A 144,179-nucleotide genomic window follows, 5' to 3' on the forward strand; every position below is an offset into this window, starting at 1 on the left:
TATCCTCAACAATATCAGCAACAATACTCTCAGCCATATCCACCAAAGTACACATAGCAATACCCTCAGCAACCAATTGCTTATCAACAGCAAAATCCTCAGCAAACCTTACCTACTCCTCCACCAATGAATCAACCATAGCTACAATTACCATCTAATCAACCTCCTAAACCTATGCAGCTACCTGCTCAACCAGTAGCTAATCCAAATAATTGACTGGACAGACTAGCATACAGTGTGGATGAGGGACCATCATACCCAATTCTACCTCTGCAAAACATAGAACTTAGATCCAGTCGAACTCTTCACATAGAACCTTCACCTCCACCTGTTTCAACGAAAGAGAGTTCGAATAAAACTGATGAACATGAATTGCCAACACACAGTAAACAAGATGATTTAGAACAAGGCAAACAAATTAGGACAGTGCAGTCACCTCCTTATCCTGAGCGGTTACTTCAACCAAAATTACCCACACCTCTGCCACAATTCGATGTTCTGGATGAGCTGAGAAATGTGTATGTAAAAATGCCATTGCTCTAGGAAATTAAGGATATTCCAATTTATACCAAAGCCATCAAATAACTTTGCCTTAAAAATCCTACAAAGAAAAGATTTAATCCACAAACCATTCACGTTATTGGCAATTTAGCTGGCCTTATGTCAAATGTCATTTCTATGGAGAAATATGTTGACCCTGGTATACCTAGAGTTGCAGCAATCATCAAAAAATCTCCATTCCAAAAACTCTCATTAATTTGGGAACTACAATAAATGTCATGACATTGGATACAATGGAAACCTTACAACTGACAAATTTATAGTCAACACCAATTGTTTTGGAATTAACAGATCACTCTAAAGTCATTCCTGAAGGGATATTGGAAGATAGAACTATTTCACTAGACTCTTGGGAGTATCCAGTTGATTTCCTAGTTCTCTAGCCAAAGTCAAATTTAGGAGGACACGCTCTAATACTTGGAAGACCATGGTTGGCAATTGCTGATGCATTTATTGGGTGTAGATCAAGTAATACGATCATTTCCAAAGGAATAGAGAGAAAACAACTTACCTTATACCCATCAGCCCAAGCTCCAGTAGTAACACATAACCTATGGCTTGATGATAAATACAATGTGTTGGAAATAATACTGAGAGGGGGGGTGAATCAGTATTATATAATTCATTAAGGAATTTAGACTTCTGTGATCCATAACATTGTTAGAAAATCTTCGGCAAAAATCTTTGACAAAAGATTGATTATGTGATTTTTGCCGAAGATTTTATAACAATTATATAATTCGTTTAATAAATCATCTTTATTTGTTCTTTGAATTATTTTTGCATGTCAGTACCATAAAATAATGAACATGAACAAAAGAAACAGATAATCACACCAAAGAACACAAGATGTAAGGTGGAAACCCAATGTGGGAGAAAACCACCTGCTGCAATATGTCTCTATCTTCTTTCAAATTAGAAACTCCTTTTACAATGGTTTTGTACTGGTGCAGTCCTTTACCAGTACGCAGGCTACAACCTGCAGAGAGCTACAACTCTCTCTCGTTTTCCAGTCTCTCCTGGAAGGGAGCTACAACCCCCTACTTCTTTTCATACAAGGACCACTTTTCATAAATTTTCAAACTGGATCCATAAGCATCAATTGATCATCAAGTGTAAGAGAATTACCCAATCAACTGTAGTAACCAGATCAACAATAATAGGACCAAACCCAGAACACAACAGTGATAAACAAAGATTTTAAGAGAAGGAAGCACCCTGCTCAACTGCTAGCCTGAGTCTGGACTCACCCTGCTCAACTGCTAGCCTAAGTCCCGGACTCATCCTGCTCAACTGCTGGCCTGAGTCCCTGGACGCACCCTGCTCAACTGCTAGCCTGTGTCCCGGACACACTTTGCTCAACTGCTAGCCTGCGTCCCTCGCACTGAGTCTATTGAACTGCCTGCGTCCCGGCGCACCTGAACCCTTCTGCGCCTGCGTCCCGGCGCACCTGAAACGCTTCGCTCCTGCATCCCGGACGCACCTGAACCCTTACTGCACCTGCGTCCCTCCGGGCATAGATGATTTCAAGACTTCAGAAGTAACCCAGACAATCAGATCCACAGATCTGAACATGCGACAAGAGATCTCGGTCCATTAATAGATTCGCCTTGATTAGATCTAGACCAAATCTCACCCCATAAGATATTCAACAAAGACATGCTCAAACCAAATGATCTCCTTTGCTTTATATAGGCAAGCTCCTCCTCAAATCAAGGAACAATACCACGAGCCGACACCTTAAAAACACAATACCGTCGGCTAGATACCAGAAGTAAATCACAAGAAATCCCCACGTGTGCTTTTCTCTGCCTTAAAAAGTGTGCACTGGGTGGACGCACCTTCTGAACAGCTGGACTGCGTCCCTGGACGTGGTCTATGCATGGATTACCTGCGGGTACGCACTTTCAGAAAGGTGTACCTGCATCCTTCTTAAATTTTTCAATAAATTAAGAGCTGATCATCAATCTTTGCTGCTGACATGAAGAACAGTGATCTACCACCTGAATGGGTTGCCATCAAGGACAACACCTGAACCATAATGCCAACAATCTCCCCCTTTCGACTTGATGGCAACCTCATAATCTTCAGCTTCATTCTCCCCCTTTGACATCAAGGGCAAAGGGTATGCTCCCCCTAAGATCATGCTCCTCCTGAATATGAACCAGATCTGCAGTGACGAACCATAATCTACCATGAAAGAGATAGAGACATATTGCAGCAATTTCCAAGATCTCCTTCTGACCATCCTCCATAATGCCAACAATGCATTATGTGCTCCCCCTGAGCCTGTATCACCAATAAGAAGAGGTTCAACAATAAGATGATGCATCAACAACCCCCAGCTTTTGCCTGAGGTATTCAAAAGTGTCCTTGGGCAATGGTTTGGTGAAAATATCAGCAACTTGTTCCTTAGAAGGAACATACTCCAATTTGACCTTCTGTTCAAGTACTTGTTCCCGGAGAAAATGGTACTTGATTGGTATGTGCTTGGTTTTTGAATGCATAACAGGATTCTTTGAGATGATGATTGCACTTGTGTTGTCACATAAGATAGGGATTGGTGGTGTACAAGTGATTTGAAAATCCTGTAATGTCTGCATCATCCAAAGGAGTTGGGTGCAACAAGATGCAGCAGCAACATATTCCGCTTCAGCTGTAGACAAGGCAATTGAACTCTGTTTCTTGCTGAACCAAGATACCAGTCTGGAACCCATAAAGAACGCACCACCACTTGTGCTTTTCCTGTCATCCATGCTTCCGGCCCAATCTGCATCTGTATAAGCATGAAGTGTAAGATCTGTATCTCTAGGATACCATAAGCCATAATTTTGAGTCCCTTGAAGATATTTGAAAATTCTCTTCACTGCCTGAAGATGAGTCTCTTTCGGATTTGCTTGAAATCTTCCAACTATTCCAACTGCATGCATGATATCTGGTCGGGTACCTGTCAAATAAAGTAAACTTCCAATCATAGATCTATAGGTTGGTTGATGTACTGCTGCAGATTCATCATTTGCACTGAGGCTACATCCTGTGACCATGGGTGTACATACTGGTTTTGCATCTTCCATGCCATATTTCTTCAAAATCTGTTTGAGATACTTGGTTTGAGATAAAAAGATTCCTTCTTCCTTTTGTTGGATTTGCAAACCAAGGAAATATGTCAGTTCTCCTAGTAAGGACATTTCAAATTCTTTCTGCATGACCGAGGCAAAGCTTTGACTCATAGCTTCTTCATTGCTGCCAAAAATAATGTCATCTACATACACAACAAGAATTAGCAATTTTTCATTTTCAACTTTTATATAAAGATTGCTATCTGCTGAACCTTTTGAGAACCCTTGTTGATGAAGACATTTGTCCAAGCGGTAGTACCAAGCCCTTGGAGCTTGTTTGAGACCATAGAGGGCCTTTTTCAATCTGCATATGAGGCTTGGATCATTTCCAAGAATAAACCCATCTGGCTGTTCAGTGTACACTTCTTCTTCCAAGTCTCCATTCAGAAAGGCTGATTTCACGTCCATTTGAAATACTTTGAAGTTTTGAAAACTTGAGAGAGCAAGGAACATTCGGATGGCCTCAAGTCTTGCAACAGGAGCAAAAGTTTCTTCAAAGTCTATTCCTTCTTGCTGTGCGTACCCTTTACAAACAAGTCTGGCTTTGTTTCTAATTACTTCTCCATTTTCATTCAATTTGTTTTTGAAGACCCATTTTGTCCCGATAACATTTTTATCTTTTGGTCTAGGAACCAGCTCCCAAGTGTTGTTCTTTTCGATCTGCTCAAGTTCTTCATCCATTGCTTTCACCCAACATTCATCTTTGCATGCTTCCTTCACATTTTGTGGTTCAGTCGAGGAGAGTAATGCCAAATAGCTTGAGGCTTCTGCAACTGTTCTTCTAGTTTGTACACCTGCTTCTTTCTGTACCATAATCTGAGATTCTGGATGGTTTTTCTGAACATATCTGGATGGATTCTTTTCTTCTATTCTTGTTTGCTCCTCTGGTTCTTCTTGAGGTTCTTCTTCTTCATCATTCTGTCTTTGAGGGTAGCCTTCATCTTCTTCGATATCTTCCCGATGTACTTGCCTAGGAATGTATCCCTTCTCATCAACCACCACATCAATGCTGTCAACAATTCTGCCAAGTCTTTTATTGTAGCACTTGTATGCTTTGCTATGTGGAGAGTAACCAAGAAGAATGCCTTCATCTGCTCTAGGTTCAAGTTTGCCAAGCTGCTCATCAGTATTCTTGATATAGCATTTTCTCCCAAAGATTTTGAAGTGCTTTACCGAAGGAGTTTTACCACTCCAGAGCTCGTGAGGAGTTTGAGTGCTGTTTACCCGGACATTTGTTTTGTTGAGAATAATAACCGCAGCATGTGCAGCTTCACCCCAGAAAGTTGCGGGAGTTCCTGATTCATCAAGCATAGCACGAGCCATTTGTTGGATTGTTCTGTTCATTCTTTCCACAACTCCATTTTGCTGGGGAGTTCTTGCTGTAGAGAATTCTCTTCTTATCCCATGTTCTTCACAGAAATCGAAAAATTCATTTGAAGTAAATTCCCCACCTCTGTCGGATCTGAGGCACTTAATTTTGTGACCTGATTCATTTTCAACCAAGGCTTTGAAGGATTTGAATTTTTCGAATGCTTCATCTTTGTGCTTCATAAGTCCTAACCAAACAAACTTGGAGAAATCGTCAATGAATAATATCAAGTATTCTTCTCCTCGAGGTGTCCTTTTTCTGAAAGGACCGCATGTATCTGTATGTACTAGCTCAAGAGGCATGCTAGTTGATCCTTCTTTCTCTAGAAAGTTAGTTCTGGTTTGTTTTCCAAACTGACATGATTTTCATATGGTGTTGTCAGGAATTTTGATATCTGGAAGATCACGAACTGCCTGATATTTGCATGCTTTCCTTATTTGTGAGAAGCTTAGATGTCCCAACCTTCGATGCCATAACCAGTGCTCTTCATCCTTGCTTAGATAGCATTGTTGTTGTCCTTCTTCAAATATGTACAGATTATTTGGAGTTCTTTTGCCTTTGAGCACTGTTTTACCTGTATCAAGATCACGAACAAGACATCCATTTGATCTGAATATAACCTCGGTTCTTTGATCACACATCTGGCTGACACTTAGTAGATTATGCTTCAATCCATCAACATACAAAACATTTCTAGCCTTGACATTTTCTTTTAAAGGAGCAATACCTTTTCCTTTTATAGTTGCAGGAGTATCATTTCCAAAAGAGACTTTCTTTCCCTTTTCTAAAGTAGAATAAGACTCAAGTTTTTCTTTATCACCTGTCATATGCTTCGAACATCCACTGCCAATGTACCATAGATTTTCCTGTTCCTCTGCATAAAATGCAATCCCACATCTTTCTGTTTGAGGTTCCTTTATTCTCCATGTTTTGGTGCTTGAGGCTTGTTCCTTTTTCCGCTCTTGTTCCTTTCTCTCCTGAAACCTGCTCCTGCATTCAGAGTCTTCATGACCAAAATTATTGCAAATGGAACATTCAACTTCATTTTCAAGAGCCGAAAAGTTGTTATAGGTCCTTTTTGTAATCCCCGTCATACTTCTTTGTTTTTGAGCTTCCCTAGTCATGATCGTTTTATATGCAACACATTGAGCTGCTTTGTGACCAAAGTTATGGCAAGAAAAGCATTGTCCATTGAAGAAGCTTCTGCGGTTATTGAATCTACCTGCCAACTGATTGTAATTTCTATTTTCATCTATTCTTGAACCAAACTGAGAAGATTTTACCTGTGGCTGGTTGTAGCTTTTGTTCACCCTTAAGATGGATTGCCCCTGATAGTTTCTGTTTGTATTTCGTCCCTGCTTTACCTGATTATCTTCATTGTTCTTCTGCTCATTTCTTCTTGCCGCATCAAGATAACTTTTTGAGGTGGATGCTTGAGAGGTTTCTCCATTATAACCCAAACCTGTCTTGTTTAGAGGAGACCGCTGCACATTGATAATCTCATCCAAAGTTTCAGATCCTTTGACAAACTTAAGATTAATAGCTTTTGTTTTCTCAATTTCTTTTCTGAGACCAATAATTTCACCTTCTAGTTTTTCAAGATGTTTTTCTTTTTCATCAATTTGAAATTGTAGAGTATCAATGATCACATTCTTTTCTTCTATACATCTCTTGAGTCTAGTAATTTCATCATAGAGGTTATTCACATCTACAGCATCCTCATAATCATCATCTTCAAATGCCATTAACAACTTATATTTATTACCTTGTTCATCTTCATCACTGTTTGATAAACCATCACTATCTTCATGGGTGTAGTAGCTTTTCTTATTTGCACTTTGTTTCTTGTTCCATCTAGCAGGTTCCTTTCCTTTATCCTTATAGGGACATTTTGCAGCATAATGACCTACTCTTCCACAAGCAAAGCATTTGAAAGGTATCTTACCTCTGAACCTTCCAGAACCCCTTTGAAGATTTCTGACAAAATTTGATTCTTCTTCCTCTTCTTCTGGAACATGGCTTGCTTCATAATAATCTTCTTTGCCTGATGCCTTGAAAGAAGCTTCCCTTCTATCTGATGGACCTCCCTTTCTCATTTCATAAGCAGTTAGAATTCCATGTAGCTGAGACATAGTGAGAATTCAGAGATTTTCATTTTCTTCTATTGCAGACACTTTAGATTCAAACTTGGGGGACAATGATCTTAGAACCTTTTCAATTACTGTAGCCTCTTTTATTTATTCACCCAAATTTTTCATACAATTAACAATCTCATCTACCCGAAGAAAATAATTAGCCACACTTTCATCATCATACATCTTGAGAGTCTCATACTGAATCTTGAGAGTTTGAAGTTTAGCACGCTTTACCTGTTCATCTCCTTCATAGCTTGTGACCATTTTGTCCCATATCTCTTTTACAGATTTGAAGTGCATTACCTTCATGAATTCTGTTTGGGATATACTTCCTAATAGAGTACTGACTGCTTTCGCATTTGTTTCATACTTCTTCTTCTCTGCTGCATCTGTAGGAGTAGCTGAAGGAAAAGCGTAGCCTGTTTCTACAATGTCCCAAACTTCTGTACCAAGAGATTGAAGATATGCAGTAACTCTTACCTTCCAATAATTGAAGTTTGTCCCATCAAAAACGGGTGGCCTGATTGATGCTTCTCTCTCGTAGTTGCTCATGATGAACGATCTACCTTCAAGCGATCAAGCTTCTCTGAAGGACCGGCTCTGATACCAATTGTTGGAAATAATACTGAGAGGGGGGGTGAATCAGTATTATATAATTCGTTTAATAAATCTTCTTTATTTGTTCTTTGAATTATTTTTGCATGTCAGTACCATAAAATAATGAACATGAACAAAAGAAACAGATAGTCACACCAAAGAACACAAGATGTAAGGTGGAAACCCAATGTGGGAGAAAACCACCTGCTGCAATATGTCTCTATCTTCTTTCAAATTAGAAACTCCTTTTACAATGGTTTTGTACTGGTGCAGTCCTTTACCAGTACGCAGGCTGCAACCTGCAGAGAGCTACAACTCTCTCTCGTTTTCCAGTCTCTCCTGGAAGGGAGCTACAACCCCCTACTTCTTTTCATACAAGGACCACTTTTCATAAATTTTCAAACTGGATCCATAAGCATCAATTGATCATCAAGTGTAAGAGAATTACCCAATCAACTGTAGTAACCAGATCAACAATAATAGGACCAAACCCAGAACACAACAGTGATAAACAAAGATTTTAAGAGAAGGAAGCACCCTGCTCAACTGCTAGCCTGAATCCGGACTCACCCTGCTCAACTGCTAGCCTAAGTCCCGGACTCATCCTGCTCAACTGCTGGCCTGAGTCCCTGGACGCACCCTGCTCAACTGCTAGCCTGCGTCCCGGACGCATCCTGCTCAACTGCTAGCCTGCGTCCCTCGCACTGAGTCTATTGAACTTCTTGCGTCCCAGCGCACCTGAACCCTTCTGCGCCTGCGTCCCGGCGCACCTGAAACGCTTCGCTCCTGCGTCCCGGACGCACCTGAACCCTTACTGCACCTGCGTCGCTCCGGGCATAGATGATTTCAAGACTTCAGAAGTAACCCAGACAATCAGATCCACAGATCTAAACATGCGCCAAGAGATCTCGGTCCATTAATAGATTCGCCTTGATTAGATCTAGACCAGATCTCACCCCATAAGATATTCAACAAAGACATGCTCAAACCAAATGATCTCCTTTGCTTTATATAGGCAAGCTCCTCCTCAAATCAAGGAACAATACCACGAGCCGACACCTTAAAAACACAATACCGTCGGCTAGATACCAGGAGTAAATCACAAGAAACCCCCACGTGTGCTTTTCTCTGCCTTAAAAAGTGTGCACTGGGTGGACGCACCTTCTGAAAGGTGTACCTGCGTCCTTCTTAAATTTTTCAATAAATTAAGAGCTGATCATCAATCTTTGTTGCTGACATGAAGAACAGTGATCTACCACCTGAATGGGTTGCCATCAAGGACAACACCTGAACCATAATGCCAACACAATGATAGGGAAGAAATACAATATGTTTTAAGCATCAATCAAATTTATGATTTTAGGGAAGACAATAATGAAGATTTGGTGGAAATGTTTATCTCTCAACTTGATGTTTCATAGGAATTAAGAAATGAACAATACACAGCTGCAGATCAAATATTGGCACAGAGATTTCATGAAACTTGTACCATATATTATTTGAAAAAATTATTTGAAATATATTTCCAATCAACTCCATTACAAACACACAAAGCAAGACTGTAGAACTCATCCCAAGAAAAACACTGAACATCACAACACTTTTATATTCATATCAGGAACAGAAACTGCTTGATTTTTTGACCAAATACCAAAAGGAATTTGCTTGGTACTACACTGACATGCAGGGAATTCACCAGGAAACTTACAATCACGATATCTATACAAACCCTAGTATTCGACCAATAAGGAAGCCATAGAGAAGAATGAACCCCATGCTTAAAGAGATTGTAAGAGATGAATTGCAGAAGCTACTGAAAGTAAATTTCATTTACCCCATCTCTGACAGCCAGTGGGTATCTCCACTAGTGATAGTCCCCAAGAAAAATGGTAAGTGGCGAGTTTGTGTTGACTACAGAGAACTGAATAAAGCCACCCTTAAAGACTATTTTCCATTGCCATTTATTGACCAAGTTTTGGATACATTAGCTGGAAAAATATCATTTTCCTTCCTGGATGGTTTTAGCGGTTACAATCAGATCAGCATAGCCTTAGAAGACCAAGACAAAACAACATTTACCTGTCCCTGGGGCACATATGCCTACAAAGTTTTTCTATTTGGCTTGTGCAATGCTCCAGCAACATTTCAAAGAGTAGTATTAGCAATATTTGTTGATCTGGTTGATGAATGTGTTGAAGTATATATGGATGATTGTTCAGTATATGGTGATTCCTTTGACCATTCTTTGCAAAATCTTGAAAAAGTTTTAAAACGATGTATAGAAACCAACTTGTCTTTAAGCAATGAAAAATGTTATATGATGTTGAATGAGGAAATAGTCTTAGGACATCATGTTTCTTCCGAGGGAATCAAGGTAAATCAAACCAAAATTCAAATTATTGCCAAATTTCCAATTCCAACAAATCAAAAAGATGTAAGAAGATTTCTTGGTTATGCAAGCTATTATAGGAGATTTATTGAAAACTTCAGTAAGATAGCTTTTCCTTTGTTTAAGCTTCTTGCAAAAGATTTATCTTTCAATTGGAATGATGCTTTTCAAAATGCTTTTGAGAAACTTAAAGAGAAATTGTCCACAACTCCAGTTTTGAGGGGACACAATTGGACTTCACCTTTTCACATCTCCATTGATGCATCTAATACAGCAGTAGGGGCTTCATTAGGGCAGAAAGAATATGCTTTAACTTATGCCATTTACTTCATCAGTAAAAATTTGACTCCTGTTGAAATCAACTACACATTAACTGAGAAGGAAATGCTTACAATCATACATGTTGTGCACAAATTTCGTCACTACATAAATGGTTATGAAGTCTTTGTTCACACTGACCACTTTGCCATTAGATACTTAATGAAAAAACCTATAACTAATGGCAGGATCACAAGATGGTTATTATTACTGCAGGAATTTAATCTCACAGTGCTGGATAGACTAGGGAAAGAGAACTCGGTAGAAAATTACTTTTCTAGACTAGAAAATCCAGGTGAAGTTGTTCCAGTTGAAGATCCATTTCCCAATGAACATTTATTTGCAATTTTCATTAAAAAACTTGCCGGTTCTCGCTAAAAAACTCGTTGGGCTAGAACTCAAATTAGCCTCCCAACTATTTGGTTAGGGCTAGACTACCTTAACTATAGTTAGTACAACTCCGTCGGAGATTTGAGTGGTGAAAAAATGTCCCATATTAACACAATGGTATGCTGATTTAGCTAATTACTTGTCGACATGGAAGATACCTTCATCATTCAGCTCAAAGGAGAAGAAAAGGCTAATCAAGCAAAGTGCAAGATATTCATGGGTTAATGGAGAATTGTTTTATATTGGTTATGATTTAATTATTAGAATATGTATCATAGAGGATGAAATTATTGACATACTAAAATATTGTGATGATGAACCTTGTGGTGGCCATTTTGTAGCCAAGAGGACAGCACACAAAATCCTTAGCCTTGGCTACTATTGGCCATCAATTTTCAAAGATTCAAAGAAGTATGTGAAAAGTTGTGATAGCTACCAATGCATGGGTAGACCAACTACCTCATATGAAATGCCACTACGGCCACAAGTACATCTAGAGCCATTTGAAAAATGGGCTTTGGAATTTATTGGACCCATTAATCCACCTTCCAAGGGTAAAAAGTACATCTTAGTATGTACAGATTATGTGACTAAATGGGCAGAAGCAAAGGCACTTGTAAGGGAAACTGAGCAAACAATAGTTAATTTCCTTTTTGAAGAAATCTTTGTTAGATATGAGTGCCTAGAGAGATAGTAACAAACGAAGGGACTCAATTCACTTCCAGATTGGTTCAAGACATCACTGACAAGTACAAAATCAAACACAGAAGGAGTCCACGTGCCAATGGCCAAGTGGAATCTACAAACAAGACACTAGAAGGGATTATGACTAAAACAGTGGCAACAAACATAAAATATTAGGTAGATAAGCTCAATGAGGCACTGTGGAATTATAGAATCACATGGAAAAACACAATAGGGTTTACACCTTATCAGCTAGTGTATGGCAAAGAAGTCATGATGCCAATAGAATTTCAAATACATACTTACAAATTGGCTGCAGATTTAGGCATTGATCTCTATGAAGCACAACAAGAAATAATTATGCAATTGAATTAGTTGGATGAGATGAGACAACAAGAAATAGAAAGGACAACACTAATCCAACAACAAAGACAACAATGGCACGATAAATTAATCAAGAAGAAGGAGTTTAAAGTTGTTGACTGGGCTCTACTATTTGACTCCAAATTTAAAGATTATAAAGCCAAATTTACAACACATTGGATGGGCCCTTATGAAATTCTTGAAGTTTTCCAAAATGGATCAGTCAAACTTGAAACCATTGGCCAAGAAGACCAAACATTTATAGTAAATGGACACAAGCTAAAGATCTACCATAAGCCTGTTAGAAAAGAAGATTTCATGAAAACAGTGACACAATAAAATGAGGTTCAAAAAGTACAACAGTCTGTTGTGATATATATGCCTTAGTTATTTTTCTACTTTAAAGTTTTAAAAAAGTAATAAAAAAAAATTAAACAATAACAATTTAGATGTGAAAACCAGACTCTGACACACACAAAACTCGAATTCTTATAGGAAAACCAAGGAATTGGCCAATAAGAATTCATTCTATTTCTTTTGTACTCCAAAATAAAATCCTTTGACTATATGAATTTCAAATTGATGACTTGAGGACAAGTCATACGATCAGCAGGGGAGGAGAAAATTTTGAACTTTTTCATACCTTTTCATCTCCTTATTTTCAGAATTTCATTACAGCAGAGGAAGGAATTTTTTTTACTGTCATTTTTCAGTGGACCTTTCAACAGAGGATTGGTGTTCATTATTTCTCGAGAAGGATTTGTTCAATCTAAATTTAGAACACATCAGCAAAGGGACCTGTTGCTTGATAATTTTTCAGAAGAGACCTGTTAAGAAGAAGAAGATTGCATCATCAAATTATGTCATGCCTGTACACATCAAATAAGTCAAGCAGGGTTAAATTTCAACAAGGAAAAATCTGAAGGTTGTAAGAAATTTTCATTTCAATACTTGAATTTCTTTTATTAATTTCAATTTTTAAATAGTGGTTAATGATATTTATTGATTTCAGTTTCTCAATCATTCAGCCTATCCTATATCATATTCACTTAGCCTATCCTTTACTCAGCGGAATAGCGAGATCCCTAATCCTATACTCATTATTGTAATCCTATAGGATTTATTCCTACTCTTAAAAACTATCCATCCTAACCTATATATCCTATTTTCTTATCTTGTACATTGTTATCACTCAGGTTGTTCCCTTTGACTCCCAACGGAATACGGCCGAGGTAACCACAAACCAATCTTTGGATTGCAGTTCCTAGCCCACCTGCAGTCAGAGAGGGCTCTCTCTTTCTGATTTAGCTTTGTTTTGGGAATTTTAGGCTAGATATGAAACACTGAATTTTGTTTGAAGCTTGGTTGAATGATAGACTCTAAAGAGGGGCATGAAATGTTCAGAGAGTTTTATTCCATTGGGCAATGGGAGTCCATGATTGTAAGTTTCTTGGGGTATGTGATAAGGATAGTGTTACTGCAGAGCCAGACAGGTATTCATGAAACAAACTTTTGATTTAAAGGAAAAACAGTAAGAACTGACACAATGAAAGGCAATGAAGATTTCTTTCACTGTGAAAACGAGTATAAAGGGTTGAATATTTATTCAAGAGCAGTTAAGAATTCCTGAATAGATTTCACCATGTAAACTTAGAGAAAATGGGAGCACTTAAGAATTCCACATTTATAACTAGTTCTGAAGAAAACATAATTAGCAACAAAGATTGAGTTTAGGGTGCCTCAATGGACAAATCCTAAACAATTCTTTTTCCTTACTGCTAAGAGTATTAAACATATAATATAGATGGTTTCAGCAAATAGAGAAAATACAAAACACAGTTCAGAAGAAACTTATTGTATCACGAGATAACACGGGAATCCTGCAGTAGCCAGCAATCTCATCACAACATGTCCAAGCAAACCAAATAGACACACCAACAGCTTCTTGTATTCAACTCTGAGAAGATACAGCGGAGCTCTCCAGAATAAAATCAACAACCCCAAATAAGTTATTCGTGGGGATATATATACAAAAGTGTTTCACAAAATATCTGAAAGATGAGTCATTAACTCATAACTTTCTTACCAACTTTCAAAAATAGTAGATACAACAGTTATTGCCATTAAAAATAGACAAACAACAGTGGTTCATTTCTGTCAGAGTTATTTGACTTTGCAACCAACTGGGACGACCGAGTGCTTGCATCCATTTCGAGGAACTTCGTCGTCTACTGCTTTGCCACGGCATGAATGCTTTTGCCTCGTCACTTGCACTCGTTTATTTGTGCCAAGTCATTATCCTTGTTATCGAGCTGCTCTTTCTATTGCCACCCAGGTAGATTGAACATGTGAGTCTTTTTGAAAAGGCTGACTCGAGAATGATTAAAAAAGAATTTTAACCAAAATTTGATTTATCAAAGTAATGTTTCTATCATGCCTCTCCACCAATCTTCAGTAGGCAATTGGTGTCTCTGTATTTTAATTAGAGTCTCATCAGCTTCAGTATATTTGTAGTAATTTGGAGGTACTTCAAAAAGGTGCTTGATCTCATGCTCAATAAAAAACAAATTTTCCAACTTTTCATAGAGAGTCTGCCGAGATGGGGGCCCTGTTTCCTCTGAACTACTTGCGGATGTTGTTTTTTGATTTGTTGCATAATTGTTGACCCTCTTGGCATAATTTTCATGTGATAACAACCTTCCTGCACTAGTTACCAAGTTGGGAAGACCTCTGTTATGCGATGTTGTGATTTTTGCAATAAATTCATTTACCTCTGTCTGCATTTCTTGACACCTTCTGTCTAATGTTTGCACATAGTTCCTCAAGGTAAGCACCCTCTTTATTAGTAATATGGTATCAGTTCTATCTCTGATACCCATTCCTGCTAGCTGAAGGCCAGTGCGATTGTTAAGCACTTGAATCATTCTGTTAGCTATTTCAGGCATATTTCCCAGGGATGCCCAGGCTCTTTGATCTTTTGCTTTTGCCCTGCTTAGGAGATCCATTTGCTCATGGATAGTTTCGATGGACTGCCATTGGTCTGTAATGGATTGACCAATGTTGGCCCACAGAATTTTCTTGACTTCACTTATAATTTTGTCCAAAGTGAGCTCTTTTTCTAACTCCTTTATCCTTTTCTCAAGAGCTCTTATCTCCCTTACTCTTTCAGCCAAATTCTGCTTAGATTTGTCATATTTCTCTTCAAGCTTGGCTAACTTTTCTTTAGCCTCTTTCAGTTCAGCCATCTGTACTTCTAGAGCTTCAAGCTCCTTCATCATATTCTGCATGCTGAGGCTGGGTACCTATTCTGATGCTGCTACCTACGTTGTCCCTTCTGATGTTGGTGCTAAGCCTGAGGGGCCTGCCTCCGATGTTTGCCTGGTGGGAGGAGCTGGTGGAGTTATTATTTGAGGAGTATCCTCAATATTTATGACTGCTGGTGGTGGCTGAGATGCTTGCCCTTCTGGCCTTTGCCTTAGGGCCACTTCCAAAGCACCCTCTGTTTCCACCAATCTCTTATGTAAGGTCAAGAGTAGAGCAACTACATCTTGGTCTTTCTTTTGTTCTGCAACCCCTTCAGTTTGAGGGTGATGGGTAGGTGGTATCCTGATCTTCTTTCTCAAAGCTGCTATATCCTCATCCTTCTTCTTCATCAAGGCCTGCACACCCTTAGGATCATTTGGATCATGTCCTAGTTCTATAATAAATTCTTCCAAGGACTTGATTCTGTTGTCCTTGGCTTGAGATGATGCCTTTTCTAGCTCCAGCTGAGCAGCAGTATTGTGTAGAGAATTTTGTAACTTGTGTGCCAACAGAGTTTTATCAGCCAAGGTTGAGTAGACGATCTCCACGGTTTTCTTGTGTAGCTCAATCTGATCCATGGGGTGGATGTCTTTGGCAAACACTTCCAAGTTAGTTCTGATGTAGTCTGCCGCTGATTGAGGATGCTGCATGGTAGATCTAAAATGACTGAGAGTCATCTTCCCTTCTTGAATATCATAGGCTGACATGATTCTCTCCTGATTGGTTGGTGCCATTCTGAGCAGTTGGTTATAGAGCTGGTATCTAACCGGCTCATTTCTTGCTTTTATGTCTGTGAACTGCTTTTTGATACTAGATTCTACCTTGGTTCGCTGCCTTGAAGAACTTACTTCTGCTCCTTCTTTCATTTCTTTCTCTTGTTGTAAGGAGCTGGCCGATGTTTCGATGCTAGGAGGAAGCATAGCATCAGTTGTTCTTTCAGGCATTTCCTCCTCAGAGAAGGGATTGAGTCTTTGCCTTTTCTCACCTTGCTGATCTGTTGAAGTGGTGAGAGGAGTTTCATCTTGCATATCCCTTTTCCTCATTCTTTCTTCATTTGCAGGTGTCTGTAAAACTGTAGTTTCAACTATTACCTCCTACCTTGGAGGGATTTTCTCTTGGGTTTGCTGCTCTGTGGAGGCAGGCGCTTTAGCCATTTCTTCTTGCTGCTCTACTTGCTGCTCCAAATTAAGAAGTGATTCCTCTTGTTGTACTTCTTTACCTTTAGCTACGTTTGCTACTTGACCAGTTTCTTTAGCAAATTGCCGGGGAACAGTGGAAGATGAGGCACTTTCTCCAAGATGCCGAGGGGTTGGAGACCAAACCTGTCAAAAGTATTCCAAGTCAATTTCCTTTTCTAAGTTCTTAATTGCTCTTTCTGCTAATTCTTCTTCAGAATAATCCTCCACTAATGTGCCTTCTTTCCACTCTAGTTGATTAGCATATTTTTCAATTCGTGGAATGTTGAAATGATCATAGGTAGCAAGCCTATACTTGATTCTTCTGAGGCTTATGAAATGATTAGGGTCATATGGTGCCCAATAGAAGCTTGTTTTGAGCTGGAGGCTTTTTAGGATCTTGTCCGCCTCTCCCCAGGCTTCTTCCCTCTTGTTAAATATGAATGGACCCAGTTGGTGCTTAATTTTCAGCTGTGCTTTCTTATTTTTGCTATGAAAGTGTACCATGTCTGAATTTCCAAATTGCCGAAAGTACTCTAGGGAAAAAAGTCTCATGGGAACGTACTTTGGCAGTCTGTATGGGGCCAGCTCACAGCCATATATTCTGATAACTGTGTGGTCTTGGTAGAAGTACCAATATCCAATGCTATAGTTCTTTGACAGCTGGAGGATCTTTTGCATTTCATCGGTGAGTCTAGGAGGAGAACTCTATAGCAGGGACAAGGCTGGATGAATGAACAGATCAATGAACTCACAGTAGTTGTATGGAGAGTAAAAGATATCGTGACAGACTGGTTTCCAGTATATCACTGACCTCTTGTTTCCTTTTGCACCCAGCTATTTGAGAAAAATAGGGAAACTGTCAGGCTGATTGTACAATATCAAGTGATATATGTATGAAGTAAATTTAAATACCCTCTCTCTCTCCAGATTCATGAATTGCTCATGAATTCTATCAGCAATAAATGTGGCATAATCATATTGGACAGCAGGGGGCTGTCCTGGAGTGAACATGCATAACATTACCAAGACTGTTTCATCCACATATTCACTAGTATTGTAACCCCAGATGTAGGATATCATATCCACTAGCAGCCTCCCTATTTCATTGAACCAAACATGCAGATAAGGAGGAGGTTGCTGGGGCTGGTAATCTGGCTGCATGAACAACTGGCCAATCTTTGTGACCTCTGAGTTGGCCAGCTTGGCACCTTGTTTGAGCAAAAAATTCATAGAAAGGGGCACCAGAGGTTTAGTTGGCTCAAAGCTTAGCATCTCATTTATGGATTGAGGAGTGATGTGAAATAAAACAGTCCCAGGTGGAGCCAAAACTGCTCTTTGAGTGGGTTCATAGTGTTCACAACACTGATGGATGAAGTCTGGGAACACATTCACTTGTGGAAGGTAATATGTGGGCAAGTTGGACTCCCAGATACCTATGTCATCAGCACCACTTATGTGTTTCTTCTTCAGCTCACAAATGGTTTCTATGTGATACTTTTTGCTTATTTCAACCGTTTCTTTGATTTGATAATCCTGGTCAGCAAGGGCCAACCATTCTAGGTTCTTATTTGGAGCATTCATAGGTGCAATGTTTAATGCCACAGGGGCCTCCATTGCTTAGTTTTCACTTGGAGTTGAATTGAACTTGAGTTTTGAACAAAGGTAACACTTGAACAGTGAATTTTGAAGGATGAAGCAATTTGCAGAGAGAAAAAGGGGTAAATTGGGTGAAACAGAGGTAAAATGCTGCTGAGAGAGGCGAAAAGGATGAATTATAATGCAGTGGTTCGCCTTGCGAAGTGAGGAATGCTTGACAAAGGGTCTGAGCCAAAATGGTGCAGTGAGTGCGGGAATTGAATGGGTTTAGAGCCGGGATGCCCCTCTGATAAACTTTTAGTTTAGTTTTACAGTTTCAAGGAAATTGACTATTTAATTTTGAATTTTTAACAGTGGAGGACTAAAAACCAGGTTGCGCAGAGGAATGGTAAATACCTGGCAATTACGCAGCTGGTGGGGTGCTGACGGTGGTGAATTCGCGGCGGCAGTAGCTCAAGGTTCAAATTTCTGGAGGTTGGCGAAAACGTCGTAAAATGGCATGCAAGCGGTAGAAAGCTCTTCAAATGAAAAATGAGAAAAAACATGACTTTTGCGTGAAATATGGAAAAATCGATTTTTGGCGCTTTTTATGAATGACGTCAGCATGACGTCATTGGTCTGGTCAGGGTACGGTAGGATGACGTGGTGACGCATGACTGGGCTGAGGTGGACGAGTGATGGGGCGGCCATGTCGGATTGACGGATAATATAGGCACTGACGTGACCTGTTGACGCAACGCTGGCATGCGTTGGAAACGAAAGGCGCTAAGCGGTTTTATCGGACCGCTTTTGGTATGGGCTCGGTATTTGTCGGAAGCAGCCTGATACAATCAGGAACTGACACGCGCCCTATGGAATACGTCAGCCGACTGACAATTTCGGGCGCTAAAGGCCGGACGGTGGGTGGTCCGAAATCGCCGAGGACCGTCGGATGGGAGGGCCCAGATCCGATGGATGATGGACAGTGCAAGTGCCAGCGCGATACGGCGGGATCCAGCGATCTTTTTTAATTATTTTTTGTTTTTTGGTGAAATGCGCTGAGATATAAAACATTGGATAAACGGCTAGAGTGGGTTTTTTGCAAAATTTTTAAAACCATCGGGAAGGAACATGAATTTATAACTTGTAAGGTGGGTTACAACTATTAAATCAACCAGATGTTAATTTAATCCCCAAATATAGTATGAACATCAATCTACATTAGATTTCAACTTCATTATACTTTCACTCTTTTGGGTATATGGCTAAATTGCCCAAGGGGAGGATATATACATATTTTGGGATTTTTTGCATAAAATATGATATAATACTAGGAGAAGGGGAAAAGTTAGGGAGTTATATAGTAAGATTAGAGGTTAATATGGATTTAAAGGGTGAAAGAAGAACTGAAGGCTAAGATTAGGAAGTAAACTTGGGTTTGGAAGCGTATGAGAGTGGGGAATGGTTTTACACAGGAAATGTGGCTTTCTTGTGTGATGGAGACGAGCACCTTGGCTTGATGTTGCTGCAATCTTAGAGTGATGTTAGGACTGGATGAGGAGATCCCACTGGTCCACTGAGGGGATGTTAGAAAGAAGTATTGTGGGGAATGATGGGGAATTTAGACATGCTTCCATACTTTGTTATCAAGATGATGAGTATATATCTCTAAACTTGGCAATATATGCTTTCTTTGTCAAGGCCCGTAACATGAAGGAAGTCAAGCTTCTGCAACCCCTGTCTACCTACCCATCTTAGTACCTAGCATTTTTTATTACTTCAAGGAGGGTGCATTTGGACTTGCAAACCCTCAATTGCTCTTTTATTTTTCTTTTTTAAATGCCTTTCTATCTAAGACTACCCTTATTACTTCCAAGGGCCCAGATTAAGTAGTTGGGCACCTTTATTCTCTACCTAACTATTGATCTGCCAAGATTAAACTGTTTGGACAGATTCTCATTCTCTATTCTACAGCATCAATTTAAACATGGCATGACCCAGATTACACTGTTGGATCACCCATCAACAAGTAGGACATGAACAAAATTATTTACAGATGTGTTTTACACACAAATATGGAATCTTTGCATCATCAGAGCAGAGCATATTTGGAATTTCCCCTGCCAGTCATGATATATGAAACCTATTGGTATAGGAGGCTAACATACATAACACTTCGATCCATAAGCCTATACTCCAATACATCAGTCAAACGTGCCAACAAATCCACTAAAACAAACCTAGTCAGATCTAGTCAAACATAGTCACAGATCAGACATTTCTGAGGTACGAGGTATAGGTTCAATGATTTAAATAGCCATGCAAAAATTTTCATGGTTTTTAACCGAAATTTTTTGACGAAATGCATATGTTATGATGAAACATTTAGATGATGGTTGAAAAGGGTATTAATGAAATATTATGAAAAAATGTCATCATAACAGGGATCAACAGATAGTTTCAAGTAATTAAAGGAGAATATAATGATCTGTAGTTACTCATGATCTCAGCTAGGGTTCATACCATGCCATCATGCCGAAGCTCATCGTTTGTGAAACTTGAATGTGACCGTTCCTTATAACCATCGGGCTTATCATTACTGAGTATTGTGTTGTAGGAGAGGTTCATTACTATTGAACGTTGTAGGAAAGCTTAATTAGTGTTGAACGTTGTGTCTAAAGGTGAAGAGCTCATTAGTGAGTGTTTGATAAAGCCCGAACACGTAGAAAAGCATTTGCTCTATTCCTAGAAACCCTGAACACCTGAGAAACCCTCGCTGAGGTATGCGTGAATCGTAATAAAGAGAGATACGAGTATGTTGACAATGGAAATGTCAACATACGAGTATTAAGGACCAAATTACACAGGACCAACTGAGAATTGAGAAGGAGATTCCAATTTGAGGACAACAGTCGTTTTTAATCCAACAGAGACGAGAAATTCAAGGCATAAGAACAACATTCAGGTCAGCGTGGGATTAGGTAGTTTTTTTCAAAAACCTTGATCAATTCTTCTTAAGAGCAAGTAAAATTTAAAATAATTCTCATGGAAAATAGAACAGAGTCGGAACAATTTGATATTTCTAAACTGCATAAAGACTGTGTAGATATCCTTAGAGCAAAACAGTGGTTAGTTTTTCTAGAAAAATTTAATGGACACAATGAGTTAACAACCAATGAATTTGCTTCTTCTTTCACAGGAGAGAGAGCCACAATAGGGAACCTATCCTTTAGAGTTTCAAAGGATATAATTTCCCATGCTATAGGCATAAGTCTAGAGGGAGAGAAATATTTCAAAACCAAGTAGTTTAAGGAGAAATCCTGGACACATTTTGTATCTAAATCAAGAGTATCAACAGTTAACTGGAAGACAAGAGTTCATAGGAGTTGGCTTATTCATCCTTAGGATGAAATAGTCTATGTGATTCAAAAATTCATAACATGTGAGGGCAGATACAATATAATGTATCTTTATCATATTAAACTGCTGATGCATCTAAGGGGAGATTGTGTTATAAGTTTACCATATTTTCTTCTCTAGATTTTAACTAAGATGTCCAAAACTATACAAAAATGGAGAAGTAACATGGATAGGAGCTTATATCATTTTGGCTTGCTGAAAATTTTAATTGAGTTTGAATTGCAGAAGATAGGATTATCCTTGAAAAGATTTATGGTTGCTAATGAATTTATAACAGATGAAGAGGAACACGAAAGGCAGTAAGATCAAGAATTATTGGTTGATGTGGATGATGTAGAAGAGGAATTTTCAGAGCACGGACGTAATACCTCTGCTCCACCTAGTAGCAGTGTAAAAGCCCGAAAAATGGTAAGAGAATAAACTGAGGAAGTTGGGAAGGATAAGATTTTTACCACCTATAAAAGGTGGTCTAGAAAGAATATATTTGGTTAAAAATGGAAAACAGTGGAAGAAGATGACATCTTATAGCAGCCTCAGAATGATTATATACAGGAATTGGAAACAAAGGGAAAGGAGGAAGAACCACAGGAACAAAAATTTTCAGGCAAAAAGAAAAGGAAATTAGAAAGGAAAATTAAAAATTGCAGCAACAACTTATGGAGTCTGAAATTCTGGAAAGAGTTATGAAGAAAGAAAATGAAACCCTTAGAACTCTAATTAAAACGTTTTGGGATGAAAATGAGAAGTTGAAGAAGAAGGTCAGGAGACTCCAAGCCTATAAGGTTCAAATTGGTAAGAGGGCCTATAAATTATACAAACAGAAGTAGACCATCAAAACTAAATACCAAATTTTGAAAATTGAATACAAGACCGAGATGAACATCGATGCTTTACTCCATGCAACAGAGGCAGAGGCAGAAGCAGAAGCAGAGGGAAGGGTTTGATAGGTTAGAATTAATTTGCATGAAAACGTGCAAAGTCTTGTGTTTGGGGGAGATGTTGGTACCAATTTATGACTGATTATTTTATGTAAAAACCCTCTTGTATTCATCATTTTCCTTTATTTAGCCTTTAAATTTATTCCATATTCCTTATAAACTCATTGATATAATGTTATTTCCATTATTTTTATCTTGGAATTAATCTTAGGAATTTCTATGTTAAAATTGAAAATTTCCAGAAAATTACAAGTTGTTGTAACTTCCTGTAATGGCTCTATGGTTTGACATGTTGTAGGACAGGTTGGCAAATTCGAAGACCTGGGGATTGATCCTAAATGTACAAGGATGATGGACTATCTATTCACTCTTGGATTTGAATATTATAGGTGGCTGGTCAACACTGGTCAAACCCAACTATTTTAGCATAAATTCGATATTTTGTGAATAGATTTTGCTATTTTAGAGATTTTGCTCAAATTGAGGATCTGAACTAATTCAACCTCCTTTGATGTAATTGTTAGGATTTCATTAGGATTATGAGGAGTAAAAATAACTTCCTCTTGTTGTGAAGATTTATGATAAATAACTCAAAAGGAGAATTATGTAGTTTAGTAGTTGTTGATATATGGAAAACTTGGGAATGTAGTTTATGTATTTTTTATTTCCATACTTGAATACAAAGATACAGTGTTGGAGTCCATATTTATGTTTCAGATCTAGTCATTGTCTTCATTTGAATTAGGCTAAGGTGCTCTTGCAAAGTGTGGAGGGCCCCCACTGCAGAGCTGGTACACTTTTCTCTGAATTCTCTTTTACAATTGCATAGATAGCTTTGATACTTAGAATTGTCATTCAATTCATATGTTGCAAATTTACAAAATTGGAAATTGTTAATTCAAGAGATCCACATCTATTGTGAAAGAGTTTTGTAAGAAAAGCTCAATTGATATTCATCTCGAAATTGACAATTGTGCTTGCTATTTCATGTTTTTTTTATCTCATAGCTTGATTTATAGTTTGTTGTTCATTGGTTATGATTTGTAGTTGCAGAGCTCAATTGGTAGTTTGATGACTGAACCTTGTAAGAGGTTCCACTATTGTTGATCTCCAAAGCTACATATCTCATTTACTGTTTTGTGTGATAAGTAATTAGGACTCTGTTTTCCATATAGACAATTAGATTTGCTTCATTTAAGTAAATGCTTAAGTGTTAAAAAAGACAAAGAGAAATCTCTTGTAAAAGAGCATTGTTGATTTTTCCACACTAAGCTATCATTTAGAAACCAAATCCTTCTAGATCTATATATATTAGATAGTGCCTCTAAGTGTACCTACTCGGGTTGACAGAGAAATTGAAGCCTCTTTTACATCAGTAAGTAAGGCCCAACAGGCCCAATGGTTAGTAAAGGAGATCCCACAAGACTAAGATTTAGGGGTAACATCCAAAAGAGAAAAAGGGGATAAAAGCACAAACTAAGCCTGATGTTCTTGCCATATCCCCCCATTAATCCATGTCCAGAAGTGTCCATGATAAGTAAACTAGATACTCAATTACCAAATGAAAAGACATACCTTTCGATTCGGGAGGCCCACCTTCAAGCATATGATCAATACGAATGGGTGAGTGACCACATGGTTGGCTTAGATGGTGGATAAATGGCACAATGAGTCAGTTAATGGCTACAAGGTGTTGCTAGCTACCGACTGACGACCATCATTGAGAGAAAATTTCTCCTAGGGATATTACCCATGAAATTGTGGGTAACAAACGCAACGAGAAAGAGAAAGGATTGCTTAGCTGAATGTATTACTAGGTTCTATCTACTATATATTCCTTGTATTCATTTCTCCTATAAAATACCAAGTAACTCTATTCTTCCATAATTTATTACACTGTTAATTTGTGTGAGAGCGTGGCCAACAATTATATGTATTAGCTATATGTAAATTTATAAGGAATGAATGCATCATATTCAACCCATTTTGAAGCTTCAATGGGATGATATTTATTCATTGAGTGTTTTCCTTCAGTTTGAAATCATAAGACAACACCTACAAAAGCTTGTATGTGGCATGTTTTAAAAAACACGTGGCCAAAATATACATTGATAAACTCAGAAAATCGTGGCCACCTAAGAAACTGAAATTTTCTTAGTGGAGATACACTGGACTTTATTCATATGGTTGAGTTCTTCAATAATACCCAATGATTCTTGCAATACAACAACAAAAAATGATAAATCAACATGCTTACGAATGTGGCACTACCTTGGTGCAGGTAATCATGTTTGTGTATTTTATAGGCTTGTCCTTATTTTTATAGTTTAAGAGTGATTCGTAATGTTTTTGTCGGAACTGTTAGCACTTGATATATATTTTTGCCTACTTTTTAGGTTGAGAATTTGGTATGAGATTTCAGTATTGAAGCAACTAATTGTTCTTACCCTTATTGTAAAACCAATCTTCTACATTTAGTCATGAGTAGATTACAGTTGTTATGTTCTATTACATTTTAGATCAAACATGTTCATGACAATATCTCAATAGTTTATTGCTTGTTTAGTTGTTGTTGAGTCAATACTCCATAGCCATCTTTCATTGTTGACTCAACACAGATCATAACTCTGAAATGTTAAGTGTAAATACTATAGGAATTAATTACAATTTTACCTTCAGTTACCATTCACATTATGCACAATGCATTGTTGGAATGTAAGAGGCAAAAATGGTTCATGTTGATATTCTATTCAATAGAGATCAAAATGTTTCATTCTATTATTTCTTCATTTAGTCACAATTTACATTATTCATGTCATTGGAATTGGAAGGGCATCATGATTGATACGAGATCTTGATATAGTAGATGCAACCTCTGTAGGCACCTCCTCTAATCCAGACTTGTTCAGGAATGCAACAAAATATAAATATAAACATAAAGAGAGAGATGCAACAAAAATAAATATTTATTTCATTAATATCAAATAACTAAAAAATGCTTAAATACATAATGGAAATAAACTAGCTGGGGCGATGGTAGCTTATCTTGAGAAGAGATGTGGTAGTTACATGCCTTTGAACTGTGTTACAATGAGGCTTAAAGGCATATTTATTATTGAGAAACAATGGAAAACCATAAACATCCAAAAACATAACCCTAGGAGATGAAGTGCCAAAATTGTGGGGCTCGTTGGGGTAAATTTGCACATCAACTTCCCATGGGTCGTAACTTTGGCATACGATATTTGTTTGATGTGTACGATACCTCGTTAGAAACATATATCCTAAGACTATAACTTTCACCTATAATTGTTTGTTTAAATCACATTTTTGCTTGTTTTATGAAAGAAAAATCATTTAGGGCCTCAAAACAGCTCCAGAAGTTTAGGACCCAAAAAACTGCCAAAAATAGTAAAGTGTGATACAATTAATGAAACTGAAATTGTGCTACAATTAAAAAAATTGAAAGACAAAATGGTGGGTGTCTAAGTGGAATAGGCGGGTGGCCACCAATATCGACCTGGATCATCCTCTTCAATGAATGAAGTGAGATGATGTTTAACTGTAGTTACAGGTTGCAGTAGGTACTTTATGCAAAGAGATAAAGATGTATCCCTAATAATTTCATGTGAGGTTCAACATGATAATTATGTGCATCATCATGATCAACAATTATCATAGATTAACGATAAAAAAACCTTATACAATGAAGGTGTAGAATGAGTTAAACTCCTCACAATAGGTTATATTACTCCCGAGTCTGACTTGACAAAAATTTTAGGAAATTCTTGTTTTCCTAACTATCTATCAACACTAGTAATTGGTAAGTTAACTCCCCTCCTAACATGACATTTGGATGACCTTAAAAAACAAAACCAACCACATGATCTGAGATCCTTGTTTGATGGAAAATAACTTTCTTATGATAGAAGTTCCTTCAACAATTGGGGTTAGCCTTTATAGAGTGGTGACTAGAAATTATATCTTGATGGAGCTAATGTAGAAAACATTAATGACCCAAATACAAGAATGTAGTGAAATACAACTAGGTCTATTACCCTGAATTGACATTTAAAGGATATCTTGAAAAACATAAATCTTCAAATTCAGGGAGAATATAAGTTAGAACATGTGATGGAGTTTGTTCTCCCCGTCTTGGAGCAGCCTTAGTTAAAGGAGGAATGTTGTGACAATGAAGAAAACTAGGGGATTTGACAATGCATGGAGTCACTAAAGAAATGTTTGAAAATTTCATCAATCAATCAATTTTCAATGATTCATAAGGGAAGTAGACCTACTTCCTCCCTGAAAATTGTTTCAAAAATGTTACTGCTCAATCTAGCAGGGGTCCTAGAAGGGGTTCCAAAGGCGCAACTACTAGACCAAGTGGAAACAATGGGACAAAGACCCACATTCGCCTCTATCAATGTCCCCCGCTCTTTACAGACTTTTACGAATTGGAGGAGTCCCATTATATGGGAAATCAGTAAGAATGATGCCTCAATGATGGAAGGATAGTGATTTTCAGAGCCCATACATAGGGGAGACTCAGATGATAGATCTTACTTACTCAAGAAATAAGGTCTATGGCTCTCCAAGAAAGGCTTGAAGGGAATCCTAGATATAGGATTTAGGGATATTTCTTAGTAATGGATAGCCTAAAGCTTAGAGTCCTATAGAAGAATGTTTCTAAGATGATCCTTGTGAAATTTGAAGTGATAAAGGGTGTGGGACTATAAATAATCCCAAGTGGCCCCAAACAAGGCTAAGTGTTTTAGATGAAACTTCAAATAGAAGGTCTTCACCAGGTGACGTTGGAGTAAAGGATGAATGAAATTATATTTGACTTGAGTTTTCAATAGAGTGATCCTTAATGAATCAACTAACAAAGGAAACCTAAAGCTAAGAACAAAGTTATAGCTAGGGCTTGGGATAATTCTGAATCTAGCCATGGGAAACTTCTCAAAATTTGTGAGGGCCTCAAGGACATGTCAACGCAGTTGTAGCCCAATTGATCTTGAAATTTATGGGTTCAATGAATTTCGTGTGATGCACTAGGATATCCTTAGGGTTAGGGATTATAAAAGAGAGTAAGAGGTGAGAAAGATATTCATTGAGGTCATCACTAAGGATAGGATTAGTGCTTGGTCTACTTGGAGAATGGATTCAATGATATTTCAACCTTTGGAGTTTTGTTACGCAATCAAGGAATTCCCCAACAACTTCATATAGCCCTAAAGGTAGCAACTAGGTTACCAAAAAAATGTATACTTCTTATTGCTCCAATTTGATGACTTATCAAGGCAATTTTATAGATAATGCACCCATGGGAACATTCATTCACTATACCAAACATATAACATATGAAATACCCTCACAAAATCAAATTGCCATTTCAATTAGAGAAGAATTTAGATTCCATGAGCAAAAATTCCATACATTATACATGTGTGCATGAAATAGAGAAATAAACTGGGAAAATCACTGACAGGTATAGAAAATATATCCAATCATCAAAGAGAGACAAAATTGAAGCTACAAGACCAAGAAAATATTTCCAAGTGTCAAATGCATCAATGTTGATCCAATTCATCCTCCAATAGCTATAGAGATTCTCAAGAAGAGAAAATTTACAAATCAAAGTGCTAAAGAGACTTCAATAATCCTCTCATAAATATATATCATCCTCCAAGGGTTTAGTTTTCCTAGTCAGGAATAATGATTCCCAAACTAATAAAATAATGTACAAACTAATATTACTTTGTGATAGGCCCATCAAGATAGCTCCATAACACGAAAATAAGTCTTTCAAGATGTCCAAAATGATATATACAATAGGTCAAAGGGAAATTGAAAGGCCAAATGGAGTCCAACATGTGTCAAAGTGAGTGGAGGGGCTCCAAATATATTGATAAAGGGGTAGCTTGTTGAACTCCAAGTGAATGACCTATGGTGCTCCATTGTCGATGTGGGGGCACAAAAACATCCTCATGGGTCTCTAAGTGGATCAAGAAAGCCTTTATTGCACTCATAACAGATAAAATAATGATGCAAGCCCTCCCTTTGTCTATGATGGTGAGACACAATCTCGTCTAGGCCCTAGATCAACTTCCAAGTGTGTCGTGCAAACGTGTAGCCAATTGGGAAAGGTGGTCCAGGTGCATCATCATCATCAAATAGGTGGAATATGAGGGATAAATAGATGGTACTAAAGTATCCCATGGCATGGATATCTTCTCTCTGCTATGGTGCAGGCCCGTGGCTCTCAACGCAGACCCTACAAATGTCAATACGATGTTATGGAGGGCTTAGACCCCGTATAGGGAGACCACAACTAAGATGAAGACCACCTGCAATTATTTATAATATCTAATGTGTCCCCTCACCTTCTTATATTAAAAATCATCAATTTAATTAAGTAAATGAGTTTACAAATCATGGAATCAAGTGGACACTTCATTGCACCATGTGCTTCCATAATGGGGTTTAGTGTGTAAAGGTGTCTCCAAGTTCAAGGAGGAGGTTAAAGAAGGACCCTATTAGGTGCCTCCACTCTCTAAGTGAGTTGTAGGTCCATGTTATATTCGTTAAGTGGCAGGTGTTATGTGACATAATGATGGAACGAAGTGGGGCATCATGGGAAGGCTCCAAGCCACATGCGACAGTACAAGGGTATTCATGATAAGGGAAGCCCACACTTGGGTTATAGATTTAGGAGGGAGAAATAGTGGTACATGAGTTTCCCCGACCTTTGTTTTTCCACCCTTCTTCATATGCATTTTTCCTTTTATTTAATTTTCTTTTTATAATGACTTGGGGCACGAGGGAATGAGAACATGATGTGAATGATATACTAATGGATGCTCCCTTAAGGCTAGGAAGTTCATCAACCACTAGGGGTAGGGACAATCATGGGTTACCGACCATATTTTTCATTTTGTGGTACATTTCTTATTGAGAGTGGAAAAATTATTCCTTTTCTTTAATTTTTATCTACATCATCCTTTGGGGCATCATTCTAGGCTCAAACCAAATTGTGGACAAAACGAGGGGGAGGCTAACTCTTTGTGGATGCAATGGACAAATATGGAGGCAGATGGGAAATATGTGAAAGGGGTTATAATTAGCAAAAGAGAGTGAAGTATGTAGTGTAGGAAAGTGGGACCACACAACGTAAATCATAATTTCCCATGTAGTGCAACTCCTAAATCTAGCATCCAACAAAGGAGATCCCACAGGACTAAGATACAAAACTAACAATCAAGTTAGAGAGAGGTCATGAAAGTACAAACCAAGCCCATTATTTTTTTTAATACCCCTAAATAATCCATTCCTAAAATTGTTAACTATAAGTAAACAAAAATACCCAACTACATAATGAAACTTCATTCCCTCGAGCTTGGACGGCTCAAATTCAAACATATGATCATAACAGATGAGTGAGGTAGCATAATGGTTAGCTAAGGTCTCAAATATGGTGGCACATTGATCTATCTAGTCGCTGCAAGTGGTTTTTGGTTTTCGACTGAGGACCATCTAGGAGAAAAATTTCTCCTATGGATATCACACAGAGGTGGTGGGTAACAGATCCCATGGACTCCTAGGATCCTTCTCCATGTGCTAGAAGAAGACATTTATGGCTTTTTCACACCTTTGAAGATGTGGATAAACATGCTACTCTCAGAGGAACCTTCAAAGAATGTAAGTAACCATGTCAGTTCAAAGGATATGTTATAGCCATGAACAACTTTATTCAATCTGAACCATACACATTTGAAGAAATTGTGAAGGATCAATTCTAGAAAGATGCCATGGCTAAAGAATATGAGTCCATCATTCATAATGATGTATGGGTTGTAGTTCCAAGATCATAAGGTATAATTATTGTTGTCTTCTAAATGGTTGTATATAATTAATCATGTTTATGAGAAAATCTTCAGCATAAATCACATGATCTTACATTTGTCAACGCGTTTCGAACCAACCAGTGTGGTTCATCGTCAGGACAAGTTGAAGAATCAGATCTAGGCTGCAAGTTAAATAGTTAGAGCAGGCCCTCCAACGGTTATATTTGACCAGACAACGGCTAAATTGACCAACTAACGGCTAATCTTGACTTGGAAACGGCTAGCAGGATAGGACCAAGGGAAAGGAGAACAACTTAATTAAAAATTAAAATAAGTTAAAGTTAATTCAGTTAAACTTACCATTTCAAATAAATAAAAAGAAAATCCTATTGTTAGGATTGTTATAAATAAATATAGTAATAATTTATAATTTAATTTAATTTAATTTTTTATTTATTTATTAATATGTTTTCAAAAAAATGAAATAAATAAATAAAATAAACAAATAAACAAATATACAAATAAAAATAAAATAAATAAGAGTATACATAAATAAAATAAAAATAAAATCTTATTGTTAGAATTGTTATTTTTAAAGTTTAATATAATGAGAATTTATATTTTAATTTTATATAAAAAATTAAATTCTACTCTTAGAATTGTTATTTTAGAGTTTAATATAATAAGAATATACATTTTAATTTTATATAATTGTTAAAAAAAAAAACTATTTGAATATATATAAACAAACACTCAAAGAGGAACAAAGAACTATGGTAAAAGAGATAAGGTTGAAGGATAACAAGGGGAACCTAGCAAAAAAAAAAAAAAAAAGGAAAACAAAAACAAGCATAAAAAATGGGAGGGGAGGAAGGGAAGAACTCAACTAGGAAGCAAGGGCTGGGACCCAGCAGCTACTGATCTTCCAGTCGTCCTCTCTATTAAGATTGCTCGGCCTTTTCTCAATTTCAAGGGCTTCCCTAAATTTTCAGTGATGGAATTGCAAAACCCTAGCAATAACACTGGCCTCCTCGATACAAACATGATGTTTGGTTTTCTCTGCATGCTCTGCAAGTGCGGAAGACTTGGTTCTCCTATGTTTAAGGTCAGCTGCATGCTCACTAATCCTCTGATTAATAGAGTGCCTAGTTTCACCAATATAGGGGGTCCCATAGGAGCAAGGAATAATATAGACCCCCTTCATGTCCTTGGGGTCGATAGGATCCTTTACTGATCGGAGGGAATTACCAATGGTGTTAAGGGGTCTAAAGGTCGAGGGAACATTATGTTTCCTAAGAATCCTCACTATCTTATCCATGGTCCCTTGCACAAAAGGTAGGTGGACCCCTGAGACTCGTTCTTTAGGATCTTTTTTAGTCAACGAATTTTTGGCAGCTTTGAGGAAAGCCTTTTGACCTAGGTATCTACTATACCCATTCTCAACAAAGACATTAAGGAGATGGGATTTCTCTTTCTCAAAGCTCTTTTTATTTGAGATCCCTAGGGCCTACGGCTGGAAGATTAGTAGTTGCTAGGTCCCAACCCTTGCTTCCTAGTCAGGTTCTTCCCTTCCTCCCCTCCTGTTTTTTATTGCTTGTTTTTGTTTTCCTTTTTCTTTTTTTTTGTTAGGTTTACCTTGTTATCCTTCAACCTTATCTCTTTTACCATAGTTCTTTGTTCCTCTTTGAGTGTTTGTTTATATATATTCAAATAGTTTTTTTTTTCTTTTTAACAATTATATAAAATTAAAATGTATATTCTTATTATATTAAACTCTAAAATAACAATTCTAAGAGTAGAATTTAATTTTTTATATAAAATTAAAATATAAATTCTCATTATATTAAAATTTAAAAATAACAATCTAACAATAAGATTTTATTTTTATTTTATTTATGTATACTCTTATTTATTTTTATTTATTTATTTATTTTTATTTTTATTTATTTATTTATTTATTATTTATTATTTTATTTATTTATTTATTTTTTCATTTTTTTTCTTGAAAACAAATTAATAAATAAATAAACAATTAAATAAAATTAAATTATAAATTCTTACTATATTTATTTATAACAATCCTAACAATAGGGTTTTCTTTTTATTAAACTCTAAAATTAAAACAAATTTGAAATGGTTAATTTAACTGAATTTAACTTTAACTTTTTTTAATTTTTAATTACGTTGTTCTCCTTTCCCTTGGTCCTGTCCTGCTAACCATTTCCAAGTCAAGATTAGCCGTTAGTTGGTCAATTTAGTCGCTGCCTGGTCAAATATAGCTGTTGGAGGTCCTGTTCTAACTATTTAACTTGCAGCCTAGATCTGATTCTTCAACTTGTCCTACGATGAACCACACTGGTTGGTTCAAAACGCGTTGACAAATGTAAGATCATGTGATTTATGCCGAAGAATTTTCTAATAAACTTGATATGGATCACAGAAGCCTTAACTCAACAATTAATCATGTTAATACATAGTTACCAGAGAATCCACAGTCAAAACCATTTTCCGTCAACGTTTCAAATCCCAACTGGGATTCGTCATCAGGACTATCTTCCCAAGATAGTCTTGATGATGGATCCCAGTTGGGATTTGAAACGTTGACAGAAAATGGTTTTGACTGTGGATTCTCTGGTAACTATGTCTAAAGATATATACCACAGATGTCTTAAATCCAATTAATCATGTTGTCGATGAAAATATTGGAAAATACAAAGCTAGATTTGTGGACAGAGAGTTCTCTTAGAAAGAGGGAATAGTCAATGGTTAAAAATATTTTCCCCTGTTGGTGAGCTCCAGTATTGCAGCAATAATGCTGCAACTCCTGGGGCTCCCTACTTTACTTTTATCAACTCGATAGTTCGTAACAAACTTGGAAGCGACAGTGCTATATGCACAAGTACTAGCTCTTATTGCAGGTTGTCACTTGATCAGCTGGCACAAGTTCGCTAGGAGCTTAAGCCAACTTCTATGAGTTCTCAGAAGAATCTTTTAACTGTGATGAAAGAAAGCTAAAAAACCTCTTACTTCCCTTTGAGTTTTGGGTGCAGGAAGATGTAAAATGATTTCGATCTTTGCTGGATCAACCTAGATACCTTTACCAGAAATCAAGTGGCCAAGTACCACTCCCGCTTTGCACATTAATATACATTTCTTGTCACTCAAGGCGAGATGGGCTTCCTGACAAGGAAGAAGTATGTTTTCCATATTTTCGAGAGCTTCCTGAAAAGAATCACCATACACAAAAAAGTCATCCATATAAATTTCTACAAATTCTAGATTAGCAAAAATGGCCAGGCCTACCCTTTGAAAGATAGTCGGGGCATTACATAAACCAAAGGGAAGCACTCTATAAGCAAATTTACCCCATGGACATGTAAAAGTAGTCTTATCCTGATCTTCGGGTGCAATCTGTATCTGGTTATAACCACTGAAGCCATCCAAAAAGGAAAAATATTTCTTTCCAGCAAGGGTATCAAGCACCTGGTCAATGAAAGGAAGAGGGAAGTACTATTTAAGAGTGGCTTTGTTTAATTCTTGATAATCAATACAAATACGCCATCTTCCATCTTTCTTGGGTACTAGCACTAATGGAGAGACCCACTCACTGTTAGATATAGGATAGATAAAACCAACATCCAAGAGTTTCTGTACTTCTTCCTTCATAATATCTCTTAGAGTTGGATTCATTCGACTTTGGGATTGTCGGACAAGTCGGGCTCCTTCCTGAATATAGATATGATGTGTACAAGTTTCAGGGGGGATACCTTTCATATTTTCCTAGCCCCATGCAAAGGCACTAACATGGTTTTGCAACAAATTCACAAGCTGCTCTCGCTGAGATGAGTCCAAATCTGAACTAATATACAAGGATTTACCGGGGCTAATCTCAACAAGAGTAGTATTAGGCTCAGGAGTACTCAAGGGGGTGGTCAAATGCAGCGGTACAGAAGAATGAGAATCATGGTTATTTTGAAAATCTAGGCTGAAAATCTGGCTCAATATCTCAAAATTAGGCATAGTGTCCAGATTATTCAGGAAGTCTTGAATCTCATCTTCTTGTGAAGACCCAGTATGTTGATGGATAAAGGAAATGGGTTGGGTCTCCTCATCACTGCTTTGATCCAACCATAAAGTATCTTGAAGGTCCTAAATGGATCTAGCAGGGGGGTATAAGGTAACTTTCTTCCTAGAATCTCCATGCGAAATATACATATCACCAGAGCGACATCCAATATATGCATCGGCTGTAGTAAGCCATGGTCGAACCAAGATCAAGGGATGTCCTCCTACTGGGTTCTTTGGCTGAAGCACAATGAAATCAACAAGATATTCCCAAGAATCTAATGAGATGATCACATTGTCCAATACTCCTTCTGGCTTAATTTTAGATCTATCTGCTACTTCAAGAATAGTGGGAGTAGGGCGAAGATGAGATAACCGAAGTTGATCCATGGTTTGCTTATAAGAACATTAGAGACAAGGACATTACCAATCTGAACTGAGACAACACGGTTTTCGGGATTAGTATATTCTTCCATAGACACACATCCCGTCGTCAACTCTACTACCCTACCAACAAATTGAATGGTTTGGGGTTCCAATTTCTTCCTCCCGGGTTTCTTGAGACAGAGTTCCTTAATAATATTGGTACAAATAAGGATCTCTTTGATGGCTTGGAGCAAAGGTATCTTAATGAAAAGATTCTGAAGCTCTGATGCCAAGCTAGTCTCAGAAATAGGCTCACTTATTTCCATTACTAGCCTCTCTGGGAAGGGAGGTTGGTTGGAAGAAGGTGGCAAGGATTCAGAGGGTAAGGGATGCTTAATGAAAACTTTCAGAGAATGATTAAGAGTTTCCTCTTCTTCTTTCTCTTCAACAATCACTCTAGGTTGCTTCTAGTTTTCTGTTGTTACAGTCCTTCCTGATCTTAGTTGAATATCATGAACCCCAACTCGAATAGACTGGTACTCGAATAAAGGTGGGTTTGTTACATAGATCATTTGCACTGCTTTATTATTGTTAGGATTGGGCATAGGCTGAGCAGGCAACTGAGGAGGTCAAAAAGGTGGAGGTAAAGGTAATGGTGGATAAGACTGACTTGGAGGTTAAGGAATTGGATAAGGTGTATGTGTAGATGGATATGACTGCATGGGTGGCTGGTAGGAATATGGAGAATGAGTTGGCCCTCTCCAGCTTTTTTTCCATGGTTGAGAAGGTTGCCCATGCTGATATTGGTTTCCATACTGCCACTGTTGATTAGTGTTAGGATAAGAATATGCATGTGAGCTATAACCAAAATAGTGTGGAGAAAATTCAAGAGCCATACCTGCACCTACCTGAGGCCAATTTCTTTTTTCTCCCATAGCATACAAGTATTCAACTTCAGGCTGCCCCCCTGTAAATACAACTTTAAGTCTCGGTATAGAGGGACATTTTTCTGTGATATGGTCTTCTGTACAAATAGCATACTTATTAGTTTCTTTCAAATTAATAGGACATTCTTTAGGAGGATGCTTGTCTCTACATTTAGGACAGAAAATACTTAATGACTCTTATTCCTTCATGAGTTTTTGCTGAAATTTTAAAGAGTCCAATTATTTAGTAACAGTATTCATTGTGTCAATTTTCATGTTTTCCATTTTATTTTCTAGTCCAATAATCATAGCATCACTAGATTTGGTTTTTCTATTTCTATTTCGAGTTCCTCTACTGGATCTATACTGATTTCTTGAAAATTCCCTACATAATTCATAAATTTGTTCGAAAGTTTGCTGAGAAATATCACCTTGTCCTAACATATTTAAATTACTTCTAGCATTATCAGTAAGTCCTCTTAAGAACAACGCTCTAATAGTACTGGAATCAAGATTAAGTTTTGACCTTTGTAAAATATACAAAAATCTTTCTAGATAATCTTCAAGAGTTTCATCATCATCCTGTATGATTGTAAAAATCTCATCCTGCATGTCCCGAGTTTTGCAATATTCTTGATATTTGGATAAAAAAACTCTCTTCATATGTTCCCAAGAGGCTATAGTGTTTCCTCCTAACCCCATAAACCAGCGTAAAGCTGAGTCCTTGAGAGTAATAGGAAATAATATTAGCTTCTAAGCATCAGTTGAATAATCATAAATTCTACACAAAATATCAAACTCAAATAAAAAAGAGTCAGGATCTTCATGAACTTTACCATGGAAATAAGGGAAAGCTGATGGTGGAGTATTCTTCATTTGTGCCACGGTATCGGGGTCCACAATTGGAAACAAAAAATTGGATTGTTCCCCACCTACCTGGTTTTCACCAGTCCCTTCCACATGATCTTCATGGTCTACCATTGTTTCCCTTTTGCTCCCAACAGACTGAACCACACCTGAGCTGTTGTCACCAGAATCCAGGTGGACTATTTCCTGCGTGATGGGTTTGAATTGGATTGTGCTTCCTGCTCACAGAAGGAGACTCAAAATGAGAATTGTTTTTAGAATTATTTTGTCCCTTAGTGGGCTTTGAACCCCTACCTTTTCTAGGCATTCATTTCCAAAAAGAAAGAAAAATAACAAACAACTTCTAATAAAAAAGTCGTCAGAAATCAATCAACACCAGTGAAATTCCTTCAAATAAGTTTTTCCCGCGAAAAAATAAAGGAAAAATTACCTCTATTGTATAATCAAAAAATTCTTACCAAATAAAATCGCCTCCCCGGCAATGGCGCAAAAATGTTGGGTGTAGGAATTACACTTAAGCAAACTCCTCAACACTTAAATTGTCAACTCGGGGGATTCGTAAACTTAGAGACGAAGCACCGGAAATGCCATAGATGGTATGAATATTTCTAATGTCAATCCCTACTTTCTTTAAAGGAAAGATTGCAGAATCAAACTAAAGAGAGAAAAAGGCAACTTGAACCATCAAAATAATCTAAGACTGGAACAAGGAAAAATGCATTTGCAAAAGAAATTTAGAAATAAAGGGGAAATCACTCTAGCTAACTATTGATTAACTATTGAGTGTGTGTTTTCTTTAGCAGAGACACTTTAGCAGTCTCAATAGATGGGCCCTTCAAACCTGCTTATGTAAAGATTTCCTTCTTGCACTAATCTGTCTTGCACTAGTGCAGTCTGCTTACACTAGTGCAGGAACAATGATTTATGTAGATGGTATAAATGGTGTCTATACTAAAAGCGTTTTACTTCGTGCAAGGGCTTGAACTTTCTCAGGTTTAGAGCACTCAGTTCCGGTGGCAAGAAACTAGTTCTTGCACCAGATCAGAGCTTCTTACACTTAGCATTTAATTCCTAAAATAAGTGTGTAGTTATTGCAAGTGTTAGTGAAATCAAATTGCACATAGAAAAAATGAATGTTCCTGATTTTAATAGAGTGCAAAAATAAAGAAACAAACCATATCATTTATCGTGTCATGAAGTATTAATGAAAGCAAGAAAATTGCTGGAAGTAAACTAAAAAGGCTTGCTGCATCACACCAACGTGCACTGGTGCAGGTTCATCTCTCTTGCTTGGACCAGGCAGGAAAACCAAATCAAACAGAACTGCGGAAAGTGAATAGCACACCAACCTGGACTAGTGCAGGTTTATTTCTCCTGCTTGGACTAGGCAGGGAAAACCAAATCAAACAAAACTGCAAAAAATGAATAGCACACCAATGTGCACTGGTGCAGGGTTATTTCTCCTGCTTGGACTAGGTGGGAAAACCAATCCAAAATCAGGTACAGGAAATGAATAGCACACCAACATGCACTGGTGCAGGGTTATTTCTCCTGCTTGGACCAAGCGAGAAAACCAATCCGAAATCAGATGCAGGAAAAGGAAATTTAACTACTTCACGTTGCGGATCCGCTTTCACTCAAACAGGAACACATGTGTTGTAAATTAAATCACACTTGGCAGTATAAACATAAATTACAAGAACAGAAAATAAGGTAAATGTGCTGGGTTGGCCAGGCCCTAGCCAACCAGCGCGTTTCCCTTTTAGATAGAAACGCTACTCAGTATTGTATCAATTCATCAGCTTTCAAACACAGAAATACGATTTATGAAACATAAGGTAGAGATCTCTTTCTTATTAATTCATAAAGGAAAATACATGCGTGATTACATAGAGTAGCCCAGATTTGGGCGATAACAAAATACAAGCCTGTTAGCGCCTCCTTGGTTATATCTCTGTTCTATACAAACTCTATCAAAAACTATCTCATCCTATTTACATTCCTCATTATATAGATCTTTGGCCGAAGGCCAAAAATATCGTTTAACCAATTACATAACCGATATGCAAAATTTAGCTTTCGGCCTTCAAAATTAGGCAATTTAAGAAAACTGGTCGTAGCCAATCTTCAGCTGTTCGTTCTTCATAAATTCGATCTCAGCGACTTTTGATCAACCATACTATTCTGGTTGAGGCTCGACTACCTCCAGATCTATCCTGGTGTCGTAGCTGAAGCGACGCAGAACGAGGTGGTGATCAAGGAGGTCCGGATCTGCTGCAAATATTCGTTGACACCGGTGCAAGATCTGATCGTGCACTAGGATCACGATCACGGTAAGCACTTTACTACCAAACAAACATTGGAGATATTGATAAGTTACAAGAGTGATTATAAGCAAGAAATCACGTAATAAGTAATTAATTAATGCTAAGTTAAGTTAAAATATGAAATATAAAGTTCATGCGAAATATGTCATCGTTCTTGGACTAGTGCAAGATGAGGGTGTATAAAAGAGGTAAAATAGCGGTAAATGGTTATGATTTAGGAAGGGAAAAATCATCAAAAGAGAGCAATTTAGGGGGCTAACAATTTTTATCTCTAGAAAGAGTTTTAGTAATTGGATGTCTACCTTTTTTAATATTTTGTCTTGTAAGTTTGTACAAAAGAAATCCAAATGTTGTAGATGTGGAGAGATTGCTCTACGTGTGCTATTAAACTTCCATATGAAATAAACTACTTGTTGTTTTTAGAGATAAGGAGATGAAAAACGGGACTTATGGAAAATTGCACGCTAGATAGTAAATGCACAAGGTTATATATGAAGTTGCCTTTGAAAACATGGTTAGGTTGTTGGATCAAATGCAACTTCTTAGCATTTTCAATGATATTGTTAGTGAACATGTTGTTTGTGCTTTGATTATTTATTTATTTATTCTATTTTATTTTTTATTTTTATTTTTTAATTGTTAATTAATTAATTAATTAATTTTTATTTTTATTTTTATTTATTTATTTATTTTTATTTTATTTTATTTTTATTTTTATTTATTTATTATATTATTATTATTATTATTATTTATTTTATTTTATTTATTATTATTATTATTATTATTATTATTATTATTATTATTATTATTATTATTTCCTGGAATTTGTAAAGGAAACACATTGAGCTTAGTCAACGAATGTGTAAGTGGAAATTTTGTTGGAATTCACTACTCTAATTGTTACCTAGCGAAGTATAGATGCTTCAAGAAGAATATTGGACGAAGATGTTGAAAATTGAACCAAGGTGTTGGAGATCCAAACAAATATTCCTAGTGCATGCATGCCTTTAGAAAAACATGAAGTGCAACAACAACTTGCATGCAAGAAGCATGGTTGGTCAAAAATTTATAAATGCGGGTTGGGTCCATACATGAACAAGTAACTAAAGCGAGTTGGAACACATGGGAAGTAACTCAGAGAGAGAGAGAGAGAGAGAGAGTCTTGGACCAAGCTCTAGAAATCACCAAAGATTGAGGAAAGATGCACTAGCATATAAAAGTAACTAGAGACATCCTTAGAGAGGATGATGCATACCTCTCAATGCGGTCGCGTCATTTTGTGTAGTGATTAGGTTCAATAGATAGAGTATCCTCGAGGTCTCTGCAAGTTTCATAGTTTATCTTTGTTGTGTTTATTGGGCTTATTATTTTGAACACACAATGAATTTTCAAACTATGATATAACATAAAAATTATTTTGTTCAAATTTGTTATCACGAGAAATGATAGGAGGAGTGTGGAGATCTAAGATAGCCACTCAATGGAGATGTGGAAAATATCGACAAAGAGACCTAGTGTGCACAAGATTTGAGAGAAGGAAGAAAATGTTCATGTCATATGCATCGTAATCTCTTTTTGATATTTTGTAGCCCTCCATAGCAGTATTAAGAATGTAAACATCATTCCCAAGTATGATTGGCGAGGTGTGCTATAAACGAAAGAAAATATAGCGAGGTGGCTAGCATCCTTCCATTATTCGTTGAATGAATATTGTTTGAGGAATGTTGTGACACAAGTCTTTGTAGGTAGGTGCAAAAAATGCAAGATTGATGGACATGTGTTATATCTCGACTATTGAAATGATGAAAAGTTTGTTCAAATTTCTCCAATACATTGAGTGAATGTTAGATCCTTCAAATAGCCTTTGTCCCAACTCTATGAAGACAACATTAAGGAGTTAGGTCACAATCTTTGGAAGAACGTAATGGAGTTTTATTGTGACATTCATAAAGCCGTGTGATTGAGGTTGGGATATGATTTCTCTGGAAATGGCTCCACTCTTGCAGAGAAGAGGGAGACGCAATTTTTTGCCAATAAAAATAATATATTTTAACCCATCGAAAAGAATATTATTCTTGGTTTCAGAAAATCCGGTGACTACCCCACAATACCATAGTTTAGAAATATTGTCCAGGAGAGGCATATAGGTGAGTAATCATGGTATGCATGTGATTTCTTGTATTCTGCCCCAAAAGAAAACTCAAGAACATAAAATAGATATTACACATTTGTACAAAATCCTTTGAAAGGACACATCGGGTCATGGTGCTTGTCTCGGAGGAAAGAGAATGCGTATTAATGATAAAATCGGTATTGGTGTGGATGCTATTAGAGTTATTGAAAACAAGTATTATGTTTGAAAGAAGGCAAAAAAGGATATAGCCTAGCAATCCGTGAGCAAATCTAGAACTACGACATCTAGAATCACTAAATCTGCCACAGGAAATATTACCAGAGCTAAACTATGCAATCTATTTGAAGATTTTAAAACAAACCTCTTAAGCACTTTGGGAAATCAAATAGACACTCTGAAAGCAAAGAAAAGACAAGATGAACAAGAACAAGTGTTGTCTATATTTTGTCCTAATTGTCGAAAAAAAATGCTTTGAAAGAATGTCCTTTAGATAATGTTCAGATCTGTGGGTTTTGTACAGAAAATCATGACACTAATGACTGCTCTAAGATGAAATTTTTGCGGAGTTATAATTTGGAAGCTAATGCAAGGATGGAGAACTTATATTTTGTGGGAGCTCGGAGACCATGGTAGCCAAGACCTCCGGTTATGTTTCAAAATCCAAATCTAGCAAATTATCATATGCCTGTTTAGAATTCTTGGAATGTTCCTATGCCATGGAAAAATTGGTTTAATCAGCAGAAGCAATCTTATCCACAACAGTGATAGAGAAGATATTCACATCCTCAACAACCACCTCAACAATATCAGCAGTCATTTTCTCACCCATATCCTCAACAATATCAACAACAATACTCTCAGCCATATCCAACAAAGTACACACAACAATACCCTTAGCAACCAATTGTTTATCAACAACAAAATCCTCAGCAAACCTTACCTACTCCTCCATCAATGAATCAACCATAGCTACAATTACCATCTAATCAACCTCCTAAACCTATTCAACTACCTGCTCAAATAGTAGCTAATCCAAATAATCGACTGGACAAACCAATGTACAGTTTGGATGAGGGACCATCGTACCCAATTCTACCTCTGCAAAACATAGAACTTAGATCCAGTTGAACTCTTCACACAAAACATTCACCTCCACATGTTTCAACGAAAGAGAGTTAGAATAAAACTGATGAACACGAGTTTCCAACACACAATAAACATGATGATTTAGAACAAGGCAAACAAATTAGGACAGTGCAGTCACCTCCTTATCCTGAGCGGTTACTTTAACCAAAATTACCCACACCTCTGCCACAATTTGGTGTTCTGGATGAGCTGAGAAATGTGTATGTAAAAATTCCATTGCTCTAGGCAATTAAGGATATTCCAATTTATTCCAAAGCCATCAAAGAACTTTGCCTTAAAAAGCCTGCAAAGAAAAGATTTAATCCACAGACCATTCACGTTATTGGAAATTTAGCTGGCCTTATGTCAAATGTCATTTCTATGGAGAAATATGTTGACCCTGGTATACCTAGAGTTACAGAAATCATCAACAAAATCTCCATTCCAAAAACTCTCATTAATTTGGGAGCTACAATAAATGTCATGGCATTGGATACGATGAAAACCTTACAGCTGACAAATTTACAATCAACACCAATTGTTTTGGAATTAACAAATTGCCCTAAAGTTATTCCTGAAGGGATATTGGAAGATATAACTGTTTCACTGGACTCTTGGTAGTATCCAGTTGATTTCCTAGTTCTCCAGCCAAAGTCAAATTTAGGAGGACACCCTCTCATCCTCGGAAGACCATGGTTGGCAATTGTTGATGCATTTATTGGGTGTAGATCGAGTAATATGATCATTTCCAAAGGATCAAGGAGAAAACAACTCACCTTATACCCATCAGCCCAAGCTCCAACAGTAACACATAACCTATGGCTTGATGATAAATACAATGATAGGGAAGAAATACAATATGTTTTAATCATCAATCAAATTTATGATTTCAGGGAAGACAATAATGAAGATTTGGTGTACATGTTTATCTCTCAACCAAATGTTTCAGAGGAATTAAGAAATGAATAATACACAGTTGCAGATCAAATATTGGCACAGAGATTTCAGGAAACTTGTACCATATATTCTCTGAAAACATTATTTGAAGATAGCTTTCCAATCAACTCCATTACAAACACACAAAGCGAGACTGTAGAAATCAGCCCAAGAAAAACACTGAACATCAGAGCATTTTTAGATTCATCTCAGGAACAAAAATTACTTAATTTTCTGACCAAATACCAAAAGGCATTTGCTTAGGACTACACTGACATGCAGGAAATTCACCTGGAAACTTACACTCACCATATCTATACAGACCCTAGTATTCGACCAGTGAGGCAGCCACAGAGAAGGATGAACCCCATGCTTAAAGAGATTGTAAGAGATGAATTGCAGAAGCTACTGAAAGTAAATTTCATTTACCCCATCTCTAACAGCTAGTGGGTATCTCCACTAGTGATAGTCCCCAAGGAAAATGGTAAGTGGTGAGTTTGTTTTGACTACAGAGAACTGAATAAAGCCACCCTTAAATGCTATTTTCCATTGCCATATATTGACCAAGTTTTGGATACATTAGCTAGAAAAATATCATTTTCCTTCCTGGATGGTTTTAGGGGTTACTATTAGCTCTGCTACATAATTTGGTATTTGTTGGGTCAAAGACACCGAGGCCGTGTGTTTTTTGTAAAAAAGGGAGCTCGTAGCTGTTCATTTTATCCCTTCCCCCTTTATTTGTTTTATACCCTTATAACTCCCGCTACCCCCGTTTCTTCCTTCCCTTAATTCTCCTTATTTCTCCCTTACTACATTATTTTTTTTTTCCTTTATAAACCCCGTATAACCCCTTTTCCCTTTGGTCCCGTGTGCAAAGCTAAGCCTACGAGTCCGTGGGTTATATGACCACGCACATATAAAAAATACTATTGGTGGGACCCTTCCCTGTCACATCAAGCAATAAGCATGTGCTTTTATCCACCACCATTCGATCCTCCACCTTGTGATCCAACGTTATACATTGCTCCCACCGCTGAAAGCCGCACGTTCGATAGCCCGCGGGGAAAGCGGTTTTCCCGCCGGACCCACGAGTGTTAGGCCCCTATACTACTAGTGTAACCCCTTATTGTTATTAGTACAACCAACTTATTATATTGATGTACCCATGTAGTGCCCATATTGTTACTATTGTGCCCCATAGAAGCCCACTATTGTTATTATTGTGCCCTTACATTATTATTGTTATGTCATCTCTAATTATGTTATGACCCCTTAGACTCCTATATATAGAAAGGAGGTTTTTTCATTTGTATCATCAAAGAATTGTTCATTTATGTAATGTAAAGGAGGTTTCCCCCTTGAAGAGGCTGAATTCTAAGGCATTGATCTATCTTTTCTATCTTTTCTTGAGCTGGTTTCATAACGTTTGGTTTCAGAGCTTTGGATTCTAGGGTTTCGCTGCTCCAAACAGGTCATCATGGAATTTTCGCTATAACTTTTTTTCTGCGACGTTTTAGAAGCTAAAACAAAAACCCATTTGAGAAGAAATCACACTGAATCTTGAGTCCGAATTTCAGATCTTTGCGCACTATATTTGCGGAGATATGATCTAAGGAAGTTGGTCTTTTTGCAGACTCTTGAATTACATTCCAAACAGGTGACCTAGGGAAAATCGTCATAACTTTCTCTCTGAGCATCAGATTGAAATTTTGTAAGAAGTTACAGAAAGAGGACGGGCTGTAGTTTCTTTTTTATATTTTTTAGTGCCAAAGGTCAAAACAATGACACGTGGCACTTCATACAAGTTCGCTCTTTTGGAAATGTCTATAATCAGGTCATCTTGGGAGATTGTGCATAGCTATTTCTTGGAGAATCCAATTTGGATTAGATTGGTGGCATTGGAAAGAAGACACATAGGGCTACTATAGGTCACAATTTCATAACTTAAAGATCCAAAAGTACAGAGTTACAATCGTTTAAAGATCGAGCTCCTAAACTCAAGAAAAAGCAAGATGAGGAAGTTTGATGGCAAGGATCCGGTAAATTGGATACTTCAAATAGAGCAATATTTTGATATACATGGTGTACCACTATTTCAAAAGTTATGTATTGCATCTTCATATTTAGAACCAGTTCAATTTTTATGGTATGAAGAGCTTTGTTCTCGTAAACAACTTGTTACATGGTCAATTTTCACGGAGGAAATGATAGCACATTATGAGGATACAAAGAGCAACACCTTCTTTAGAGCAACACCACAACAATTGGAAAGAGTAAAAGGGCTTTGTGACATAGTGGAAAGCAAAATTATGGAAACCAGGAATCATACCCCTCACAACTATAAAGATGGAAGTGTTGTTTCTCCTAGCCTTCCACAACCTACAAGGATTACACCACAACAATTGGAAGAAAAAAGAGAAAAAGGGCTTTGTTACAATTGTGATAGAAAATGCACTAAAGGTCATAAGTGTGCTGAGAAGAAATTATTTTACATAGAATATGAAGAGGAGGAAGAAAAGGATCAAGAAACATCAAAAGAAGAGGATATACGCCAGGACCCCACCCTAGAGAAAGAAGAAATGAATCAGACCATATCTTGTAAGGCATTGGCAAGAATTACCACTCAAACTCTCAAGATAGAACGGCATATCAAGAAGAAAAAGGTGCAAGAAGTGAAAGATCACATCGAGAAAGAAGAAATGAATCCAACCATATCTTGTAATTCATTGGTCGAAATTACCACTCCTCAAACTATCAAGATAGAAGGACGTATTAAGAAGAAAAATGTTCAAGAAGTGAAAGATGACATCGAGCATCAAGAAATGAATCCGACCATATCTTGTAAAGGATTGGAAGAAATTACCACTCCTCAAACTCTAGAGATAGAAGGACATATCAAGAAGAAAAAGGTTCAAGGAGTGAAAGATCACATCGAGCATCAACAACAAGTTCTCCAACTTTTAAAGGATAACGCCACTTCGGTGAAAAATCAAATGAAACAACAGGTATATCAAAATCGTAGTGAAAAATGTTTTGATGTAGGTGATTGGGTATTTTTAATGCTACATCTCAAGAAAGCTATTTATGAGAAGGAAATGTTGGCAATACTACATGCACTTAAAAAATGGCGACCTTACTGAATGGGAAGACTCTTCAAGGATGAGGATGTGGAAGCATTGTTTTGTGCTATTTCTATTATCCAACCAGATTGGATAAACGAAGCAAGGGATGAATGGAAGAAGGACGAAGAAGTTGGCCACTTATTCAAAAGTTGCAAAAGATTCCAATTCAAACAATATTGCCATAAATTGAAGAGGAAGGAAAAATCATATTGGAACCTGGAGCAGTCATAGAAACAAGAACCTGACAGCTACGAAATCGATCGATTTCAGAGTATCTCATCAAGTGGAAGAACTTACCCGCTGAAGATTCCACATGGGGGACAAGAATTTTATACAGAAGCATCAAGAACTACTCAAGCGTTGAGGACAACACTTTTTGAAGGAGATGGGCATGTTAGGCCCCTATACTACTAGTGTAACCCCTTATTGTTATTAGTACAACCAACTTATTATATTGATGTACCCATGTAGTGCCCATATTGTTACTATTGTGCCCCATAGAAGCCCACTATTGTTATTATTGTGCCCTTACATTATTATTGTTATGTCGGCTCTAATTATGTTATGACCCCTTAGACTCCTATATATAAAGGAGGTCTTTTCATTTATATCATCGAAGAATTGTTCATTTATGTAATGTAAAGGAGGTTTCCCCCTTGAAGAGGCTGAATTCTAAGGCGTTGATCTATCTTTTCTATCTTTTCTTGAACTGGTTTCATAACAACCAGCCACGTGTCGCTCATCGTATGTGCTCGCTCCCCCGCATACAGAAACCACTTTCCATCCCAAAGCGGTGTGGGGAAAGCATTTTCCGTCATCTTGTACGACCCTCCCGCGTTATCACCCGCGCATGATAGCCGCCCGTCGACCGTCTGATCGTCCATCCAGTGATCTGACGGCCCTCGATCCTCCATTCGCGTTCCCTCTCGATAGCCTCTCCAAGTCGATCTCCACCATCCATTTAATTCATCCAACGACCAATATTTCCTTCCTGTCTCGCCCATACATCCTCCATGTTGTCTTCGTCCCGTTGCCCTGTATCATTCACTCGAAGCATGAAGCAATCACTTACCAAATACTCTGCACAGTTAATACTTCACCCACTACATTCAACACGTTGTACACCTGAAGGACGAGAAGGACAGCCTTGAGCAGACAAACATGGCATTCCATCGGTTCGTGAAGTACAACAGAGTACCAGAAAGGCCAATTTTGTTCATTAAAATACATAGTTTGCAGCAGAGACTCGTATCTGATTGTAAATGTGGTTGGTGGTCAATTATGACCCCTCCAAGCATAACATAGAAGAGCAATTTTGTAAACAAGCTCCATATATACCCAAAAACAAGATGTAACGAGGGTTGATGAGTGTTATTTTTGATGTAAAGTTCAACTTCTGGAGACTGTAACTACTGTGATACCTGCAGCGTCTGGTCTTCATTTTCAGCTAATGCAAGCTTCTTTTGCTGTTAATTGCTCACTTTCCACTTCTTCTTTGTTCCAGGCTATGCCTGCTATGCATTTTTCCTGTGTTCTTGATGTTTAGCATTAGAGGGGCTGTCATACCACCTCTGTGTTAGAATCTAGTTAGTATTATTGAATTTGTATGCAGGTTTCTGTTGTTTTAATGCCAGAGAGCTGTCATCCTGTCTATGAATTAGGAAATGGATTTACAGACCTCTTTACTAGTTGCAGCTGGCCATCACAGGGTCTTGTGCATCTGCTGGTGTGATCAGTATTCTCCATTTCCACTTAATCCTCAAACTGTGAGTAATTGGTGGTCAAAATCCTTGTAGTCTAGGGGTGTTCAACCATGTCTAGGGTTAAGCACAGTAGAAGTGGTTATCTGGCTTGCATATGCATCATTTCTCTCATTCATCCACCATTTTCCAACATTTTTGTTGAGTTTGTAATGTTCCCGAGCATCTCTGATATACAACCTAGGAGAGTTTCTTGGGGTGATAACAATTACAATAAGATCAGCATAGCCTTAGAAGACCAAGACAAAACAACATTTACTTTTCCCTCGGGCACATATGCCTACAAATTTTTACCATTTGGCTTGTGCAATGCTCCAACAACATTTGAGAGAGCAGTATTAGCAATATTTTCTGATCTGGTTCATGAATGTGTTGAAGTATATATGGATGATTGTTTAGTATATGGTGATTCCTTTGACCATTCTTTGCAAAATCTTGAAAAAGTTTTGAAACGACGTATAGAAACCAACTTGTCTTTAAGCAATGAAAAATGTTATTTGATGTTGAATGAGGAAATAGTCTTATGACATCATGTTTCTTCCGAGGGAATCAAGGTAGATCAAACCAAAATTCAAATTATTGTCAAATTTTCAATTCCAACAAATCAAAAAGATGTAAGAAGATTTCTTCGTTATGCAAGCTAATATAGGATATTTATTGAAAACTTCAGTAAGATAGCTTTGCCTTTGTTTAAGCTTCTCGCAAAATATGTATCTTTCAATTGGAATGATGCTTGTCAAAATGCTTTTGAGAAACTTAAAAAGAAATTGTCCACAACTCCAGTTTTGAGGGGACCCAATTGGACTTCACCTTTTCACATCTCCATTGATGCATCCGATACAGCAGTAGGGCTTCATTAGGGCAGAAAGAAGATGCTTTAACTTATGTCGTTTACTTCAGTAAAAATCTGATTCCTGCGGGACTCAACTACACAGTAATTGAGAAGGAAATGCTTGCAATCATACATGTTGTCAACATATTTCGTCACTACATAACTGGTTATGAAGTATTTGTTCACACTGACCACTTTGTCATTAGATAATTAATGAACAAACCTATAACTAATGGAAGGATCACAAGATGGTTATTATTATTACAAAAATTTAATCTCGCAGTGCTGGACAGACCAGGGAAAGAAAACCCGGTAGCAAATTACTTTTCAAGACTACAAAATCCAGGTGAAGTTGTTCCAGTTGAAGATTCATTTCCCGATGAACATTTATTTGCAATTTCAATATTAACACAATGGTATGCTGATTTAGCTAATTACTTGTCCATATGGAAGATACCTCCATCATTCAGCTCAAGCGAGAAGAAAAGGTTGATTAAGAAAAGTGCAAGATATTCATGGGTTAATGGAGAATTGTTTTATACTAGTTATGATTTAATTATTATAATATGTATCAGAGAGGATGAAATTATTGACATACTAAAATCCTGTCATGATGAACCTTGTGGTGGCCATTTTGCAGCCAAGAGGACAACACACAAAATCCTTAGCCTTGGCTATTACTGGCCATCAATTTTCAAAGATTCAAAGAAGTATGTGAGAAGTTGCGATAGCTGCTAACGCATGGGTAGAACAACTACCTCATATGAGATGCCACTACAGCCACAAGTACATCTAGAGCCATTTGAAAAATGGGTTTTGGAATTTTTTGGACCCATTAATCCACCTTCCAAGGGTAAAAAGTACATCTTAGTATGTACAGATTATGTGACTAAATGGGCAGAAGCAAAGGCACTTGTGAGGGCAACTGAGCAAACAATAGTTAATTTCCTTTTTGAAGAAATATTTTTTAGATATGGAGTGCCCAGAGAAATAGTAACAAACCAAGGGACTCAATTAACTTCTAGATTGGTTCAAGACATCACTGACAAGTACAAAATCAAACACAGAAGGAGTACACCCTACCATCCATAGGCCAATGGCCAAGTGGAATCTACAAACAAGACACTGGAAGGGATCATGACTAAAACAATGGAAAAAAACAGAAAAGCTTGGGTAGAGAAGCTCAATGAGGCACTTTGGGATTATAGAATCACATGGAAAAACACAATAGGGTTTACACCTTATCAGCTGGTGTATGGCAAAGAAGTCATGATGCTAATAGAATTTCAAATACATATTTTTGGCTTATTGGGCCCTGACCCAGGTTTGGAAGAGTTATTTAGCCAAACAAATCTCGCAGCTACCGGCCCTTTCGGCAACAGCCTGTGGAGCGTGGATTGAGGCACCCGAGGTAGCAGGGGAGGGTGCTGGAAACAGGTTTCCACACCCTTGGGATGTCTTGATGTGGTCTGGAGGGTTCACGCGTCGTCCTATGACCTCACGTCTCTCTGCTTCCGGGTAGATCTGGAACAAGGAAATTGCTTAATACTTATTATTAATGAGTTGTTATCGATCAGATCTATGTTTCACGGTCTCTAAGCACACATTTAATAGAGATAACCGGTTCGCACACTTAGAAAAGTTATAGGTTTGCATAAACTCATAATATAAGCATAAGCACACAAATCAAACAAATATATCAACCATAAATTAACCAAATCCACAATATTTCAGATTCAGCATAGTATTTCATAACCAACTTATCTTTATTCAATTCTTTCGCTAATACAACTAGATTTGCCCTATGCACTCAGCTGCAGGGGTCTGCACACACAGCTGCGGACTCTACAAGACCTCTGCACACACAGCTGCAGAGCCTCTATCTACCCACCAACACCCTTGACTCAGACTTACAGACACTTCAAGACTTCCTTCTTCAAAAACCCATTACATTCCAGATCCAAAAGTATATACCCAAAAACTGACCCCTAACTCTATAGCCTTGCTCTATTTATACATTTCCATTGTCCACGGACCATGGGTAGGCCGAATTATTTTACATTATCTTTGGGCGGACAACCCTTTGACTTGACTTATTACACTTCGCACTTCGTGCATCTCGCGGAGTCTTTACCATGCCTTTACCCAAAATCGCGGGCTTTTGAGCCCCAAAACCATTATGCGGGGCTTTTGCTATGCAACAGTCCCGCAACACAATCATCGTGACTTGTCCTGAGTTACTCGGTTGGTGCAGTAATCTTCGCACGGAGGTCGGTCAACAATTTTTGCACGTTGCTTGTGTTTGCAACAAACTTTGCCACTATCCTTTGTGCCTGTTCTACGTGAGTCGTTGATGCATCCGTATCACTTGCAATTGCCTGTCTGAGATCACCTACTACCTACATATGCGCTAACTTTCCTTCGATGGCTGTGGAGACCACGAATGCTTCATCAAGCCAAGGCTAGATGCATTCTTTAAGCATTGCCTCCTTTTGTTGCACCGCGTCAACTTGTGCCTTGAGAGCCTGGGCCTCCTTCATTTTAGCCAACCTCTATGTGATAGCGATCATCTGCACAATCCCTCGGATTGTGTCATAAGCCTACTGCAACTCTCATGCTTCGGTTTCTACTTGTTGTAACTCTGGTACCTTGCTGCAAGCTTACATCATGGCTTGTTCCACTTCCTGATTGTGTGTGATCAAGTCATCTCACTGGAGACTAACCTGCTCCAGATTTGCCTTGTGCTCCATCAATGTTTGGAGGGTGCAGCCTTCCCTAGCTCGAAGCTCAGTGGTTACCCCATCTTGTATTTGGTACAGGGTTTCTTTAGGAAGAGCGACCAGATTCAAGCCCCAACTTCGCACGTCTCCCTCTACTTCTGCTAAGACAGTGCTTGCTGGCAATGCTAAGGTGTTCATTGTATTGGTGCACACCATCTGCTCAGCTGCGGCTATGTCCTCTATTAATTTTAGGATTACCCCGCTTGGGGGTCGCACCTGTAACATCTACAACTGTGCTCGGATCTCCCCCAACATAGTTGTCAGCTCTGTGATTAGGTCCATCCATGCATCGGTAAGGATATTACTCGCTAGTTTGTTGCTGTCAATAAACTGTTTTTCCAAATATTTTGTTGTCTTTACTTTTTGCGTGCATGCGATGATTCCTTGCTACGCGGTCGCTTGACCTGGGGTGATTCTGTAATATGGTTTGTGCATGCCTATATCTCCTTTTCCTGTTGCATGTCCTGTTCCGAGGCCATTTCCTAATCTGCCATGATTTCTTTGGCTATCACTTCCTTGGTTTCCTCCTTCTGCGAAGCTTCCTGTTGTCCCTGACAGGTCTTTTCGGCCAATTGATTGAGTTGCTGCTGGAGTTCCTTTTTTCACTGCTGCACTGTCGTTCTTTCTAGTACAACCTTGTCTGGGGCACTCCAGTCTGGAGATCATGTTGCTAATACCTCGTAAATAGCATCGTCTGTTGCAATGAACAGAAGCGTGACCCATGCTCTCTTCGGATCCTTCTGTGCCCAGATATATAAGTTATGCATGTCCACTTTGAACTTGGTCGTGCTTTACAAATTTCCATAGATTGGTGGAGACATCTGTGGCTTGCGAGCGATCTGTGTCCAGATACTCCCCTCCATGAAGGTCCAAAAAATCTTGATGTCAAAAACCCTTGCTGCATCCTTTGTAGCCCAGAGCAAGGTATACCACACTGCTTCCAGTAGGTTATCTCCAATGCTGGGAAACTGGCTACCCTGCGATAGTTCTCCTGCAACCAGAAGGATGGATAGTAGTAACCATGCATAATAAAATGTCTTACCTTTGTCATGTGCTTCCTGACAATTTGTCAAAAATTCGTCGCATAAGAACTGTGCCCAGTTGAACTGAACCCCATTCGTGCACTGTTCTGTAAGCACAATGACAGGAGCTGGCACCTCATCTACACGACATTTCCTCATTATTTTACCGGATAATAACTGGGTCGTGATTCACACCCCTTGATCTTTGATGCTTGCTATTGCATACCCCTGCTTTCGCTTCTCCAACTTATATTTGGCCTTCATTATTTTGGTGAGACCCACATCGCTACTTGTTCTTGCTATGTTTGTGGGGTCATTCCCTTTTACAGGCAAGTGGGTAATCCAGTGTACTAAATCAGTTGTGATAGGAATCGGCTCCTCCAACCAGAGATACCCATAATGTACCAAACACAGTAACTGTCGGATAACAAATATGGTGATGACCGCGCGGTGATAGTGAGGTAGCCATCTTAGATTAAGTAAGCTCGCCTTCTCCACACCTAGTAACCACTTTTGTGGCAGTAATTTGTCTTCGGCCAATTCGGGGAACTTTTCGCTGTCTACAAGGTCCCAGTCTTCGAACTTGATGCTCGGAACTCTGCCCGGCGGCAACCCATCGAACCTTATCTCATCCGGAAGAAGCGAGGTCTGGAGCGTATTCTTTGCAGCGTCCAAGTCCTTCGGTATCTTGGCCGTCCCGGTCCACGGGGAGATATATGGGGGTCGTAAAGGGATTTGGAAAGCATCCTCTTCATCCTCATCTTGTGCGTCAATCTGATCGATCAAAGCTTGCAAATATTCGTCGTCCTCCTCAGGTTTGGTGGTGATTACTTTGCCCTTTTCAGCTTCTGATAGCTTATTGAATCTCAGTGATATCCTAACTGGCCCATCGTCTGCTTGTTTTTCCAAGCCTACAGGGTGCATGGGGATTTTGGGAGTTCGGGGACCGTGGTGGCTTCATCTAGCTCCTCCTGGGTTGAGTATAGTTCTTCCGCGAACCGTGCTTGGTTTCTTGCCATGCTACTCATGGAATACCAGGTAGCCAAGTGTTTGTTGGTCTTTACTGGTTCAAATCTCAAATATCCTGATGTCGTCCACAGGTTGTTAGAGGAACATGTAATTTTGAATGGATCCCTTCCCTCCCTTTCTAGTCTATTAACAATGTCTAGGCGGCAGATCTTTTCGTATCTAGCTTGGAACTTTCGTCTTAATGGCCCGCCGCTCGCTCCTCCCTGACGTAACTCGACTTTCTTGTCAGGAACAGTGGTGTTAACGGTCACCTCTCGACCTTTCCGCACGATAGCACCGTCCGTCGGGCGAAGCCGCGATCTTGTGGACTGAATGACTCTGTACCGAACCCTTTTGCTGTGTTGGCCTCCTACAGACTTGTTTATAGTCCTGCGCCTTCTTTCAACTGCTTGGGGCACTGAGAATATGATGTCTATAGCTAGTCAGGTGGACGCACCCCTGGTGCATTTTTTTTTCTGCTAGCCCGGGCTGCAAGAACCTTCCGAGTGTCTTTGAAGCTGTTAGTTCTTCGTGCGCAATTGTGTGGGGTGTAACCTTCCGTAGGTGCGGGTGCAGCCATGATAGCAGGGTCGTGGCTCATTCTCGTTCTGTGGGATAACCGATTGGGGCTGATTCCCTTATGTGCAAACTCGTGCGGCCTTCATGGGTATCGCTACTTTTCATCTTGTTGATTCCCTCCCCGACTAGCGCGCTTTTCTTTCTTAGCCATGCCCATAGTTCTTTAATTTCGTGAGGCCTGTTACTATCCCGCTTATTCTAGGCTCCCTCCTGTTTAATTATTGACACTCTCATCTGTGCCTCCCTTCTATTATAGGCCCATCGAACTCGTGGTATCTGCAACTTCCTAGTGGATATTTTTCTTGAGCGGACGCTGAGCATGCTTCCCCCTGTTCCCTCCTAACTTTATCGTGGACCACTAGCGAATTGGATTTCCCTCTAACCCGTACGTGCACTTGCCTCCGACATCCGTGCCTCTTTTGCCGAATCTTTGGGCATGTACTCCATTTTTGAGCAATTGTCGCACGTGGTGGCTCTGCGGGGGCATCGCGTGGCTTTTGTCTCATATTCGTCACTTCGCATTGGTCGACTGGCTCCTCCTCCTTCGTGGCATCAACGATTCGCTCCCTAACCATCCTGTTATAGTTTATTGTCATTACCTCATGCAATCGGTTCTGCCATCGCTCAATCTCTTCATCTGAATCTGAGGTGCAGGAACTGTCATGGTCCCATGAGATTCTTCCGTTCGCTGTCAGATTCACTCGGTCCTGATCCTACGTTGTGATCTAGTAGATATAGTCCAGTTCATCGTCGTTGCCCTCATCACGCACTGGTTCAGTATAACGCATCCCTTCGACTGGGTCCAGCGAAAGCACCACTCAGAGAGATTTTTTCTCGAATATCATTTTTCGTTTCTTTAGGTTGATGACTCCATTCATATCCGTTGCCCAGTCTATTCCTAACAATGCAGGATATGGGTTACTGTCAACCATAATTTCTATGACCTCAAAATCGGTTTTGTGTACTTACACCATCACTATCTACTGTAACTCCTTGCAGTCTTCCCATAGGCAAGATCTTCTGTTGATTCGCCATCCGTAATTGGATAGGAGACCATTGTAGTGCAGGCCTACCCATGCGCTCCCATGTTTGTTTGGGTAGAACATTTGCATCTGACCCCAAGTCCAGAACAACTTAATCCATCTCATAGTCCCCGATCTGGGCAATCAATCGCATTTCCCATCCAGTGTGCAACACATGCTTGCCTAACTTACGGACCATTCGAGGTTCATCCGATCCTACGCACCTGGTTATCAAATCTTGCAATCCCTTCACCGTGTTAGTATCCCTTAGTAGCTTCATGCATGTCTCTAAGAACGTAATTAGCATAGAAGTATCCCTTTCCGGCTCCGTTTACTCCTTGCTGCCCGACATAGAAGCTTCCGCAAAGCTCTTCTTGGCTTCCATAAATGTTTCTTTTGCGCACTCCAAGTCAAATTCTAGTTGTTTTGTAGGGGCCCTACGAACCTGTGCATCCTCCTCTGGTTGCTTCCCCTTATCTTCTCCTATACTCACACCACTTTTGAGCATCATATTCACGTTAGGATCTTCCTTGCACGGCTCAGCCTTCATCATTTGGATGTTCTGAGTGGGCGTAGCCGTAAGCACCCCTTTTTCCCGCATCTAAGCAATTAGCGTGGGGAAATCGACTGCTTCATGGTCAAACTGGTAACAATACGGGAAATAGGCTCTGGTAGGGTTTGTGTAATTACGCGCATAATGCCCTGGTCCCCCACAATTATAGCAGATTATTTGTCCCCATCCACATCTGGGTCCCATTCCCCCTCATCCTCGTCTGCATCCTTGAAATCTGCCCTGTGCTATTGCTGCAGCGGGATCCTGCCCACGCGCCTCCATCTGCATTCTATAATCAGGTGTTTGATCCATCAATAACTCATAACTTTGGCAGTTTCTTTCATTGTGGCCAATTGTCCTACAAAAGTTGTAGAATAACTGCTGGGGGGGTTGTCTCAAGTTCTGTAATAGATGACAATTGTATGTGGCATGCTTTCCTCCCACCTAACAGATCGCACACCAGAGTGCAGGTGCCACGCTTGGCCCAACCTATACCTCTTGTCGCAATGGTATTGGTCCCCCCGCAGCCATATAGTTCATAAAGACTGGATAGGGATCCTTATCGTGGCCCTGGCCCTTACATTTGATACACCACACCTCTTCGCGCACTTCTGACCGAGGCACCTATCCTTGTTTCAAATTTTGCATCTCTAAGCATAGTTATTGTATTTGCAGTTGGATTTGATGAACTCCCAACTGTGGATCCTGTATTGGAGTTTCGTGCAACCTCATTGTTGTCTCTAGTGCTTCGGCTTGGGTTGAGATCTTTAGCTGTGATAGCGCCATCCTCAGAGGTGGTGTCAAAGATGCCACAAACCACGTGCAATGCTACGCATCTGTCAACATCATGTTAGCCTCACGGATTGTGCTTTTCAATCTCTGATCCAAATCCTAGGGGGTTTCACCAGGTAACATTGTGCTCTCCTTGAATCCAATGACCGACTGCATCTCCGATTTCGGTTGACTAAACTCCCTGGTCAACGCATCCTCGATCGCCGCTATTCCTGCATTCGGATGGTCTCACTTGAGTACTTTATATACCACATCAATGCTCGGTCCTGCAACATGCTAACCAGAGTCACCTTTTTGATGTTGTCATCTGTTATACCTTGGGCTTCCCATACATCCCTTACCACAAACTAGAACTAACCTGGTTCCTCATTTCCTACACCTCTAAATATCGGCAACTTGACTGCCCTTCCCATCGCAACCTTCGGTGGTGGCGGATGTGGGGTTGACGAAGATGGTTTCAATGCAGGAGAAGTAGGTGATGGCATGGACAGTGGTGGTATCAGTGGGATGCGCTGCCCGATCAATCGAATTGCGCTTCTCGGAGAGAACCCCACGAGTTCTTCCTTGCTTTCTCGCGAGATAGAAACTAGAGGGCTATTTTCTAATCCTTCGGTTCCTCAGTAGCCTCTTCTGCTCCGTGTTATGCCAAACATCAATAAACTCGCATAATCCGTTCTTCACATAACAACATATTAATCCAAGTATTCAACGATTTGATGTACTTACCTCGCGGTCCTTGGAGAAAACGCCTTTCTTCTTCACTATAGCTCACAGTTGTGTCTATCACGAACTTAGTGATGAACCCTCCTATTATCCGATCCAACTAGTGATCTACTGCGCACAAGATTTTATCTTGAGATGCTTCTAGCCTGCACACAAATTCTGGGGTCCACACTATGGGTTGATCTAACCTGCACCTTCCTATGCTGTCAGCTAGCCTCGCGATCAACTCGTACAACTCTATTGAGAATAACGCAAAGAAGATCTCATGGATCTCTGTGTATATGTAACGATCCAACCACATTTCTTCTGATATCCATGAATTTTTGTTTTCCTGAACCACAAACTCGTGAAGCTTTTGATCCAACCAATCTTCAAGCTCTTTATTTGTAGGGTTCTAGTGTTCCGACATTAGACATCCCTTAGGCAGATCCCGGTCCCGGCAATGGAACCATTTGTTGGCTTATTGGGTCCTCACCGAGGTTCGGAAGAGTTATTAAGCCAAACAAATCCCGTAGCTAATGACCCTTTCAGCAACAGCCTGCGGAGCGCGGACTGAGGTCTCGCCCAAGGTAGTAGGGGAGGGTGCTGGAACCAGGTTTCCACACCCTTGGGATGTCTTGATGTGGTCTGGAGGGTTCGCATGTCGTTCTGTGGCCTCGCGCCACTCTGCTTCCGCGTAGATCCGGAACAAGGAAATTCCTTAATACTTATTAATAATGAGCTGTTATCGGTCAGATCTACATTTTATGGTCTTTAAGCACACATTTAATAGAGATAACCAGTTCGGCGCACTCAGAAAAGTTATAGGTTTGCATAAACTCATAATATAAGCGTAAGTGCACAGATCAAACAGATATATCAACCATAAATAAACCAGATCCATAATATTTCAGATTCAACACAGTATTTCATAACCAACTTATCTTTATTCAATTCTTTTGCTAATACAACCAGATCTGCCGTGTGCACTCAGCTGTAGGGGTCCACTCAGACAGCTGCGGACTCTACCAGGCATCTGCGCACACAGCTACAGAGCCTCTATCTACCCACCAACACCCTCGACTTGGACTTATAGACACTTCAAAACTTCTTTCTTCAAAAACCCATTACATTCTAGATCCAAAAGTACATACCCAAAAACTGACACCTAATTCTATAGCCTTGCTCCATTTATACATTTCCATGGTCTGTGGACCATGGGCAGGGTGAATTATTTTACATTATCTTTCGGCAGACAACCCTTTGACTTGACTCATTACACTTTGCGCTCTGCGCATCTCGCGGAGTCTTTACCATGCCTTTACCCAAAATTGTGGGCTTTTGAGCCCCAAAACCATTACACGGGGCCTTTTCTACCCAACAGATACTTACAAATTGGTTGCAAATTTAGGCATTAATTTCTCTAAAGCACAATAGGAAAGAATTATGCAATTGAATTAGTTGGATGAGATGAGACAACAAGCAATAAAAATGACAACATTGATCCAGCAACAGAGACAACAATGGCATGATAAATTAATCAAGAAGGAGTTTAAAGTTGGTGACTGGGCTCTACTATTTGATTCCAAATTTAAAGATTATAAAGCCAAATTTACAACACACTCGATGGGCCCTTATGAAATTATTGAAGTTTTCCAGAATGGATCAGTCAAACTCGAAACCATTGACCAAGTGGACCGAACATTTATAGTAAATGGACACAAGCTGAAGATCTACCATAAGTCTATGAACAAAGAAGATTTCATGAAAACAGTGACATAGCAAAATGAGGTTCAGATAGTACAACAGTCTGTTGTGATATCTATGCCTTAGTTATTTTTCTACTTTAAAGTTAAAAAAAAGTAATAAAAAATAAAATAAAATAAAATAAAAAAATAAAACATTAACAGTTTAGATGTGAAAACCAAACTCTGGCACACTCTATGTTGGGTCCCTATAATACTAGTGATTACCCCATTACTATTGTAGTTATACCCCTTATTTATATTGTTGTGCCCCCATTACCCCCATATTGTTATTAATGTGCCCATAGAATCCCTCTATTGTTATTTTTGTGGCTTTATATTATTATTGTTAGGTCGGCTGGATTAAATTGTGACTCCATAGACTCCTATATATAGAAAGGAGGTTTTGTCATTTGAATCATCCAAGAATTGTTCATTTATGTAATGTAAAGGAGGTTTCCCCCTCGAAGAGGCTGAATTCTAAGGCGTTGATCTATCTTTTCTATCTTTTCTTGAGCTGGTTTCATAACATTTGGTATCAGAGCTTTGGATTCTAGGGTTTCGCTGCTCGAAACAGGTCATCGTGGAATTTTCGCTATAACTTTTTTTCTGTGATGTTTCAGAAGTCACAAAAAAAACCCATTTGAGAAGAAAGCATGTTGAACCTTGGGTCCGAATTTCAGAGCATGTCGCGTGATATTTCGGAGATATGATCTTAGGAAGTTGGTCTTTTTGCAGAATCCTGAATTACACTCAAAACAGGTGACCTGGGGAAAATCGTCATAACTTGCTTTCTGAGCATCGGATTGAAATTTCGTAAGAAGTTACAGAAAGAGGACGGACTGTAGCTTTCTTTTATATATTTTTCAAATTCAAAGGTTGAAACAGTGACACGTGGCACTTCATACAAGTTAGCTCTACTGAACTAGTCTATAATCAGGTCACTGCGGGAGATTGTGCATAACTCTTTCTTGGAGAATCCAATTTGGTTCAGACTAGTGGCATTGGAAAGAGGACATAGAAGGCTACTATAGGTCACAATTTCAGAACTGGATGATTCGAAATTACAGAGATACATCAGATTCAATATCAGGCTTCTACAAAGTAAAAAAAGGTGTGTAGTTTTTATTTTTTATTTTTGCATAAGCTTGGTTTGAAGGAATTCAAAGGGCATAGTAAAGCATTATTATCGGTAACTGATGCCCCGAGGAAAGAAAATGCAAACACCTAGTAAGGAACCTGAAAGCTCTAGCATGACTCATGAAGAAGAGGAAGAAATGCTACATGATATATCAAAATTACAAGAACAAGTGCAACAAATGTCACGCTCACAAAATCTAACAGATGCTAAGATAAATGGCGTGGAATCTAAGATAAAGGGCATGGAAGCTAAGATGGATGATCTAAAGACAGATTTGAGGACGGATTTGAAGACAGACATGGCAGATTTGAAGACAGATTTGACAAATTTTCTACAAGAAATACTTACTAATGGTGAAAAGGTTGTAAAGGAAACTCATGATGTGAACAAAAGAAATGTTAATCATGATTCCATAGACTCTAATGTTGGATCGAAGACCCACCATATTCCAAAAATCGATATGAGGAAGTTTGATGGCAAGGATCTCGCCACATGGATATTACAGATGGAGCAGTTCTTCGATCTCAATAATGTGCAAAACACACAAAAGGTACGTATGGCAACTTTATATTTGGAACCAAATCAATTTGTATGGTATCAATGGCTTTGCTCTCGTAAACAATTTATCACTTGGGCAATTTTTACGGAAGAATTGATAGCACATTATGAGGATACAAAAAGCAACACTTTTTTTAGCCAATTGATAAGTCTCAAACAAAAGGGTTCAATAATGGAGCACATTGAGGAGTTCCAAAAATTGAACATAAGGGTAAAAGATATTCCAGAGGAGCATAGGATTGATGTGTTCATAGGGTCTTTAAAGGATAATATCCAACATGATGTTCGCCTTTGGGAACCTGATTCATTAGAGAAGGCATTCAGGTTAGCAAGAAAAATGGAAAGCAAAATTATGGCAACCAGGAAGCATACCACTCACAACTATAAAGACGGAAGTGTTGTTGCCCCTAGTCTTCCACAACCTATAAGGTTGACACCACAACAATTGGAAGAAAAAAGAGCAAAAGGGCTTTGTTACAGTTGTGATAGCAAATACACTAAAGGTCATAAGTGTGCTGAGAAGAAATTATTCTACATAGATTGTGAAGAGGAAGAAGAAAAGGAGCAAGAAAGGTCAAAAGAAGAGGATATGCTCCAGGAACAAAGCCTAGATGAAGAACAAATAAATCCGACCATATCTTGTAATGCATTGGCAGGAATTACCACTCCTCAAACCATCAAGATAGAAGGACAAATCAAGAAGAAAAAGGTAATAGTGTTGATTGATTCAGGAAGCACCCACAATTTTATTCATTGTAGGGTAGCAAAAGAATTGAATTGCTTCCTATATCCAGCACCAGAGTGTCAAGTGATGATTGCAAATGGAGGAACAATAAATTGCTCTGGAAAGTGCCATAATATCAAGCTATCCATGGGAGAATATGTATTGACTAGCCCAATGCTTTCCATTCCAATGGGAGGTGCTGATGTTGTACTAGGAGTCCAATGGCTACAATCCTTGGGTACAATAGCTTTTAATTTTCAAGAACTTTTCATCAAATTTTCTGTGGAAGGAAAGGAAGTTGAATTAAGGGGTATTGCAGGGAAACCAGGAAAGATAATCAGCTCTAATGGTATGACAAAGCTTCTAAAAAAGGAGCAAAGGGGTGTAATTGCACAATTATGTTCGCTAGATGTTTCCACATTAGAATCATCTATTTCTCCAGATCTCCAAAAAGTCCTGGACAATCATTCCAAGGTATTTGAGACTCCCAAAGGTCTCCCACCTATGCGTGATCATGATCATGCTATTCATCTGATTCCAGGAAGTGTTCCTCCAAACATCAGGCCGTACAGATATCCCTATGTCCAAAAAAGTGAAATTGAACGTATGGTTGCAGAAATGCTAGAGGCTGGTATAATTCAACTGAGTCAAAGTTCTTTCTCTGCTCCAGTAGTATTGGTGCACAAGAAGGATGGATCATGGCGCATGTGTCCTGATTATAGGGAGCTCAACAAGCTCACTATTAAAGATAAGTTCCCCATTCCTGTCATTGATGAATTACTGGATGAATTGCATGGATCAATTTACTTCACCAAGTTGGATCTTCGTTCAGGATATCATCAAATCAGAATGAAGATTGAAGACATTCCGAAAACGACATTTAGAACTCATGAGGGTCATTATGAATTTTTGGTCATGCCTTTTGGCCTTACCAATGCACCTTCAACATTTCAAGGTTTGATGAATTCAATTTTCAAACCATTCCTTAGAAAATTTGTGTTAGTATTTTTTGATGATATACTTATCTACAACAAGTCTTGGAAGGATCATGTTGAACATGTTGACAGGGTGCTACAACTATTGGAAGAGAAACAATTATATGCCAAAAGATCCAAATGTTTCTTTGGAGTCCAGGAGGTGGAATATTTGGGTCATATTGTATCTCATGAAGGAGTTAAGGTAGACCCTAGCAAAATTAAAGCCATTAAGGAATGGAAAATCCCCACATCCATAAAGCATTTGCAGGATTTCTTGGGTTGACAGGGTATTATCGCAAGTTTGTTAAGAATTATGGGAGAATAGCAGCACCTCTAACAACATTATTGAAGAAAGATGCATTTTCATGGACTCCGGAAGCAACAAAGGCCTTTGAACATCTTAAAGAGGCAATGTGCCAAGCACCGGTCTTAGCTACACCGGACTTCACAAAAACCTTTATTGTGGAATGTGATGCTTCAGGAAATGGAATTGGTGCTGTTCTAATGCAAGATGAAAGACCCATTGCTTTTGAAAGTCGTCCAATCAAGGGAAAGTTTTTAAGCAAAGCTATTTATGAGAAGGAAATGTTGGCAATACTCCATGCACTTAAGAAATGGCGACCCTACCTAATGGGAAGACACTTCAAGGTAAAAACGGATCATGATAGCCTTAAATACTTTTTAGAACAAAGATTATCCTCTGAAGAGCAACAAAAGTGGGTCACAAAGATGTTGGGTTATGACTTTGAAATCATCTACAAAAAAGGGAAGCAAAATGTGGTGGCAGATGCACTCTCAAGAAAGGATGAGGATGTGGAAGCATTGTTGTGCGCTATTTCTATTATCCAACCAGATTGGATAAATGAAGCAAGGGAGGAATGGAAGAATGACGAAGAAGTGTGGGCACTTATTCGAAAGCTACAACAAGATTCCAGTACGTCTGATACATTTAGCTGGAAAAATGATTCGTTATGGTACAAAGATCGCTTATACCTCTGTAAGAATTCCCAGCTAAAACAAAAGATTCTTATGGAATTGCACACTTCTCCCTTAGGAGGGCACTCAGGATTTTTAAAAACTTACCACAGGGTTAAGAAGGAATTTTTTTGGGATGGCCTTAAATCAGATATTCAAAAGTTTGTGGCAGAATGTTTGGTTTGCCAACAAAATAAAGTTGAAACAATTAAGACACCGGGTCTATTACAACCTTTATCCATTCCAAGCCAACGTTGGGAGGAGGTATCAATGGATTTTATCACAGGTTTACCCAAGTCTGAGGGAAAGAGTGTCATCATGGTGGTAGTTGACAGACTTACCAAGTATGCACACTTTTGTGCATTATCACATCCATTTAAAGCCAGTACAGTTTCTACTGCATTTATGGAAACAATTCAAAAGCTACATGGAAACCCAAAGATTATTGTAAGTGACAGAGATCCCATTTTCACTGGAAATTTTTGGACACAATTATTTTCTTGTCTTGGTACTCAGTTAGCTCATAGCTCATCTTATCATCCTCAATCTGATGGGCAAACTGAGATAGTAAACAAATGTTTGGAAGGATATCTTCGTTGCTTTGTATCTGATAAACAGACACAATGGGTCAAATGGTTGCCTCTGGCTGAATGGTGGTATAACACTTCCTTTCATACAACAACAAAAATGACCCCATTTATGGCACTTTATGGGTATCAACCACCATCCATCACATCATATTTAAGAGAAAATTCTAAGGTTCAGGCAGTGGAACATCACATCGAACATCAACAACAAGTCCTCCAACTCTTAAAGGATAACCTCGTGTTGGCACAGAATAGAATGAAACAACAGGCAGATCAACATCGCAGTGAAAGAAGTTTTGATGTAGGTGATTGGGTATTCCTACGGCTACAACCATATAAGCAAATGTCCCTCAAGCAAGCTAAGAAGGATAATAAATTATCACCAAAGTATTATGGTCCGTACAAGGTGTTGCAAAAGATTGGTACTATGGCATACAAATTGGAGCTTCCTACAACTTCTCGATTGCACCCAGTTTTCCATGTTTCATGCTTAAAGAAGGTTATAGGCGACAAGCTCCCAGTTCAAACAATATTGCCAGAACTTGACGAGGAAGGAAAAATTATATTGGAACCGGAAGCAGTATAGAAACAAGAACTCGACAGCTACAAATCGATCAATTTCAGAGTACCTTATCAAGTGGAAGAACTTATCCGCTGAAGATTCCACATGGGAGGATGAGAATTTTATGCAGAAGTATCCTGAACTACTCAAGCGTTGAGGACAACACTTTTTTGAAGGAGAGGGGCATGTTGGGTCCCTATAATACTAGTTATTACCCCATTACTATTGTAGTTATACCCCTTATTTATATTGTTGTGCCCCCATTACCCCCATATTGTTATTAATGTGCCCATAGAATCCCTCTATTGTTATTTTTGTGGCTTTATATTATTATTGTTAGGTCGGCTGGATTAAATTGTGACTCCATAGACTCCTATATATAGAAAGGAGGTTTTGTCATTTGAATCATCCAAGAATTGTTCATTTATGTAATGTAAAGGAGGTTGCCCCCTCGAAGAGGCTAAATTCTAAGGCGTTGATCTATATTTTCTATCTTTTCTTGAGCTGGTTTCATAACACTCTAACTCGAATTCTTACAGGAAAACCATGGAATTGGCCAGTAAGAATTAATTCTATTTCTTTTGTACTTCAAAATAAAATCCTTTGACTATATGAATTTCAAATTGATGACTTGAGGACAAGTCATACGATTAGTAGGGGAGGAGAAAATTTTGAACTTTTTCATACTTTTTCATCTCCTTATTTTCAGAATTTCATTACAGCAGAGGAAGGAATTTGTTTTACTTTCATTTTTCAGTGGACTTTTCAACAGAGGATTGGTATTCATTATTTCTCAAGAAGGATTTGTTCCATCTAAATTTAGAACACATCAACAAAGGGACCTGTTGCTTGATAATTTTTTAGAATGGACCTATTAAGAAGAATAAGACGACATCATCAAATTATGTCATGCTTGTACCATGAAATAAGTCAAGCAGGGTTAAATTTCAACAAGGAAACATCTGAAGGCTGTAAGAAATTTTCATTTTGATACTTGAATTTATTTTATTAATTTCAATTTTTAAATAGTGGTTAATGATATTTATTCATTACAGTTTCTCAATCATTCAACCTATCCTATATCATATTCACTCAACCTATCCTTCACTCAGCTGAATAGCTTGATCCCTAAGCCTATACTCATTATTCTATTCCTGTAGAATTTATTCCTACTCTTAAAAACTATCCATCCTAAGCTATATATCCTATTTCTTTATCCTGTACATAACACTTCGATCCATAAGCCTATACTCCAATACATTAGTCAAATGTGCCAATAGATCCACTAAAACAAACCTAGTCAGATCTAGTCAAACACAGTCACACATCAAACATTTCTAAGGTATGAGGTACAGGTTCAATGATTTAAATAGCCATGAAAATTTTTTCATTGTTTTTAACCGATTTTTTTGACGAAATACATATGTTATGATGAAACGTTTAGATGATGGTTGAAAAGGGTACTAAGGAAATATTATGAAAAAATGTCATCATAACAAGGATCAATGGATAGTTTTAAGTAATTAAAGGAGAATATAATGATTTGTAGTTACTCACGATCTCAGCCAAGTTTCATACCATGCCATCATGTTGAAGCTCATCATTTATGAAACTTGAATGTGATCGTTCCTTATATCCACCAGGCTTATCATTACTGAGTATTGTGTTGTAGGAGAGGTTCATTACTATTAAACGTTGTAGGAAAGGTTCATTAGTATTGAACGTTGTGTCTAAAGGTGAAGAGCTCATTAGTGAGTGTTTGATAAAGCCCGAAAGCGTAGAAAAGCATTTGCTCTATTCCTAGAAACCCTGAATGCCTGAGAAACCCTCCCTGAGGCATGCGTGAATCGTAATAAGGAGAGCTACGAGTATGTTGACAATGGAAATGTTAACATACGAGTCTTAAGAACCAAATTACATAGGACCAGCTGAGAATTGAGAAGGAGATTCCAATTTGAGGACAACACCCATTTTTAATCCAACAAAGATGAGAAATTCAAGGCATAAGAACAACATTTAGGTCAGCGTGGGACTAGGTAGTTTTTTCCAAAATCCTTGGTCAATTCTTCTTACAGAGCAAGGTAAAAAGTAAAATAATTCTCATGGCAAATAGAACAGAGCCGGAACAATTTGATATTTCTAAACTGCATAAAGACTATGTAGACATCCTTAGAACAAAACAATGGTTAGTTTTTCTAGAAAAATTTAATGGACACAATGAGTTAACAACCAGGGAATTTGCTTCTTCTTTCACTGGAGAGAGAGCCACAGTAGGAAACCTATCATTTAGAGTTTCAGAGGATATAATTGCCCAAGCTATAGGCATAAGTCTAGAGGGAGAGAAATATTTCAAAACCATGCAGTTTAAGGAGAAATCTTGGACACATTTTGTATCTAAATCAAGAGTATCGATAGTTAATTGGAAGACAAGAGTTCATAGGAGTTGGCTTATTCATCCTTGGGATGAAATAGTCTATGTGATTCAAAACTTCATAACATGTGAGGGCAGATATAGTATAGTGTATCCTTATCATATTAAACTGCTGATCCATCTAAGGGGAGACTGTGTTATAAGTTTACCATATTTTCTTCTGCATAGTTTAACTAAGATGTTCAAAACTATACAAAAACGAAGATGTAACATGGATAGGAACTTATATCATTTTGGCTTGGTGAAAATTTTAATTGAGTTTGAATTGCAGAAAATAGGATTATCCTGGAAAAGATTTATGCTTGCTAATGAATTTATATCAGATGAATAGGAACAAGAAAGGCAACAAGATCCAAAATTATTGGTTGATGTGGATGATGTAGAACAGGATTTTTCAAAGCACACACCTAATACCTTTGCTCCATCTAGTAACAGTGTAAAAACCCGAAAAATGGTAAGAGAAGAAACTAAGGAAGTTGGGAAGGATAAGATTTTTACCACCTATAAAAGGAGGTCTAGAAAGACTAAATTTGGTTAAAAAGGGAAAAAATGGAAGAAGATGACATCTTACAACAGCCTCAGTATGATCATATACAGGAATTGAAAACAAATGGAAAGGAGGAAGAACCACAGGAGCAAAAATTTTCAGGCAAAAAGAAAAGGAAACTGGAAAGGAAAATTGAAAAATTGCAGCAAAAATTTATGGAGTCTGAAATTCTGGAAAGAGTTATGAAGAAAGAAAATGAAACCCTTAGAACTCTAGAGTATAATATTTCAGGATGAAAATGAGAAGTTGAAGAAGAAGGTCGGGAGATAAAATGATTTAAATACATTGAAATTTGATGCTTGGAGGGAGTGGCTTGTAAAAAAAAATTAAAAAAATGTATTTGATTGTATGACATCTAATTCTATAATTTTCAATTGCATATTTGGCTATGCTTTCACCAATACTTTCAGATTTTTCATTAAATGTTTAGATACAATAAATTAACACTTTAAGTTTTACAATAGTTCAAGATAATGCAATTACTTGGAAATTTGATGTTTGAGAGACATGGACATTTAAAAAAAGGTGTATTTTATTTGTATGATATTATAATTTTATATTGTATATTAAACTATATTTGTTTATAAAAAAAATGTGTTATCTTTTCTGAAAATGTTTAAATTTTTAATTAATTTTGCATGTGTGAAATTTGTGTATATTAAAATAATTTAAATACATTGAATTTGATGTTTTGGGGGACTCACTTGTTAAAAAAAAAGTATTTGACTTTATGACATTTCATTCTATAATTTTATATTGTATATCCAACTATATTTTCCCTATTTCTTTCAGATTTTTCATGAAATCTTTAGATATAATAAGTTAACAGTATGTGTTTTACAATAGTTTAAGATAATTTAAGTACATTAAAGTTTGATGTTTGAGAGAGATGGACATTTAAAAAAAATAGTGTATTGTGTTTGTTTCATATTTAGTTTCATATTTTTCATGAAATGTTTAGATATAATAAATTAACATTGTTTGTTTTACAATAGTTTAAAATAATGTAAGTACTTGGAAATTTGATGTTTTAGAGACATAGCATTTAAAAAATTTGTATTGTATGATATTATAATTTTATATTGTATATAAAACTGTGTATTTTGTATGCCATGTTATATTTATATGTATTTTGAATTAATTTCAACTTAAAATTTGTGTATTTTAAAATAATTTAAATACGTTGAAATTTGATGTTTTAGGGGAGTGACGTGTAAAAAAAAAAGTTTAGATATAATAAATTAGCAGTGTGTGTTTTGCAATAGTTTAAAATAATGTAAGTACTTGGAAATTTGATTTTTGAGAGACTTGAACATTTAAAAAAATTGTTTTGTATTTGTGTGATATTATGATTTGAAATTGTATATTAAACTATATTTGTTTATAAAAAAAATGTGTGAATTTTTCTTGAAATGTTTAAATTTTTAATTTATGGTATTGTGATTTTTGTATGCTATATTATATGTATTTTGAATTAATTTGAATAGAGGTGTGTAGGATTTGTGTATTTTAAAATAATACAAATACATTGAAATTTGATGTCTTGGGGAGTGACTAGTAAAAAGATAAAATGCATTTGATTGTATGACATTTAATTCTATAATTTTAACTTGCATATTCATCATGCTTACCCCAATAGTTTCCTATTTTTCATGAAATGTTTAGATATAATAAACTAACACTTTGTGTTTTACAATAGTTTAAATTAATGTAAGTACTTGGAGATTGAACATTTAAAAAAATTGTATTTTGTTTGTATGATATTATAAGTTTATATTGTATATTTAACTGTATTTTTTTATAATAAAAAATGTGTGAATTTTTATTGAAATGTTTAAATTTTTAATTAATTAAGGTGTGAGTTTTGTAAGTCATATTATATGTGTTTTGAATTAAGTTGAATACATGTGTGTACAATTTGAGTATTTTAAAATAATTTAAATACATTGAAATTTGATGTGTAGGGGAGTGTGACTTGTAAAAAAATTAAAAATGTATTTGATTGTGAGACATTTAATTCTATTTCCCATTTTTCATGAAATGTTTAGATATAATAAATATATAATTTGATTCTTTTAATTAAAATTATTTCTTTATACATATTAATGACCATTGTTTTATCCCCTCATGGAGGTGGATATCAAGAGTACCCAAAAGGTTGGGAGGCTTGCTCACCACCCCATTGCTGCATATTTCAATTCAAGAGGGTGGGTGGGGTGGCCAACCCACCCTATTCACCAAACATGTGAGCATTTTTTATCAGGTCTTTCAACATGCACAACAAATTGCATGTACCCATTAGGAATTTATTTTTGCATTTTTCACCTTCTACCAATGGTTTGGTTTTGTTTGTGCTTTGGACTAGTCTATGGATGAGTAGTTTGGGGCTAGAGATGGCCAATTAATGGGTAACTTTGACTGTGTCAATGAGACTTGTAATTGGACATTGTGGCTTCTTCTAGAGTTGGTGTTTGTTGTTGTAGTTTTCCTCTCCCTATCTTCAAGTTTGGAGTTAGTGCATTTAACGATCCTTTTGGTGCTCACATTTCTATTGGTCATGATTTTATTGGATTTAGTGGAGTGTGTAGCACAATGTTTAGGAGTAGTTGGGGTTACCCACTAGTGCTTGTTGGAAATTTCTTGAAGCTTTATCCTACCCAAGGTTTTCCATCTAATCCTTGTTACTATGTTCTAATGTGATGTGCTACATTAATTTATCCCCAGCCTCCCTTTACTCCTTGTATTACCCTTCCTTTTGGCCGCCTCTATAGTCTTAATTTGTGTTTTCCTTGCAAAGCATGTGATGTGGCTCACTCCCAAGCTGCCACCCTTAGTAGGGTGACTCCATTTAGATATTTGCCCAATATTTGTGATGAGATTAGCAATCTCCGGACCCTTAATTTTAAAATTGGAATTTTCTTATTAAAATCTAATTTTATCATAACTTGTAAATTTTCTATCGAATATTTAAATATAAAATTTGGACAGGGATCGCTACATGTTAGTATTGACTATTAGGCGTTGGATAAGGGCTCTCCTCTTTTTTCAATAATATGTGTTTATTGTAATTGCAGAGTAGAGTCACCTATAAAATCTAATCTGTGAAAAGGAGTGAAGGAGGAGTAAGTTTGCGGTGGAATTGGATAGTGATGTCTCTTAAAAGCATCAAAATCTATGTTCGATATGCATATTGAGACATTGCGAATTCTACGTATACAACTTTTAGCTATAAACTTACGGAGATTCATGTCAAACTCGGGTGGGATTTTTTGATGTTAGATTGTGAGACTTCATGTCTCATGTATTCATGTGACATATATTATTCTACAGGGCCTAATGAAAGTTGATGATCGAATATTTCTTTTAGCTTCAGAAATTGATGGAGTTGCAACAAGGTTTGATCGATTGAAACCTTTTATTTATTTTAATTGTGCCACTTACACAGCGATTTGAAAGATCAAAATGCTTCTTGTGTTCATTTTCATAAAATATTAAGAAAAGGGTAGGATTTTAGAGGTAGTTGTAGAGGCTAGCAATAGAATTGTATATTTCTATGATGAAAGCAACAAGTTTCGATATGAGAGATGGTGCCCACGTCCTTTGCAAGAAAAAACCTAAATGAAACTTCTAAAATATGATCCCTTAACAAATAAGACTATTTTTACTAGATAATCCTCGGTTTTCAAATGGAATTGTGCTTTTATTAAAAGAAGATTACATGCTCATGTGTGAGACATGCAAGAGAGGATATAGTATATGTACTATGTATATTAGCTTAGCATTGATTCATCTTACACCGTACATGATTAGATTAGACATTATAAAAAATATATATATTCTTCTCTCTTTTTCATGATTAGATTATTACTTCTCTCGCTTCTCAATTGTGTGTATATATATATATATATATATATATATATATATATATATATATATATATATATATATATAGATATTTACATTGTTTTGGGTTCGAAAAAGTAATTGGAGAAAACAGTGCGTGGGTTCATATAGCTAAATCATTGAGAGGAGAAGCTTAGAAGCACGTAAATCTACATAGAGAATTTGCTTGTAGGTCCTCACAACATAAATTAATTATGTGGACGTTTAAAAATTAATTAAAAATCTCAATCCATATATCATATGCCGAAGAAAAACACTGAAGGAGAACTCAAAACTTTCCCATGGAAAAGAAAACTCAATTTTCCACATATTTTAATTGAATTAATTGATTATATGTGTAGGACTATAATCACGTAAATAAGGAAATGAAAATGACCATATTAATTCTACTTTTCATGATTCTCTTTTCGCAATTCTCATTCAAATGTATAATGACTAAGAAAACTTAATTGAGTTCAAAATGATATGTTGTAAAACTCCTTAAACATATGTGTTGATATTTTTTGCTAGAAGAGTTGAACTTCAACTGCTCTTACCTTATAAACAAGTATGCAACCATTAGCCCTGATAAATCCAAAGGCCCATAATGTCATGATTTTTATAATACCTATAGATCCTAAGACCATTAACTAATGATCTTATTAAACACAATGTTGCTAAAGTAATGGTTTCTAATGGTGGACTTCATGGTTAATGGTTGCATACTTGTATATAAGGTGGCATATTTTAGTCTAAAATCAGCCACTATCATTCTTTACCTAAGCCAACCCACAACAAATCACTTTAGGTTGTGTAGTTGCTTTACTTCTCCTCTACTCTATGTCAAAATGGTCTTTAATTTAAAATCAATTAGTCATTCTTATGATTTGTTTTAAGTTTAAAACGATAACAAGATTGACAAAGTAGGGCCCATTGCACTGTCTTTGCTATGAGAGAGTGCCTATAATGTTTTTGAACAAGACTTATAATCAAGTAATTTTAATATTGACAATTAATTTTAATTTGATTATTAACTTCGTTACTAGAAAAAATGATATAAATATAGATTTTAAAATAGAAAATATGTTATAATTATTAATTATAATGAAACAATAAGAATATAAGAAAAATGTTTTAAGCAAAAATTTGTTGGTGAAGGGTCAATTTGTTACCAAAGTACCACTCTTGGAGTGAAAAATTTTAAACATAGTGTTGTTTCTCATTAAAAAAAATAAATTAAATTCAAACCCCCCCTTCCACTACTAGTCATGTAGCCCAACCCAAATATTCACCATGAAACAAACCATAAATTTTGACTCGTAAAGAGGAATCCAAATTCAAACCCTCCCTTCCACTAGCGCAACCCAAATATTTACCATGAAACGAACGACAACTCTCCCAAAAACCAATGACTGTAGTGTTGGAGGTCTCTTCAAATCTCACATAATCAAATCTATTTGTCATGACGCAAATCTCACATAATCAAATCCATTTGTCATGACGCAAAGGCACGTGGCAAAGGATGGCCACCAAACCATCTCTCTTAATTGTGTGGATCGTCCATCCCATACTCATTTCTTTCATCCATCAACAGCTCGATTGGGATTAAAATATTAAAATTATTTGAAATAAGAAACATTGATATTTTAGTTATTCATGTGTTTTTGAATTCTTTACATTTATATATAAAACACACACACATGATTTTATATACACTTTTCATAATAATGTAATGTTGTAATTTAAGATTAATTGAAATTTTTAACTTGTAACCTTTCGCAATATATTATACACAACAATATAATATTACCATTCATATATATTATAATCATATAATATTACTTTATGCAAAAACGCGTTATTTAATTTAATTTAAATATATTGAAATTTGATGTTTAATGCATGTGAACTTCTCTAAATTTATAGTGGAGTGTGTGATACTTAATTTTAAAATTTGAAGTTGTACAATAAAATATATTTTTATTATAATTTGTAGTTTTTTAATTAAACATATATATAAATTTATTTAAAATGAACTATATAATAAGAGGTAGTTATATTTCATCTATTATGTTTAAATGACTTGTACTTATGTTTATGAAAATGAGATAAAGTAAATGAGATGTATAGTAAAATTGATGTAGTACAGTGTTTTAAATACATATACAACTCAATAGCCCATTATCACCATGGTGCCCTCTAGTACACCATGGCTTTACATGTGGGTGTTCAAGATGGAAACCCTCGTTGTGGGTCCCCCATTTAACTAGAGCTACTTTTCAAAGGTTCAATAGGGGCACGAGACTAATTAACGATCCATGTTCATGATGAGGTCCGTGTGGTGTTCTCGAAGTTAAGTAGGGGGGAAAGGTCTGAAACCAAATAATGCTCATGTTTAAAATCATGTGGTCTTGGTTGGTGGTAACACTGTGGAACCTCATCCTTGGTGGTATGGTGTGAGGCGGAACCGTTTGTGTAGACATCGCAGAGCCATTTAGATTACATGTGGATGCCACATGGCATTAAGATATTGGCCTAACTTCAAGTGGTCATAACTTTCAATCTAAGAGTCGGATTGAAATGGAATTTATATCGCTCAAAACCCCTCGACAAGCTAGATGCGATCATGGCATCAAATTTTGTTTCTGCAAACATTGGAAAAGAAGGATTTTCGGTGAGGCCATATTCATTACAAACTTGAGAGGTTAGGTTAATTCATAGATAACACCTTCAAGAGCTCGATATATTATGATGGGTGAGAGGGAGTGTTATAGTTATGTTTATAAATTTTAATAAATGGTGTGTTATAGTATCAATGGTCATGGAAAAGTACATCCATTCATGTTGAGTTGGATTCTCTAACCAATGTGATCTCAGTCATAGAAGAAATGTAGATGCCTATGGGAGAGGAAGAAAATCCCTCGCACAAAGGAAGAAGGATAATTTCAACTCTCTACCTCCACAACCTTTTGCAGCATCTTGGAAACCCTCTTATGGGTTTACTACTCTTTTTCTCCCACTCGTATGGCTTCCATGACACTGTATAGATTCCACCACATGGTATTTTCTCCAACCTGATAACTTATAACAATGTTATGTATTCTTTGTCCACTCATATCTTTTTCTTATGCTTTGTCTTTTAGAAGATCAAGATAAACACATGAGGAGGATTGTTTTCTTCCTTTTCTATTTTGCCTCTTTAGGCATAACTAATTTAAACTTTTTTCGTGACAGTTGGGGTCAATCTCTCATGTTAGCCTCTTAACATGTTTTTGAAAGGATTTATTATACCAACATAAATTCTCATTCACTACTATTTTCTTTTTTAGAAAATAAAACAATATTTCATCACATGTCTTTTAATTTTCCTCAACCCAAGAACAAAGAAAAGTCGCATAATAGTATTACATCTGTGAATGCTGGAATCCTTCAATGAGCCTTTGTCCCAACTCTACAAAGACGACATTAGTGAGTTAGATGGAGTTTTATTGTTGTTCACGAAGCCATGTGATTGAGGTTGGAACCCTTCTCGATAGGATTCTTGTGGCGCTCCACAAAGACATTGATGTGATCATGCCGACGATGAATACTTTGGAGGGATATGATTTCTGAGAATGGCACATGACCCTTGGATAGAATAGGGAGACCCCAGTTATTTCCAACAAAAATAATGTCTTATATCCCATAAAAAAAGCATATACCTTGATTTAGAAAACCAAGTGATTTTCCTCGAGTGCCATAGTTTAGAAATGTTCTCTATGAGAGGGAGAGAGGCAAGGAATCATTTGGTGCGTATGATTTTTGTTATTTCATCCCAGATTAAAGCCCAACAATGAAAATAGAGATTACACATTTGTACAAAACCCTTTGAAAATACCCATTGAGTCGTGGTGATTGTTAGTGCTAAGATGGTATCTCCACGAAAGATAATCTGTATCAATGATCAAATTGGTATAGTTATAGATGCTAATAGAGTTATCGAAAACAAATATTATTTCCGAAGGAAGAAAAAAATAAATGTTTCACAATAGTGAAGGCAACTACGAGCAATGTAGGAAGAACAGTTGTTAGTGCCACACTCTTTCTTTCCAATGTGATTAGGGAATTCCCTGCCCTTGAATCAAACTCTACCATGTTATAATTCATTCCATAGAAACGCATGTTGGAATGGAAGAAGCACGATGATAAGTATTGTAGCATGATTGATTGATGATGGGAGGAAAGAGAAAGGCGTTTATCTCTAGAAAGAGTTTTAGTTATTGGATGTCTACCTTTTTTAATATTTTTGTCTTGTAAGTTTGTACAAAAGAAATCCAAATGTTGTAGATGTGGAGAGATTGCTCTACGTGTGCTATTGAACTTCCATATGAAATAAATTTTTTTTTGTTTTCAGAGATAAGAAGATGAAAAACGGGGCTTATGGAAAATTGCACGCTAGATAGTAAATGCACAAGTTTATATATGAAGTTGCCTTTGAAAACATGGTTAGGTTGCTAGATCAAATGCAAGTTCTTAGCATTTTCAATGATATTGTTAGTGAACATGTTGTTTGTGCTTTGAATTTTTTCTCGCATTTGTAAAGGAAACACATTGATCTTAGTCAACGAATGTGTAAGTGGAAATTTTGTTGGAATTCACTACTCTAATTGTTACCTAGCAGAGTATAGATGCTTCAAGAAGAACATTGGACGAAGATGTTGAAAATTGAACCAAGGTGTTGGAGATCCAAACAAATGTTCCTAGTGCATGCATGCCTTTAGAAAAACATGAAGTGCAACAACAACTTGCATGCAAGAAGCATGGTTCATCAAAAATTTATAAATGCGGGTTGTGTCCATGCATGAACAGGTAACTGAAGCGAGTTGGAACACATGGGAAGTCACTGTGAGAGAGAGAGAGAGAGGCTTGGACCAAGCTCTAGAAATCACCAAAGATTGAGGAAAGATGCACTAGCATATAAAAGTAACTAGAGACATCCTTAGAGAGGATGATGCATACCTCTCAATGTGGTCACGTCATGTGTAGTGATTAGGTTCAATAGATAGAGTATCCTCGAGGTCTCTGCAAGTTTCATAGTTTATCTTTGTTGTGTTTATTGGGCTTATTAGTTTGAACACACATTGAATTTTTAAACTTTGATATAACATAAAAATTATTTTGTTCAAATTTGTGATCGTGAGAAATGATAGGAGGAGTGTAGAGATCTAAGATAACCACTTGATAGAGATGTGGAAAATATCGACAAAGAGACCTAGTGTGCGCATGATTCGAGAGAAGGAAGACAATGTTCGTGTCATATGCATCATAATCTCTTGTTGATAATTTTGTAGCCCTGCATAGCAGTATTAAGAATGTAAACATCATTCCCAAGTATTCTTGGAGAGGTGTGGTATAAATGAAAGCAAATATAGCAAGGCGGTTAGTATGCTCCCATTATTCGTTGAATGAATATTGTTTGAGGAATGTTGTGACACAAGTATTTGTAGGTAGGTGCAAAAAATGCAAGATTGATGGACGGGTGCTATATCTCGACTATTAAAAAGATGAAATGTTTGTTCAAATTTCTCCAATGCATTGAGTGAATGTTAGAATCCTTCAAATAGCCTTTGTCCCAACTCTACGAAAGCAACATTAAGGAGTTAGGTCACAATATGTGGAAGAACGCAATGGAGTTTTACTGTGACATTCATAAAGCCATGTGATTGAGGTTGGGATATGATTTCTGAGGAAATGGCTCCACTCTTGGAGAGAAGAAGTAGACCGAATTTTTTGCCAATAGAAATAATATATTTTAGCCCATCTAAAAGAATATTATTCTCGGTTTTAGAAAAGCCAGTGATTACCCCCCAATACCATAGTTTAGAAATATTGACTAGGAGAGGCATATAGGTGAGGAATCATGGTATGCATGTGATTTCTTGTATTCCTTCCCAAAAAAAACTCAAGAACATAAAATAGAGATTACACATTTGTACAAAATCCTTTGAAAGGAAGCATGGAGTCATGGTGCTTGTCTCAGAGGAAAGAGAATGTGTATCAATGAGAAAATCAGTATTGGTGTGGATGCTATTAGAGTTATTGAAAAAAAGTATATTGTTTGAAAGAAGACAAAAATGGATATAGCCTAGCAATCCGTGAGAAAATCTAGAACTACTACATGTAGAATCGCTAAGTTTGCCACAGGAAATATTACCAGAGCTGAACTAGGCAATCTATTTGAAGATTTTAAAATAGACCTCTTAAGAACTTTGGGAAATCAAATAGAAAAGATGAACAAGAACAAGTGTTGTCTATATTTTGTCCTAAATTCCGAAAGAAACATGCTTTGAAAGAATGTCCTTTAGATAATGTTCAGATTTGTGGGTTTTGTACAGAAAGTCAGGACACTAATGATTGTTCAAAGATGAAAATTTTGCAAAGTTATAATTTGGAAGCTAATGCAAGGATGGAGAACTTATATTTTGTGGGAGCTCAGAGACCATGGCAGCCAAGACCTCCAGTTATGTTTCAAAATCCAAATTGAGAAAATTATCAAATGCCTGTTCATAATTCTTGGAATGTTCCTATGCCATGGAAAAATTGGTTTAATCAACAGAAGAAATCTTATCCACAACAGGGATAGAGAGGATATTCACATCCTTAGTAATTTCCTCAAAAACCACCTCAGCAATATCAGCAGTCATTTCCTCACCCATATCCTCAACAATATCAGCAACAATACTTTCAGCCATATCCACCAAAGTACACATAGTAATACCCTCAGCAACCAATTGCTTATCAACAGCAAAATCCTCAGCAAACCTTACCTACTCCTCCATCAATGAATCAACCATAGCTACAATTACCATCTAATCAACCTCCTAAACCTATGCAGCTACCTGCTCAACCAGTAGCTAATCCAAATAATTGACTGGACAGACTAGCATACAGTGTGGATGAGGGACCATCATACCCAATTCTACCTCTGCAAAACACAGAACTTAGATCGAGTCGAACTCTTCACATAGAACCTTCACCTCCACCTGTTTCAACGAAAGAGAGTTCGAATAAAACTGATGAACATGAGTTGCCAACACACAGTAAACAATATGATTTAGAACAAGGCAAACAAATTAGGACAGTGCAGTCACCTCCTTATCCTGAGCGGTTACTTCAACCAAAATTACCCACACCTCTGCCACAATTCGATGTTCTGGATGAGATGAGAAATGTGTATGTAACAATGCCATTGCTCTAGGAAATTAAGGATATTCCAATTTATACCAAAGCCATCAAATAACTTTACCTTAAAAATCCTACAAAGAAAAGATTTAATCCACAAACCATTCACGTTATTGGCAATTTAGCTGGCCTTATGTCAAATGTCATTTCTATGGAGAAATATGTTGACCCTGGTATACCTAGAGTTGCAGCAATCATCAAAAAATCTCCATTCCAAAAACTCTCATTAATTTGGGAACTACAATAAATGTCATGACATTGGATACAATGGAAACCTTACAACTGACAAATTTATAGTCAACACCAATTGTTTTGGAATTAACAGATCACTCTAAAGTCATTCCTGAAGGGATATTGGAAGATAGAACTATTTCACTAGACTCTTGGGAGTATCCAGTTGATTTCCTAGTTCTCTAGCCAAAGTCAAATTTAGGAGGACACCCTCTAATACTTGGAAGACCATGGTTGGAAATTGCTGATGCATTTATTGGGTGTAGATCAAGTAATACGATCATTTCCAAAGGAATAGAGAGAAAACAACTTACCTTATACCCATCAGCCCAAGCTCCAGTAGTAACACATAACCTATGGCTTGATGATAAATACAATGATAGGGAAGAAATACAATATGTTTTAAGCATCAATCAAATTTATGATTTCAGGGAAGACAATAATGAAGATTTGGTGGAAATGTTTATCTCTCAACTTGATGTTTCATAGGAATTAAGAAATGAACAATACACAGCTGCAGATCAAATATTGGCACAGAGATTTCATGAAACTTGTACCATATATTATTTGAAAAAATTATTTGAAATATATTTCCAATCAACTCCATTACAAACACACAAAGCAAGACTGTAAAACTCATCCCAAGAAAAACACTGAACATCACAGCACTTTTATATTCATATCAGGAACAGAAACTGCTTGATTTTTTGACCAAATACCAAAAGGAATTTTCTTGGTACTACACTGACATGCAGGGAATTCACCAGGAAACTTACAATCACGATATCTATACAAACCCTAGTATTCGACCAATAAGGCAGCCATAGAGAAGAATGAACCCCATGCTAAAGAGATTGTAAGAGATGAATTGTAGAAGCTAGTGAAAGTAAATTTCATTTACCCCATCTCTGACAGCCAGTGGGTATCTCCACTAGTGATAGTCCCCAAGAAAAATGGTAAGTGGCGAGTTTGTGTTGACTACAGAGAACTGAATAAAGCCACCCTTAAAGACTATTTTCCATTGCCATTTATTGACCAAGTTTTGGACACATTAGCTGGAAAAATATCATTTTCCTTCCTGGATGGTTTTAGCGGTTACAATCAAATCAGCATAGCCTTAGAAGACCAATACAAAACAACATTTACCTGTCCCTGGGGCACATATGCCTATAAAGTTTTTCTATTTGGCTTGTGCAATGCTCCAGCAACATTTCAGAGAGCAGTATTAGCAATATTTGTTGATCTGGTTGATGAATGTGTTGAAGTATATATGGATGATTGTTCAGTATATGGTGATTCCTTTGACCATTCTTTTCAAAACCTTGAAAAAGTTTTAAAATGATGTATAGAAACCAACTTGTCTTTAAGCAATGAAAAATGTTATATGATGTTGAATGAGGAAATAGTCTTAGGAAATCATGTTTCTTCCGAGGGAATCAAGGTAAATCAAACCAAAATTTAAATTATTGCCAAATTTCCAATTCCAACAAATCAAAAAGATGTAAGAAGGTTTCTTGGTTATGCAAGCTATTATAGGAGATTTATTGAAAACTTCAGTAAGATAACTTTGCCTTTGTTTAAGCTTCTTGCAAAAGATTTATCTTTCAATTGGAATGATGCTTTTCAAAATGCTTTTGAGAAACTTAAAGAGAAATTGTCCACAACTCCTGTTTTGAGGGGACACAATTGGACTTCACCTTTTCACATCTCCATTGATGCATCTAATACAGTAGTAGGGGCTTCATTAGGGCAGAAAGAATATGCTTTAACTTATGCCATTTACTTCATCAGTAAAAATTTGACTCTTGTTGAAATCAACTACACATTAACTGAGAAGGAAATGCTTACAATCATACATGTTGTGCACAAATTTCGTCACTACATAAATGGTTATGAAGTCTTTGTTCACACTGACCACTTTGCCATTAAACTTAATGAAAAAACCTATAACTAATGGCAGGATCACAAGATGGTTATTATTACTGCAGGAATTTAATCTCACAGTGCTGGACAGACTAGGGAAAGAGAACTCGGTAGCAAATTACTTTTCTAGACTAGAAAATCCAGGTGAAGTTGTTCCAGTTGAAGATCCATTTCCCAATGAACATTTATTTGCAATTTCAATATTAACACAATGGTATGCTGATTTAGCTAATTACTTGTCGACATGGAAGATACCTTCATCATTCAGCTCAAAGGAGAAGAAAAGGCTAATCAAGCAAAGTGCAAGATATTCATGGGTTAATGGAGAATTGTTTTATATTGGTTATGATTTAATTATTAGAATATGTATCATAGAGGATGAAATTATTGACATACTAAAATATTGTGATGATGAACCTTGTGGTGGCCATTTTGCAGCCAAGAGGACAACACACAAAATCCTTAGCCTTGGCTACTATTGGCCATCAATTTTCAAAGATTCAAAGAAGTATGTGAAAAGTTGTGATAGCTACCAATGCATGGGTAGACCAACTACCTCATATGAAATGCCACTACAGCCACAGGTACATCTAGAGCCATTTGAAAAATGGGCTTTGGAATTTATTGGACCCATTAATCCACCTTCCAAGGGTAAAAAATACATCTTAGTATGTACAGATTATGTGACTAAATGGGCAGAAGCAAAGGCACTTGTAAGGGAAACTGAGCAAACAATAGTTAATTTCCTTTTTGAAGAAATCTTTGTTAGATATGGAGTGCCTAGAGAGATAGTAACAAACGAAGGGACTCAATTCACTTCTAGATTGGTTCAAGACATCACTGACAAGTAAAAAATCAAACACAGAAGGAGTACACCCTACCATCCACGTGCCAATGGCCAAGTGGAATCTACAAACAAGACACTAGAAGGGATTATGACTAAAACAGTGGCAACAAACATAAAATATTGGGTAGATAAGCTCAATGAGGCACTGTGGAATTATAGAATCACATGGAAAAACACAACAGGGTTTACACCTTATCAGCTAGTGTATGGCAAAGAAGTCATGATGCCAATAGAATTTCAAATACATACTTACAAATTGGCTGCAGATTTAGGCATTGATCTCTCTGAAGCACAACAAGAAAGAATTATGCAATTGAATTAGTTGGATGAGATGAGACAACAAGAAATAGAAAGGACAACACTAATCCAACAACAAAGACAACAATGGCACGATAAATTAATCAAGAAGAAGGAGTTTAAAGTTGTTGACTGGGCTCTACTATTTGACTCCAAATTTAAAGATTATAAAGCCAAATTTACAACACATTGGATGGGCCCTTATGAAATTCTTGAAGTTTTCCAAAATGGATCAGTCAAACTTGAAACCATTGGCCAAGAAGACCAAACATTTATAGTAAATGGACACAAGCTGAAGATCTACCATAAGCCTGTTAGAAAAGAAGATTTCATGAAAACAGTGACACAATAAAATGAGGTTCAAAAAGTACAACAGTCTGTTGTGATATATATGCCTTAGTTATTTTTCTACTTTAAAGTTTTAAAAAAGTAATAAAAAAAAATTAAACAATAACAATTTAGATGTGAAAACCAGACTCTGGCACACACAAAACTCGAATTCTTACAGGAAAACCAAGGAATTGGCCAATAAGAATTCATTCTATTTCTTTTGTACTCCAAAATAAAATCCTTTGACTATATGAATTTCAAATTGATGACTTGAGGACAAGTCATACGATCAGCAGGGGAGGAGAAAAGTTTGAACTTTTTCATACCTTTTCATCTCCTTATTTTCAGAATTTCATTACAGCAGAGGAAGGAATTTTTTTTACTGTCATTTTTCAGTGGACCTTTCAACAGAGGATTGGTGTTCATTATTTCTCGAGAAGGATTTGTTCAATCTAAATTTAGAACACATCAGCAAAGGGACCTGTTGCTTGATAATTTTTCAGAAGAGACCTGTTAAGAAGAAGAAGATTGCATCATCATATTATGTCATGCCTGTACACATCAAATAAGTCAAGCAGGGTTAAATTTCAACAAGGAAAAATCTGAAGGTTGTAAGAAATTTTCATTTCAATACTTGAATTTCTTTTATTAATTTCAATTTTTAAATAGTGGTTAATGATATTTATTGATTTCAGTTTCTCAATCATTCAGCCTATCCTATATCATATTCACTTAGCCTATCCTTCACTCAGCGGAATAGCGTGATCCCTAAGCCTATACTCATTATTGTAATCCTATAGGATTTATTCCTACTCTTAAAAACTATCCATCCTAACCTATATATCCTATTTTCTTATCTTGTACATTGTTATCACTCAGGTTGTTCCCTTTGACTCCCAACGGAATACGGCCGAGGTAACCACAAACCAATCTTTGGATTGCAGTTCCTAGCCCACCTGCAATCAGAGAGGGCTCTCTCTTTCTGATTTAGCTTTGTTTTGGGAATTTTAGGCTAGATATGAAACACTGAATTTTGTTTGAAGCTTGGTTGAATGATAGACTCTAAAGAGGGGCATGCAATGTTCAGAGAGTTTTATTCCATTGGGCAATGGGAGTCCATGATTGTAAGTTGCTTGGGGTATGTGATAAGGATAGTGTTACTGCAGAGCCAGACAGGTATTCATGAAACAAACTTTTGATTTAAAGGAAAAACAGTAAGAACTGACACAATGAAAGGCAATGAAGATTTCTTTCACTATGAAAACTAGTATAAAGGGTTGAATATTTATTCAAGAGCAGTTAAGAATTCCTGAATAGATTTCACCATGTAAACTTAGAGAAAATGGGAGCACTTAAGAATTCCACATTTATAACTAGTTCTGAAGAAAACATAATTAGCAACAAAGATTGAGTTTAGGGTGCCTCAATGGAAAAATCCTAAACAATTCTTTTTCCTTACTGCTAAGAGTATTAAACATATAATATAGATGGTTTTAGCAAACAGAGAAAATACAAAACACAGTTCAGAAGAAACTTATTGTATCACGAGATAACACGGGAATCCTGCAGTAACCAGCAGTCTCATCACAACATGTCCAAGCAAACCAAATAGACACACCAACAGCTTCTTGTATTCAACTCTGAGAAGATACAGCGGAGCTCTCGAGAATAAAATCAACAATCCCAAATAAGTTATTCGTGGGGATATATATACAAAAGTGTTTCACAAAATATCTGAAAGATGAGTCATTAACTCATAACTTTCTTACCAACTTTCAAAAATAGTAGATACAACAGTTATTGCCATTAAAAATAGACAAACAACAGTGGTTCATTTCTGTCAGAGTTATTTGACTTTGCAACCAACTGGGACGACCAAGTGCTTGCATCCATTTCGAGGAACTTCGCCTTTTACTGCTTTGCCACGGCGTGACTGCTTTTGCCTCGTCACCTGCACTCGTTTATTTGTGCCAAGTCATTATCCTTGTTATCCAGCTGCTCTTTCTATTGCCACCCAGGTAGATTGAACATGTGAGTCTTTTTGAAAAGGCTGACTCGAGAATGATCAAAAAAGAATTTTAACCAAAATTTGATTTATCAAAGTAATGTTTCTATCATGCCTCTCCACCAATCTTCAGTAGGCAATTGGTGTCTCTGTATTTTAATTAGAGTCTCATCAGCTTCAGTATATTTGTAGTAATTTGGAGGTACTTCAAAAAGGTGCTTGATCTCATGCTCAATAAAAAACAAATTTTCCAACTTTTCATAGAGAGTCTGCCCAGATGGGGGCCCTGTTTCCTCTGAACTGCTTGCGGATGTTGTTATTTGATTTGTTGCATAATTGTTGACCCTCTTGGCATAATTTTCATGTGATAACAACCTTCCTGCACTAGTTACCAAGCTGGGAAGACCTCTGTTATGCAATGTTGTGATTTTTGCAATAAATTCATTTACCTCTGTCTGCATTTCTTGACACCTTCTGTCTAATGTTTGTACATAGTTCCTCAAGGTAAGCACCCTCTTTATTAGTAATATGGTATCAGTTCTATCTCTGATACCCATTCCTGCTAGCTGAAGGCCAGTGCGATTGTTAAGCACTTGAATCATTCTGTTAGCTATTTCAGGCATATTTCCCAGGGATGCCCAGGCTCTTTGACCTTCTGCTTTTGCCCTGCTTAGGAGATCCATTTGCTCATGGATAGTTTCGATGGACTGCCATTGGTCTGTAATGGATTGACCAATGTTGGCCCACAGAATTTTCTTGACTTCACTTATAATTTTGTCCAAAGTGAGCTCTTTTTCTAACTCCTTTATCCTTTTCTCAAGAGCTCTTATCTCCCTTACTCTTTCAGCCAAATTCTGCTTAGATTTGTCATATTTCTCTTCAAGCTTGGCTAACTTTTCTTTAGCCTCTTTCAGTTCAGCCATCTGTACTTCTAGAGCTTCAAGCTCCTTCATCATATTCTGCATGCTGAGGCTGGGTACCTGTTCTGATGCTGCTACCTGCGTTGTCCCTTCTGATGTTGGTGCTAAGCCTGAGGGGCCTGCCTCCGATGTTTGCCCGGTGGGAGGAGCTAGTGGAGTTATTATTTGAGGAGTATCCTCAATATTTATGACTTCTGGTGGTGGCTGAGATGCTTGCCCTTCTGGCCTTTGCCTTAGGGCCACTTCCAAAGCACCCTCTGTTTCCACCAATCTCTTATGTAAGGTCAAGAGTAGAGCAACTACATCTTGGTCTTTCTTTTGTTCTGCAACCCCTTCAGTCTGAGGGTGATGGGTAGGTGGTATCCTGATCTTCTTTCTCAAAGCTGCTATATCCTCATCCTTCTTCTTCATCAAGGCCTGCACACCCTTAGGATCATTTGGATCATGTCCTAGTTCTATAATAATTTCTTCCAAGGACTTGATTCTGTTGTCCTTGGCTTGAGATGATGCCTTTTCTAGCTCCAGCTGAGCAGCAGTATTGTGTAGAGAATTTTGTAACTTGTGTGCCAACAGAGTTTTATCAGCCAAGGTTGAGTAGACCATCTCCCCGGTTTGCTTGTGTAGCTCAATCTGATCCATGGGGTGGATGTCTTTGGCAAACACTTCCAAGTTAGTTCTGATGTAGTCTGCCGCTGACTGAGGATGCTGCATGGTAGGTCTAAAATGACTGAGAGTCATCTTCCCTTCTTGAATATCATAGGCTGACATGAGTCTCTCCTGATTGGTTGGTGCCATTCTGAGCAGTTGGTTATAGAGCTGGTATCTAACCGGCTCATTTCTTGCTTTTATGTCTGTGAACTGCTTTTTGATACTAGATTCTACCTTGGTTCGCTGCCTTGAAGAACTTACTTCTGCTCCTCCTTGCATTTCTTGCTCTTGCTGTAAGGAGCTGGCCGATGTTTCGATGCTAGGAGGGAGCATAGCATCAGTTGTTCTTTCAGGCATTTCCTCCTCAGAGAAGGGATTGAGTCTTTGCCTTTTCTCACCTTGCTGATCTGTTGAAGTGGTGAGAGGAGTTTCCTCTTGCCTATCCCTTTTCCTCATTCTTTCTTCATTTGCAGGTGTCTGTAAAACTGTAGTTTCAACTGTTACCTCCTACCTTGGAGGGATTTTCTCTTGGGTTTGCTGCTCTGTGGAGGCAGGCGCTTTAGCCATTTCTTCTTGCTGCTCTACTTGCTGCTCCAAATTAAGAAGTGATTCCTCTTGTTGTACTTCTTTACCTTTAGCTACGTTTGCTACTTGACCAGTTTCTTTAGCAAATTGCTGGGGAACAGTGGAAGATGAGGCACTTTCTCCAAGATGCCGAGGGGTTGGAGAACAAAGCTGTCAAAAGTATTCCAAGTCAACTGCCTTTTCTAAGTTCTTAATTGCTCTTTCTGCTAATTCTTCTTCAGAATAATCCTCCACTAATGTGCCTTCTTTCCACTCTAGTTGATTAGCATATTTTTCAATTTGTGGAATGTTGAAATGATCATAGGTAGCAAGCCTATACTTGATTCTTCTGAGGCTTATGAAATGATTAGGGTCATATGGTGCCCAATAGAAGCTTGTTTTGAGCTGGAGGCTTTTTAGGATCTTGTCCGCCTCTCCCCAGGCTTCTTCCCTCTTATTAAATATGAATGGACCCAGTTGGTGCTTAATTTTCAGCTGTGCTTTCTTATTTTTGCTATGAAAGTGTACCATGTCTGAATTGCCAAATTGCCGAAAGTACTCTAGGGAAAAAAGTCTCATGGGAACGTACTTTGGCAGTCTGTATGGGGCTAGCTCACAGCCATATATTCTGATAACTGTGTGGTCTTGGTAGAAGTACCAATCTCCAATGCTATAGTTCTTTGACAGCTGGAGGATCTTTTGCATTTCATCGGTGAGTCTAGGAGGAGAACTCTGTAGCAGGGACAAGGCTGGATGAATGAACAGATCAATGAACTCACAGTAGTTGTATGGAGAGTAAAAGATATGGTGACAGACTGGTTTCCAGTATATCACTGACCTCTTGTTTCCTTTTGCACCCAGCTATTTGAGAAAAATAGGGAAACTGTCAGGTTGATTGTACAATATCAAGTGATATATGTATGAAGTAAATTTAAATACCCTCTCTCTCTCCAGATTCATGAATTTCTCATGAATTCTATCAGCAATAAATGTGGCATAATCATATTGGACAGCAGGGGGCTGTCCTGGAGTGAACATGGATAACATTACCAAGATTATTTCATCCACATATTCACTAGTATTGTAACCCAGGATGTAGGATATCATATCCACTAGCAGCCTCCCTGTTTCATTGAACCAAACATGCAGATAAGGAGGAGGTTGCTGGGGCTGGTAATCTGGCTGCATGAACAACTGGCCAATCCTTGTGACCTCTGAGCTGGCCAGCTTGGCACCTTGTTTGAGCAGAAAATTCATAGAAAGGGGCACCAGAGGTTTAGTTGGCTCAAAGCTTAGCATCTCATTTATGGATTGAGGAGTGATGTGAAACAAAATAGTCCCAGATGGAGCCAAAACTGCTCTTTGAGTGGGTTCATAGTGTTCACAACACTGATGGATGAAGTCTGGGAACACATTCACTTGTGGAAGGTAATAGATGGGCAAGTTGGACTCCCAGATACCTATGTCATCAGCACCACTTATGTGTTTCTTCTTCAGCTCACAAATGGTTTCTATGTGATATTTGTTGCTTATTTCAACCGTTTCTTTGATTTGATAATCCCGGTCAGCAAGGGCCAACCATTCTAGGTTCTTATGTGGAGCATTCAGAGGTGCAATGTTTAATGCCACAGGGGCCTCCATTGCTTAGTTGTCACTTGGAGTTGAATTGTACTTGAGTTTTGAACAAAGGTAACACTTGAACAGTGAATTTTGAAGGATGAAGCAATTTGCAGAGAGAAAAAGGGGTAAATTGGGTGAAACAGAGGTAAAATGCTGCTGAGAGAGGCGAAAAGGATGAATTATAATGCAGTGGTTTGCCTTGCGAAGTGAGGAATGCTTGACAAAGGGTCTGAGCCAAAATGGTGCAGTGAGTGCGGGAATTGAATGGGTTTAGAGCCGGGATGCCCCTCTGATAAACTTTTAGTTTAGTTTTACAGTTTCAGGGAAATTGATTGTTTAATTTTGAATTTTTAACAGTGGAGGACTGAAAACCAGGTTGCGCAGAGGAATGGTAAATACCTGGCAATTACGCAGCTGGTGGGGTGCTGACGGTGGTGAATTCACGGCGGCAGTAGCTCAAGGTTCAAATTTCTGGAGGTTGGAAAAAACGTCGTAAAATGGCATGCAAGCGGTAGAAAGCTCTTCAAATGAAAAATGAGAAAAAACATGACTTTTGTGTGAAATATGGAAAAATCAATTTTTGGCGCTTTTTATGAATGACGTCAGCATGACGTCATTGGTCTGGTCAGGGTACGGTAGGATGACGTGGTGACGCATGACTGGGCTGAGGTGGACGAGTGACGGGGCGGCCATGTCGGATTGACGGATAATATAGGCACTGACATGACCTACTGACGCAACGCTGACGTGATGCTGGCATGCGCTGGAAACGAAAGGCGGTAAGCGGTTTTATCGGACCACTTTTGGTATGGGCTCGGTATTTGTCGGAAGCAGCCCGATACAATCAGGAACTGACACGCGCCCTAGGGAATACGTCAGCCGACTGACAATTTCGGGCGCTAAAGGCCGGACGGTGGGTGGTCCGAAATCGCCGAGGACCGTCGGATGGGAGGGCCCGGATCCGACGGATGATGGACAGTGCAAGTGCCAGCGCGATACGGCGGGATCCAGCGACCTTTTTTAATTATTTTTTGTTTTTTGGTGAAATGCGCCGAGATATAAAACATTGGATAAACGGCTAGAGTGGGTTTTTTGCAAAATTTTTAAAACCATCGGGAAGGAACATGAATTTACAACTTGTAAGGTGGGTTAGGGCTATTAAATCAACCAGATGTTAATTTAATCCCCAAATATAGTATGAACATCAATCTACATTAGATTTCAACTTTATTATACTTTCACTCTTTAGGGTATATGGCTAAATTGCCCAAGGGGAGGATATATACATATTTTGGGATTTTTTGCATAAAAAATGCTATAATACTAGGGGAAGGGGAAAAGTTAGGGAGTTATATAGTAAGATTAGAGGTTAATATGGATTTAAAGGGTGAAAGAAGAACTGAAGGCTAAGCTTAGGAAGTAAACTTGGGTTTGGAAGCATATGAGAGTGGGGAATGGTTTTACACAGGAAATGTGGCTTTCTTGTGTGATGGAGACCAGCACCTTGGCTTGATGTTGCTGCAATCTTAGAGTGATGTTAGGACTGGATGAGGAGATCCCACTGGTCCACTGAGGGGATGTTAGAAAGAAGTATTGTGGGGAATGATGGGGAAATTAGACATGCTTCCATACTTTGTTATCAAGATGTTGAGTAGATATCTCTATTCTTGGCAATATATGCTTTCTTTGTCAAGGCCAGCAACATGAAGGAAGTCAAGCTTCTGCAACCCCTGTCTACCTACCCATCTTAGTACCTAGCATTTTTTATTACTTCAAGGAGGGTGCATTTGGACTTGCAAACCCTCAATTGCTCTTTTCTTTTTCTTTTTTAAATGCCTTTCTATCTAAGACTACCCTTATTACTTCCAAGGGCCCAGATTAAGCAGTTGGGCACCTTTATTCTCTACCTAACTATTGATCTGCCAAGATTAAACTGTTTGGACAGATTCTCATTCTCTATTCTACAGCATCAATTTAAACATGGCATGACCCAGATTACACTGTTGGATCACCCATCAACAAGTAGGACATGAACAAAATTATTTACAGATGTGTTTTACACACAAATATGGAATCTTTGCATCATCAGAGCAGAGCATATTTGGAATTTCCACTGCCAGTCATGATATATGAAACCTATTGGTATAGGAGGCTAACATACATAACACTTCGATCCATAAGCCTATACTCCAATACATCAGTCAAATGTGCCAACAAATCCACTAAAACAAACCTAGTCAGATCTAGTCAAACACAGTCACAGATCAGACATTTCTGAGGTACGAGGTACAGGTTCAATGATTTAAATAGCCATGCAAAAATTTTCATGGTTTTTAACCGAAATTTTTTGACGAAATGCATATGTTATGATGAAACGTTTAGATGATGGTTGAAAAGGGTATTAAGGAAATATTATGAAAAAATGTCATCATAACAGGGATCAACAGATAGTTTCAAGTAATTAAAGGAGAATATAATGATCTGTAGTTACTCATGATCTCAGCTAGGGTTCATACCATGCCATCATGCCGAAGCTCATCATTTATGAAACTTGAATGTGACCGTTCCTTATAACCATCGGGCTTATCATTACTGAGTATTGTGTTGTAGGAGAGGTTCATTACTATTGAACGTTGTAGGAAAGGTTCATTAGTGTTGAACGTTGTGTCTAAAGGTGAAGAGCTCATTAGTGAGTGTTTGATAAAGCCCGAACACGTAGAAAAGCATTTGCTCTATTCCTAAAAACCCTGAACACCTGAGAAACCCTCACTGAGGTATGCGTGAATCGTAATAAAGAGAGAAACGAGTATGTTGACAATGGAAATGTCAACATACGAGTATTAAGGACCAAATTACACAGGACCAACTGAGAATTGAGAAGGAGATTCCAATTTGAGGACAACAGTCGTTTTTAATCCAACAGAGACGAGAAATTCAAGGCATAAGAACAACATTCAGGTCAGCGTGGGATTAGGTAGTTTTTTTCAAAAACCTTGGTCAATTCTTCTTACAGAGCAGGTAAAAATTAAAATAATTCTCATGGAAAATAGAACAGAGTCGGAACAATTTGATATTTCTAAACTGCATAAAGACTGTGTAGATATCCTTAGAGCAAAACAGTGGTTAGTTTTTCTAGAAAAATTTAATGGACACAATGAGTTAACAACCAATGAATTTGCTTCTTCTTTCACAGGAGAGAGAGCCACAATAGGGAACCTATCCTTTAGAGTTTCAAAGGATATAATTGCCCATGCTATAGGCATAAGTCCAGAGGGAGAGAAATATTTCAAAACCAAGTAGTTTAAGGAGAAATCCTGGACACATTTTGTATCTAAATCAAGAGTATCAGCAGTTAATTGGAAGACAAGAGTTCATAGGAGTTGGCTTATTCATCCTTGGGATGAAATAGTCTATGTGATTCAAAACTTCATAACATGTGAGGGCAGATACAATATAATGTATCTTTATCATATTAAACTGCTGATGCATCTAAGGGGAGATTGTGTTATAAGTTTACCATATTTTCTTCTGTAGATTTTAACTAAGATGTCCAAAACTATACAAAAATGGAGAAGTAACATGGATAGGAGCTTATATCATTTTGGCTTGCTGAAAATTTTAATTGAGTTTGAATTGCAGAAGATAGGATTATCCTTGAAAAGATTTATGGTTGCTAATGAATTTATAACAGATGAAGAGGAACACGAAAGGCAGTAAGATCAAGAATTATTGGTTGATGTGGATGATGTAGAAGAGGAATTTTCAGAGCACGGACCTAATACCTCTGCTCCACCTAGTAGCAGTGTAAAAGCCCGAAAAATGGTAAGAGAAGAAACTGAGGAAGTTGGGAAGGATAAGATTTTTACCACCTATAAAAGGAGGTCTAGAAAGAATATATTTGGTTAAAAATGGAAAACAGTGGAAGAAGATGACATCTTATAGCAGCCTCAGAATGATTATATACAGGAATTGGAAACAAAGGGAAAGGAGGAAGAACCACAGGAACAAAAATTTTCAGGCAAAAAGAAAAGGAAATTAGAAAGGAAAATTAAAAATTGCAGCAACAACTTATGGAGTCTGAAATTCTGGAAAGAGTTATGAAGAAAGAAAATGAAACCCTTAGAACTCTAATTAAAACGTTTTGGGATGAAAATGAGAAGTTGAAGAAGAAGGTCAGGAGACTCCAAGCCTATAAGGTTCAAATTGGTAAGAGGGCCTATAAATTATACAAACAGAAGAAGACCATCAAAACTAAATACCAAATTTTGAAAATTGAATACAAGACCGAGATGAACATCGATGCTTTACTCCATGCAGCAGAGGCAGAGGCAGAAGCAGAAGCAGAGGGAAGGGTTTGATAGGTTAGAATTAATTTGCATGAAAACGTGCAAAGTCTTGTGTTTGGGGGAGATGTTGGTACCAATTTATGACTGATTATTTTATGTAAAAACCCTCTTGTATTCATCATTTTCCTTTATTTAGCCTTTAAATTTATTCCATATTCCTTATAAACTCATTGATATAATGTTATTTCCATTATTTTTATCTTGGAATTAATCTTAGGAATTTCTGTGTTAAAATTGAAAATTTCCAGAAAATTACAAGTTGTTGTAACTTCCTGTAATGGCTCTATGGTTTGACATGTTGCAGGACAGGTTGGCAAATTCGAAGACCTGGGGATTGATCCTAAATGTACAAGGATGATGGACTATCTATTCACTCTTGGATTTGAATATTATAGGTGGCTGGTCAACGCTGGTCAAACCCAGCTATTTTAGCATAAATTCGATATTTTGTGAATAGATTTTGCTATTTTAGAGATTTTGCTCAAATTGAGGATCTGAACTAATTCAACCTCCTTTGATGTAATTGTTAGGATTTCATTAGGATTATGAGGAGTAAAAATAACTTCCTCTTGTTGTGAAGATTTATGATAAATAACTCAAAAGGAGAATTATGTAGTTTAGTAGTTGTTGATATATGGAAAACTTGGGAATGTAGTTTATGTATTTTTTATTTCCATACTTGAATACAGAGATACAGTGTTGGAGTCCATATTTATGTTTCAGATCTAGTCATTGTCTTCATTTGAATTAGGCTAAGGTGCTCTTGCAAAGTGTGGAGGGCCCCCACTGCAGAGCTGGTACACTTTTCTCTGAATTCTCTTTTACAATTGCATAGATAGCTTTGATACTTAGAATTGTCATTCAATTCATATGTTGCAAATTTACAAAATTGGAAATTGTTAATTCAAGAGATCCACATCTATTGTGAAAGAGTTTTGTAAGAAAAGCTCAATTGATATTCATCTCGAAATTGACAATTGTTCTTGCTATTTCATGCTTTTTTTATCTCGTAGCTTGATTTATAATTTGTTATTCATTGGTTATGATTTGTAGTTGCAGAGCTCAATTGGTAGTTTGATGACTGAACCTTCTAAGAGGTTCCACTATTGTTGATCTCCAAAGCTACATATCTCATTTACTGTTTTGTGTGATAAGTAATTAGGACTCTGTTTTCCATATAGACAATTAGATTTGCTTCATTTAAGTAAATTCTTAAGTGTTAAAAAAGACAAAGAGAAATCTCTTGTAAAAGAGCATTGTTGATTTTTCCACACTAAGCTATCATTTAGAAACCAAATCCTTCTAGATCTATATATATTAGATAGTGCCTCTAAGTGTACCTACTCGGGTTGACAAAGAAATTGAAGCCTCTTTTACATCAGTAAGTAAGGCCCAACAGGCCCAATGGTTAGTAAAGGAGATCCCACAAGACTAAGATTTAGGGGTAACATCCAAAAGAGAAAAAGGGGATAAAAGCACAAACTAAGCCTGATGTTCTTGCCAGATCCCCCCATTAATCCATGCCCAGAAGTGTCCATGATAAGTAAACTAGATACTCAATTACCAAATGAAAAGACATACCTTTCGGTTCGGGAGGCCCACCTTCAAACATATGATCAATACGAATGGGTGAGGGACCACATGGTTGGCTTAGGTGGTGGATAAATGGCACAATGAGTTAGTTAATGGCTACAAGGTGCTGCTAGCTACCGACTGACGACCATCATCGAGAGAAAATTTCTCCTAGGGATATTACCCACGAAATTGTGGGTAACAAACCCAAGGAGAAAGAGAAAGGATTGCTTAGCTGAATGTATTACTAGGTTCTATCTACTATATATTCCTTGTATTCATTTCTCCTATAAAATACCAAGTAACTCTATTCTTCCATAATTTATTACACTGTTAATTTGTGTGAGAGTGTGGCCAACAATTATATGTATTAGCTATATGTAAATTTATAAGGAATGAATGCATCATATTCAACCCTTTTTGAAGCTTCAATGGGATGATATTTATTCATTGAGTGTTTTCCTTCAGTTTGAAATCATAAGACAACACCTACAAAAGCTTGTATGTGGCATGTTTGAAAAAACTCTTGGCCAAAATATTCATTGATAAACTCAGAAAATCGTGGCCACCTAAGAAACTGAAATTTTCTTAGTGGAGATAAACTGGACTTATTCATATGGTTGAGTTCTTCAACAATACCCAATGATGCTTGCAATACAACAACAAAAAATGATAAATCAACATGCTTACGAATGTGGCACTACCTTGGTGCAGGTAATCATGTTTGTGTATTTTATAGGCCTGTCCTTATTTTTCTAGTTTAAGAGTGATTCGTAATGTTTGTGTCGGAACTGTTAGCACTTGATATATATTTTTGCCTACTTTTTAGGTTGAGAATTTGGTATGAGATTTCAGTATTGAAGCAACTGATTGTTCTTACCCTTATTGTAAAACCAATCTTCTACAATTAGTCATGAGTAGATTACAGATGTTATGTTCCATTACATTTTAGATCAAACATGTTCATGACAATATCTCAATAGTTTATTGCTTGTTCACTTGTTGTTGAGTCAATACTCCATAGCCATCTTTCATTGTTGACTCAACACAGATCATAACTCTGAAATGTTAAGTGTAAATACTATAGGCATTAATTACAATTTTACCTTCAGTTACCATTCACATTATGCACAATGCATTGTTGGAATGTAAGAGGCAAAAATGGTTCATGTTGATATTCTATTCAATAGAGATCAAAATGTTTCATTCTATTATTTCTTCATTTAGTCACAATTTACATTATTCATGTCATTGGAATTGGAAGGGCATCATGATTGATACGAGATCTTGATATAGTAGATGCAACCTCTGTAGGCACCTCCTCTAATCCAGACTTGTTCAGGAATGAAACAAAATATAAATATAAACATAAAGAGAGAGATGCAACAAAAATAAATATTTATTTCATTAATATCAAATAACTAAAAAATGCTTAAATACATAATGGAAATAAACTAGCTGGGGCGATGGTAGCTTATCTTTGAGAAGAGATGTGGTAGTTACATGCCTTTGAACTGTGTTACAATGAGGCTTAAAGGCATATTTATTATTGAGAAACAATGGAAAACCATAAACATCCAAAAACATAACCCTAGGAGATGAAGTGCCAAAATTGTGGGGCTCGTTGGGGTAAATTTGCACATCAACTTCCCATGGGTCGTAACTTTGGCATACGATATTTGTTTGATGTGTACGATACCTCGTTAGAAACATATATCCTAAGACTATAAATTTCACCTATAATTGTTTGTTTAAATCACATTTTTGCTTGTTTTATGAAAGAAAAATCATTTAGGGCCTCAAAACAGCTCCAGAAGTTTAGGACCCAAAAAACTGCCAAAAATAGTAAAGTGTGATACAATTAATAAAACTGAAATTGTGCTACAATTAAAAAAATTGAAAGACAAAATGGTGGGTGTCTAAGTGGAATAGGCAGGTGGCCACCAATATTGACCTGGATCATCCTCTTCAATGAATGAAGTGAGATGATGTTTAACTGTAGTGACAGGTTGCAGTAGGTACTTTATGCAAAGAGATAAAGATGTATCCCTAATAATTTCATGTGAGGTTCAACATGATAATTATGTGCATCATCATGATCAACAATTATCATAGATTAACGATAAAAAAACCTTATACAATGAAGGTGTAGAATGAGTTAAACTCCTCACAATAGGTTATATTACTCCCGAGTCTGACTTGACAAAAATTTTAGGAAATTCTTGTTTTCCTAACTATCTATCAACACTAGTAATTGGTAAGTTAACTCCCCTCCTAACATGACATTTGGATGACCTTCAAAAACAAAACCAACCACATGATCTGAGATCCTTGTTTGATGGAAAATAACTTTCTTATGATAGAAGTTCCTTCAACAATTGGGGTTAGCCTTTATAGAGTGGTGACTAGAAATTATATCTTGATGGAGCTAATGTAGAAAACATTAATGACTCAAATACAAGAATGTAGTGAAATACAACTAGGTCTATTACCCTGAATTGACATTTAAAGGATATCTTGAAAAACATAAATCTTCAAATTCAGGGAGAATATAAGTTAGAACATGTGATGGAGTTTGTTCTCCCCGTCTTGGAGCAGCCTTAGTTAAAGGAGGAATGTTGTGACAATGAAGAAAACTAGGGGATTTGACAATGCATGGAGTCACTAAAGAAATGTTTGAAAATTTCATCAATCAATCAATTTCTCAATGATTCATAAGGGAAGTAGACCTACTTCCTCCTTGAAAATTGTTTCAAAAATGTTACTGCTCAATCTAGCAGGGGTCCTAGAAGGGGTTCCAAAGGCGCAACTACTAGACCAAGTGGAAACAATGGGACAAAGACCCACATTCGCCTCTATCAATGTCCCCTGCTCTTTACAGACTTTTACGAATTGGAGGAGTCCCATTATATGGGAAATCAGTAAGAATGATGCCTCAATGATGGAAGGATAGTGATTTTCAAAGCCCATACATAGGGGAGACTCAGATGATAGATCTTACTTACTCAAGAAATAAGGTCTATGGCTCTCCAAGAAAGGCTTGAAGGGAATCCTAGATATAGGATTTAGGGATATTTCTTAGTAATGGATAGCCTAAAGCTTAGAGTCCTATAGAAGAATGTTTCTAAGATGATCCTTGTGAAATTTGAAGTGATAAAGGGTGTGGGACTATAAATAATCCCAAGTGGACCCAAACAAGGCTAAGTGTTTTAGATGAAACTTCAAATAGAAGGTCTTCACCAGGTGACGTTGGAGTAAAGGATGAATGAAATTATATTTGACTTGAGTTTTCAATAGAGTGATCCTTAATGAATCAACTAACAAAGGAAACCTAAAGCTAAGAACAAAGTTATAGCTAGGGCTTGGGATAATTCTGAATCTAGCCATGGGAAACTTCTCAAAATTTGTGAGGGCCTCAAGGACATGTCAACGCAGTTGTAGCCCAATTGATCTTGAAATTTATGGGTTCAATGAATTTTGTGTGATGCACTAGGATATCCTTAGGATTAGGGATTATAAAAGAGAGTAAGAGGTGAGAAAGATATTCATTGAGGTCATCACTAAGGATAGGATTAGTGCTTGGTCTACTTGGAGAATGGATTCAATGATATTTCAACCTTTGGAGTTTTGTTACGCAATCAAGGAATTCCCCAACAACTTCATATAGCCCTAAAGGTAGCAACTAGGTTACCAAAAAAATGTATACTTCTTATTGCTCCAATTTGATGACTTATCAAGGCAATTATATAGATAATGCACCCATGGGAACATTCATTCACTATACCAAACATATAACATATGAAATACCCTCACAAAATCAAATTGCCATTTCAATTAGAGAAGAATTTAGATTCCATGAGCAAAAATTCCATACATTATACATGTGTGCATGAAATAGAGAAATAAACTGGGAAAATCACTGACAGGTATAGAAAATATATCCAATCATCAAAGAGAGACAAAATTGAAGCTACAAGACCAAGAAAATATTTCCAAGTGTCAAATGCATCAATGTTGATCCAATTCATCCTCCAATAGCTATAGAGATTCTCAAGAAGAGAAAATTTACAAATCAAAGTGCTAAAGAGACTTCAATAATCCTCTCATAAATATATATCATCCTCCAAGGGTTTAGTTTTCCTAGTTAGGAATAATGATTCCCGAACTAATAAAATAATGTACAAACTAATATTACTTTGTGATAGGCCCATCAAGATAGCTCCATAACACGAAAATAAGTCTTTCAAGATGTCCAAAATGATATATACAATAGGTCAAAGGGAAATTGAAAGGCCAAATGGAGTCCAACATGTGTCAAAGTGAGTGGAGGGGCTCCAAATATATTGATAAAGGGGTAGCTTGTTGAACTCCAAGTGAATGACCTATGGTGCTCCATTGTCAATGTGGGGGCACAAAAACATCCTCATGGGTCTCTAAGTGGATCAATCAAGCCTTTATTGCACTCATAACAGATAAAATAATGATGCAAGCCCTCCCTTTGTCTATGATGGTGAGACACAATCTCGTCTAGGCCCTAGATCAACTTCCAAGTGTGTCGTGCAAACGTGTAGCCAATTGGGAAAGGTGGTCCTGGTGCATCAACATCATCAAATAGGTGGAATATGAGGGATAAATAGATGGTACTAAAGTATCCCATGGCATGGATATCTTCTCTCTGTTATGGTGCAGGCCCGTGGCTCTCAACGCAGACCCTACAAATGTCAATACGATGTTATGGAGGGCTTAGACCCCGTATAGGGAGACCACAACTAAGATGAAGACCACCTGCAATTATTTATAATATCTAATGTGTCCCCTCACCTTCTTATATTAAAAATCATCAATTTAATTAAGTAAATGAGTTTACAAATCATGGAATCAAGTGGACACTTCATTGCACCATGTGCTTCCATAATGGGGTTTAGTGTGTAAAGGTGTCTCCAAGTTCAAGGAGGAGGTTAAAGAAGGACCCTATTAGGTGCCTCCACTCTCTAAGTGAGTGATAGGTCCATGTTATATCCGTTAAGTGGCAGGTGTTATGTGACATAATGATGGAACGAAGTGGGGCATCATGGGAAGGCTCCAAGCCACATGCGACAGTACAAGGGTATTCATGATAAGGGAAGCCCACACTTGGGTTATAGATTTAGGAGGGAGAAATAGTGGTACATGAGTTTCCCCGACCTTTGTTTTTCCACCCTTCTTCATATGCATTTTTCCTTTTATTTATTTTTCTTTTTATAATGACTTGGGGCACGAGGGAATGAGAACATGATGTGAATGATATACTAATGGATGCTCCCTTAAGGCTAGGCAGTTCATCAACCACTAGGGGTAGGGACAATCATGGGTTACCGACCATATTTTTCATTTTGTGGTACATTTCTTATTGAGAGTGGAAAAATTATTCCTTTTCTTTAATTTTTATCTACATCATCCTTTGGGGCATCATTCTAGGCTCAAACCAAATTGTGGACAAAACGAGGGGGAGGCTAACTCTTTGTCGATGCAATGGACAAATATGGAGGCAGGCGGGAAATATGTGAAAGGGGTTATAATTAGCAAAAGAGAGTGAAGTATGTAGTGTAGGAAAGTGGGACCACACAACGTAAATCATAATTTCCCATGTAGTGCAACTCCTAAATCTAGCATCCAACAAAGGAGATCCCACAGGACTAAGATACACGACTAACAATCAAGTTAGAGAGAGGTCATGAAAGTACAAACCAAGCCCATTATTTTTTTTAATACCCCTAAATAATCCATTCCTAAAATTGTTAACTATAAGTAAACAAAAATACCCAACTACATAATGAAACTTCATTCCCTCGAGCTTGGACGGCTCACATTCAAACATATGATCATAACAGATGAGTGAGGTAGCATAATGGTTAGCTAAGGTCTCAAATATGGTGGCACATTGATCTATCTAGTCGTTGCAAGTGGTTTTTGGCTTTCGACTGAGGACCATCTAGGAGAAAAATTTCACCTATGGATATCACATAGAGGTGGTGGGTAACAGATCCCATGGACTCCTAAGATCCTTCTCCATGTGCTAGAAGAAGACATTTATGGCTTTTTCACACCTTTGAAGATGTGGATAAACATGCTACTCTGAGAGGAACCTTCAAAGAATGTAAGTAACCATGTGAGTTCAAAGGATATGTTATAGCCATGAACAACTTTAATCAATCTGAACCATACACATTTGAAGAAATTGTGAAGGATCAATTCTAGAAAGATGCCATGGCTAAAGAATATGAGTCCATCATTCATAATGATGTATAGGTTGTAGTTCCAAGATCATAATGTATGATTATTATTGTCTTCTAAATGGTTGTATATAATTAATCATGTTTATGAGAAAATTCTTCAGCATAAATCACATGATCTTACATTTGTCAACGCATTTCGAACCAACCAGTGTGGTTCATCGTCAGGACAAGTTGAAGAATCAGATCTAGGCTGCAAGTTAAATAGTTAGAGCAGGACCTCCAACGGCTATATTTGACCAGGCAACGGCTAAATTGACCAACTAACGGCTAATCTTGACTTGGAAACGGCTAGCAGGATAGGACCAAGGGAAAGGAGAACAACTTAATTAAAAATTAAAATAAGTTAAAGTTAATTCAGTTAAACTTACCATTTCAAATAAATAAAAAGAAAATCCTATTGTTAGGATTGTTATAAATAAATATAGTAATAATTTATAATTTAATTTAATTTAATTTTTTATTTATTTATTAATATGTTTTCAAAAAAATGAAATAAATAAATAAAATAAACAAATAAACAAATAAAAATAAAATAAATAAGAGTATACATAAATAAAATAAAAATAAAATCTTATTGTTAGAATTGTTATTTTTAAAGTTTAATATAATGAGAATTTATATTTTAATTTTATATAAAAAATTAAATTCTACTCTTAGAATTGTTATTTTAGAGTTTAATATAATAAGAATATACATTTTAATTTTATATAATTGTTAAAAAAAAAAACTATTTGAATATATATAAACAAACACTCAAAGAGGAACAAAGAACTATGGTAAAAGAGATAAGGTTGAAGGATAACAAGGGGAACCTAACAAAAAAAAAAGAAAAAAGAAAACAAAAACAAGCAATAAAAAATGGGAGGGGAGGAAGGGAAGAACCCGACTAGGAAGCAAGGGCTGGGACCCAACAGCTACTGATCTTCCAGTCGTCCTCTCTATTAAGATTGCTCGGCCTTTTCTCAATTTCAAGGGCTTCCCTAAATTTTCAGTGATGGAATTGCAAAACCCTAGCAATAACACTGGCCTCCTCGATACAAACATGATGTTTGGTTTTCTCTGCATGCTCTGCAAGTGCGGAAGACTTGGTTCTCCTATGTTTAAGGTCAGCTGCATGCTCACTAATCCTCTGATTAATAGAGCGCCCAGTTTCACCAATATAGGGGGTCCCACAGGAGCAAGGAATAATATAGACCCCCTTCATGTCCTTGGGGTCGATAGGATCCTTTACTGATCGGAGGGAATTACGAATGGTGTTAAGGGGTCTAAAGGTCGAGGGAACATTATGTTTCCTAAGAATCCTCGCTATCTTATCCATGGTCCCTTGCACAAAAGGTAGGTGGACCCCTGGGACTCGTTCTTTAGGATCTTTTTTAGTCAACGAATTTTTGGCAGCTTTGAGGAAAGCCTTCTGACCTAGGTATCTACTATACCCATTCTCAACAAAGACATTAAGGAGATGGGATTTCTCTTTCTCAAAGCTCTTTTTATTTGAGATCCCTAGGGCTTGCGGCTGGAAGATTAGTAGTTGCTAGGTCCCAACCCTTGCTTCCTAGTCAGGTTCTTCCCTTCCTCCCCTCCTATTTTTTATTGCTTGTTTTTGTTTTCCTTTTTCTTTTTTTTTTGTTAGGTTTACCTTGTAATCCTTCAACCTTATCTCTTTTACCATAGTTCTTTGTTCCTCTTTGAGTGTTTGTTTATATATATTCAAATAGTTTTTTTTTTTTTTAACAATTATATAAAATTAAAATGTATATTCTTATTATATTAAACTCTAAAATAACAATTCTAAGAGTAAAATTTAATTTTTTATATAAAATTAAAATATAAATTCTCATTATATTAAAATTTAAAAATAACAATTCTAACAATAAGATTTTATTTTTATTTTATTTATGTATACTCTTATTTATTTTTATTTATTTATTTATTTTTATTTTTATTTATTTATTTATTGAATTTTTATTTATTTATTATTTATTATTTTATTTATTTATTTATTTTTTCATTTTTTTTCTTGAAAACAAATTAATAAATAAATAAACAATTAAATAAAATTAAATTTTAAATTCTTACTATATTTATTTATAACAATCCTAACAATAGGGTTTTCTTTTTATTAAACTCTAAAATTAAAACAAATTTGAAATGGTTAATTTAACTGAATTTAACTTTAACTTTTTTTAATTTTTAATTACGTTGTTCTCCTTTCCCTTGGTCCTGTCCTGCTAACCATTTCCAAGTCAAGATTGGCCATTAGTTGGTCAATTTAGTCGCTGCCTGGTCAAATATAGCCGTTGGAGGTCCTGTTCTAACTATTTAACTTGCAGCCTAGATCTGATTCTTCAACTTGTCCTACGATGAACCATACTGGTTGGTTCAAAACGCGTTGACAAATGTAAGATCATGTGATTTATGCCGAAGAATTTTCTAATAAACTTGATATGGATCACAGAAGCCTTAACTCAACAATTAATCATGTTAAGACATAGTTACCAGAGAATCCACAGTCAAAACCATTTTCCGTCAACGTTTCAAATCCCAACTGGGATCCGTCATCAGGACTATCTTCCCAAGATAATCTTGATGATGGATCCCAGTTGGGATTTGAAACGTTGACGGAAAATGATTTTGACTGTGGATTCTCTGGTAACTATGTCTAAAGATATATACCACAGATGTCTTAAATCCAATTAATCATGTTGTCGATGAAAATATTGGAAAATACAAAGCTAGATTTGTGGAAAGAGAGTTCTCTTAGAAAGAGGGAATAGACAATGGTTAAAAATATTTGCCCATGTTGGTGAGCTCCAGTATTGCAACAATAATGCTGCAACTCCTGGGGCTCCCTACTTTACTTTTATCAACTCGATAGTTCGTCACAAATTTGGAAGCGACAGTGCTATATGCACAAGTACTAGCTCTTATTGCAGGCTGTCACTTGATCAGCTGGCACAAGTTCGCTAGGAGCTTAAGCCAACTTCTATGAGTTCTCAGAAGAATCTTTTAACTGTGATGAAAGAAAGCTAACTCGAAAGAGGCTATTCTACTTGCAGAAAGAGAATGAAAACTGAAATGAAACACAAACCCTAGCAAACCCTAGTTTTACCCACTAACCCTACTTTTACAAGAAAAGAGATGGAAACTACTGAGATGGGTGCCATTGACTACTGAAAAGGTAAAATGCATGTATTCAAGCTACTTTGGAATACAAATGAGAAGAAACCATATTTTTGTACTTTTGAGCAATTTTATGTGGAATTATTATGCTTGTGTTTTAACTAGTTGTGATTGTGCAGAGGTTTGGTGGCAAAGGGAGATGGAGTTGGCTTTTGCAAGAGGCGATGAAGGTGTGGAGAGGTCCTAAGAAGTCCCTAGCACCCTTCTAGAGACTTCCATTGCAATCAGACTTTGGAAAATCACTCGCATGAACTTCTATAGGAGGCTGCAGGGGATCTACAGGAAGTTCTACAGGAGGATCTACAGCAGTAGGTTGAAAGTGGTTTTTGGAGGTTTGAAGGGGGAAAATGATGGGAAAAGGGAAATGAAGGCTAGATGGAGGTGTTGAGGGGTCTAGGACTCTATCAATGAAGATTAGGAATGAAGGAGATGGTTGGATTTGTTCAAAGGTCAAAAAAGCAATTTGGCACAAAAACACATTAAGGCAGTTTGCCGAAATGAGGCGAATGAGTGGGAAAATCTTGAGAGAAGAATTGGTACAAGCTATGCTATGGAGGAATGATAATATAGAGTGTTCTACAAGTGAGCTGCACACTTACTCTTCAAAACTGACCCAAGAAAGAACCGAAAAAAAGAGTTTTGCCTATTTTGACCTAAAATCTGACCTAAAACCAGAGAAATGTTGATCAAAACTTGATGGACAGAAAATTATGCGAGAAATCCATGGTAAATAAACAAGAAAGGATCTAAGCATGTGAATCCAACTGATATCAACTTCTTCAACTCAAAATCTCACGCTAGCAATTGCATTAGGAACGCAAAAACAATGTTTTTGGTGGCAGCAATAGTGCCTTGATCTCAAATCGTGGTTCCAAGGAGGGAGAAAGGAGATCAAGACTTGCTTGGTAGCCTTTTTGGATCTTTTCCTGTTATTGCAAAAAACTATCTAATCAACCTGAAGCAAGAACAACTATTCTAACCATCAAAAGCAACCTAATTGACAAAGCAAGATTTAACCTAAATAACAGAAATTATCTTGTGAATACAAGAAAAAGAATATAAATACACAAAGGAGGTGTTGGGAAGCTTGGGTTGGGCCCTAACCCAAGAGCTTCAGCCCTCTAGGAAAGATCAGTGCTGGTTCAAAACTCGATTCATCTTCATTTATAAAAAAGTAGCAGTTACATCACAATACTGTCTTCAAAAAGTGCTCGAAAATGAGCTGAGTACAAAGTTGCACAAAAGTGCAAAAATATACTATGAAATGGCTAAACTACTGAGGCTTGAAGCCTTTTTATTTATACAAGTTGGGACTCCCAACAATCCTCCTAAACTTAAGGAACTCGGCTGCCTAAAACTGAAGATAACAACAACTCTACTAGACTTGCTCAGTTGCCCCTTGGAATCATCATTGTGGCCTTTGTACTCCGAGCTACTAATGGAGAAATAGAGGAAGGGGTCATTAATGAAGGAGACACCCCTCCTATAAGTCCTTAGCCATGTTTCCTCGAGTTTGGCTGCCAATCTACTCATAAATGCCTGGTCCTTGCCAAAAAATGTCAAAAAAACTGCAATAAACACTCATTAGACTATGTGGCAAAGTGACTATCCCCATTCACTCTATTGACATAAATATATTCAAAAACATGCACAAAACTATTGAGAATGGTGGATTAAATGAAAATAATAGGCGGAATGAGCCCATATAGTTACCCATTTCTGGGGCTCATCATCACCCCCCTGCTGAATGGGTTGCTCATCCTCTGAGCAAGTAATCCAGTTCTTCATTTTTAATAGCTTTAACAGCTTCCCTGACATCCCAAGCCTCTGATGTGATGTATTCCTCTCTATCATGGAAATTGGCTTTCCTATCCACTTCCTCCCATTTTTGTTCTTCCTCCTCCTTAACCCCTTCCAATAGTCTGAGCAACATTGGAGGACTTTATTTAAGTCCAATCCAGTTGGCTTTCAAGTTTTGCATTGATTGTTTATATAAGGGCACTCTCCTCATATCTTCCCTCATTCTAGTTGGGGAGTGATACTCTCTGATCTTTAGGCTATGGGACAATGTATTCTACCTCCTCATGCAAGCATGAAGGCAGTCATCACCAAAAAATCTCTCCATATCTTCAAAGTGAGCAATAGCTTGTGCTTTCCTGTCAACATAGTCAGGGACAGCTCGAGGATTGGCTGCAAGGTGCTGGTGGGCATATATGAGATCCATTTGTTCTGCTGGTTCTGCCCTTATCATCAGGGGCTTAATTAGCTCGTTTGCCATGATTTTTTGAATTTCCACTGCTCTCTTTTCTTCATGGCTCAACCAAGAAGCCATAGCCATGAGTTGTAGGTCTCCTAATGCAGCATTTGGATCCCATAAATTCATGTCATGGAGTGCCATATTGTGTAGGTAAAATTATGCTAATTTGGCTTTATCCTCGGCTGAACTATCATCACATAAATGCATAAACTAATCATAATTTTGGAATGGGATTGTGCCCCTCTGGGCCAATGTTTTAATCTGGAATTGGAGCCACTGGTCTTTGAGATACAATGCATAGGATCTAGCTGGTTGTCTACACTGCAAGGCCTCCATTGCCCAGCTGGCCATGTAGGCCATCTGTGGTTCGTTTTCCCTCAACTGTTGTTTCAAAATTAGCACTTCAGTTGTTGCTTGAGATTCTTTTTCTTGCTTTTGTTTCATCAACGTTTCAACATTGGCCTGTGGTTCCTCTTCTTGCTATTGTTTCTCTGCTGCTTCATTAATTGCTAGGGGTCCTTCTTGTTGTTGCTGCCTTTCCAAGATTGGCAACTTGTCTCCCCCTTGAGGTTTCAGTTCTTGTAACTTCTTTTTTAACAGTTCATTTTCTTCCTGTAGTTGGGCTCTTCTAATGCTCTGTGTGTCTTACCATGCCCAACTCCCCTCTCAACTCTTTCAACTTTTCTTCCATGTGCCCTATATCTTCAACTCCTTTAGATTTAGCAATTTGCATCCAGGTGTGTGTTCTAACCCTTTCTTTTTCTAATTCAAACAAAAGAGGCACAACGAATTTTTATGGGATGATCTTCCCACCTTTTGAATATTGTAATAGGAGCCTAAATTAGGCTAAGGGCTTGGCTTAGGTATTTCTTTCTCCTTTCTTTCCTCTTGTGACTATTCTGTTGCCTTCTTTTCCAATTTTTTAGTTTCTTTAAGCTTGGCCAGTGTCTCCTGTAGAGAGGTTTGTGCCTCCTGTAGAACTACTTTGGAGTCCATCAATTTAATTCTTTCCTTCCAGGTGGAGGTTTTGGGACTTACTCTCTTGTAGGTGATAGAGATCTTGGAGGGAGATTCCTCCTTCTTCTCAGTAGGTGCATCCTTAATGATAATGGGTTCTTTTGATGGTGGCTGGGGCTTGCCCACCTTAATCTGGGTGCTCCTTTTGGCTTTGAAATACATAGATGTTTGCCTTTTTCGTTTTCCCTTTTGTTTTGCTGGAGTGCTTAATGCAACAAGCACAGCTGCTGCTTCCCTTGCCAGTGTTTCAGGGGATGTCTCTTCTTGCTATTCTTCTCCTTTATCTCCTGCAATTTTTCCTGTGTTTGCTATTTTTGCTTTTGTCTCTGCTGCCTCTGGTGGTGTTTTCTCCTTTTCTTGCTGAGTCCCTGCCTTTCCTGTGGTAGTATTTTGTTGGGCTTTCTTGGGATTTTTCTTCTTAGCCTTTGTCCTTTTCCTCTTCTTTGTTTTTGAGGCTATCTTCTTTTTTGCCTTAGGCTCAACAGTGGTTTTGTCAAGTTTTTCTTCTTCTTTCTTTTTCTCCTCTGTTGTTCCTTTTGTTTGAATATCTTGTGCCTCCTCATTCCTTTTCTTCTCAAGTTCCTCTGTCTGCTTCTCCCCTTCACTGCTAGATGGGCTAATGTCCTTAGTCAAAGTTTTGATGTCATTTTCCCTGGACATATTCCTAAAAATTTCCCAAGCTACGAGGATGGTGTATGTGTGTAGGGCATCTTCTACCAACAATTTGATGAGCCCATGGTGGGCCAGCTGGTCTAGGACCCTTGCATTTAGCTTGGTGCCACATTCTATCAAATACTAGAGGATGAAATATGGGAGACTGAGTTTTCTAGCTGCAGGTAGGTCCATCCCATATCTCAATTCATGCAATAACCTGAAGTAATAACCATCAACTATACTGAATCTACCTTCAAAAGTGATGTATTTCATGATTTGGTAGCTGACTTCACTCCATGGAGGAGGTAAGCTTGTCCTTCTGACCCCATTCTTATCCTCTACAGGATGTTCATCAGGCTGGAAGAATGTCTTTTTAGCAACCTGTCCCAATGGTTTTTCCTCTTTGCTCCAAGGGAGCCCAAGTGGAAGACCTGTGATTCTGCTAATAAATTCTGGTGTAAGCTCTAGAGTCATACCCCTGAAATTGACTATAGCATGTGTTTACGAATGGGGTCTTAAGGACATAAAAAATTCTTCAGTCACCTCCTCATCATGTCCATGAATTCTCTCAAAGAAAGACATCCAATTTTCCCTAGTGAAGAGGGCCACCACTTCTGGGTGCTCATGCAATTTGTTGGAGTTCAAAGGCTCCTTTCTCATAAAACCTCCTGGCATGGTGTTTTAGTGGTTTCTGAGAATGCTCAAGTGAGGAGGAAGGCAAAACCGAAAACAGAGGGATAGCTGAGTTTTGTCTTTTTCTGACCAGAGAGGGAATTTTCCCGTGTGCTTCTTCTTCACAACATCAATTTGCAATTTCTCCCCTTTTTCAAACTATTTTTAACCTGAATTTGATTCTCGGTTTTTGAAAAAAATCAATTTTTTTGACAGAACAGAGAATAAATAACACAGGGTTTTTCTCTTCAGAGGGTAGACAGACTTGCAAATTTGGGTTTTTTCACAAGTTGGTTTCTATGGTTGCATCCCTTTTTTCTTTATAAAAGAATGTGAGGAAGAAGAAGACAAACTTTGAACGCAGAGAAGAAAACAGGGAGACTATGTAGAACTCAGAAAAAATACAGGCAGACTTTTAAGCTTCACTTTCCTTTCTTTCAACCCAATACTGTGTTTTTAATCCACCACCTTATATAAATATATCATATGCAGAGTGGTTTCCCAAGCCTACCTCTTTTCAAGCTCGAATTTTGACAAAAATATCGAATTTTTCCTTCTACGGAGCTGCTCTCTGCCCTTCCTGTAGACGGTGTTCCGGCTCCTGTAGAATGCAATAGTGCTCCTGTAGAGCCCGGTAGGTGGGAGGGTTTTGAAAAACTGGCAAAAAACTGGCATAAAACAACTGGTTCGTTGTTTTGAAGGTGGTAGGTGAGTACTGCAGTCGAGAAATTCATAAATGAAAATGAAACAAAGGGTGGTGGAGGCTTAGGCCACATTGTACTTAATTGATGGCATAATCTGTGGTGAGGAGGTGAGATGCCTAGATGGGTACGTTATCTCCATCCAGACCATTGGTCCTACGCCAGTGTCATTATGGTTCTTCATGTTGGCTGAACACCATCACCTCCCTCACTCCTGTTATACGCCGCCACCACTAGAAGTTATGAGCTTTTTTCTTCTCGAGTTGATGGGCCACACGTGATGACTGTGTATCTGATCTGCAGTTTGAATTGGCCGAGGCTCATTTAAACTCCACGAGGGTGTGTGAACTGAACTAGGGTGGCAAGTTAGCTGGCCACTGATTCTGTTTAATCGTGACCATTCCCATAGTTCATGCAGTTTGTAAATAATATTCATGTAATAGAGGAATAGGTTTAGCCACTTACCTGTTAGTCGCTGCTGTGTTTTGCATGCTTCGGACTTTGGAACTTTATTTCATTGTTGTTGTTGTTGCTGGTGCTCTGCATGCTCAACCTTTGGCTCATGCTGATGGTTTCTCGTTCAAGCTCTGCTCCTTGCATGCTTCATACATCCTGTTGTGTTGACCCTGTCTCTAGAGTTTGTTTTTCAAAGGGATCAGCTGCTACAAGAATCCTATAGGATTTCTTGTAGCTACTTCTCCTTCTGAAATTCGGGCTGATGCTTGAGTAGGGCTAAAAAGACTATTGAAGAAGGTCTCGAATGACAAGGAATAGTAGCTGGAAGGTATCAGGTAGGAATAATCAAAGAATGCTGCTACTTTATTTGTCACCCTTTTCTTGTGTTTACAGAATGGAAGAAATATAATTTCTGTATTTTTCTGTGCAGGGAAAGAAAAGCGAGTGGACATGTGGGTGTTCAGGGATGGAATGGAGAAATAGAAGATGGATGACGGTGTTAGAGCCTAGATTTTTCTGAGGCTGAAAAGACAAGGTTCTAGGTCCACATCAAACCACGCTTATCCTCGTAGCTAGCCCTACGAGGACAGGAGAGGGCTCTCTCCGGGTCAATCTTGGCAAAAGGTAAACGATGAGGCTCGAGATGACTAAATTTGCAGTTGATATTAGGCTAGGTATGAAATAAAAGGAGTTTGAGGTTGATTTTTGGGGTTTTTGTTGAATCAAAGGAAAAGGCAATTTTGGGTGTGAGGATGAGACACAGTTTTTGCAGAGGTCTACTTGGGGAAAGGTAGGTGATTGTCTTGATGATTTAAAGATAATGAATGGCTAAATCTGACTGATGAGAAGTTAAGGAGAGCAAGAAGCTTTCAAGGATTCTTCTTAAATAGATGAAAACATGGAAAATCAAACAAATTTAAAGGCAGAGCATAACAATCTATGGATTCTACCTTAACACTTCATTTGTTCAATTGAAGAAGATGAGAGAAGGAAAATGATACACATAACAACTTACAATTACTTAAAGAAGCACACCATCAAACACATAAAGCCACAAGGATCCCAAACAGTGCTACAAAACCCTGGTCTTTCCTTTGCCAAAAATGCAAAAATGAATGTACAATAGAGTGTCAAGATTTTCCCAAGAGTCCAACCATGAAAATGACTTAGAAATTACATAATATAGGCAAGCCAAACTCTTCCCTTGCCTCTAGGGGTCGAGCTCATCATTCTAGGAGTTGTTTCAACCAATTCTAAACAAAGCACTAAAATCTAGGCAATCAAAACAACTTGCCTCTATAAGGTAGGAAACTGATTCATTCATTAAATTTTCACTCTTTGGTGAATGAATCTTCTAGAACAAGTAACTAAGTGTCAAAATTACATCATGTTCAATCAATTACATCAAGAGAAGTCAAAAATTACATCCCAAAGCAAAACTAGTCAAACTGGTCGAATTTCTGAGTTGAAAGATGAAAAATAGGGCAAAAAATCTATATGCGCTGCGCTGATTTCTATATGCGCCATGCTACTTTGCTGCTGTCTTTGAGGTACCTTCAGGAGTCCAAATTGAGCTTAGGTTGGCTTGTTGGAAAGTCCTACCTATCTACTATCCAACCCAAGTGGAATTTTCAAAATTGGTGTCCATTTGCCCCTCCAAAAGTGCATTCTTCCAAGACTGCCTCCTGTGTGTCAAAATAGGGGCAGTGAGGTCATTTTTTGCATGTTTTTTGACCTTTTGGGGACCAAAAACTTTCCAAAACTTCTTGTCCAAGTACCAAAATTCATGATTCTCCATGAAAAATCCAAAACTGCAAGCCATTTGTGATTTGGAATTCCCAATCCTATGGGTTACGCAAGGTGCGCGGCGCATATAGGGAAAAAAACCTGTTTTTTAAATGCAAAAATTTCAAAATGACCAAAAATGCCCCAAATCTCTTGAAATTTGGGCTGGAGTTCCTTCATCAAGTGTGATGATGAGCTAAAGAGGCCTCAGCCAAAATCTAAAGATGATCGAGCTCCCTTTGTTTCTTTTGCTTGCGGATTGCCTTCTTCAATTTTGCCTTTAGATTTCTTATCCGAGCCTTGCAAACTTGGTTTCGTGCCCTGTAGTGAACAGCCATATGTCTCAACAATGCATTATCTCTATTGGCCTTGCTCAGCCGCTTCTCCAAGTGAATGTTGACCCTTTCGAGATTAGACTCTTGATCCTCATTGACTTGTCGCTCTAGAGAAGTGAACTGAATCCTCCTATGTCGGGCAACTTGGAAATTCTGACGGATGTTCTGTAGCTCCATGATCGCATGCTGATCTTCAAGATGCTTATTTCTCTGTTCTAGATACCTGATGTTCCATTTGAACATCTCCAACTGGATTTCCAAGGTTTGAATGTCTGTTTCTTGCTCCTTAATCATCATTTTATATCTAGACTTTTATAAATCCATAGCTGTCTCAACATCAAGAATGACAACGAAACCTTATGGCTCACCTGAAAGCCCTTTCTCATGCATGGGCATCTTGCCCTTGTCCTGTACCTGTGCTTGTGGTGCTGATGTCGGAAGTGAGGCCCCTTCCATGCCAGGTGGAGATAACACTCGCTTTGCTGCTGCAAACAAAGGTCTGGTACCTTTCGGATAGCCTCTCTGATATGTAATGAAAATAGGCCTAGTCTCATGATGCTCATACTGCTGAGAAGGTTCACCCTCATGTTTCACCTCTGGTACTTCTCGTGAAGCTCTGAAGAAATCACATGAGATAAAGTCATCCCAAGTGATGCCCTGCGAACCAAGATGATGAACCAACCAAATCTTTATAAGCGCAAAATGATATACACTGTTGAGTTGCTGTTGAGGGGTACTATGCTGTATAAAGGTTGTCATCCTCTCTATATTCCAACAGATGAAATACAGAATGTTCATCATCCGCACCCTGGTGAAATGCATAAATAACCTGATGTGATAAGCATAAAGACGAGAGAATCGTCCCTCACAGCTAAAATATTTCATGATCAATCTCATGAGAGGAGCATACTCATCTTTCAGGTACCTGAATGGGAACACTCTTTTGAGCTGCCTCAAGCAATTGGGTTTGATATATGGCTCATAATGCTGTTTATCAATTTGTTGTTTTTTATGCCATAGTTCACCAATATTTGGTATACCTGTTGCTATCGAAACAGTTTCTGGTGTAAGTGTAAAGGTGACCCCAGCCAAGGTAGCTTGGTCTCCGTGCAAATGCAAGACAAAAAGATGATCCAACTCATAATGAAACTGGACCTCAGCTACCTTTTGACAAAACTCATAGCATGACTGATGCTCAAAGCACTGCATCGCAAGAGGACAGGCATGGAGTTCTGTAATGGTGATTTGTTCTTCCCTGACATGTTTTCCACTTTTACGAGGCCTCCGGGGTTCTTGTTCACCTACGGGGGAATCACTTTGGGTTTCTGCCTCATATTCCGATGAGTGACCAGATGACATCACTGCTGATATACAAACTGCCTCAAATGAATGCTGATAAGTGAAACTGCTGTGTGCAACTGAATATGGACTATTCTTTAGATTTAAACAATGTTGTGACCAAGGGGAAACAATGAACAAGGGATATTAGGAAAGGGAAATATCAGGGAATTTTAAAATAAAATGTATTTACGGATAGGAGGGGAAATATAAATATGAGATTAGGGTTTTAGGGTTTGGGATATTAAATAGGATTAGGAGTTTTTTATATAGAGTGGGGGATTAGGATTTCAAGGATTGTAGTGTAGGATTAATGAGGGAATTAATGAGGAAGTATGATGAGTGAATTTGGGAATGAGGAACAAAGGGAAATGGGGAAAAACACAACCTTGGTAACAAAACCGTTTTCAAACCCTACAACACTTTTTATATTGACAAATGGAGGCTTTTAAAATCTGGTCTCCACAGCAATCATCCATGAACCCATCACATTCACCATTAAAAACAAAGCCAAGGCAATGAAGGCGAGCCTACCTGAAAAATTGATGTGAAGAGGAGGTGATTTGATGAGGTTTCGAACAAGTTATGAGGCTCCAAATTGTAAGCGTCGCGCTCCTTACCCAGTGCGCTGCGCAAGTTATATGCACGCGCTGGTTATAATTTGCACTGGCCTGAATGTCTGTGTGCGCCGCGCAAGTTATGTGCGCCGCGCAGACTGTTATATGCGTCGCGCAGGTGAAATGAGGACCAATCCGCTCCAAAACGCTCAAACACGACTTGCAATGGTTTTCTCCTCCTTTGGCATGCACAATGACTTGAAACTTCATTGAAAAACCCTTATATAGACACCAATTTGATTTTTGCCTCTTTCATAACCCACTTTGTTATGTTTTGCAATTGAAACTTTTTCAGGATTAATAGAATTTTGACCTTTTTGTTTCCTCCTTAAATTTGGTTGAAATAATGATTTTCTTTGACAAATTTTTGCAGGGATAGCTATGATATGATCTGGAAAACGAGACCAGGGCTGCGCCGAGACATTTCAAGAAATAAAATTTTCGAAAATTTATTACAAAAATGAAATATTGACTTATCTTCAAAATAGAGTTTTGAAGAGAAGTCATAATCTATCCGTATAATGATAAAAATATCTGAGATAACAATCTAACAAGGACCTCCCTCTGGCCTGCTGGCTTTATTTAAACTTTGTCAAAGACCTATCGACTTAACCCTAGACTTAATGACTGAAAAAAATATTATGACCGAGAGACTGAAACAGGACTGCAAATGACTGTTCAAGACTTGATTTTTAAGAATAGACGTGATCCTGCAGTGCCAAGCACGAGGGGAATGAGTGACACAAACCTCTCCGTCAGATTTATGGCATGCTTCTAATGAAATGCAACTGATCGAAACTGATGAGACACCTAAACATGAAATGAAAAAAAGAGTTTTGATCTCTGAAAGATGGATAACCAGACCGACTCTAACAGATGGTAGGGAGGTTCACAAGCCTCATAGACAAATTTCTAGCCCTCGGGTTCTTCTCTGATTTTGATTTTGGCCTCTTTGTGATTTCTATAGGAGCCTCCTGTAAAACACACAGAGTTTCCTGTAGGATGCGAAATTTTTAGAATAAATGAGACCAAGGCTTGGGAAAGGATAATGGCGATGGAGGGATGGACTATGAAGGGTGTATGCAGCTTGGCCATGTTTTTTCTCTTGTGTGACCCTCCTGCAACCTGCAATTTTATCCGAAAGCAGTTAGGTTTTTTTTTGAGACAATTGGGGCGCCTCTAGGAGGTTTTCACCCTCACTGCCTGCCCTGGGCACCTCCAAGAGGTTTTCACACAGGGATCTTTTATTCCATTTCATGTTTTTTCTCTATTTTTTTTTTGTTTTCTCATGATGTGGGTGGAGTGGAGACAGGGACCTGCTCCACTACCAACACTGATTTACCCAGATTATCAATGAACTCTTGCTTGGAAAGGGGCTTCCTATAGATCTTCAATATATGCCCATTGACGAGCATGGGGATGGCTTCTTCATCAATGGTCCATATACGGAATGAACCATTGTCATTGCATTTTTATACTGTGTATGGTCCAGCTATCTTGTCCTCAGTTTTCCCTTGAAATCTTTATACCTTGAATCATACAGCAGCGCCCAATCTCCTTGCTGGAATTGTTTTTCTTTGAGGTGTCTATCATGCCATATTTTTCTTTGAATTTGGACTACCTTAGAGTGGAGAAGGGCCTGCAATCTTTGTTCATCCAATCCATTTAGCTGAAGCAATCTCTCCTTTTGTGCATGGTTGAGATCTAGGTCCAGCTGAGTTGTCATCCTTAATGTGTTATATTCAAATTCTATGGATAGCAAAGCCTTCTTCCCATAGACTAGCTCATAGGGTGTGAAACCTATGGTAGTTTTCCAAGTAGTGTTATAGGCCCAGGTGGCCTCAACCAATCGATATGCCCAATCTTTTCTGCTATTGCTCACTACTTTAGTCAAAATCCCTTCCAAAGCTCTGTTAGTGACTTCCACCTATCTATTTGTTTGTGGATGATAAGGGGTGGAAGTTCTGTGCTTAATCTTGTGATGTGTGAGTAGGTCTTCAATCAAATTGGAAGTAAATTGAATTCCTTGATCTGTGACTAATTCTCTTGGATAGCCAAACTTGTAGAAGATATTTTCCCTCAAAAACTCAGCTACTTTTTCTTTTGTTGTTGCCTTGATTGCCTTTGTTTTTGCTCATTTTGTCAGGTAATCCGTGCACACAATGATGTAAGATTTTTGTTTTGAAGGAGGGTTGATAGGACCCACAAAGTCCATGCCCCACTTCTCAAATGGCTCGAAAGTCACTTGAGGTTGCAGGGGAATTTCATCCCTTGGAGTAGGTTTCCCCATCCTTTGACATCGGTCACATTGGCTGATGTATCTCCTGACATCTTGATGAAGAGTGGACCAATAGTAACTTGCCTGCAGAATTTTGAAGGCAGTTCTCTTTGCTGCAAAGTGGCCCCCACAGGGCCCATCATGACAGGTTAGGAGGATGTAAAAAACTTCCTCCTCCCTGATACATTGCCTCAAAATCTGATCTGGGCCAAGTTTAAAAAGATTGCCCCTAATCCAAGTGAATGGGACACTTTTTCTCACGATCTTGCTCTTCTCTTTGGGAGGACAGGTGTGGGGGAAACTGTGTTGAAACCAAATAATTTGCTATATAAGAAAACCATGGAGAGAGTATTGAAATAGAAAATAGGTGTTCATCTGGCATTTGATCATCCACCATTCCTTCTTCACCTGCAGGCAGATCTAGTCTAGATAGAAAATCAGCAACAACATTTTCCTTACCTAGATTATCAACATTGGTCAAATCAAATTGCTGCAATAAAAGTAACCATCTAATGATATGAGCATTTACATCAGGTTTATTCATCAAATACCTAATTGCAACATGATCAGTGTGTACGAATGTTTGATAGCCAGTGATGTAGTGTCTAAACTTGTTTAGTGAATGGACTACAACTAGGAGCTCTTTTTCCGTTACAGTATAGTTTAATTCTGCCTTGGGAGGTTTCTACTAACAAAATATATGGCATATGGAAGCTTCTCTTCAACTTTCCCTAAGGCTACCCCTATAGCTTTGTTCGAGGAATTTATGTGAATGTGGAAAGGTAGGGCCCAATTTGGACCTCTCAAAATTGGGTCAGTTACCAGCTTACCTTTCAAGGCATCCAGAGCCTCTTGACAATTGTTAGTCCATATGAATTCAACATATTTTCCCAAAAGACCAAACAATGGAGAGGCTAGCTTACTAAAATCCATAATGAATCTTCTATAATACCTTGTTAAGCCTAGAAAACTCTGAACATCTCTTACCTTTGAGGATGTGGGGCCCTTTGGATGATAGCAATCTTGTTGGGATCCACCTGTAATCCTTGTTGAGAAATTGTATGACCTAGCACGGTCCCTTCAGTCATCAGTAATTCACATTTTTCAGGACTGAGGGACAGGTTCATTTCAATACACTTGGCTAAAACTTTTCCCAGGTTAGTCAAAGCTTCCTGGAAGTTAGCACCATAAGGGCTGAAGTCATCCATATAGATCTCCACTGAGTCGTGAACCAATTAAGCAAATATGCTCAATATTGCTCTCTGGAAAGTGGTAAGAGCATTACACAACCCAAAGGGAAGGACCTCGTAGTCAAAAGTACCCCAAGGACAAGTGAAAGTGGTCTTATCTTGGTCTTCCGGTCTGATTTGGATCAGGTTGTACCCGCTAAACCCATCTAGGAAAGAAAAGAACTTCTTCCCTGCCAGTTCATCTAACATTTGATCTATGAAAGGCAAAGGGAAATGGTCCTTCTTGGTGGCCTTGTTTAGTTCCTGATAATCTACACAGATTCTCCACTTCCTATTTTTCTTTGGCACTAGCATCAAAGGAGAAACCCATTCGCTGTCAGAGATGGGGTAGATGAATCCTGCATCCAGCAACTTTTGCAGTTCTTCTTTGACAATGTCCTTAAGGGTTGGATTCATCCTCCTTTGAGGTTGCCTAACTGGTTTACAATCTTCTTTAATGTAAATGTGATGAGTATAGGCTAAAAGGTGGACTCCCTTCATCTCCTTATAGCTTCAAGCAAAAGCATCCAAGTGGTTGTTCAATAAGCTACACAGTTCTTTCTCCCGAGAGGTGGATAGGCATGAGTTGATCTTCAAGGTTTTTTCTGCACCAAATTCCACATTCTTAACTCAGAAAGAGGTCAGATCAGCCACACAGAGATCAACTAAAGCATTGGCTTGGGTTTCTTCCACGAACTCTTCTAATGGCAACACACTGGGGGGTGGATTTTGAATCAAGTTCTCAATAAGATCATCCTCGGTTTGTGGCCCCCCCATGGTAGCATTTACTGTACACAATGGTAAGGAATAGACTTCATCCTTGTCTTCCTCCTCCAACCAGAGAGGTAAATCATGTTCTAGCAGAGGTTGGGCAGGAGGATAGAGGACTAGCTATTTGGGCATATGCCCATTCTTGATGGTCATGCTCCCAGCTTGACAATTGATGTAGGCATCTGTAGTAGCCAACCAAGGTCTTCCCAGGATGAGAGGATACCCGGTGAGATTTGCCTTTGGTTGAAGAACCAGGAAGTCAGCAGGGTATTGCCAGGAGTCAATAGAGACCATTACATCTTCCACAATCCCCTCATGGGTCATGGTGGAGTGGTTTGCCAACTGCAGTACTGTTGAGGTCTTTCTTAGAGAACCTTGAAGGTTGAGTTTGAGCACAGTGTCCTTGGTCATCATGTTAATGGCAGCCCCTAGATCAATCAAGGTGTGGGGAATTATGGTGCCATTAATTTGGACATCGACTACAGGACTCCCAAGGTCCAGATATTTCGGACATATTACCTACCCGAACATCAGGTCGGGCAGTTGTCCTATGACACTGATAGTTGGGGCATCTCTCTTGCACCTGCCTGGGTGCCTGAAGCACTTCTCTTTGATCAACTTATTGTAGATTGGTACATATTTTATGGCTTGGAGAAGTGGCATTTTCACACATAACTATTTTAGTTCTCCCAGAAGTTCAGTTTCTTCTGGGGTCGGTTGTGTGGTTCCAGTTACTCTCTCAGGAAAGGGTGGAATGGTTTTTGGTTCACTTTCCTGTTTTTCTTCCTCATCCTCCTTAGGAGGAGGTTGGCTATCTCGGAGAACCTTCCCAGATCGTAGGTTAATCTCCTGAATCTCCACAGCATAGGGAGGGCATGTTGTTTCTCCAGTATATACCTACTGGGCCTGTCTGTTATTGGGATTCGGGTTCGGTTGAGTAGGTATTTGGGGTTGTCTTAGAGGAGCATGAGGTAATGGTTGTGGTTGAGCAGATGGTGGAGGAAAAAGAGCGGGAGGAGAGTTGTATTGGGGCCTCCACCCCTCATGAGGTGCATTCCACTGAGGTTGTGGCTGAGCATAAGAGTGGAATGAATGAGCAGCTGGTTGAGTATGATATTGAGATGGATATGACCAAGGAGGGGGTGTGGACCAAGGAGGGGGTGTGGACCAAGAAGGATGAGTAGGAGGATCCCAAGAAGGCATGGAAGTGGCTTGATTGGGGTTGTAATGAGTCTGGGATGTCCCTTGCATTCCCTGCTGGTAAGGTCTAGGTCCATGTGGCCTCTTTTGGTTCATGAAACAAAGTGGTTCAGTGGCTCCTTCAGCCCCTTGGTACATAGCTTTGAATCCAGGTAAGGAAGGGCACTGATTTGTAGGATGGTCTCCTTCACATTCAGAACACAATTCTACGGAGTGAAATGGAAATTCCTTCCTAGGATGCTTCCTAGTGCACCTAGGACAAAAGATGGCCAAAGCCCTCTCGGCTTCCTCTTGCTTCCTTTAGATCTACAAGGTATCCATTTGCATGGAAAGAGTCTGCCTCATCTCGCTATTGAAATCTTCCATCTAATTCGCAAGTTCGTTTTTAAGGGAGGAACTGGATAACAGGGTACTGGCTAAAAGTTGACTTCCCCTACCTCTATTTCTCGCTGCCCTAGAATGGTTTCTAAACACATTCTTTATGTCATTGTAAGGTAGCTGTTAGATGTCTCCCCTAACCAGCAAATGGAGGGTATCTAGAAGGTCTTTAGGGACTCCTCTGAGCAGAACCAACTTCAGATATTCAGGGTCAAGTGTGCACCTAGCCCTTTTATAACTGAGTTGAAACTCTCTTCATAGTCTTCTAAAGATTCATCACTTCACATGGTCATTTGGAAGATTTCTTCCTTGGTATCCTTTGACCTACAGTAGTCCCGGTACTTGTTGTTAAAGGCTTGATGCATTTGAGCCCAAGTTGTGATACTGTTTCCAGGTAACCCCATGAACCAACATAATGCTGCATCCTTGAGGGTAGAGGGAAAGAGTTTCAACTTCTGCTCATCTTCTGAATAGTCATAGGTTCGACAAAGAACAACAAACTCAAACAAGAAGGTATCAGGGTCTTTGATAGTCAATCCATGGAAGTGAGGTAAGGTTTAGGGACTTATGTTTTTCATCTTTGTGTCCCCATTGGTCTCTCGGATAGGAAAGGCACCTTCTATTCTTTCCCCATTTCTTCTAACGTTTCTGTTTTCAACCATGGTCTCAGGAGGAATGGTTTCTTGCTCTTCTTCTGTTATAGGATCTTTGTATATCTCTGGAGGTTCACCTATAGGTTCTTCTAGATCACTGCCACCAAAGAAGAGAGAAGGGTGACTTAGTGATGTGGTGGGGGTGTTGGGTAGGAATTTTCCCGAATTGTCTCTGTTCCTACGAGGCATGAAAGGAAATCTCTTTTTTTTGGGTGATTTTTTGTGTTTATTTTTCTTCTTGTACCTGCAAAAACTAAAATGGATTGAACAGCAAATTACAACTAACTAAAATAAACCTTGCTGGAATGAAAATTGCAGAATTGAAACGAAAGCAGGAAATGTCTAATCTACTTTGTTGGAATGGAAATTGTGGAATTGAAATGAAAGTAGGAAATGTCTAATCTAATTTGCTGGAATGGAATTGCAAAATTGAAATGAAAGAAGGAAATTCCTAATTTAAACTTGCTGAAATGAAATTGCAGAATTGAAATGAAAGCAGGAAATGTCTAATCTACGCTTGCTGAAATGAAATTGCAAAATTGAAATGAAATAAATTACTTAGTAGAATGTTGCAGTAAAAAAATAGAAGAAAAGCAGTAATCACAAAGTACTCTGATGCTTCCCCAGCAACAACGCCAAAAAGATGATGAGCTCCAGTATTGCAGCAATAATGCTACAACTCCTGGAGCTCCCTACTCTACTTTTATCAACCTGGTAGTTTGTAACAAACTTGGAAGCGACGGTGCTATATGCACAAGTGCTAGCTCTTACTGCAGGTTGTCACTTGATCAGCTGGCACAAGTTTGCTAGGAGCTTAAGAAAACTTCTATGAGTTCTGAGAAGAAGCTTTTAACTGTGATGAAAGAAAGCTAACTCGAAAGAGGCTATTCTACTTGCAGAAAGAGAATGAAAACTAAAATGAAATGCAAACCCTAACAAACCCTACTTTTACAAGGAAAGAGATGGAAACTATTGAGATGGGTGCCATTAACTACTGGAAAGGTAAAATGCATGTATTCAAGCTACTTTGGAAGAGAAATGAGAAGAAACCATCTTTTTGTACTTTTGAGCAATTTTATGTGGAATTATTATGCTTGTGTTTTAACTAGTTGTGATTGTGCAGAGGTTTGGTGGCGAAGGGAGATGGAGTTGGATTTTGTAGCAGGCGATGAAGGTTTGGAGAGGTCCTAATAGGTCCCTAGTACCCTTCTAGAGACTTCCATTGTGATCAGACTTCGAAAATCACTCACATGAACTTCTATAGGAGGCTGCAAGGGATCTAGAGGAGGTTCTACAGGCTGAAAATGGTTTTTGGAGATTTGAAGGTGGAAAAATGATGGGAAAATGGAAATGAAGGTTGGATGGAGGTGTTGAGGGGTCTAGGACTCTGTCAATGAAGATCAGGAATGAAGGAGATGGTTGGATTTGTTCAAAGGTCAAGAAAGAAATTTGGACAAAAACACAGAAATTAGGGCAGTTTGGCGAAATGAGGTGAATGAGTGGGGAAATATTGAGAGATGAACTGGTACAGGCTATGCTATGGAGGAATGATAAACTGGAGTTTTCTACAAGTGAGCTGCACACTTACTCTTCAAAACTGACCCAAGCAAGAACCGAAAAACATAGTTTTGCCTATTTTGACCTAAAATCTGACCTAAAACCAGAGAAATGCTGAACATAACTTGATGGACAGAAAACTATGTGAGAAAGCCATGGTAAATGAACAAGAAAGTATCTAAGCATGTGAATCCAACTGATATCAACTTCTCCAACTCAAAATCTCACACTAGCAATTGCATTAGGAAAGAAAAAACAATGTTTTTGGTGGCAGCAATAGTGCCTTGATCTCAAATCATGGTCCCAAGGAAGGAGAAAGGAGATCAAGGCTTGCTTGGTAGCCTTTTTGGATCTTTTCCTACTATTGCAGCAAACTATCTAATCAACCTGAAGCAAGAACAACTATTCTAACCATAAAAAACAACCTAATTAACAAAGCAAGATTTAACCTAAACAGCGAAAATTATCTTGTGAATGCAAGAAAAATCATATAAATACATAGAGGAGGTGTTGGAAAGCTTGGATTGGGCCCTAACCCAAGAGCTTCAGCCCTATAGGAAAGATCATTGCTGGTTCAAAACTTGATTCATCTTCATTTATCAAAAAGTAGCAGTTACATCACAAAACTGTCTTCAAAAAGAGCTTGAAAATGAGCTGAGTACAAAGCTGCACAAAAGTGCGAAAATATACTATGAAATGGCTAACCTACTGAGGCTTGAAGCCTTTTTATTTATACAAGTTGGGACTCCCAACAGTCCTCCTAAACTTAAGGAACTCGGCTGCCTAAAATTGAAGATAACAGCAGCTCTACTACACTTGCTCGGCTGCCCCTTGGAATCATCATTGTGGGCCTTTGTACTCCGAGCTGCTGATGGAGAACTCAAGGAAGGGGTCATTAATGAAGGATACACCCCTCTTATAAGTCCTCACCCTGTTTCCTCAAGTTTAGCTGCAAATCTACTCATAAATGCCTGGTCGTTGTCCAAAAATGTCAAAAAATCTGCAATAAACACTCATAAGACTATGTCGCAAAGTGACTGTCCCCATTCACTCTATTGACATAAATATATTCAAAAACATGCACAAAACTATTGAGAGTGGTGGATTAAATGAAAAAAATAGGCAAAATGAGCCCATATAGTTACCCATTTCTGGGGCTTATCACCTGTTTCCCATTATACCACCATCTTATTTATTGTGGCTCTAGATACTGACAAAGTATGGTCCCTTCACCTAATGGATGTGAAGACTACTTTCTACATGGCTTCCTCAAGAAAGAAGTATTTGTGGAGCAACCATAAGGCTTTGTAGTACATGATTGGAAAAACTCCTAAATAAAACCCTCTATGGTTTGAAGCAATCTCCAAGAGTTTGATATACTCACATTAGTATCTTCTTGATGAAACTTGGTTTTACTAGAAGTAATGTTGATCCAAATATTTACTTCAAGAAAGTCCAAGGTATGCCTTTGATTTTGGTATTATATTTTGATGATTTATGTCTAACCCATGGTGAACCTCTTATCCTCTAGTGTAAGAGGGAGTTAGCTTTTGAATTTGAAATGAAAGATATTCATTTGATGCACTACTTTATGGTCCTTGAAGTATGGCAGAAACCTAGTGAGATTTTCCTTTGTGAGAGAGCATATGTTTCAAAGCTGCTAGAAATATTTGGTATGACAAAATGTAAATCCATGAATTCTCGAATGGAGATGAACTTCCAGAACCTATGTGGTAAATTTGTTGGTCTTGATTTTCCAAGTCCTTCTAAGTATTGAAATCTATATGGGGCACTCCTGTTCTTAGTGAACATTAAATCAGACATATGTTTTGTGGTCAGCACTCTAAGTGAATATATGATTAAACCATATCATGAAAATTGGATTGTTGCAAAGCATCTGTTCATATACCTGCATGGGACCATCAATCTAGGATTGAAATATATTGTTAGTCATATAAGACTACATGGATACTCAGATGTTGATTGGGATGGTAAATCTACTAATAGAAAAAGCACATATGGTTGTTGCTTTAGCTTAGGATCTATTGTGATATCTTGGGTGAGTAGGAATAAAAATTATGTAGCCCTTAGCACAGTTGAAGATGAGTACGCTACTACTAGCATGGATAGTTTGAGGCAATATGGAAAATGAATCTATTTGGAGAGTTGTTTGAGCATGTTATGGACACAACAATAATTTATTTGTGATAATAAGAGTGGGATTCAACTTGCAGAAATTCCTATGTTCCATGACAATTCCAAGCATATTGAGATAAAATATCACTATATCTGGGATATGGTGCAGAGAGGAATAGTTAAACTCCATCATATAGTGATTAATGACTAGATCACTGACATTCTTACCAAGCTTTTGTTGAAAGGAAAGTTATTTTTTTTAATGAACAACTTGGAATAACGAATGTGACCCTTCCAAGAGAGGGTGGTCATGGGTGAGGAATATTTGATATATGCTATCATTGTCATGTGTCAAAAAGTGGACCCCCCTAAGTAGTGATGAGCCTTGGATGTTCAAGATCCTTGTCATGTGTCGATAACTAGTTCGCCCCGAACACTGATGAGTCTTGGATGTGCAAGATCCTTGTCATGTGTCAACAAGTGGATCCCCCCAAACATTGATGAGTGGTGGATGTCCAAGATCATTGTTGTGTGTCAAAGAATGTATCCCCTTAAGCAATGATGAGTCTTGAATGTGTGATATCCTTATCATGTGTTGACAAGTGGATTCCCCAAAGTGAAGATGAGACTTGGATGCTCAAGATACTTATCATGTGTTGATAAGTGGATCCCCGAAAGCTGATATGAGACTTGGTTGTTTGATATTCTTTTAGTTTGTCGACAAGTGGATCCCATAAAGTAGATATGTAAGTTGGTTGTGCAAGATCCTTGTTTTATGTTGACAAGTAAATCTCCCCATGTAGTGATGAGTCTTAGATGTGTGAGATCCTTGTAATGTGTTGATACGTTGATCCCCACAAGCAGAGATGAGACTTGGTTATGTGAGATCATTTTCATGTGTTGGCAAGTGGTTCCCCTCGAGAAAAGAGGAGACTTGGTTATGTGAGATCATTTTCATGTGTTGATAAGTGGATCCCCTCAAGAAGAGATAACATTTGGTTATGCGAGATCATTTTATTATCAATATGATACTGCAAGTAGTTATTACTAATGTAAAACTGCAAGTGAATGTGCCTTTAATTTTATGGTACTAACTGGATTAGTCAATACCTAGATGAATAGTTGATTTTCCCTGAAACTCTCATTCACATGACTTCAATAGTATTATTCAATATCTTGAGTTTGAAAAGTAAGGATCTGGAATATAAACTGGATCAAATTATTGAATAATTACAAATATACAAGAAACTTACCCATAGACAATTTTTTTTCCAGAGCAACCCACTTGAACAACCCGACAGGAGCTTTCAAGAAAAAAATACCACTGATTCACATTCATTATGTGAATCTCACTCTGAAAAGAGGTATACTCTTGGAAATCAAACAAGACTCGCTGTGAATATTCATGATCTGATGCACAAATCTTTAAGATGGAAAGATAAAGAGTACATGCAGTAGGCTGTAGTCATAAAACATGGAAAATAATGCATTAGTTTGATCCATGCCCACCCCGCCTGACTTTCCAAATTGAAAGAATTATTGTTGTATCAATAGAACTACTAAGATGAATTTCGGCAGTTACAAAGTCCTGTCCTTTCATTTCATTTTTATTCGAGGCACTGTCTCATCATATCATCACCATGACTTCTTCTCTGACAATGAGATAAGTTGCATCAATAAAATGTTTCAAAGTACAGTGAGAAAAATAGGATATGAACTCTTACATCACATTAAATTTATTGAAAGATTGTCAAAATTCAGCACTCTAATTAATCAAAGAAATATTTGGTGTTACATGTATAGCCCCTAGGTATCTCAAATTTTCTGCTTTTCAAAGTAGGCAAGAGAATAACTAAAATGGTTCATGCTGGAGAACATCAAACCCAAGCAAGAGGAAAATTCATTAACAAGTGGATTCCCCCAAGCACAGATGTGACTTAGTTATGCGAGATCCTTGACAAGTGGGTTATTCCCCCAAGAAAATATGAGACTTAATTGTGCGAGATCCTTAACAAGTGGGTTATCCCCCCAACAAGAGATGAGACTTGGTTGTGTGAGATCCTTGTCAAGTGGGTTATCATGCCAAGAAATGATGAGACTTGGTTGTGTGAGATCCTTGTCATATGTTGGAAAGTGGAAATCCCCCCAAGTGAATATAGATTGATGGATGAATCTCCATTATGTTGATTCTTCTTGATTAGAGTGAGACATCATTGGTCTAGATGATATGGAGTAGAGAGATGAATTGCTAAAAATAAAAAGTCTAAAAATGGAAAGTCTAAAATTAGAAAGCATCAAGATAGTAAATCACCTTGCATCAAATGGTAATCAAGTATTGTTGATGAAAAATCACTTCTTATAATTAATCAATCCTAATAGTTCAATCTCAAATTAATATTTTTATAATTATTATTATTATTATTTTTCTTATGATACTATTATATTAGTATTCAAAAGAAATTTGTGTCACTCAATCATGGCTCTCAATAAGGTTCTCTTACAATATCATTATTAGCATGCATATTCCTCTTACACACTCTCTTAAAAGCATAAGTTACAAATGAATGCATACCTCTTTAATGGAATGAGTTACATTTCCTAAATGGGTATATGTTACTCTCCCTATTCGCATGCAAGTTACTCCTCCTTTATGGCATAGGTTCATTTCTCCTCCTATATGTATGTGTGTGTGTGTGTGCGCCTCATTATTTCTCCCCTCTGTACGTCTGCATTGTGAGAGAATAATTTGAACTTGAGAGAGAGTTGAAGAAGATTGTGAGAGAGTGACTTCAAGAGTATGAGCGAATATTGATTCAATCCTTCAGTATTTCAATTTTGATTTAGTTGAAGGTAATGTTGATTCAGTGTGTGCACTTTTTTCTACTACCAATGACCTTCATGCTACAACTTGCTCAAATTTGGATGAACTTACTCATTCTCTTGATCTCTCTTTGTACTTTGTATCTCTATCGATCAATTGATTTCTAATAGAAGAAGATTTTGGTTTGGCTTTCCCCTTGTGGGTTTTTCGCTGGTCATTAAACCTAAATTCTCTATGTATATTTTGTTCTTCATTATCTTCTATTGTGCATTTGATTTATGTTCTATCTAAAATTTTTTATCTAATATTGAAACATAAAAAGGGGTTTCATAAGAAGTAATTGTTATAACATAGAACATCAAAATTTCAACACTAACTAAAGCTATCCCAACTTAGCATACTCTACCATAGCCTAGCCTACCCTATTCTAGCCTACTCTAACCTAGCCTAGAATAGCCTAGCCTACTTTAGCTTAGCCTAGACTAGCCTAATCTAGCCTAGCCTAGCCTATGCTACTGAATTTTAGCATAACCTACTCTAGCCTACCCTAATTCAGCCTAACCTAGACTAGACTATCCTTTCATACACTACCCTAAACTAGCATATCAATGCCTAGTATAGCCTATCCTAGTCCACTCTACTCTAACCTAGCCTAGCCTAGTCTTCTCTAACCTAGCACAGCCTACTCTAGGGTACTCTAGCCTAGCCTAATCTATCCTAGCCTAGCCTATCCCAGCTAACACTACGCTAGGCTAGCCTACTCTAGCTTAGGCTAGTCTACATTGTCCTAGCCTAATCTAGCGTAGCCTAGCATATGCTAGGATTAGCCTAGACTAGCCTAGCCTAGCCTAGCCTAACATAGCCTACTCTAGGGTACTACACCCTAGCCTACTCTATCCTAGCCTAGCCTATCCCACCCAACCCTACTCTAGGCTAGCCTACTCTAGCCTAGCTTAGTCTACTTTGGCCTAGCCTAATCTAGTCTACCTAATATTAGCCTAGCCTAACATACTCTAGCATAGCCTACTCTAGCCTAACTAAACATAGTCTAGCATACTTTAGCATAGCTTAGCCTAACTTGACCTATCCTAGCCTACTCTAGCATATCTTCCTCTAAGATATCCTATCCTAGCCTCGTCTAGCCACCTCTATCCTATCCTAGCCTATATTAGATTACTCTACACTAGCATACTTTAGCACTAGCTTAGATTATCCTAATTTAGAAAAGAGTAGTCTAGCCTTAAATTACCTAGCATAACCTAGCCTATTATAGCCTAACTTACTCTAAACAAGAGCGACCTAGTCTAGCCCATCCTACTATAGCCAAGACTAGTCTTCCCTAGCCTATCTGAGCCTATGCTAGCCTATCCTACTCTAGCCTTGCTAGCCTACTCTAGCTTAGCTTGGCCTACACTAGCTTAGCCTATCCTATACTAGCCTAGCATGTTCTATCCTAGCATAGCCTACTTTTTCATAACGTAGAAAATCCTAGCCTATTATAGAATAGCCCACCCTAGCCTAACATATTCTAGCCTAGTCTAGCATAACCTAGCCTACTCTAACTTATAATTCCCTAATCTAGGGTACTGTATGTGAGGCTAGCTTACTGTGGTGTAGTCTATCTTAGTTTATCCTACTCTAGCCTAGCTTAGCCTATTGAATCCTAGCCTAGATTACAAAGACCAAGCCTTCTCTATCTAGGCCTAGCTTACTCTACCCTACCCTAGCCTAGTCCAACATACTTTGGGTTGACATACCCTATGCTAAGCTAATCTAACCTACGCTAATCTAGCATAGCCTATCCTAGGCTAATGCACCTTAGCCTTGCTTAGCATAACCTGCGCTAGCCCAGCCTAGTGTAGCCCACTCTCGCTTAGCCTAATATGTTATATCCTAGTCCAAGCTAGCCTACACTTCTATAGCCTAGCCTACTCTGCCCTAGTTTTCTCTTCCCTAGCATAATATAGCCTAGGCTACTATATCCTAGCATACCCTACCCTATCGTACCCTTTCCTACCATATCAAAGCCTACTCCATCCTATGCTAGCCTAGTTTAGTCTAGCCTAGCATACTCTTTCCCAGATTGGTCTAGCCTACTCTAACATAGCTTAGCCTACAAAAATGGATATAGCCTAACAATCCGTGAGCAATGTAGGAATTAACAACATGTTTCCTTTTGCCAATGTGATTAGGGAATACCATGACCTCTAGTCAAAGGCCACCATGCTATACTTCTTTCCATGGAAAAGTATGTGGAAGATGGAAGAAGTGAGAGGAATAGTATTGTAGTGGGCTTGATGGATGATTGGAAGGAAAAGAAAGACATTTATAGCTAGAAAGAGTTGTAGGTATTGGATGTATGCCTTTTCTAATATTTTCTCTCCTCAAGGTAGGGAGGAAAGGCACAAGGTTATGTATGAAGGTGCCTCTTAAGACATGGTTAGATTGTTGGATCAATTGCAGCTTGTTAGCATTTTGAGTGATATTGATAGAGAGCAAGTTAGCAAGTTAGTTTGTAGTAATCCTTTTTGGCATTTGTAAAAGAAACATATTGAGCGCAATGAACTAATGTGCAAGTGAAAAATTAGTTGGAATTGTCTAGTGGGAGATAAACTTGATGATGTAAACAAATATTCTTAGTATATGCAAGTCTCTAGAAAAATATGAAATGCACCAATATAATATTACACTGTTCTATTAAAGCAACCATTTTATATAGTACATTATATTTTTTAGCTTGGTAATATCATTAAAAATAAATAAACGGGTTCTTTTAAACTTTATCATATTCTTAAGAAAATAATAATAATAATTAAAGAAGAAATTAAAACATTAATATCGAAGAAATATTTTAATTATATATATATATATACCTAGGTGGGGGGTGATGTTGGTGAATTTTGATTTCAAACTCAACAGCCACATTTCAAATTTTATAAGAGCTATGAACTGCCTCACCTGGTGCCAGCCTGTCGGATTCCAAAATCTTTAGACATACTAAATGAAATCCCTAAAACATAAATATCCCATCCCATCCGATATGGATATAATTAGTATAAGCCTGCATTAGGGAGGTTGTACAGGTGAAGCGAGGCGAGGATGGGCATCCTGTCCTTATGACAGGAAATAAATGCGTAGAGGAGCCAGGCATGTGGGCGTTGTTTTCTACCTTCCCTTAGCTTCCCTGATTATGCCTTTACATTTGGTATTGTTCCATTTGGTGCGAACGGTGGAGCCTCACACTTAGCCAAACCATACCAGTGCCTGGAATTTAATTTGTGTGTTGGCTGAGCGGGAGATTAGACATGGTCGGGCTTTTTAGGTTGGAATAAGAAATCAGATTTGTTAGATGTTTTTATTATTTTTCTGGTTTGTTTTTGTTGTTTTTCAAGCATGGCCATGCTTAATTGAATAATTGTTACTGTGTCTGTCTCTTTTTGGGCTTTTGTTTTTTTCTTTTATTTTAGAATTTTTGTTTTGGCTTGGTTCTGGTTTTCTCTTTTGAGTCTGGGTGGAGAGGAGAGGAGTTTGGCTCTAACTGGTTGCGGTTAGGAGGCAGGATAATGCTAAAGAGAAGAGAAGAGGACAGGACAAGGTATGCACCCTTTTATTTTTATTTGTATTTTAAGATGGTTTTGTAATGAATCATCTGAATTAATTGTATGTGTGCTTGGATCATTTTATTATGCACATTTATTTTCATAATACTCCTTGTTTTGGCTTTGTGTTTGGATTACAAGGATATAATTATGGATTGCTGTGGGTTTTTTCTATTGCAAGTGAGAATCTAAATTATGGCTTTCCTAATTAACAATTTATTCATAAATAAAACTGATTGGGTTTAAGTGCATTATAGTTTTCCCTTTTATTCCAACTCCATGTAAAGATAAACCCAATTTAAAGAATCCATGATCTTTGATGCCTTGGATTTCTAAGATTGTATTTAAGAGCTGTCAATGTTCTTGGATAGTTACAGGTTTATTTTCTTTTATAATGTTCGTTTTTAATAGAGCAGAGTTATATTTTTCAGTATGTGTTTGTTTTGTTTTTTCTTTTAGAGAAACCGGATAAATTTTAATCAATGAAAACCTTTTAAAAAAATTGGGGTTTATCAGGATTCGTTCAAAGATATGGTCTCACACAACCCCAGTTGGCATAGCTATGGAAACAAATCCTTGCACGAGGGTCAGTGCCCTTGGTTTCTCCAAGGAAATGCGGCCCTATTCTCATTTTTGTTTTGTTCTTGTCTCTGATACCCGGTAAGGTAATAGGCTCTGCAATAACTTCCTCTGCCTCTTCCCCTGCTAAATGCTACTCACGGTTTTGTCAGAGGGACAACGCCCTTGCTTTCTCTGGGGCAATAGGTCTTGTGATTTGTGCTAATGAGTAGTTTAGGGTAGGCACATTTATTTTGTCAAAGGTTGAAGCAAAATTACTGCCTCCTTGTTTGAAATCAATCTCTTAGAAAGGGTGTCATACAGGTTTAGCATTCTTTATTCTCATGATCAGTATACTATGAACATTTTTGTGAGTAGCCCATATAAGCGTGTTTTCTATTTCTAAACAATTTTGTGGAGGTAGCCCATATAAGTGTCATTTTTGTGAGGTAGTCCATATAAGTGTCATTTTTGTGAGGTAGTCCATATAAGGGTGTTTTTTATTTCAGCTTGAGAGATTACAGCCCAACCAATAGACTTGAAATGGCAGTGACATCAAGGATGTCCATGCCAACTGAATTAAATTGAAACCATAACAACATTGACAACATTCTCTACCAGGGAGTAGATCAAAATGCTTTGGAAAGGTAATAGATGATGTCCATGCCAACTGAATTAAATTGAAACCATAACAACATTGACAACATTCTCTAAGAGGGAGTAGATCAAAATGCTTTGGAAAGGTAATAGAGTAGATGCCAATTGCAAAATTGCAAAACATATGGCAACAAATATTTTTGTTGTGTTGTGACTTTGAAGTATGAGGTGTAGATGTGTGCCAGAAACTAGGCCTCCTATTATTAGGGGGATCGCCTTTAGGTTGCTGATATTGTGGGAGAAAAGAGAGGATATTCAGTTGTTTAAGACTTTCTATTAGCTTGCTTTTACTTTTACTGGTTTCAATAATCTCATGTATACCTTTGATTTCATGTGAAATGTGTGGGGAAATTTATAAAGGGTGAATTTCTATTGTGTTTCACATTTATTTATTTTGAATTGGATTTGAAACAATATTTAATTGTATTCTGTATTTATTTTATAGAGATAAAATTGCTATTAAACAGTTAACCTTCTTAAGATATGAAACAGATGGAATGAGGAGGAGAGCAGAGATGGAATATGGTTTAACAAAAGAGTAACATCTTTTTGGGTAGTAGGAAGGTAAGAAGGAAGTTGTGCACAAGAATGTAATTCAATTCATGATATAGATCAATAGGATAACAGTTAGATTTGAAAGAATATTTAAGCAATTGTTTTTGTTTTTATTAATGCACAGTAAAATTGCTACTAAATATTTAATTCTATTGTGATATGAAACAGATATATGGAAAATGTTCTTTACAAGAGCAAGGTATTGTGCGAGACAAGGTACATTGAGAGGGGAGGTTGATGGAAGGTCCAAATCATACAGGAGTAGCAAGTAGATGATGTGTAATTGGTTAATACAATTATATTATTGTTGATGTAAAACTATATAATAGGTATATAATAAAACATTTTCTTTTTTGAGAGGGGCTTGCCCCTTCTCCCAACCTTCATGGATAGCCATGACCAAAGCTACCATGGAGGAGTGTCTGCTTTTATTGTGTTTCTCATGCTTTGTGGTTTAGTTTTTAATTTTTGAATTATTTTTCTGTGCCTTTGGTTTTTAAAACTCTAATTTTAAATTTATTTCTGCCATCATTTTATAATAACAATTTTTTAAATTATTTATTTTGAACTTGAAAGATTAATAATATTTTTTTTTTACTTTTTTAATTAAGTGTTCTTTTCATAATATTTTTAAAATAAAATTGCTAACAAGATATTACTTTGAAATTTTTACTGCACTCTTTATGTAAAAACATTTAATATATTTAATTTTCAACCTCACATTTCAAAATTTAATTTTCGCATTTCAAAACTTGGATGTGTAGAGCTTTTATTTATTTTAAATTTCTCATCTCAAAATTGAAATCTTGGCACATTTAAATAATAAAAATTGTAAAATTACATTTAAAAATTTCCATGTTTGATAAATCTGCAATTGCATTTTTAATATAAACTAATCTTCAAAGTTCTAAAATCTATACAACAACATGTTTACATGCCAACCACATTTATGAAAATCACATTTAAAAATTTCAATGTTTGATGACTTGGACAATTGTACTATTTAATTTTGAATTCCACTAAAAATTTGATGCTTATACACACATTTACATACTCAATTGACATTCATAAAATTACATTTGTGAACTTTCTACAACCTAAAATCTGATATATTTAAATAAACTAGAACACTATAAAGAAAAGCTTAAATCTAACATTATAAAGAGAAGCTTAAATCTATATATTTGTGTTGTGCTGTAGTGTTTTGTGTTGCATCCTCCTAATGTCAAATGTTATGGTGTTGTTGTTGTGTTTGTGTGTATAAGGTGATACACATAACACTCTCTATTTAAGTTGATTTAACTATTCAAAAATTGATGTTTGAGAAACACATACTTTTATTGCATTCATATAATATTTAATTTCTAATTTAGTTTTATCAAAATAATTTAAATACTTTTGGTGTTCTACACAACTAACCTGAAAAAAATTAGTGTTTCATTAATTGTATGTTAAACTATAATTTTTTCAAAAACATGTGATTTTTGTATGAAATTTTCAAATATAATGATTATATTGTTATCAAATTTATATTTTAATATATTATAATGATGAGTTTGGATGGTAAATTTGTATTTCAAATTAATTTACATCCATTTGGATTGCATTGTATGATATCCAAGTATATAATTGTAAATTGAACTATAATTTTATGAAGAGTTTGCCCTTTTTTTCTAAATGGATGAATTTTTAATTATAATGATCCTTGGTTTTTTTGGATGCATTTTTTTATGTTTCAAGTTTATTTAAATATAGATTAAATTTTTTTCCCCTCTAGACATGAATTTCTAAATTTATTTTGTACTTTATGATATTTTATTTTATAATTTTTTTGGGTTTCCATCAAATATTTAAATCTGAAATTTTCAATTTTTAAATTAATTTGAGAGCTTGCATTTTAAAATCCACTCTTACATTTTAAAACTTAATAGCATATTTTGTATTCCATATTACAAGTTTCAAGTTTGGATATATGTTAATGTCAATGGGAAAATGGAATTTCAAATTAATTTTTGATTTTGGACAAGTCTCTACAAATTAAAATTCTGTATAATTAATTATAATGAAATTTCAAAATTTGAGCATTTATACAAACACTTTTTACATTTTCATAATTGCTTTTAAAAGTTTTCGCCCTTTGTTTAGTATTTAAGTTTCAGTTTCACAGTTTCATTAATGGTATTTAAAATTCTTTGTGTTTGATTCCTTGATTAATTAAGATGTACATTTAAAATTACAAAACACATTAAAATTAAATATCATAAAAAAACTAAAAATAAAAATAAAATTGATGATTCCAAATTTTAAAATTTATATAAAACAAAAACTTTTAATTTATATGTTTTGTTATATTTAGTGTCCTATGTTGTACCATGTTAACGTTTTATGTAAATGTTGTGGTTTTTGCATTTGGTTATGGATGTAACAGTGTGTGTTTTTACAAGAGTTTAAAATAAGTACTTGGAAATTTGATGTTTGAGAGACGTGAATATTTTCAAAAATTGTGTATTTTGTTTGTATGGTGTTAGAATTTTATATTGTATATTAAAACTATGCTTGTTTATAAATAAAATCTGTGAATTTTTGTTTGAAATGTTTAAATATTTAATTAATTATGTTGTGATTTTTGTATGGGATATTATGTATATTTTGAATTAATTTGAATAAGTGTGTAAAGTTTGTGTATTTTAAAAAGATTTAAATACATTGAAATTGTAATTTGATGAGAGACTTGTAAGAAAAAAAATGTATTTGATTGTATGACATCTAATTCTATAATTTTCAATGGCATATTAAGCTATGCTTTCATCAATACTTTCAGATTTTTCATTAAATGTTTTTTTTCTTTTTTTCTTTTTTTAATGAAAATGTTTAAATTTTTAATTAATTCTGGATACATGTGTGAAATTTGTGTATTTTAAAATAATTTAAATACACTCAAATTTGATGTTTTGGGGGACTCACTTGTTAAGAAAAATGTATTTGATTTTATGGCATTTAATTCTATACATTTATATTGTATATCCAACTATTCCCTAGTACTTTCAGATTTTTAATGAAATGTTTAGATATAATAACCTAACAGTGTGTGTTTTACAATAGTTTAAGATGATGCAAGTACTTGGAAATTTGATGTTTGAGAGAGGTGGACATTAAAAATAAAAAATAAAAAAATGTGTATTGTGTTTGTATGGTATTATAATTTTATATTGAACTATATTTGTTCATAAAAAAAGTGTGATATTTTCTTGAAATTTTTAATTAATTCTGTTGTGAATTCTATATGGGATATTATATGTATTGAATTAATTTGAATAGATGTGTAAAATTTGTGTATTTTAAAATAATTTAAATACATTGAAATTTGATGTTTTGGGGGAGTAACTTGTAAAAATAAAAATAAAAATTGTATTAGATTGTATGACATTTAATTATATAATTTTAAATTGCATATTTAGAGATCCTTTCCCCAATAGTTTAAGATTTTTTCATGAAATGTTTAGATATAATAAATTAACATTGTTTGTTTTACAATAATTTAAAATAATGTAAGTACTTGGAAATTTGATGTTTTAGAGACATAACATTTAAAAAATTTGTATTGTGTTTGTATGATATTATAATTTTATATTGTATATTAAACTATATCTTTTATAATAAATAAAAAAAATGCTTTGATTTTTTATTGAAATGTTTAAATTTTTAATTAATTCTTGTATGTATTTTGTATGCCATGTTATATGTATTTTGAATTAATTTCAACTTAAAATTTGTGTATTTTAAAATAATTTAAATACATTGAAATTTGATGTTTTGGGGGAGTGACCTTGAAAAAAAAAAGGTTTAGATATAACAAATTAGTAGTGTGTGTCTTGCAATAGTTTAAAATAATGTAAGTACTTGGAAATTTGATTTTTGAGAGACTTGAACATTTAAAAAAATTGTTTTGTATTTGTGTGATATTATGATTTGAAATTGTATATTAAACTATATTTGTTTATAAAAAAATGTGTGAATTTTTCTTGAAATGTTTAAATTTTTAATTTATGGTATTGTGATTTTTGTATGCTATATTATATGTATTTTGAATTAATTTGAATAGAGGCGTGTAGGATTTGTGTATTTTAAAATAATACAAATACATTGAAATTTGATGTCTTGGGGAGTGACTTGTAAAAAAATAAAATTTGATTGCATCACATTTAGTTATATAATTTTAAATTGCATATTCATTATGCTTACCCCAATAGTTTCCTATTTTTCATGAAATGTTTAGATATAATAAACTAACACTTTGTGTTTTACAATAGTTTAAATTAATGTAAGTACATGGAAATTTGATGTTTGAGAGACATGAACATTTAAAAAATTGTATTTTATTTGTATGATATTATAAGTTTATATTGTATATTTAACTATATTTTTCTATTAAAAAAATAAATATAAAAAAAATGTGTGAATTTTTATTGAAATGTTTAAATTTTTAATTAATTAAGGTGTGAGTTTTGTAAGTCATATTATATGTGTTTTGAATTAAGTTGAATACATGTGTGTACAATTTGAGTATTTTAAAATAATTTAAATACATTGAAATTTGATGTGTAAGGGAGTGTGACTTGTAAAAAGAATAAAAATGTATTTGGTTATGAGACATTTAATTCTATAATTTTTAATTGCATATTCAAGGATGCTTTCCCCAATACTTTAACATTTTTCATGAAATGTTTAGATATAATAAATATATAATTTGATTCTTTTAATTAAAATTATTTCTTTATACATATTAATGACCATTGTTTTATCCCCTCATGGAGGTGGATATGAGGAGTACCCATAAGGTTGGGAGGCTAGCTCAACACCCGATTGCTTCATATTTCAATTCGAGAGGGTTGGTGGGGTGGCCAACCCACCCTATTCACCAAACATGTGAGCATTTCTTATTAATTTGAAGAACATGGAAAGTCTTCACTCTAGTATGTGTCAATGGATTTTATGATGTGTTACATACTTCCCTCCTAGTAGGTGGGATTATTTCTCGGGTCTTTCAACATCGAGGGTTTTGTGCACAAAAAATTGCATGTAGCCACTAGGAATTTCTTTTTGCCTTTTTTAGCTTGTGCCAATGGTTTGGTTTTGTTTGTGCTTTGGACTAGTCTATGGATTAGTAGTTTGGGGCTAGAGATGGCCAATTAATGGGTAACTTTGACTCTGTCAATGAGACTTGTAATTGGACATTGTGGCTTCTTCTAGAGTTGGTGTTTGTTGTTGTAGTTTTCTGCTCCCTGTCTTCAAGTTTGGAGTTAGTGCATTTAACGATCCTTTTGGTGCTCACATTTCTATTGGTCTTGATTTTATTGGATTTAGTGGGGTGCATAGCATAATGCTTAGGAGTAGTTGGGGTTACCCACTAGTGCTTGTTGGAAATTGCTTGAAGCTTTAGCCTACCCAAGGTTTTCCATCTAATCCTTGTTACTATGTTCTAATGTGATGTGCTACATTAATTTATCCCCAGCCTCCCTTTACTCCTTGTATTACCCTTCCTTTTGGCCTCCTCTATAGTCTTAATTTGTGTTGTCCTTACAAAGCATGTGATGTGGCTCACTGGCAAGCTGCCACCCTTAGTAGGGTGCCTCCATTTAGATATCCACCCAATATTTGTGATGAGATTAGCCATCTCGGGACCCTTAATTTTAAAATTTGAAGTTTCTTATTAAAATCTAATTTTATCATAACTTGTAAATTTTCTATCAAATATTTAAATATAAAATTTGTAATTTATAATTGAATTTATTTATTTTTTTAAACGGAAAGGATAGAGATTTGTATTAAAAAATCCATATTGCAAGGCCAAAACCTTTACATATTCCACTCTTCCTTATGCTTTTGAGATTCACCACACACCAAACCCTCAAACTAGTTCCCCATCAAACAAATACTTCAATCCCTTTCCAACTAAATATTTTCCAAAAAACCCCCAAAATACCAACATATTTACATTCCATTTTCCAGTGTATTTCTATTTTGATATAGAATGACTTCTTGTATTTCTTGGATAATTTTTTTTTCCTTTCTTCCCAAATTGAATCCAACCCACATTTTCTGCAAATTCCACAAGTGGTTCTTCGTTAAATGCACGGTATTTTTCATCAAATCTTTCTCATCCACCTTATCTGCCCCATAATTTTCATTTTCAACAAGACTCCTTGTGGTTTCCGGAGGTAATCCATTTTCTACTAGGGTTTGTTGTTTTTCCACAAAAGCTGCATTCACGGAATCCTCATTAGCAAGTGGAGGATCCAAATTGGCAAGGGAGGGTTCAATAGTCTTATCCAAACTCTGGTGGTAGAAATTTATTTCGTAACCGGATCAAAAGTGGAACACCAGCACTACATGGAGAGGCTAGTGCTCCCCCAAAACCATCACCCAACTTCACATGTAGCCTTCTTCTCTCCAATCGTTTCTGAAACCACAGTGAAGAAACCTCGTGCCATAGGGTAAATATTCACCTCTTCCGTTGAAAGGGGCTTCCATGTCTTAGAGATCCATTTAAGCAGATCCACAAGCCACGCCCATAATCCATAAAACATGCAAACCAAACCATTCCTTGAAAAATACTTTTCACAGTCTAAAGCTTCCTCATCTAGAAGAATGTAAAGGGAAAAATTATCTTGCACCACTCGAGGACCACAACCAAACTTGAGCATAGAATTGTACGAAAATGAAGAAGAGATAGCCTGCTTGCAAGCTGTAACTACAAAAGAAAAATATTTATTCTCCAAATCACAAGGATTCACCATTGAACTATGTGAAAAATATCCATGCAAATAGAGCAAAGATTGGGCGGCTAGGGTTTTGGGTGAAACCCTAGGCACCGCAAGGGATTCAAGATCTCTTTCCATTTCGAAAGGTATATGAATATTATTATAGTCAGTATGTTCCCTTCCCTAATTAAATTCCAAAATAGTTATTTCATTTTGTTTGTGTGATTTTATATTATATAAAATATATATCAATAAAGATAGAGCTATGCTTTTCTTTTACTTATGTTTGAGCAACTTCCTTCCACAAGGGTTGGAATTTAATGGGCAAAATGCTCGTCACAAGGCATTTTGCCCGTATTTGATGTTCAAACATTTTGCGTAAGTGTTTTTCCTCATGTGTTATAAAGTTCACAAAACACATTTTTGATGGTTTATTATTTTCCTAAAACATTATTAGTAGTCCATACAAATTTGTGTTCCACTTTGGTTGGTGCCTGTCACTGTGTCACCTGTAAAAATATTTTAAGTAACAATTTGGGCTTATGAAGAATGGGAAAATCAATGTTAGGAACTCTTGATGCAATGTAAGTCATGGCTCCATTGGTCATGTAATTTACTACTTGCAAAGCGAGCTTGAAGATCGTGTCGAAGGGTAATTCACATCCATTTATTCACGGAGCATGGATTAAGATTGCAAAGATTAGGCAAACATTAATGTTGCCTATCTACGTGCCTCTCTCACGAGTAGCTATTGATGTTGAGATTAAAGAAAAAGAAATTATATATCATAAGAAAAAAGTTGCGAGTGCAATATCTGAGAGAATAGGGCATCCCATTGAGCAAGCTGAGAATGATATGGAGAGGGATCGCTACATGTTAGTATGGACTATTAGGCTTTGGATAAGGGCTCTCCTCTTTTTTGCATAATATGTGTATATTGTAATTCCATAGTATAGTCACCTATGAAATCTAATCTGTGAAAAGGAGTGGAGGAGGCGTAAGGTCATGGTGGAATTGGTCATTGACGTCTCTTAAAAGCATCAAAATCTATGTTTGATATGCATATTGACACATTGCGAATTCTACGTATACAACTTTTAGCTCAGAAACTTACGTAGATTCATGTCAAACTCGGGTTTAAATAGGTATTTTTCGATGTGAGATTGTGAGACTTCATGTCTCATGTATTCATATGACATGTATTGTTCTACGGGGCCTACTGAAAGTTGATGATCGAATATTTCTTTTAGCTTCAGAAATTGATGGAGTTGCAACAAGGTTTGATCAATTGAAACCTTTTATTTATTTGAATGGTGCCACTTACACAACCATTTGAAAGATCAAAATGCTTCTTGTGTTCATTTTCATAAAATATATATAAAAAAAGGGGTAGGATTGTTGAGCTAGTTGTAGAGGCTAGCAATAGAAGTGTATATTTCTATGATGCAAGCACCAATTTTCGATATGAGAGATGGTGTCCACATCCTTTGCAAGAAAAACCCTAAATGAAACTTCTAAAATATGATCCCTTAACAAGTAAGACTATTTTTACTCGATAATCCTCGGTTTTCAAATGGAATTGTGCTTTTATTAAAAGAAGATTACATGCTCATATGTGAGACACGGAAGAGAGGAGATAGTATATGTACTGTGTATATTAGCTTAGAATTGATTCATCTTACACCGTACATGATTAGATTAGACATTATAAAAAATATATATTATTCTCTCTTTTTCATGATTAGATGATTACTTCTCTCGCTTCTCAATTGTATATATATATATATATATATATATATATATATATATATATATATATATATATATATATATATATATATATATATATATATATATATATATTGTTTTGGGTTCGAAAAAGTAATTGGAGAAAACAATGCTTGGGTTCAGATGCCTAAATCATTGAGAGGAGAAGCTTGGAAGCACGTAAATCTGCATAGAGAATTTTCTTGTAGGTCCTCACAACATAAATTAATTATGTGGACGTTTAAAAATTAATTAAAAATCTCAATCCATATATCCTATGCCGAAGCGATTCACTGAAGGAGAACTCAAACCTTTCCCATGGAAAAGAAAACTCAATTTTCCACATATTTTAATCGAATTAATTGATTATATGTGTAGGACTATAATCATGTAAATAAGGAAATTAAAATGACCATACTAATTCTATTTTGCATGATTCTCTTTTCGCAATTCTCATTCAAATGTAGAATGACTAAGAAAACTTAATTGAGTTCAAAATTATATGTTGTAAAGCTCCTTAAACATATGTGTTGATCTTTTTTGCTAGAAGAGTTGAACTTCAACTCCTCTTACCTTATAAACAAGTATGCAACCATTAGCCCTAATAACTCCAAAGGCCCATAATGTCATGATTTTTATAATACCTATAGATCCTAAGACCATTAAATAATGATCTTATTAAACACAATGTTGCTAAAGTAATGGTTTCTAATGGTGGACTTCATGGTGAATGGTTGCATACTTGTATATAAGGTGGCATATTTTAGTCTAAAATCAGCCACTATCATTCTTTACCTAAGCCAACCCACAACAAATCACTTTAGGTTGTGTATTTTCTTTACTTCTCCTCTACTCTATGTCAAAATGGTCTTTGATTTAAAATCAATTAGTCATTCTTATGATTTGTTTTAAGTTTAAAACGATAACAAGATTGACAAAGTAGGGCCCATTGCACTGTCTTTGCTATGAGAGGCTCCCTATAATTTTTTTGAACAAGACTTATAATCAAGTACTTTTAATCTTTACAATTATTTTTAATTTGATTATTAACTTCGTTACTAGAAAAAATGATATAAAAATAGATTTTAAAATAGAAAATATGTTATAATTATTAATTATAATGAAACAATAAGAATATAAGAAAAATATTTTAAGCAAAAAATTATTGGTGAAGGGTTAATTTGTTATCAAAGTACCACTCTTGGAGTGCAAAATTTTAAACATAGTGTTGTTTCTCATTTAAAAAAATAAATTAAATTCAAACCCTCCCTTCCACTACTCGTCAAGTAGCCCAACCCAAATATTTACCATGAAACAAACCATAAATTTTGACTCATAAAGAGGAATCCAAATTCAAACCCTCCCTTCCACTGCTAGTCAAGGAGCCCAACCCAAATATTTACCATGAAACAAACGAGAACTCTCCCAAAAACCAATGACAATAGTGTTGGAGGTCTCTTGAAATCTGACATAATCAAATCCATTTGTCATGACGCAAAGGCGTGTGGCAAAGGATGGCCACCAAGCCATCTCTCTTAATTGCGTGGATCGTCCATCCCATACTCATTTCTTTCGTCCATCAACACCTCGATTGAGATTAAAATTCTTTGAAATAAGAAAAATTGATATTTTAGTTATTCATGTGTTTTTGAATTCTTTATATTTATATATAAAACACACACACATGATTTTATATACATTTTTCATAATAATGTAATGTTGTAATTTAAGATTAATTGAAATTTTTAACTTGTAACCTTTTGTAACATATTCAAATATAATATCTAAAAATTGCAAATTTTATTTTAATTTGATCGATATTATAACAATATATTATACACAACAAGATAATATTACCTTTCATATATATTATAATCATATAATATATTATAATATTACTTTATGCAAAAACGCATTATTTAATTTAATTTAAATATATTGAAATTTGATGTTTAATGGATATGAACTTCTCTAAATTTATAGTGGAGTGTGTGATACTTAATTTTAAAATTTGAAGTTGTACAATAAAATATAATTTTATTATAGTTTGTAGTTTTTAAATTAGAGATATATATAATTTATTTAAAATGAGCTATATATAATAAGAGGTAGTTATATTTTATCTATTATGTTTAAATGACTTGTACTTATGTTTATGAAAATGAGATAAAGTAAATGAGATGTATAGTAAAATTGATGTAGTACACTGTTTTAAATACATATACTACTCAACGGCCCATTATCACCGTGGTGCCCCCTAGTACACCATGGCTTTACATGTGGGTGTTCAACATGGAAACCCTCATTGTGGGTCCCCCATTTAATCGGAGCTACCTTTCCAAGGTTCAATAGGGGCACGAGACCAATCAACGATCCATGTTCATGATGAGGTCCGCGTGGTGTACTTGGAGTTAAGGAGGGGGCGAGGTCTGAAACCGAATACTGCCCATGTTTAAAATCACCTCGTCTTGGTTGGTGGTAACACCATGGAACCTCATCCTTGGTGGTATGGTGTGACGCGGAATCGTGTGTGCAAACATCGCAGAGCCATTTAGATTACATGTGGATGCCATATGTTATCAAGATATTGGCCTAACTTCAAGTGGTCATAACTTTCAATCCAAGAGTCAGATTGAGATGGAATTTATATCTCTTGAAAGCCCTCGAAAAGCTAGACGTGATCATGGCATCAAATTTTATTTCTGCAAACTTTGGAAAAGAAGGATTTTTGGTGAGGCCATATTCATAACAAACTTCACAGGTTGGGTTAAGTCATAGATAACACCTTCAAGAGCTCGAGATAGTATGATGGGTGAGAGGGAGTGTTATAGTTATGTTTATAAATTTTAATAAATGGTGTGTTATAGTATCAATGGTCATGGAAAAGTACATCCATTCATGTTGAGTTGGATTCTCTCACCAATGTCATATGAGTCATAGAAGAGATGGAGATGGCTATGGGAGAGGAAGAAAAGCCCCCGCACAAAGGAAGAAGGATAATTTCAACTCTCTACCTACACAACCTTTTGCAGCGTCTTGGAAAACCTTTTATGGGTTTACTAGTCTTTTTCTCCCACTCGTATGGCTTCCATGACACTGTATTTATCTCCCATAGTACCTTGTATAGATTCCACCACACGGTATTTCTCTCCAACCTGATAACTTATAACAATGGTATGTATTCTTTGTCGAGTCATATCTTTTTCTTCTGCTTTGTCTTTTAGAAGATCAAGATAAACACATGAGGAGGATTGTTTTCTTCCTTTTCTATTTTGCCTCTTTAGGCATAGCTAATTTAAAAAAAATTCGTGATAGTTGGGTCAATCTCTCATGTTAGCCTCTTAACATATTTTTGAAAGGATTTATTATACCAACATAAATTCTCATTCACTATTATTTTCTTTTTTAGAAAATAAAACAATATTTCATCACATGTCTTTTAATTTTCCTCAACCCAAGAACAAAGAAAAGTCGCATAATAGTATTACATCTGTGAATGCTGGAATCCTTCAATGAGCCTTTGTCCCAACTCTACAAAGATGACATTAGTGAGTTAGTTAACATTCTGTGGAAGAAGATAATGGAGTTTTATTGTTGTTCACGAAGCCATGTGATTGAGGTTGGAACCCTTCTGGATAGGATTCTTGTGGCGCTCCACAAAGACATTGATGCGATCATGCTGACGATGAATACTTTGGAGGGATTTGATTTCTGAGAAAGCCACACGACCCTTGGATAGAATAGGGAGACCCCAGTTATTTCCAACAAAAAGAATGTCTTATATCCCATAAAAAAAGCATATACCTCGATTTAGAAAACCAAGTGATTTGCCTCGAGTGCCATAGTTTAGAAATGTTTTCTAGGAGAGGGAGAGAGGCAAGGAATCCTTTAGTGGGTATGATTTTTGTTATTTCATTGCGGATTAAAACCCAAGAATGAAAAATAGAGATTGCACATTTGTACAAAACCCTTTGAAAATACCCATTGAGTCGTGGTGATTGTTAGTGCTAAGATGGTATCTCCACGAAAGATAATATGTACCAATGATCAAATTGGTATAGTTATGGATGCTAATAGAGTTGTCGAAAACAAATATTATTTCCGAAGGAAGAAAAGAAAAAAAAAATTTTTTCACAATAGCGAAGGAAACTACGAGTAATGTAGGAAGAACATTTGTTAATGCCACACTCTTTCTTTCCAATGTGGTTAGGGAAT

The sequence above is a fragment of the Pinus tabuliformis genome, chromosome 8 (assembly GCF_031772625.1).
Source record: "Pinus tabuliformis cultivar Carrire ecotype Pingquan chromosome 8, CPIR1, whole genome shotgun sequence".
Taxonomy (NCBI): Eukaryota; Viridiplantae; Streptophyta; class Pinopsida; order Pinales; family Pinaceae; genus Pinus; species Pinus tabuliformis.